General features: G+C 44.0%; 2 protein-coding genes across 3 annotated transcripts in view; both read right to left on the bottom strand.

The window, feature by feature from the left end:
* The window catches only part of LOC115126383 (zinc finger protein 704-like), a 94183-nt gene extending 79049 nt beyond the window's left edge, over positions 1-15134 (bottom strand). The window contains exons 1-2 of one of the 2 annotated variants that reach the window (XM_029655989.2): positions 14680-15134; positions 10715-10947 (exon numbers count right to left, since the gene is read on the bottom strand). In XM_029655989.2, coding sequence (XP_029511849.1) covers positions 10715-10947; positions 14680-14973 — 527 coding nt within the window. In that variant the 5' untranslated portion in view covers positions 14974-15134. The remainder of the gene's footprint in view (positions 1-10714; positions 10948-14679) is intronic. The other variant, XM_029655990.2, reaches the window with a different exon arrangement.
* Positions 15135-36023: 20889 nt separating this feature from the next.
* On the bottom strand, positions 36024-142282 carry LOC115126382 (uncharacterized). Its single transcript, XM_065005657.1, has 9 exons — positions 141861-142282; positions 80501-80676; positions 76359-76416; positions 75711-75798; positions 75212-75588; positions 74888-75025; positions 74636-74791; positions 49779-49910; positions 36024-37281 (listed from the first exon to the last, which is right to left on the bottom strand). The coding sequence occupies exons 2-9, from the start codon at positions 80614-80616 to the stop codon at positions 36694-36696; spliced, it is 1653 nt and encodes a 550-aa protein (XP_064861729.1). The 5' UTR covers positions 80617-80676; positions 141861-142282; the 3' UTR covers positions 36024-36693.
* Between the last annotated feature and the right edge of the window lie 1897 nt (positions 142283-144179).

Raw genomic sequence — 144179 nt, 5'->3', positions numbered from 1 at the left:
TATATGGATTATTTTGACTATAACAAATACTCAGATGAAACATTCTGCTATTTATCACAGACTACTTCACTGTCAGTTTTCTGGCCTCTCACCAGTGTCATGATCAATGATATGATCAAGAGCCTCACATACAGTATATCGTTTGGTCATTGTGCTGCCACAGAATGAATTGTGAGCAAGGCCTCAAAAAAGCTTTATATACCAGAGCTGCGAGAAAAGTTCTATATATTATTGAAACAATGTTGCGATTGTTTGTGAGAATGCCAACAGGTGTGGTTCCCGTGGGGGAAAGATTCTTTGGGGAAAGGTTCCTGTGGGGGTTGCCATGGAAGCCAAGAAGGTGAAGAAGGGGAGTGAGTGTGTGTGTGTGCTCAAACACATATGCATGTTGGGGTCTGGGAGAGGAAGTGTGTCCATCTGATGAATGGACATATGCTGGAACTCATTTTTATACAGTAATTGTAGTCTCACCCATTAATTTCTAATGACCTGTCATTTTTGACCGGGAACACCTCAGGTGTCAAAAGTTAAATAAAATACCCGAAATGTTATGAAACTCATCAAAATGTATTTTGTGTGTTCAGATGCCCGGTGTGGACAAAGTCATGGAACCTTATGACAATCCGATTAAATTAAATTAACTACATTTTTCAGACAGAAAACTTGTAAATCGGTCCAATTCAACCGGAGCACAGCAGGACGGTTAACCCAATTTGTATATGACTGATTCATCATGGAGACTAGGGTTTGTGAAGATTTATAGGATATTACGAAGGTCAGAATGAGACTGATAAGGTAAATAAGAATTAACGAAATGACTAATAAAAGTGAAATTAATATCTTAGAGTTTAGTCTGGAGATAGTAACTTGTTAAATAATTTTTTCCCGTGGTGCCCCCGATTACTACTTAATTAATTGTTATATGATTAATTTAATTGCGTAATAGTGGTATGTAATTATTTTATAAAATAACAGTCAAACACAATGATAGTCAAGACACGACAGCCCTTTATGAAAGGGCCTGTATATAGGACTAGGGAGAAGAGGTTGGGGGAGAGAGGGTTGGAGGTTCACCTTCCAGTCTCAATGAGATCCAGACTGAGACAGAGACCAGGCAGGTTGTTGCTTTGACCTTCACTCACACAGAGCAAACTTCACTTCGGAAGACAGATGCCTACTCTGGAAGGGTGTGTGTGTGTTTGCATTCAGACCCCTTCACTTTTTCCACCATTTGTTATATTTACAGCCTTTTTCAAAAATCTATTCAATATTTGTTTTCCTCATCAAACTACGTATCTACAGTTGAAGTCGGAAGTTTACATAAACTTAGGTTGGAGTCATTAAAACTATTTTTTCAACCACTACACACATTTCTTGTTAACAATCTATAGTTTTGGCAAGTCGATTAGGACATCTACTTTGTGCATGACACAAGTCATTTTTCCAACAATTGTTTACAGACAGATTATTTCAATTATAATTCACTGTATCACAATTCCAGTGGGTCAGAAGTTGACATACACTAAGTTGACTGTGCCTTTAAACAGCTTGGAAAATTCCAGAAAATTATGTCATGGCTTTAGAAGCTTCTGATAGGCTAATTGACATCATTTGAGTCAATTGGAGGTGTACCTGTGGATGTATTTCAAGGCCTACCTTCAAACTCAGTGCCTCTTTGCTTGACACCATGGGAAAATCAAAAGAAATCAGCCAAAATAAATCACATTTTATTGGTCACATACACATGGTTAACAGATGTTAATGCGAGTGTAGCGAAATGCTTGTGCTTCTGGTTCCGACCATCCAGTAATAACCAACGAGTAATCTAACAATTTTACAACAACTACCTTTTACACACAAGTGTAAAGGAATTAATAAGAAAATGTACATAAAAATATATATGGATGAGCGATGGCCGAACGGCATAGGCAAGATGCAGTGGATGGTACAGAGTACAGTATATACATATGAGAAATGTAGGGTATGTAAACATTATATAAAGTGGCATTGTTTAAAGTGACTCAATATTATTGATGGCTGTTTAACAGTCTGATGGCCTTGAGATAGAAGCTGTTTTTCAGTCTCTCTGTCCCTGCTTTGATGCACATGTACTGACCTCACCTTCTGGATGAGAGTGGGGTGAACAGGCAGTGGCTCGGTTGGTGGTTGTCCTTGATGATCTTTTTGGCCTTCCTGTGACATCGGGTGGTGTAGGTGTCCTGGAGGGCATGTAGACCTCACTACCTTCTGGAGAGCCTTACGGTTGTGGGGGGAGCAGTTGCCGTACCAGGCGGTGATACAGCAAGACAGGATGCTCTCGATCTGTAAAAGTTTGTGAGTGTTTTTGGTGACAAGCCAAATTTCTTCAGCCTCCTGAGGTTGAAGAGGTGCTGTTGCGCCTTCTTCACCACGCTGTGTGTGTGGGTGGACCATTTCAGTTTGTCCGTGATGTGTACGTCGAGGAACTTAAGACACTTTCCACCTTCTCCACTACCGTCCCATCAATGTGGATAAGGGGATGCTCCCTCTGCTGTTTCCTGAAGTCCACGATCATCTCCTTTGTTTTGTTGACATTGAGGGTGAGGTTATTTTCCTGACACCACACTCCGAGGGCCCTCACCTCCTCCCTGTAGGCAGTCTCGTCGTTGTTGGTAATCAAGCCTACCACTGTAGTTTCGTCTGCAAATTTGATGATTGAGTTGGAGGCGTGCATGGCCACGCAGTCATGGGTGAACAGGGAGTACAGGAGAGGGCTGAGCACGCACCCTAGTCTGGCCCCAGTGTAGAGGATCAGCGGGGTGGAGATGATCACCTCCTCCCTGTAGGCCGTCTTGTCGACCTCAGAAAAAAAATATTGTAGACCTCCACAAGTCTGGTTCATCCTTGGGAGCAACTTCCAAATGCCTGACGGTACCACGTTCATCTGTACAAACAATGGTATGCAAGAATAAATATCATGGGACCACGCAGCCGTCATATCGCTCAGGAAGGAGACGCGTTCTGTCTCCTAGAGATTAACGTATTTTGGTGCAAAAAATGCAAATCAATCCCAGAACAACAGCAAAGGACCTTGTGAAGATGCTGGAGGAAACAGGTACTATATCCACAGTAAAAACGAGTCCTATATCGACATAACCTGAAAAGCCACTCAGCAAGGACTCTGTCAATCACCACATTCTTATTGTCAGACTCAACAGCCTTGGTTTCTCAAATGAATGCCTCGCCTGGTTTACCAACTACTTCTCTGATAGACCTCAGTGTGTCAAATCGGAGGGCCTGTTGTCCGGACCTCTGGCATTCTCTATGGGGGTGCCACAGGGTTCAATTCTCGGGGCAACCATCTTCTCTGTATACATCAATGATGTCGCTCTTGCTGCTGGCGATTCTCTAATCCACCTCTACGCAGACGACACCATTCTGTATACTTCTGGCCCTTCTTTGGACACTATGTTAAATAACCTCCAGACGAGCTTCAATGCAGAAGAACAGCCCCAAAGCATGATGTTTCCACCCCCATGCTTCACAGTAGGTATGGTGTTCTTTGGATGCAACTCAGCATTCTTTGTCCTCCAAACACGACGAGTTGAGTTTTTACCAAAAAGTTATATTTTGGTTTCATCTGACCATATGACATTCTTCCAATCTTCTTATGGATCATCCAAATGCTCTCTAGCAAACTTCAGACGGGCCTGGACATGTACTGGCTTAAGCAGGGGGACACGTCTGGCACTGCAGGATTTGAGTCCCTGGCAGCATACATAGTGTGTTACTGATGGTAGGCTTTGTTACTATGGTCCCAGCTCTCTGCAGGTCATTCACTAGGTCCCCCCGTGTGGTTCTGGGATTTTTGCTCACCGTTCTTGTGATCATTTTGACCCCACGGGGTGAGATCTTGTGTGGAGCCCCAGATCGAGAGAGATTATCAGTGGTCTTGTATGTCTTCCATTTCCTAATAATTGCTCCCACAGTTGATTTCTTCAAACCAAGCTGCTTACCTATTGCAGATTCAGTCTTCCCAGCCTTGGGCAGGTCTACAATTTTGTTTCTGGTGTCCTTTGACAGCTCTTTGGTCTTGACCATAGTGGAGTTTGGAGTGTGACTGTTTGAGGTTGTGGACAGGTGTCTTTTATACTGATAACAAGTTCAAACAGGTGCCATTAATACAGGTAACGAGTGGAGGACAGAGGAGCCTCTTAAAGAAGAAGTTACAGGTCTGTGAGAGCCAGAAATCTTGCTTGTTTGTAGGTGACCAAATACTTATTTTCCACCATAATTTGCAAATAAATTCATTAAAAATCCTACAATGTGATTTTCTGGATTTTTTTTTCTAATTTTGTCTGTCATAGTTGAAGTGTACCTATGATGAAAATTACAGGCCTCTCTCATATTTTTAAGTGGGAGAACTTGGTGGCTGACTAAATACTTTTTTGCCCCACTGTATGTTAGCTGGCTGAGCTAAAGATAGACTGACTGACCTATCAGTGGCAATCTCTCACAGCGTTGACATAGAGAAATTAGGTCGCATTGGCCTTGTACAAGCAGGCTGGGGCAGTATTTCCATTCACTTAAACAACTGCCTCAGAGCCTAAACCTGCAGGAGAAGAGTAAAGAAAACAAAGCATTTCACAACAAACCAGCCAAAAACCTAGACTGAGTACCTTGTCATTGCCAAAGAGACTGGCATTTCGGTAATCTCAAAGTTCAATAAATGCTGGATTTACGGCAGAGTTGCTCATTAGTTGTTGGAAAAAACATGAATATTTTCCAGGAAAACATGTGGCGCATCAAAAATAGAATCAGAATTTATAACAAGTCAAAAACAAACATTTAGCTGTTAGCTAGGCAAGTTGTTGTATCTGAGGCTTTAAATTAAAACAAACTGTTCTGTGGTTCAAATTGCAGTATGTATTTAGTTTGAGAATTTAGACATGAGCTAGCAACTTTTGACAGACTGATAATATCTGGACAAACAAAAAATGGTTGCTTAGCAAGCAGATACCAACGTGTTCTGTGGAGAAAAGAAGTTCCAATATTTGCATAATCATTGTGATTTGAGGATGGCTGTTAGGGTGATCGAATCAGGATCTGATCCTCTGTTTTTCTCAAGGTCATTAATGATACAATGTTCATGTAGGTAATTATCAATAAAATGTCACAATAAGGTGCAGAGCGTTCGATTTTTCTGCTGGGGGGCAAGGAGACCCGCAGGTCCACTAAAACCATTGACAAGTGGGTGTCTATTCGGTTGTAATATCATGACCTCTTGAAGAGCATATTCCGAACTACAAATGTCCAAATATTCCATGCAAAACAATTGTGCACATTTAGCTCTTATCATCATCAAAGTTATAGGCTACAACAAGTAAGCGCATGTTTTTCATGACCAGTAAACATCAGTTGATCATGTCATTTCAGATACGCGAGGGTAGAAAGTAGAAACCCGCACACTGGTTTCTTCATTTCTCTTTCATGTTATTCAATTGTTACCATGCACCTGCAACAAAGATAGCTCAGATGTGCCAGTGCCTTTTGAATTTTGAGATACGTGAGGGTAGCCATGATATCTCTCAATATTGGCAACCATTAATTAGATATTTGACTGATATAAAATAAATGAATACAATATGAGCGATTTCGGTTCATTTCCCCATCCTTTGTGGGGTCTGCCTGTCAAGCAGCAGAAGGGTGCATTTGGCGTACTGATAGCTGAAAATGTTTACTTTGCTAGCTACCGGTAGACTTGACTAAACATAGTGGTAGGTAGACCTAATGCACTTTTTTCTCCAAACATATGCCAACCTAGCAAAGTTAGCTAATGTTATCCCCATTTCAACATTGCTTTTAAGAGTGTTTAATCACAATTGCTGCTGACAGGCTACATGGATTGATGTTGTCAGCTAACGTCAATATGGCTAGTTAACAAACTAACTAGATAAACTAGATGGATATATCCAAATATGGCTAGTTAACAAACTAACTGGAGAAACTAGATGGATATATCCAAATATGGCTAGTTAACGAACTAACTAGATAAACTAGATGGATATATCCAAATATGGCTAGTTAACAAACTAACTAGATAAACTAGATGGATATATCCAAATATTGGTTGATTTGCTTGCAATCTATAGAGATGACAGTGGTCCGACTGACAACTTTACCACCAAGAGGACTTGCAAATGTCAAGCTCTTTCCAAAAGAAGCAAGCTAAATGAGCTGTTGTTTGCTCACATGCCAAATGGATAGCCTACCCTCACATATTTGAAAATGCATGCTTAATTGAGGTTTACTGATCATGAAAAACATGCAGTTACTCGCTGCATGACTCTGATGATAGAGATAAATGTGGAATAATTGGACATGTGCAGTTCTGATTATGCTCGTCAAGAGGTGATATAAAATGTATCTAACAATCCCTTGAAAACAGCACAGTTGTCAATGGTTTTAGAAGAGAAGCTGCCAAATCGAACGCTGCATCGTATTGTGACTGTTTTGAAGATAGCAGAAAGGCCAGTCTCTTAGTCACATGACATGAAGTACAGGGAGTGGATTAGCTAAAGAGACTGGTACTCGGGCTACCAAAAAGCTGCCCCCACCCAAGTCCCTCCTCTTTTAGTTGCAGAGAAGCTTGTCTGGGCTTGTCTGCAGGACAAACAGTAACACAGTGATAAAGGCCTGAACTGAACACATTGCCCAACTCTACAAAACACTGCCTCTTAAAGAGTGCCTGGCTAGGGTGTGAGAGGTGAAACAAACACACACGTACACACACAAGTGTGACAGCTGAGAGGTGAAACAAGGCAAATGCTCGATTACACTGTGAAGAAGTAGCTTACAACAAGAAACTGTCTATAGTCAGACCATAAAACTATACAACAGACTGTAGCATTAAACTATGGGACAGATGGACACTAGTGGACTGAACCACTATGTATTTTCTATGCCTATTTTTACATTTTCATCAAGGAATGAATACAGCCATACAAACAACCAATATCCAATGCCTTCTTATTGCAGATAAATGACAGAATCTATCTGACTGCAACTGATCCTTATGCTCCTGCTAAGAGAAGCAGGCTTACAGACGCCCACATAGAGCAGACACCCATTTGAAGGGGAGCAGGGTGAGACGAGGAGCTAATCCAAACGTGTAATGTAGCCACAAGGGCCTAGACAAATATGACCATGTAACGTTATACAAAGTCTGTTAGCAGCCCTGGCCAGTGTGTTTAATATGCTGGAGGATAGAGCAGGACAGTAAGGGAGTCATCAACCCAGACTGGGGGAGAAAAGGCATTTCAAGTCATAGGTGAAAGGTGAGCATAGCAGCTGTTGTGTTGGCTGGCTCTCGCAAACACATGCGCGCTGCGCACACACACACACACACACACACACACACGCACTGAAATGAATTTCTCACCCACATACTTACTCACCCAGTGACACACACACAGAAAGTGTCCGTACTTTGGAAAGCAAGCTCAATCTTGCTGCATGCTCCCCGGGACGACACGTTCATCACACATGATTTCCTGCATATGAACTTCACATGATCCTGATATAAGAGAACAGTGATTTTAAACCAACAACACACTCATCAGGTCATCGTTCTCCATTGATCCATCATATTGGATTTTATCAAGACCTCATTGCAACTCTACTACCGCAGGGAACTTTGTTCATGTATAACCACATTGCAACTCCTACCGCTCGCACACACAGACACAGAGTTCCCCCCTCACACAGAGACACAGAGTTCCCCCTTCACACAGAGTTCCCCCCTCACACACAGACACAGAGTTCCCCCCTCACACAGAGTTCCCCCCCTCACACACAGACACAGAGTTCCCCCCTCACACAGAGTTCCCCCCTCACACACAGACACAGAGTTCCCCCTCACACACAGACACAGAGTTCCCCCTCACACACAGAGTTCCCCCTCACACACAGAGTTCCCCCTCACACACAGAGTTCCCCCTCACACACAGACACAGCGTTCCCCCTCACACAGACACAGAGTTCCCCCTCACACACAGAGTTCCCCCTCACACACAGAGTTCCCCCTCACACACAGAGTTCCCCCTCACACACAGACACAGCGTTCCCCCTCACACAGACACAGAGTTCCCCCTCACACACAGAGTTCCCACTCACACAGACACACAGAGTTCCCACTCACACAGACACACAGTTCCCCTCACACAGACACACACATACACAGAGACACAGAGTTCCCCCTTACACAGAGACACACAGACACATAGTTCCCCCTCACACACAGACACATACACACAGACACATAGTTCCCCCTCACACACAGACACAGAGTTCCCCCTCACACAGACACAGAGTTCCACCCTCACACAGACACAGAGTTCCACCCTCACACACAGACACAGAGTTCCCCCTCACACACAGACACAGAGTTCCCCCTCACACACAGACAGAGAGTTCCCCCCTCACACACAGACACACAGAGTTCCCACTCACACATACACACAGAGTTCCCCCTCACACAGACACACACATACACAGAGACACACAGACACAGAGTTCCCCCCTTACACAGAGACACACAGACACATAGTTCCCCCTCACACAGAGACACAGACACATAGTTCCCCCTCACACACATACACACAGACACAGAGTTCACCCCTCACACAGAGACACAGACACATATACACAGAGACACAGACACATAATTCCCCCTCACAAAGAGACAGAGACACACAGACACAGAGTTCCCCCTCACACAGAGACAGAGACACACAGACACAGAGTTCCCCCTCACACAGAGACACAGACAGAGTTCCCCCTCACACAGAGACAGATACACAGAGACAGAGTCCCCCCCTCACACAGAGACAGAGACACACAGACACAGAGTTCCCCCTCACACAGAGACACAGACACAGAGTTCCCCCTCACACAGAGACAGATACACAGAGACAGAGTCCCCCCCTCACACAGAGACAGAGACACACAGACACAGAGTTCCCCCTCACACCTACACAGAGACACACAGACACAGAGTTCCCCCTCACACAGAGACACACAGACAGTTCCCCCTCACACAGAGACACATGCACAGAGACACACAGACAGAGTTCCCCCTCACACAGAGACAGAGACACACAGACAGAGTTCCCCCTCACACAGAGACAGTTGTTCCAACCTATCAATGGTTGTAAAAAAAATGGTGAATAAAAAGGCTTAAGTAGCGTCTGACGTTCCCAGACCTCCTGTCTGTTATGTAACAGAGTTATCTATTAGAGCCTGGCTGGCCATGTCCCTGGACAGACACAGCTCTCTCTCCCTCTGACTGCTGCCTGTGTCTGTGCTTCTTCAGTCGATCCCTATCAGAGAGAGTTCCCTGCACAACACACCAGTGAACGTGTGTGTGTGTGTGTGTGTGTGTGTGTGTGTGTGTGTGTGTGTGTGTGTGTGTGTGTGTGTGTGTGTGTGTGTGTGTGTGTGTGTGTGATTCACAGGGAAAACAGCCTTGAGCTTCTCTCGCTCTGCTAGCCACTGAGTCACACAACAGTACAAACTACTGACAGAATAACATATAAACAAACACAGACACACGCTTAATGATACCGAGTCTGGATAGACACAGAGAGATTATAGAAAGAAAAGGGAAAGCGTTAACACTTTCATCTGAATATGAGACATGGATTAAGTCTTAATGATACCGAGTCTGGATAGACAGAGAGATTATAGAAAGAAAAGGGAAAGCGTTAACACTTTCATCTGAATATGAGGCATGGATTAAGTCTTAATGATACCGAGTCTGGATAGACACAGAGAGATTATAGAAAGAAAAGGGAAAGCGTTAACACTTTCATCTGAATATGAGACATGGATTAAGTCGCAGGAGTCAATCTCGCCTGGACATAATAATGATTTTTCAGATTAGAAGGGGGTGGGGATTTTAGGGAGTGGATAATTCCACAGCATTGCATGTCCAATCCATGACAGCTTCAACACAATGTCATCTACTATGAAATCTCAATGTTAAGGTAAAAAAGAAAACATTTGTGTGGTTGGCCATGGTGTGCAAGGCAGTGACACAAGCCATTGACATCTTGTGCATTGATTTGTGCATTGACTAATCTAGCAATTGGTTCATTGGCACTATCACAGTAAGAGCAGTATTGGTTTAGGCTTATCAGTCAACAGCAACATGACCATCATTTTTCCCATTTTCCCTCACATGATTGGGCAATCTTGACCTTATGTATCTTATGAACTTTGACACTCTGAGTTATTTTCTAAAGTCTTGAGAATATTCCAGAACTATTCTGATTCTGGAACACTGAAAAGCATTCTAAGAATCCAACAGCGGTCATCTGACCAAGCCTCCCCCACAGCATTTATACCCAAACCATAGGATAGCTTGACTACAAGCCACTACAAGGCTAGAGTCAATTCCATTTAAACTCTAGTTTATTCAGGACTGTTTTGGGATTTGTTTTGGGATTTGAGGTGAAAACACCCAATTCTGTTTTCACTTTTTGAAATGCTATGCCAATTCTTAGAGCTATTTTAACTTTCTAAAATTCTATGCCCCGTTCAATGACTGCATCATCTGGACCTGGAATGGTATAGACCCAACTATGGGTAAGGCAGCAACCATGCTACAGGTAATAACCATAACGTTACCCATGCCTTACTAGGTAATAACAGTTATTAGCCATGTGGTCCCTACCTGCGTCGGGGGACAGGTATTTGGGAGGAGGGATGAGGGTATCTCTCCTCAGGTGGAACTTGCTGTCCATTTGTTGCCTGGCAACCGCTGGGCACCAGCGGGTCCCTCGCCTCCGAGTGCATGTGTTTGTCCGCCTTCTGCCCTTTCCGGATCAGGCAGTGTGTGGGACTGCCGTTAGTAAGGATCCCAGTCAGACCACTGTTTCTTTCATCTGCCTCCCCACCACAACCTGCCTGAAGGATGAAGAACAACACACACACAGAGAAATGATCGAAATGTTGGAGTCTCAGAACTGATGTTAGTGCTTTTTGCTTCCAAAGCTTGTGGTAAAAATAGATAATGTAAAGTTAATTACATAGTCCGCATGATAGTTTTAGGCACCATTTAACATATGTTTTTGGCTACATTGTTGGGAAGGGGACATGTGCTGGAGATTTTGTTTGTAAGGAAATATAGAAGCTGTGTCACTGAATCTGAATGACTAAAAAGAAAAGTCAAAAAGGTGTGTTTTAAGATCTCTTAAAAAAAAATGGCCACAGTTTTGGCCCCCCTCAGGTTCTCTGGCAGGCTGTTCCAGAGGCTGGGGGCATAGTAACTGCCTCTCCGTGGTTTTTGGTCCTAGGCTTTGGGATAGTTAAAAGGCCAGTGCCCGAGGACCTGAGAAACCTACTGGATACATAACTTAAAAGCATGACTGACATGTATTGGGGTGCACAATCAAGGATTTATTTAAAACCCAATAGAATAATCTTATATTGAATTCTAAAACTCACAGGCATCCAGTGCAGAGACCTTAATAAAACCGCTGTAATGTGTGCTCTAGTACAGTACCGTATCTTTGGATTGCCAAAAACCTTTAGACCACTAGTGGGTGCATGGTATTGTTGTTTCTCGCACATTAACATATTTTGAGGCGTGCCCTGAAAGAGGCTATATTTTGTTGCACCCATGAGTGAGAATGCTGTACCAATTTAACTCCAATGTAGTTATAGTGCCCCAAGAACTAAACATGTATAGATGGATAGATATGGATAGATTGGAGTGGCACCAAGTCTTAAACAAGTATTTCTCCATGTCCTTTTGGTCTGTTTTGTCCTGAACAGTCATTCTGACTCCCATGTAAAGCAGCCTCTAGTGTGACTAAACCATCAACCAGAAAATGTATCCTGATAAAAATGGAGAAAATGTATCTCTCATGTGAAACTACCAGGAAGTCTGAAAAGACAGACTAAACTGAACAAAACATGTTGGGCCCATGTTTCATGAGCTGCAATAAAAGATCTCAGAAATGTTCCATACGCACAAAAAGCTTATTTCTCTCAAACGTTGTGCACACATTTATTTACATCCCGGTTAGTGAGCATTTCTCCTTTTCCAAGATAATCCATCCACCTGACAGGTGTAGCACCAAGAAGCCGATTAAACAAAATTATCATTACACAGGTGCACCTTGAGCTGGGGACAATAAAAGGCCACTCTAAAATGTGCAGTTTTGTCACACAACACAATGCCACAAGTTTTGAGGAAGCGTGCAATTGTCATGCTAACTGCAGGGATGTCCACCAGAGTTGTTGCCAGATAGAGACATTAACATTAAATTACCATAAACCACCTCCAACGTCATTTTAGAGAGTTTGGCAGTACGTCCAACAGGCCTCACAACCGCAGACCACGTGTATGGAGTCGCGTGGGCGACCAGTTTGCTGATGTTAATGTTGTGAACAGAGTGCCCCATGGTGGCGGTGGGGTTATGGTATGGGCAGGCATAAGCTACGGATAATGAACACAATTTAATTTTGTCGGTGGCAATTTGAATGCCCAGAGATACCGTGACGAGATCCTGAGGTCCATTGTCGTGCCATTTATCTGCCGTAATCACCTCATGTTTCAGCATGATAATGCAAAGCCCCATGTCGCAAAGATCTGTACGCAATTCCTGGAAGCTGAAAATGTCCCAGTTCTTCCATGGCCTGCATACTCACCAGACATGTCACCCATTGAGCATATTTGGGATTCTCTGGATGGCTGTATATGACAGCGTGTTCCAGTTCCAGCCAATATCCAGCAACTTCGCACAGCCATTGAAGAGGAGTGGGACAACATTCCACAGGCCACAATCAACAGGCTGATCAGCTCTATGCAAAGGAGATGTGTCAGGCTGCATGAGGCAAATGGTGGTCACACCAGATACTGACTGGTTCTGATCCACGACCCTACCTTGTTTTTAAGGTGTCTTTGACCAACAGATGCACATCTGTATTCCCAGTCATGTGAAATCCATCGATTAGGGCCGAATGAATTTATTTAAATTGACAGATTTCTTTATATGAACTGTAACTCAGTAAAATCTTTGAAATTGTTGCATGTTGCGTTGATATTTTTGTTCAGTATAGACTGAGTGGTCAGGGAGCTAGCAGACTGAGTGGGCGGGGAGATAGTAGGCTGAGTGGGCGGGGAGCTAGTAGGCCTAGTGGGCGGGGAGCTAGTAGGCTGAGTGGGCGGGGAGCTAGTAGGCTGAGTGGGCGCGGAGCTAGTAGGCTGAGTGGGTGGGGAGCTAGTAGGCTGAGTGGGCGGGGAGCTAGTAGGCTGAGTGGGCGGGGAGCTAGTAGGCTGAGTGGGCGGGGAGCTAGTAGGCTGAGTGGGCGGGGAGCTAGTAGGCTGAGTGGGCGGGGAGCTAGTAGGCTGAGTGGGCGGGGAGCTAGTAGACTGAATGGGCGGGGAGCTAGTAGACTGAGTGTAGACAGTGTGGACAGAGAGATGGTAGACTGAGTGGGCGGGGAGCTAGTAGACAGGGAGCTGAGTGGGCAGGGAGCTAGTAGACCGAGTGGGCGGGGAGCTAGTAGACTGGGAGCTGAGTGGGCAGGGACCTAGTAGACCGAGTGGGCGGGGAGCTAGTAGACTGGGAGCTGAGTGGGCAGGGAGCTAGTAGGCTGGGTGGACAGGGAGCTAGTAGGCTGGGTGGACAGGGAGCTAGTTGACAGGGAGCTGAGTGGGCAGGGAGCTAGTAGACCGAGTGGGCGGGGGAGCTAGTAGACCGAGTGGGCGGGGACCTAGTAGGCTGAGTGGACAGGGACCTAGTAGGCTGAGTGGACAGGGACCTAGTAGGCTGAGTGGACAGGGAGCTAGTAGGCTGAGTGGACAGGGACCTAGTAGGCTGAGTGGACAGGGAGCTAGTAGGCTGACTGGACAGGGACCTAGTAGGCTGACTGGACAGGGACCTAGTAGGCTGACTGGACAGGGACCTAGTAGGCTGAGTGGACACCTAGCTACCTAGTCATGTAAACCACGCCCCTCTGCAAACACCTTCTGGTTTGTTGGTTAAAAGGCTGAATTTATTTTGAATTAGGTAAGAGAATAAAACATTACCAAATGTGGCATTTTGTAAATTAGGCTTTTTAATAATCCTGCCTCCATCCCACCTCCTGAATAAGTGTTTGACATGGAACCAGTACATTTATGATCAAACTTTATCAATGTAGAAGCAACAGATATGTTCATACTTTGGTCGTCCTACATTGATATGGTTTCATCCATATGACCCAATTTCATGAAAACATGATTTTGACTGAAAATTTAAACTTTGCACATGCAATGGGCCGCCATCTTAACAGATGAAATCCGTCATATATAGGCTACTAGTTGTAATTAATAGGCTAACTAACTCGGGTTAGTCGCATGCCTGACCTATATTTTCACTTGAGAACATAACCGGGTCACGTCGTCAGCAGAGTTAGCCTCTTCGCACCGGGAGCCCTGTAACCGTATTGGGCGCACAATGTGTGGGCTACAGGTCTTCCGGAGCGAAGAGGCTACAGAGAAGTCAGAGCGGACTGGTTCTGTATTGCGGGTGAATGCAAAAGTAGGCTTTTCGGCAACAATGGGACTTCATGTGAATAATTTAATAGGGTGGAAATGAATAACTAACTAACTCACTGTTAGACCAACAAATATGTAATAGAACCTACTTTATTCAGGTGGTATTTTTCTCTCCCTGATGACAGGTCATTCACATTGAGGACGGTGTCCTGTCTTGTACATTCTCTTAAAGATCCATCATCCAACACGAATGTGTGGAAAACTGCTCCCGTTGCGGGACCATTCTTGCACGCCAGAATGACACCGCTGTCCGCAGTGGCGGCGACAGTAATTTTGCGTCCCTTGGACCCCTCTGCAGGCTGATCAATACCGGCTTGTTTCGAAGAGCCCCCGAGACGTATTCCAACAGCGGACATGTCAAGCAGACGTTTAGAATTCATCATTGGACTAGAGAAAGATGACCCGCTTTCTATAGATTTTAGTGCAGATATCTGTAATAAAAGACATTTATCGGGATTGTCTGGAATCGATCTCCGTCTGTTACCGCTGTTCTACAGTATAGTTAAAGATTATTTAGTAAAAAAGAAAATACCACGCCTCCACTCCCCTGCGTGTCCAGACCACTGGTGCAGCCTGGTGAGCTTCACAGGGCACCGCCTTCAGTTCACTCTCATTGGTCCTCAGAATACATAAACACTCCAGTTCGGCACGCAGCCGTAGGAAGCCAGCAGCCCATTGGCTAGTTTGGACTTTGTCACTTCTTATCAGCGAAGATTGTGGGGGTGTGTCGCTCCAGCTTGCCCTTTGCCGGCCGGCCGTTGGAAAGGGGAGAAATGAAAACAACAAGTAGGCCAAGACTTGGTTGAAGTCGAAACAGTAGCCTTATGTCTGTGGAGATCAAGTGTATCAGCCTATTCACAACTTCAAAGAGTATCCCAAAGCGGGGAATTAATCACTGGCTTTAACACCGGATAATAACAAAAATGAGCCTATGCCATTTTATCAGTGTTTCCGTAGCCTAAGTGCCTGTGTTTACATTAAAGGGATAATCCACCCCAGAAAAAAAACAATGTAACTCAAGTATATTTTTCGCTCAGTGGGTAAAAGAAACATTTTCAACATCATTTAACTTCTAAGTTGTTCCGTCTTAGCCCTGGCAGCCGATAGTTGGTGCTAAATCTGCACTATCTAGGCTTGATGTGCATTCCCGGTAATACATGGACAGCTCGTGCATAAGGCATCCTCCATGCAGGCTGCAAAAGCATCATTTTCCTCCTCAACCAGCTATAATGGTGAAAAAAAAGGAAAAATATGTGTACTGTCTTAATAAAACACAATTTACTATGTTGCACACTGCTTTCACCCAAGTTGGTGAATTGTCTGAAAATGGTGGTGCTCTCTTTAACCTGCTCAGGAAAGTCATTTCCAGTTGTAGCTGTGCTTGCTCTAGTCACAGAAAGTGGTGTAAAGTACTGAAGGAAAAATACTTTAAAGTACTACTTAAGTAGTTGTTTGGGGTATCTGTATTTTACTATTTATATTTTTGACAACTTTTAGTGTTACTCCACAACATTCCTGAAGAAAATAATGTACATTTTACTCCATACATTTACCCTGACACTCCAAAGCACTCGTTACATTTGGAATGCTTAGCAGGACAGGAAAATGGTCCAATCACGCACCTATCAAGCGAACATCCCTGGTCATCCCTACTGCCTCTGATCTGGAGGACTCACTAAACACACATGCTTCATTTGCAAATTATTTCTGAGTTTTGGAGTGTGCCCCTGGCTGTCCGTAAATAAACAAAAACTGAAAAGATTTGTGCAGTTTGGTTAATATAAGCAATTTGAAATAATTTATAGTTTTACTTTTAAAACTTAAAGTATATTTTTGCAATTGCATTTACTTTTGACACTTAAGTATATTTAAAAGCAAATACTTATGTACTTTTACTAATGTAGTATTTTACTGGGTTTAATGGTCTGGGGCTGTTTTCATGGTTCGGGCTAGGCCCCTTAGTTCCAGTGAAAGGACATCTTAACGCTACAGCATACAATAACATTCTAGACGATGCTGTGCTTCCAACTCCATGGCAACAGTTTGGGGAAGGCCCTTTCCTGTTTCAGCATGACAATGCCACTGTGCACAAAGTGAGGTCCATACAGAAATGGTTTGTCGAGATCGGCGTGCAAGAACTTGACTGGCCTGCACAGAGCCCTGACCTCAACCCCATTGAACCGCAGCCTTCCCAGAAGAGTGGAGGCTGGTATAGAAGCAAAGGGGGGACAAACGCCATATTAATGCCGATGATGTTGGAATGAGATGTTCGACAAGCAGTTGTGTAGCATGACAGGCCAAGGCTAGTTCCTTAGCTCAGTGTTTCGCTCCCCTTTTTCATTACTATACTGGCTGTCACATGATTTTACCCTGGGGGATTAAAGTACTACTATACTCCCTATACTTACCATTAGACATACACTGCCGTTCAAAAGTTTGGGGTCACTCAGAAATGTCTTTTTTTTTAAAGAAAAGCTCATTTTTTGTCCATTAAAATAACATCAAATTGATCAGAAAATAGTAAGATGGGCAAAAGAACACAGACACTGAACAGAGGAACTCTGCCTGTAAGGCCAGCATCCCGGAGTCATCTCTTCACTGTTAATGTCGAGACTGGGGTTTTGGGGTACTATTTATTAATGAAGCTGCCAGTTGAGGATTTCTGAGATGTCTGTTTCTCAAACTAGACACTCCAATGTACTAGTCCTCTTGCTCAGTTGTGCACCGGGGCCTCCCACTCCTCTTAGTTAGAGCCTGTTCTGTGAAGGGAGTAGTACACAGCGTTGTACGAGATCTTCAGTTTCTTGCCAATTTCTCACATAGAATAGCCTTCATTTCTCAGAACAAGACTGATGAATTTCAGAAGAAATTTCTTTGTTTCTGGCCATTTTGAGCCTGTAATCGAACCCACAAATGCTGATGCTCCAGATACTCAACTAGTCTAAGGCCAGTTGTATTGCTTCTTTAATCAGAACAACAGTTTTCAGCTGTGCTAACATATTTGTAAAAGGGTTTTCTAATGATCAATTAGCCTTTTAAAATGATACACTTGGATTAGCTAACACAACGTGCCATTGGAACACAGGAGTGATGGTTGCTGATAATGGGCCTCTGCACACCTATGTAGATATTCCATTAAAAAATCAGCCATTTCCAGCTACAATAGTAATTTACAACATTAACAATGTCCACGCTGTATTTCTGATCAATTTGATGTTATTTTAATAGACAAAAAAACTTTTGAACAGTAGTAAAAGGGCACAAGGCGAGACCCAAATGCAGACACAGGAGGCATATGGTTGAGCTCTGATATTTATTATACTAAAAGGGGAAGGAAACAGGCAGATCGGGGTGAGAGTTCATAAACCAGGTCAGAGTCTAAACAGTACCAGGCAATAGGCAGGCTCGAGGTCAGGATAGGCAGGGGTTCAGTGAACAGGTCCAAGTCCAAACAGTACAAGGAGATAGGCAGGGGTTCAGTGAACAGGTCCAAGTCCAAACAGTACAAGGAGATAGGCAGGGCTTCAGTGAACAGGTCCGAGTCCAAACAGTACAAGGAGATAGGCAGGTCCGAGTCCAAACAGTACAAGGAGATAGGCAGGTTCGAGTCCAAACAGTACAAGGAGATAGGCAGGACTTCAGTGAACAGGTCCGAGTCCAAACAGTACAAGGAGATAGGCAGGTCCGAGTCCAAACAGTACAAGGAGATAGGCAGGTTCGAGGTCAGAACAGGCAGAGTGGTCAGGCAGGCGGATTCGGCATCAGGACAGGCAAGGGTCAAAAACCAGGAAGGCTAGGAAGGCTGCTGCTTCCTCTTCTCACATCGGATTAAAGTGCTTATGCGAGGCCTCAAGTGTCTCCAGGTATGAGGCCCTCTCATTCAGGTATTCACTGGTTATGCTCGCAGTGTGTTTTCCCTTCCCTGGGAAAATATATGGGCAGAAATCATTACATATACTTATTTTCAATTTTTTTATTTCACCTTTATTTAACCAGGTAGGCAAGTTGAGAACAAGTTCTCATTTACAATTGCGACCTGGCCAAGATAAAGCAAAGCAGTTCGACAGATACAACGACACAGAGTTACACATGGAGTAAAACAAACATACAGTCAATAATACAGTATAAACAAGTCTATATACAATGTGAGCAAATGAGGTGAGAAGGGAGGTAAAGGCAAAAAAGGCCATGGTGGCAAAGTAAATACAATATAGCAAGTAAAACACTGGAATGGTAGTTTTGCAATGGAAGAATGTGCAAAGTAGAAATAAAAATAATGGGGTGCAAAGGAGCAAAATAAATAAATAAATTGGGAAAGAGGTAGTTGTTTGGGCTAAATTATAGGTGGGCTATGTACAGGTGCAGTAATCTGTGAGCTGCTCTGACAGTTGGTGCTTAAAGCTAGTGAGGGAGCTAAGTGTTTCCAGTTTCAGAGATTTTTGTAGTTCGTTCCAGTCATTGGCAGCAGAGAACTGGAAGGAGAGGCGGCCAAAGAAAGAATTGGTTTTGGGGGTAACTAGAGAGATATACCTGCTGGAGCGTGTGCAACAGGTGGGAGATGCTATGGTGACCAGCGAGCTGAGATAAGGGGGACTTTACCTAGCAGGGTCTTGTAGATGACATGGAGCCAGTGGGTTTGTCGACGAGTATGAAGCGAGGGCCAGCCAACGAGAGCGTACAGGTAGCAATGGTGGGTAGTATATGGGGCTTTGGTGACAAAACGGATTGCACTGTGATAGACTGCATCCAATTTGTTGAGTAGGGTATTGGAGGCTATTTTGTAAATGACATCGCCAAAGTCGAGGATTGGTAGGATGGTCAGTTTTACAAGGGTATGTTTGGCAGCATGAGTGAATGATGCTTTGTTGCGAAATAGGAAGCCAATTCTAGATTTAACTTTGGATTGGAGATGTTTGATATGGGTCTGGAAGGAGAGTTTACAGTCTAACCAGACACCTAAGTATTTGTAGTTGTCCACGTATTCTAAGTCAGAGCCGTCCAGAGTAGTGATGTTGGACAGGCGGGTAGGTGCAGGTAGCGATCGGTTGAAGAGCATGCATTTAGTTTTACTTGTATTTAAGAGCAATTGGAGGCCACGGAAGGAGAGTTGTATGGCATTGAAGCTTGCCTGGAGGGTTGTTAACACAGTGTCCAAAGAAGGGCCGGAAGTATACAGAATGGTGTCGTCTGCGTAGAGGTGGATCAGAGACTCACCAGCAGCAAGAGCGACCTCATTGATGTATACAGAGAAGAGAGTCGGTCCAAGAATTGAACCCTGTGGCACCCCCATAGAGACTGCCAGAGGTCCGGACAGCAGACCCTCCGATTTGACACACTGAACTCTATCAGAGAAGTAGTTGGTGAACCAGGCGAGGCAATCATTTGAGAAACCAAGGCTGTCGAGTCTGCCGATGAGGATGTGGTGATTGACAGAGTCGAAAGCCTTGGCCAGATCAATGAATACGGCTGCACAGTAATGTTTCTTATCGATGGCGGTTAAGATATCGTTTAGGACCTTGAGCTTGGCTGAGGTGCACCCATGACCAGCTCTGAAACCAGATTGCATAGCAGAGAAGGTATGGTGAGATTCGAAATGGTCGGTAATCTGTTTGTTGACTTGGCTTTCGAAGACCTTAGAAAGGCATGGTAGGATAGATATAGGTCTGTAGCAGTTTGGGTCAAGAGTGTCCCCCCCTTTGAAGAGGGGGATGACCGCAGCTGCTTTCCAATTTTTGGGAATCTCAGACGACACCAAAGAGAGGTTGAACAGGCTAGTAATAGGGGTGGCAACAATTTTGGCAGATAATTTTAGAAAGAAAGGGTCCAGATTGTCTAGCCCGGCTGATTTGTAGGGGTCCAGATTTTGCAGCTCTTTCAGAACATCAGCTGAATGGATTTGGGAGAAGGAGAAATGGGGAAGGCTTGGGCGAGTTGCTGTTGGGGGTGCAGTGCTGTTGACCGGGGTAGGAGTAGCCAGGTGGAAAGCATGGCCAGCCGTAGAAAAATGCTTATTGAAATTCTCAATTATGGTGGATTTATCAGTGGTGACAGTGTTTCCTATCTTCAGTGCAGTGGGCAGCTGGGAGGAGGTGTTCTTATTCTCCATGGACTTTACAGTGTCCCAGAACTCTTTTGTACATGTACTGTTAAGAAACTAACTGTGAGAACTGGTAAATCCCCCTGGATTAATGATGAATTGAAAAATTGTATGGTTAAACTAAATTATGCAAAATAGTTGGCAAACTTCAGCCTGTAAATTGAGAAATGTTGTGACTAAACTTAACAAAAATAAATGATATTACCAAACAAAGATAAATGACATAAAACACAATGGGAAAAGACTTTGGAGTACCTTGATATCATGGACATACAGTAAAACCCAATTCATCTCCATTGTTCATAAAAGTTGATGGGTCATTTATAACAAAACCTTTCAGTATTGGCAATCATTTCAATGAATATTTCACTTAATAAAGTGGGAAAACTCAGAAGTGAAATTACAACATTGAACAGTGAACCATCAGGTTTTTCTATAAAATATCTAATAATGAAAGACGAGGATTGCTGTTTTGAATTTGTTCAAGTTAGTGTGGGAGAGGTTGCATTTTTTTTGTTATACATCAATAATGACAAGCTACCAGGTATAGACAAACTTGATGGGAAACTATTGACAATGGTAGTAGACTGTACTGCCACCCCTAGTATCTTTAATCAAAGCCTAAGTGTGTGTCCACAGGCGTGGAAGAAAGCTCATGTAAAGCTAATGTTATTCCATTGCCTAAGAATAGTAAAGCACCCTTTGCTGGCTCTAACAGATGCCCAATTAGTTTGCTGCATGTTCTTTGTAAACTGATGGAGAGGATTGTGTTTGACCAAATACGATGCTATTTTTCAGAGAACAAATTACCTACTGACTTTCAGCATGCAGTTAGAGAAGGCCACTCAACTTGTACTGCACTGACTCAGATGACGGATGTTGGTTAAAATAAATGGATAAAAATATGATAGTTGGTGCTGTATTGTTGCACCAACTATCATATTGCAAGTTCAAATCCCCGAGCTGACAAGGTACAAATCTGTCGTTCTGCCCCTGAACAGGCAGTTAACCCACTGTTCCTAGGCCGTCATTGAAAATAAGAATTTGTTCTTAACTGACTTGCCTAGCTAAATAAAGGTAAAATAAAATTGTTAGATTTCAGTGCAGCCTTTGATGTTATTGATCAAATTATTGTCATTGAAAAAACACACTTGCTATGGCTTTACATCACCTGCTATCAATCACATGGTTGGAGAGTTTATCCAATAGAACCCAGACAGTGCTCTTCAATTGAAGCTTCTCTAACATCAGATATGCACAGTGCGGTGTCCCTCAGGGCAGTTGCCTTGGGCTGTTATTCGTCTCTATGTTTACAAATTATTTGCCAGTGGTACGTTACACAAAGATAGAATGACTATGCATGCAGACGATTCCACACTCTACATGCCATTATGCACCCAAAGCCAGTGAGCTCACTGAAATTCTAAAGAAGGATCCACAGTCAGCTTTGAATGGGTGATTAATAATAAACTGGTCTTAAACACATCTAAAACTAAAAGCATTGTAAAACATTCTCTAAGACCTAAACCTCAACTGGAGATGTACATAAAGGGTGTGACCATTAAGCATGTTGAGGACGCTAAACTCCTAAGTATAATGGATGGTAAATTATCATGGTCAAGTCATATTGAAAACGTTGTTGTGTACATACCCCACAGGACATTCCACCAGGGGTCTCTTCACAGTTCTCACTCTCACACCCTACAGCTAGTTACACTGAAGATCTTTGGTAGCTAGCTAGATAATAATTTGACTAAAAACAATGTATTACCGTGCTGGTCCTTGCTGCTCGTCGTCATCATGGCTTCAAATATCTCTGATCCACTTTTGTTATTGTGGCCTGTTATCTTTTTATATTCTTGTTTAAGCTTCTTAACTTTTTAACTGCAGTGTTTTACTGACCAATGGCTTCCATTTTTCAGATAATATCCAATATGTTTTGTAAGACCTTTTCATTCCTGGTGGAAGAACCCAATTGTCTTTGGATGCTGGAGTCTGCCCAGATGCTCAGTTTTTCTCCAACTGACCAATTTATAGCTTCCGTTATTTGTTTTCAGCTTTAGCGTTATTCCTTACTGTAGCTGTACCCTTCACAGTCAGATTTACCTTCTCTTATAAAAATGGCAACAGTGACTCGCGCATGAGTATTCATAACATACGCGACACTGTGACATCACTGTGAGAGACTAGACCAATCATTGAGTACGGCCATTTGTAATCCCACCCACCTACTTGGTGCGAGGTCAGTACCAGATATCAAACGAGGCTGAATATACCAGATATTCACGGCACGGTCCTGCAGTGGAAAACGCACCGTAACTCTGTTATGGCTCGTTGGCCAGATAAACACCAAAAATAAGGTCTGTGGTAAACACAGGTTTAATGTTTTGTTCTATGAGATAACCTACATCAACTAATACACTGTCACGACTTCCGCCGAAGTTGGTCCCTCTCCTTGTTCAGGCGGTGTTCGGCGGTCGACGCCATCAACCTTCTAGCCATCACTAATCCATTTTTCATTTTCCATTGGTTTTGTCTTGTCTTCCTTCACACCTGGTTCCCATCAATTACATGTTGTGTATTTACCCTCTGTTTCCCCTCATGTCCTTGTCGGAGATTGTTTGTTGTATGTGTTGGTGCTAGTTATGTTCTGCTGTGAGACGGGTTTTGCACCCTCTTATTTTATTTTGTACATTTTGGTTTTCTGAGTTTTTGTATATCCATTAAACTGCTCCGTTTATACCAAGTTCACTCTCCTGCGCCTGACTTCCCTGCCACCAGCACTCACCCATTACATATAGGTTTTTGGGAATTTTGAAGCATTTATTTAATCAAAACCAGCACATAAACACTTCATAATTTATAAAGGTCCTGTTGACTGACTGATATTACGTCACAAAACAAAATGTATAAGATTTCCGAAAACTGTGTTAAAAACCTGACTGAACGAACCAGAGGTAACTCATTCCTGAGGAGCTCCTGTCCCAGCTTGTGCAAAATAGAAAAGTTAGCACATGTGATGTGATGTTATGGCCATGGAGTCCCTGTGTCACTTCCAAGACAACCCACATCCCTTGGTTCTTCTCAGGGGCTCCTCCATCTGGCTTCCCTGTATTGCAAGTTCCACGCATATGATGAATCCGCATCACAGGTCGCCCAGATCTTGATTCCATATTTTGCGGATTTAGACGGTATGTACTGCCTGAAGGGGCAGCGGCCCCTAAATGGCATAAGCTGCTCATCAACAGTAACGTTGGGCCCAAGGTTGAAAAACAGGGGAAGGAGGTCCACCCACTTGTCCCACACTGTCCTGATTGCCGCTAGCTTGTCTCTCTGCCGCCGAGCTGGTTTCGTGTCTCTGTTATCAAAGCGGATCATCCTGGAAATAATGTGGATGTTTTCCAGAGACATTGTTGCACTGAAAAGTTCTCTGCCAGTTTCTGCATCCCACAGAGATTCTGTGGATTCCCCATTGGATCTGAAAACACCAGCAAGGATAAGAACCCCAAAGTATGCATGTTAATGAGTTTGGTCCATCTCCTTCCAAAAACATGTGGCTGGCTGCTGATGGGCTGGTCCTGGGGCTGGCTGAGGGTCAATCTCATCCTCTTCTTCCAACTCACTGTCAGACTCCAAATTGACAGACATGATCCTCATATTCTGAAAATTCTTCATCTTCCAAAGTGGAAGACGTTCCTTCCACACTAGCTTCTCTCTCTGCAAAAAAAACAATTCTAAGGCTCTCTGAGCACAGATTATTTTTGCCATAGAAATTGATTGAGGTAAGGAGCCACAAATGCAAAGCTATTTATTTGTGTCCCTCCTCCAATTTGCACCTGGCTGGGCTAGAGTGCGGGAAAAATCAGAATTTTTTACAATGTGTCCAAATATTGTATCGAAATAATATATTGTAATTACATTGTGCAGGTTCCTGCAAGATATGGTATAGTTTCATACACTACAGACAGACAGGCAGGGAGACAGAGAGGTTCTTGGTGTTGAAACAGCAGGCCCAGGGAGGAGGAAGACAGAGTGAAGACTCACAGCAAACCTTTCTGTTTCATTTGAACTTGTTTTTACGGTTGGAGCAAGACACACAAGCATTTCACTACACCTGCAATAACATCTGCTAAACACGTGTATGTGACAAATAAAATGTTATTTGATTTGACAGACACTTTTTCAAACTTTTATTACCCTCGGGTCCAGTGGACCCGAACACCACATGAAAATGTGTTCTTTTACATGTTCTTCGCAGAAAATTAGCCAATGTCAATGAGTCTCAAGTTGAAAAAATAATCAATTGTATAATTTTTCTTTTAGTAAACATTGAAAATGGGTCCCGGACACCCGAACACCACACAAGGGTTAAAGGGTTAAAGGTCATGATAACTCTCTGATATTATCTCACAAAACAAAACATATAAAGCCAATGTCACATGTAGAAATCTGGACTCAATTTACATTGCTTGTAAAAAAGTTGCTCCGTGTGTCTACATTCTTAATTTAACCAGCTAAGTTGACTGAAAACCCATTCTCTTTTACAATAACAACCTAGGGAATATTGACAGGGGAATGAGCCAATAGGACGCTGGAGATGATTAGGTGGCCAGATTAGGAATTTAGTCAGGACAGGGTGTTAATCACACCTAATCACACCATGGGATCTTTAGCACAGAGAGTCAAGACACCCATTTAACGTCCCATCCAAAAGACGGCACCCTACACAAGGCAATGTCCCCAATCACAGCCCTGGGGCATTGGGATATTTTTTTTAGACTGGAGGGAAGAGTGCCTTCTACTGGCCTTCCAAAATCACTTCCAGCAGCATCTGGTCTTCCATCCAGGGAACAACTAGGACCTAACCCCACTTAGCTTCCGAGGCACGCCAGTAGTAGGATGCAGGGTGGTATGCTACTGCAGCATTGTCCAACATGAACTGCACTAGCTAGCTTAGCTTGTTGCTTGCTTGGTTAGCTAGTTGGCTTGGTAAAACATGGATGGCAAATATGCAACATTTTGGCTCGCTAGGTAAATTGTACATCGAGGATTTTGTCTGAATCGATACTTTTACAATTACCAATTGGTTTGATAAACAAATAGTTTATGGAACCATGTTGTGATATATGACAGGATGTTGCCATTTCAATTGCGTTTGAACTGCTTTGTGTATGAACAAAGTTGCTTGAGAAGATATCATTTGCAACTTGCATCTGCAACAGAAATTGCATCCAAATTGCTTTGTGTGACACAGGCTTAAGATCTCCTTATGTGACGTTAAAGTGATAACATGTGACGTGACACGTAAAAGCAACACGCTCCTTCCATACTATCTTCTCTCTCTGCAAAACAATCATATGGAGCTACACGTGACAACATTTTGAGCACATGTGAACTGAATGCAACAACGTGGGATGCAACATTTCAACATCTGATAGGCCTACCATGAAACAACACAAATTCAACATATGAGAGTTAGTGCAATTCCCCTCACATTACAATGTGAACTCTAATTGAATATATATGCTTTCACATGTGAACAACTGAACTCGTGTCTCTTCTGTTTTCAGGTGAACATTTTTAAATAAAATTGTAAGGGAAGTAATTAAATGGTATGGGGGGTTTAAGGTAAGTGGTATGCTGTGAATGTGTTTAATCATAGACCATATGAATACACTTGGCATGATTACTTCAGTAGTAACTTTTCAATATGACCCCACCTGGGATTTGGGGCATGCTGATCTGCTGCATTATCAGAAGTCCCCTACACATTCATTACATTATAGTACAGCTCTGCACTTAGCAAAATAGTGTCATTTTAGTTATCCCTTAATCTTTTCTCATCATTGATCAAATGTTCCCTCCTTCAGCATTTTGAGGGTTTTCTTGTATATTTGTCTAATGATGACGGGGCATATTGTTCTGTTTTAATGTTACTCCTGAATCACCATGATATATATAATAGTTTTTATTGAGTGTATTATACAAAGCTGAGATATACTTTGAAGTCCAAAGTGTAGGAATACAGGTGAAATCAGTCATTGGTGAAAATCCATAACCGTCAACCAGCCCAGAAAAAGATGTGGTAAAAAGGAAGAAACATGAAACACCATGAAAGAAAACATTGCCATGCGCACATAGACATGTTATAAAGGTGCTACTTTATTATAAAAGTAAAAACTTGAGACTGATATTTTATTAATTATTATAAAACATTTACAATCTTTTGGACATTTTTTCCACGTTAAAACCCTGTGTCACATTAAAACATCCTCGACCACAGAAGCTAGCAATGACAAGCCATTGTGCCTTCACATTTCGGAGATAAGTAAGCTACCCTATCTTTGCTCCAATGTAAAACCACATCTGTGATAACCATTCATATTTCCACCAACACCAAGTCTTTCAGCATACCACCAACAACAAGTCAAATAGTGATGTATAACATCACAACGATAATATTACACATTACACCATTTGCCTCAACACGTCTTCGTCAGTTATGTTTGTGCTAAACTGAAAGGTAACAGGAAATATAAATTGATGCACAGTACATTATTTGCCAGAAATATGCAGTTTGCGAAAGATGTCTGAGTAAGTACTGTTTAGCCTTTATTTGGTCTTGGTCCTGCCATGTCTGTGTAGATTCAGTCTGTGCTAAATGGGTTGAATGAAAGGTCAGTGAATTCCCTCAGGCGACTAGCAGTGGCAGTGCTAGATGATGCTAGAACTGTGCCCAAAAGCTGCTCAAATCATCTCAGCTGTTAGTCATTGGTCATATCACACATATGCTGCACTATTGATGTTGAAAGCATTCAGGGTCGGCATTACCCACAGCCCCTGTTCTGCTCCAACCCCATATCTCTCCATGAGTCCCTCAGAAGAAGCAACATCAAAGGTTATATATCCCCCCCCCCCATTACAAGTCAGGAAAACAAAGAACAAACATCAGGAAATAAATTAGGTAGCACAATATTTTGTTACTTTTTTCATTTTCATCTGGTCAAAAACATGCATTTTGTTTCAAGCAGAAAGAAAATGCACCAACAGTATTAAAGAAACTACTGCCGTCTTCATGGCAGTGGCATCCGCTATTTAAACACGTATCATGGTCAATAGGTAAAAACCGAACATAAACAATGCATTAAGAAAATACAGAGTGCATTTCATAAGATGTATTTTATAGTAAACCTATACACGCTAACTTAACGTTTTCCCATTGTAGAACTCCATTTTCCACACACTCTCCTAACTTTAGAGGGCTTGTAATAACACATACTATTCATCCCTCATATATCTATGTCTCTCGGTCCCTGAGCAGTTTGTGTCCCTCTTTACCTCTGTACTTGATTTACACCCCCCTGTTAAACCCCTAGTGTCACAGTTCTTCTTTCTAAGATATCACATTTCCCAAAGAGCTACATGGGAAAGAGATGGTTTACTATCGAACACAACTTTCAGCACAGGCTAGAGAGGGGGGCTTTCCAAAAGACGCTCACTGGTCATTTTATGCTGTTCCAACTGACAGACTGCAGCTCAGAAAGCAGCAGTAGAGTCCTGGCATTGACTTCTGCCTGGGGAGCGAATCACAAACGCCCTTCACTACACTTACTGCACAATACAGCCAATAGCCCTGCAGCCCTCCAATACTCCATTATCCTGGCCATAAAATGTCATGTTAACAACGGCCAATAGAAATGACACATTAACTGCCAATGCTGATGCATCTCATACCTTTCTTTCTTTCTATCTCTCAGGGATAAGCTAACAAACGGTCCAGCGTAGAGATTGTGACATCTGTTGTTCTGTGAAATATCTACCCATCCCACGCCGTTTCCCCGACCTGATGGCTTTGCCGAGAGTGTGTGTGTATGTTGCCATGCAAAGAAAACTGTGTCTAGCTCCAGGAGTTTTGCAAACAATGAACTTGGATAAAAATCTACAAGAAATAAAACCTGTCTAACGTATAGCCAAAAGGGCACTCTTTGGGACAGCTTACCCCAAAATATACTTAGACGGTGCCAATAATCTCCATTAATTTGAGACTAAAGGGTCAGAAACACAGAGAAATCGGACTGCTGATAGGTACTTAGCAGAGTGTCTGCAGTTAACCTTAACCTTCTAGATAGCTAGCTTGGTAAAGCATTTAGTGCTGTGTGCATTGTGCTGGGTTACCACATGTCCCGGATTGTGTGGGACAGTCCTGCATTTTTGCCCTTTGGCTTTGTTCCGCATTACGCAACCAAACAATCATGTCCCGAAATTGAACAACAAATTCAAACACCCCTAATTTAGAAAAAAAAGTTTGATTTCTTCCGTATTTGAGTCAGACATTCCAACCTGTCTCTTGCAGTCACATTGAGCTTATTAAAGTATATACAGTATACAGTATCATAAGGGTGTGGTGTCCAAGATAAAGCAAAAAAAAAACCAACAACACATGGTTACACAGAAACAAACGTACAGTCAATAACACAAAAGAAAAGAAAAATAGAAAATCCGATGTACAGTGTGTGCAAATGTAGAAGATGTAAGGCAATAAATAGGCCCTAGAGGTGAAAATAATTACAATTTAGCATTAATACTGGAGTGATAGATGTGCAGATGATGATGTGCAAGTAGAGATACTGGGGTGCAAAAGAGCAAGCAGATAAATGACAATATGGGGATGAGGTAGTTGGGTGGGCTATTTACAGATGGGCTGTTTACAGGTACAGTGATCGATAAGCTGCTCTGACAGCTGATACTTAAAGTTAGAGAGGGAGATATAAGACTCCAGCCTCAGAGATTTTTGCAATTTGTTCCAGTTATTGGCAGCAGAGAACTGGAAGGAAAGGCGGCCAAAGTAAGTGTTGGCGTTGGGGGTGACCAGTGCAAAATACCTGCTGGAGCGCGTGCTATGGGTGGATGTTGCTATGGTGACCAGTGAGCTGAGATAAGGGGGGGCTTTACCTAGCAAAGACTTGTAGATGACCTGGAGCCAGTGGGTTTGGCGACGAGTATGAAGTGAGGGCCATCCAACGAGAACATACAGGTCCCAGTGGTAGGTAGTAAATGGGTATTTGGTGATAAAATGGATGGCACTGTGATAGACTACATCCAGTTTATTGAGTAGGGTGTTGGGGGCTATTTTGTAAATGACATCACCGAAGTCAAGGATCGGTAGGATAGGCAGTTTTACGAGGGTATGTTTGGCGGCATGAGTGAAGGATGCTTTGTTGTGAAATAGGAAGCCGATTCTAGATGTAATTTTTGATTGGAGATGCTTAATGTGAGTCTGGAAGGAGAGTTTACAGTCTAACCAGATACCTAGGTATTTGTAGTTGTCCACATATTCTAGGTCAGAACCGTCCAGAGTAGTGATGCTAGTCGGGCGGGAGGGTGCGGGCAGCAATCGGTTGAGGATCATGCACTTATTTTTACTAGCATTTAAAAGCAGTAGTACTTTCAAGTATTTTTACTTAAGTACTTTACACCACTGATTTTGGACGAACGTGTGAAGGTAACCAACTTTTTGAAGTGATTTGTTTGACAATCAGATGAAGACAAGTTGTGTTTAACATTAAAAGGTAAAAAAAAATGCAGTTAAATTACGTCTTTACTTATAAAACCCATTAAAAAAAGCACATAGTTCCTGTGAAAAAACATGCCCCCCCATATGGAAATCAAATGCCCGTCCAACTGATTCGTTCTGGCGCTGGCTCTGTAGTAAAGTTAGATCAAAGATCACATAATGATCATTTGTATTTTACATAACAGACCCAGATATAATATCATAATGTTATTGTTACACCAAAAACACCATCTAATTTCTTATGAAATTTTAGGTCAGCTGAATGGTAAAAAACTAAAGATAATGTGTCCAAAACTCAAAATACAGGCAGGCTAAGAGTTTGTTAACACCATCAGCTCTAATTTAGTCACAAAACGGTAATTCAAGGAGATCTTAATGGATATTCCCATGAAACTGATTGAGATCAAATGATTGGCATGCAGTTTGGACATTTCACTGGTAAATCAGGAAGAATTATCATTCACGATTGACAGTGATGGTCTATTTTTAAATGTGGTATGCCTAACTTGGTGTTTGAGGGTATTTTTTTGAGGGGGGGGGGGGGATGTGCTGCCCTGTCCCAAAAAATCAGTGTAGGCTATACAAATGTCCTGTAAAAATCATCCTGTTGTCCCTCATTTGCGTATTTTAAATGTTGTCACCATATGTACTTACCAACTCGATTAGTTTCATATGAAGTGTGTGTGACTGCCTGGCTCAGTTAGCAAGCTAATGTTAGCTAGCTAGCTAACTATTGAGCAGGTGCACATTATCAAACTGAACCTAACTAAAAATCTTTCTTCAAGCACAAAACTCCTAGACATAAAAGATGTCAAGATTGCTCAAGAAAAATATATGCATTTTGCAGCTCTATTCTTTTAGCTAGGACAATTCTGATGAAAAGGTGGAGGATTACACTGGGAAATGTTCCTATTTTTTTACTATTTCTTGTCACTTCGGTCAGCTCCCCTATGTGGAGGTTTGTGCTCTCTGATTGGATCAAAGTTAAGTTTAAGGCCACTGACGAGCATTGAGATTCTACAAGTAGAAACCGCAAGTTTGTCGGCACCTGGTCGGCACACAGCAGGGACATCTTTTGTTCTAGAAAGAGAAGGAATGGCCTCCTAGTCGCGTGTCCAGGGGATGGCCCAGAGAGGTGCTGTTTCCCTCGCTCCGGTGAAATAGATTCAGCCTCTTGAGAATTTAAGGAAAATTATTAAACACGAATATGCACCAATGAGAAATCATTGTATTAATTATAATATTTCAGAGGGAAGCCTGGCTTCTTTTGGCATCCATGAATACACACTACTTGTAGGCCGAATGTCCTTACACTTCTGGTGTTTGTAAATGTCCCTTTCCATTCAAATGACGGGTGCACCGTGTCTTTACTATGAAGCCCACCGAAAATGTTTGAACACGAGCAAGCACATCGATTAAGGTTGTAAATGTTATTCCCGTCTAAACTGGGTCTGTGCCCCACCTTGTCCACCCATTCAACATGTTCTAGACACACCACTGCAGCCTTCTACTGTGCTAAGTACCTATCGGCAGTCCGATTTCTCTGTGTGTCTGTAACATAAGTCCTGCGAATTTCTCTACAAGGCTCTACACCACAGACCTTGTGGTATATGAATTCAACTCAACATTAGACCACTTTTGAGATGTGAAAAGGGAGGACTTAGGTGTGGGGTTGAACTATCCCTATAAGTTTGTCAGTTGTTGCTCTGTGGTCAGTCACTGTGGTCAAAGCTCAATAGTTCCGGATGGAATTAACAGTGTGAGGCAACTTGAGGTGGACCACTGCTTCGCTTGAACTGTGTCACCACTGACAACAAGAACAACGGTGGCCATTTTACCCTGACCTATCAACCCGGATGAGCTCGATACATCTCTACAAGACTAATATCTACAAGATTAAAATAAAGTTGCTCAAAATCCCTGCATGTAAGTCTGATAGATGTATTTCAGATGTATAGTGAATGATTGCTCTATGTAGACGTACGTATACAGTATACTCCCTTACCACCATACCGTTTTCATCCAAAGCCACGTACAGCTACAAGACATCTTCAGCGTACTGTATGTATGGGCTGTAGATCTGTGGTTAGGGGCAATTTCTACCTTGAACACCAAAAAGGAAAAGTTGTACAGGAGAGTGTTGGGTTTGAGACGAGAGCGCCTCGTCCAGGTTAGAGTATGTTACCGTCAGGGGTTGGAACCGGTTCAGAGAACAGAACCAAAAACCTGTAAAATAACTAATAATTTAGATGTACAGAATCACAACCGCAAATTAAACTAATATATACTATTCTGGAACAGAACTGTTATTTTAAAAGCATGGGAACTGGTTAATAATGTTATCTTACGTTCCGGGCATTTTTTTTTACATTCCCACCAAAAAACGCAACAAAGCACCTATGCAAAGCCCTCACTATGTCACTCAGAAACGTCTTCCTGCCAGCTGAAATCTTTGACAGTGTGTGTGCATGTGTAGGCAACCTGTCTTCCCCCTCCGAAGTATAGTCTAGTAGTCTACTGATGTTACAAGCGTGATTCAGAAATTAGAGAGAGAGAAGAATAGATTAACCTTTTCAATGCTAGTTAAGGATTATAATAACTATAATTATCACTTTTCACATTTATTAACCACAAAAAGGTAAGACGTTCGTCTTTTCATTCTGGTGCCGCTCTGCACACAGAAGCTTGTTAGTTAGCTAGCTAGCTGGCTGGTCCAACATTAAGCCAACTCTCTGAAGCTCAAAGACATTCTAAGTTCCTTCAAGCCACTCCTCCGTAGGTATAATTTTGTGGCCCTAATTCCCGATAATGCATATCATAACAACAAGATGCCCAGCGCATCAAGCCAAGCCTTCTTCACCCTCTCTCGCTCACTCCCCACTGGCCAAATTTCAGTCGCATATTGTGCTCAACACTCGTCTGTCCAATGCATGTAAATAGCTTGCCCGCTCCATAGCAATCTGCTCGATCCGCACTGATTGGTGAAGTCATTAAATGTTGAGCTAAATGTTGTGACGACCCTCCCACTCTGTCTGCCGTATTCTCTCTGTTATTTCCTTATTATGATGCTGGTGGGCGGAGTTGGGAGGGTCGTCAGCTACATGGGAAACACCTGGGCCCGGTGTCTCCCAGGATAAATACACCACTTCCCCATTCATGGAGGAGACTCTCTCCATGCAGACACCCTTTGTAGATTGTGTTGTGGTTCTTGGTGGCCGTTTGTTTGTTTGTTTGTTTGTTTGTTTGTTTGTTTGTTTGTTTGTTTGTTTGTTTGTTTGTTTGTTTGTTTGTTTGCTTGCTTGCTTTGGCACCTTTCATCACCCTGCATTATCACATTCATGCATGCAAAACACTCACTTACACTACTGATTACACACACCATTGTCTATTATACTTAGTTGCTTTAGGTAATAAATACATATTTTGCTACTCTTTATCTCCACGTTGTCTCCCTTTGTTACGAGCTTTGAGCCGGTTCGTGACAAGTGGGGGCTCATCCGGGATACTTTGAACTATTGGTTTGGGAGACCGTGGAGGTACGTGTTTGGTTTGCATATTGTGTTTGATAGGCCCAGTATTGGTTGCCTTTTGTTGTTTGGTTTGTGTGCTGTGTTGGAGAGACTATAATGGTTAGTTTCCAGGCCCTGCCTAGCCTGAACTCTTGTTCTACTTTCTGTTGGGACATCAGTCTGAGGTGAGTAATCTGCTGTGTACCTCGGTGGGAGATTTGGGTAGGGTAGTGGAACTTGCTACCCGGAGCTATAGCCTTTTTCCCCTGATAGGTTTAGCGACGTGTTTCATTTTTTGGAATATGTTGGGCATGGTTAATGTTATTTTTGTGTGGTGTCTGTGGACTGAGCAGTTGTCTCGGGGGCACATCCGTGGCTTGGTGGAATTTGCCAGCATGCTGGGGAGTTCTATTTCCTTGCCAGCGGGCTACAGTGCGTAAATTCCCACCGCAAATCTGCACGAAGACTAGGGTTGAGTTATTGTAGGTTTTGGGGAAGCTCCGTATCTCATCTCTCTTCTGTGGTACTCAGGGTGATTGTCAATTCTCGGGTTGTGGTCTGGTGTGCTCAGCAGAAGGGAAGAGCGAGAATTTTTTTTTTGTGTGATTATGGCGTCTTATGTAGATAAGTCGGTTAGTCCTAGTAGCCTTCTTTTTGAACAGCAGAAAGAACTGCTTTTGTTACAGCTGGAGCATGATCGTGAGAAGAGAGAGCATGATCGGCAGCATGATCGTGAGAAGCTAGAGCATGATCGTGTAAAATATGAAAAGGAATTGGCATTTAAACAAGATATGGAGCGTGCTAAAATCAAATTGCAACAAGAACGTATAGAGTTGGTTAGGGAAGGAAAGATCTCAGGGGAGAGTTTGTTTTGGGAAGGTGACCCAGATTTACCTAGGGGTAGTTCCGCTTTTGGTCGTGCCCCAGAGACATTTGATATTGTTGGGAACTTACGGTTATTGCCTCGGTTTAATGAAAGGGACCCCGAGACATTCTTTTCGTTGTTTGAGCGGGTTGCTGACGCTAGGAGTTGGCCTGATTCTGACCGCACTTTAATGTTGCAGTGTGTGCTGACTGGTAAAGCGCAGGAAGCATATTCAGCTCTTAGTGTACACGATAGTGCCAGTTATGATAAAGTTAAAACAGCTGTGTTACAGATTTATGAATTGGTCCCTGAGGCTTACCGCCAACGATTTAGAACTTTAAAAAGAGATGATAAAAAGACTCATGTTGAGTTTGCGCGACAGTTGTCTTTACAGTTTAATCGCTGGTGTTCCGCCTCTGCAGTTGTGACTTTCCAAGGGCTGTGTGATCTGATTATGTTAGAGCAATTTAAGGACACAATTCCTGATCGTATTGCCACGTATATTAATGAACAGAAAGTAAAGAATGTTGCTGAAGCTGCAGTTTTGGCAGACGAGTATGTGTTGACTCACAAAAGTGTCTTTGCAGAACCCCGTATTCGGAAAGAGTGGGGGCGTTCGGATAGATTTGGGCTTCGCTCACCGAGATACTTTGGTTCTCGGGCAGAGTTCTATTCAACTAGGGTTGAACCTGACTCCCATGGTAAAGCTGACTTTGGGCAGGAGTGTCACTACTGTCAAGGTTCAGGGCATTGGAAAATCAAAAACTGAAAAATTGGGTGTGCAAAATTTTGGGTGTGCACTCAATTTTTCAGTTTTTGATTTGTTAAAAAAGTTTGAAATATCCAATAAATGTCGTTCCACTTCATGATTGTGTCCCACTTGTTGTTGATTCTTCACAAAAAAATACAGTTTTATATCTTTATGTTTGAAGCCTGATATGTGGCAAAAGGTCGCAAAGTTCAAGGGGGCCGAATACTTTCGCAAGGCACTGTATATATATATTTCAGAGGTTTAAACAGGAACAGAAAGGAACAATATAAACATAGCCGCGTGAAGTAGGGGTGCTACCTGATCAATCGAAATGTATTTAATAATTATTAACTAAAAATATATAAAATGTTTGAAGTAGGCCTGTATTACCCCTGTATTGCCGTAGAAAAAGACCCCTAATGTAGTTAGTCAGTAGTCTTCTAAGTGAAGCTACCAGTGACACCATCGATTATGTCATCAGGGGGTGGGGACTTCTAAGTGAAGCCACCCGGGTGTCTCCACACTTATTTCCTCTGTCATCTTTGTGAGAATGTGTGTTTTCATGCACAACAACGTTTTCCTACAGTGTGTGTGTGTTTGCACATGTATCTGTGATTGCGTGTTATCATGTCGTGCGTTCTGTACAGGGCATGCTTTATTAAGGGTACCATCTTGATACAAAAATAAATATATATGTAAAATGTCACACAAATGGGTGTGTAAGGTAAGGTAAAGTGAATAGTGACACTGTTATCCAGTGCAAAACGTGATGCTCAGTCTGGTCTTGTTGGACCAGTTGTTTGAGTCTGGCTCGAATGATTCAGGCTCGGGTTAGCCAGACTGGGTTAGCCAGACTGGCTCTGTGATACATCTCAAAGACGTAGAGTAGTTCTGGTTCTGTTGGTCCAGTGGTGTAAATGAGGAGGAACCCCTGGAACTGGGTTCCTTTCAAAGCTACGACTGGCACTGGAACCCCTATCTGGAATCCCCCAGTCAGTGAACCAAAAAGTCAATTTCCACCACTGGTTGGGTCTGGTGTCTGCCCCTGGGTCAGAGACCTTGTCTAAACCTGGTGAATGCATCCACATCCACCTCCAAACATTGTCTTCTTCTTTTGTCACTGGATGTGGCCAAAATCATATCACTGGAGTATTATGGAAGTGACTTCCGATGCTTGGTTTCACCAGTGGGTCTCATTGCTATATACATTGTTGCCAGTCCCTTTCATAGCTCATACCAGGTGTAGACAGGGTCAGAAGAACCCAAACAGGTCTGATCCCCACAGTGTGTGAGCCAGTGTCTCTCAGCTACAGGCCAGTGACGTACATCTCCATCCCGTCGTTGAAGGTGAAGATGGTGGTGGTGCTGGCTGTGTTAGCACCCTGTTTCACATCACTGATGGTCTCATAGAAGTTCTCCCCCCCAGGCAGGGCCTTGGTTAGAGGGGCCGGTGGACCTGCTGGAGGTCCCTGGGGGCCCGGGGCCCCTGGAGACGGCGCTTCCTGCTGAGGAGGCTTCTTCTTGGGCTTCAGTGTGGCGTTTGACCCCAGTACACCAATATTGGTACCTGCCGGCTCACGTTTCCGGTGGGTGTCTATAGTGGCGTACGCCGGAGCAGACTTGGCTACCACACAGGTGGGCCAGGTCCTGTCACCAACTGGCGCGTAGCAGGGCTCCTCGTGGGATCGGGCCTGACCACCCTGGATCCCCCGGCCACGACCCCTCACCCCTCCCCCGGAACCGACCCACGCCCCATTCCCTCCTGCTCCTCCTCCCCCACCTCCTCCATTCTCCTCCACAGAGCACTGGTTTTGGGGGAGGGTATTGGCTCCATTGTTGTCCGGGGGAGGTTTCTTCTTCTGGGTTTTACACACAGTGGAGTAGGTGTCAGAAATCTGAAGTCAAGACAGAGAGAAGGAGAAGACACACTGAAACACTGTGCTTTCAGAGCCACATACAGTACAACTGTGGTTACACACATCTTATACATGCAGTCTTTTTTTCAATGGTGAGAAGGTGAGAATATCACTTACTGTACATGGAAATAAAGGATTACAAAATATTACAATATTTGACCACAATGATTTTGGTCTACTAAAAATGTGTTGTACTAAATTGTATTTTTATTATTCATAATGCTCAATTCAACACCTGTATTTTACAGGGTACACTGTAACAAAAAACTGTAAATTATACGGTAATTCCTTTTTATCAACAGTGAAATACTTGGAAACCTTTAACTGCAGCATACTGTACATTATGGTCTGGCATTGTGGGATATTGTTGTGGGCGGGGAAAGAATTTCTGCATTTTGAATGGTTCTGTTATTACACCCCACAGTATACAGTACAGTACCATATCACAAGGTACGTACAGAGAGCTGCCCCCACGGTGGCACTCGCATTGAACACACCTACCAACTGTTTGTGAGTGCTCCGTGGCAAGGTGGGTCTGGGCCGGGTTTTCTCCCTCTCTCGTCCAGCCTCCAGTGTCCAACCTTGCTGCCGCATCGCTCCTCCTCCAACACCAGCCCAGGCCGATGGACATCAACCTTCACCACACCTAATCCCCTGCACCCTTTCCATCCCTAACCCCTTCCTCTCTCTATACTTATCCCTCTCACAGAACCAGACCAGAACCAGGAAGCATCCATCAACACACCAGCAGAGGCGCAAGGAAGGACCAAAGCGCTAGACCTATGCCCGGAGCGAGCAGGCCACAAGGGAGTATCATCCCTGACCTCCAGATTTTGTGCTCCCAGGTGTGTCTGCTTGCTCCTCAGGTTGTCCTTCTTCCCCTCTGCAGATCCAGCACCAGACGCAGGCACAGCACCAGAACACCAGAAGAAGGGTGGAGGAGGGACCAGACACCAAACCTTCACCTGGTGCGAGCGGACCACATGGAAGTACCACCATTGACCTCTGGTCTATGGCTCCCATTGTGTCTGCTCGTCAGGTTGTCCTTCCTCCCTGCTACAAACCCAGATCCCGACCCAGCACCTGCAGCAGCCACAGCTCCTGGTTCCTGTTTTTTCCCCAGTCTCCAGCACCAGACCCAGCACCAGTCCCAGTCCTGGCCCCAACACCAGTATAAACCGAGGCTTTCCCAGTCTTGGACCCAACACCAGTATAAACCGAGGCTTTCCCAGTCCTGGCCCCAACACCAGTATAAACCGAGGCTTTCCCAGTCCTGGCCCCAACACCAGTATAAACCGAGGCTTTCCCAGTCCAAGCCACAACACCAGTATAAACTGCGGCTTTCCCAGTCCTGGCCCCAACACCAGTATAAACCGAGGCTTTCCCAGTCTTGGCCCCAACACCAGTATAAACCGAGGCTTTCCCAGTCTTGGCCCCAACACCAGTATAAACCGAGGCTTTTCCAGTCCTGGCCCCAACACCAGTATAAACCGAGGCTTTTCCAGTCCTGGCCCCAACACCAGTATAAACAGAGGCTTTCCCAGTCCTGGCCCCAACACCAGTGTAGACCGAGGCTTTCCCAGTCCTGGCCCCAACACCAGTATAAACCGAGGCTTTTCCAGTCCTGGCCCCAACACCAGTATAAACCGAAGCTTTCCTAGTCCTGGACCCAACACCAGTATAAACCGAGGCTTTCCCAGTTCTGGCCCCAACACCAGTATAAACCGAGGCTTTCCCAGTCCTGGACCCAACACCAGTATAAACCGAGGCTTTCCCAGTCTTGGACCCAACACCAGTATAAACCGAGGCTTTCCCAGTCCTGGCCCCAACACCAGTATAAACCGAGGCTTTCCCAGTCCAAGCCACAACACCAGTATAAACCGCGGCTTTCCCAGTCCTGGCCCCAACACCAGTATAAACCGAGGCTTTCCCAGTCTTGGCCCCAACACCAGTATAAACCGAGGCTTTCCCAGTCTTGGCCCCAACACCAGTATAAACCGAGGCTTTCCCAGTCCAAGCCACAACACCAGCACTAAACCTGGACACAGCACCGACCAACCCCAACTGCCAATTCCCTTCAGCAACTGCCAACTCAGACGCCACCCTTCCCCTCCCCCAACACAAAGACACAGACACATTGTGGACAGATTGAATGACTAAATGGACTGACAGATTTTTTCTGATTATTTTGATTGATTGCTTTGTTTTTGTTTTTTGGATGACCATTTGTTTTGCCAAATTTGAATTGTTTATCACTTGGAATTTTAAATTAATGATGGACTGAATTTGAACTTACTGAACATTTTAAACTGTAATGAATTTTTAAAAACCAAATAGATTGACCATAAACCTTAAATTGTATCATCTGCTTCCAACTCACACTCTCATACTCGTAGATCCCCTGAATGCAGCTCACTTTCCAGCTCACACTCTCAAACACATAGATCCCATGAACCAGCTCACTCTCCAGATCTGAGTCACCCGAATTCTGATCACCTGTTCACACACCTGTATGTCATTATCACATACTATGTAGTCCAGTTCTTTGCACCCCATCACTGTGAGGTATTGTTTGTTTTTGACACACTTCTATTCAGAGCTCTTGTTCTTCCGTAATGTACTCCTCCTGTGTATGATCGTTTTTGCCTACCTCACTAACGATGCCTTTTGCCTATTCTCTGCCTGTACCTTACCTTGTCGGATTTCCTGTTATCAACCTATTGCCTGATCTCCCAGATGACGTTACTAGCCCTTTCTCTGGCTGTACTGTTGCCTTTTTGGACCCCCTGTGTATGACCTGCTGCCTGCCCCTGGACCCAGCTACCTGCCTCCTGTGGTCCTCTACATTAAACACCTGCTGCGCCTTGCGCTTGAAACCAGCTCTCTGTGTCCCTCGTGTTCATTACAGAATACCTCACCCAAAAACAACAGATGGATTCAGCGGAGCTGCAGCTACATCTAGCCCGACAGGAGGAACGAATCAATGAACTCTACGACCTCCTTTTCACACACCCGCATGTCATTATCACACACTATTTAGTTCAGTTCTTTGCAGGTATTGTTTGGTTTTACACTTCTAATTGGAGCTCTGATTTTCCTGTAATTTACTCCTCCAGTGTATGCCTGCCTCACTAATGACGCCTTTTGCCTATTCCCTGTCTGTACCTTAACCTATCGGATTTCCTGTTATCAACCCATTGCCTGGTCTCCCGGACGACATTACTAGCCTTATCCCTGCCTGTACAGTTGAAGGCTGTACCCAGCTATCTGCCTCCTCCTGTGGTCTGTTACATTAAACACCTGCTGTGCCTTGCGCTTGAAACCAGCTCTCTGTCTCCCTCGTGTTCATTACATAAATGTTTGAGATTTTTGGCATATCCTTATGGTGTCACTCCCTGACCTTAGAGATCCTTTAAATTCTCTATTTGGTAGGTCAGGGTGTGACTAGGCTAGGAAATCTATGTTTATATTTCTTTGTTGGCCTAGTATGGTTCCCAATCAGAGGCAGCTGTCTATTGTTGTCTCTGATTGGGGATCATACTTAGGCAGCCCTTTTTCCCACCTTCTGTTGTGGGATCTTTTCTTTGTGTGTTGCATGTGTTTGAACTCCTAGCTTTACATTCGTTGAGTTGTTTATTGTTTTTGGTGGAACATTTAAAATGAAAATGTACGGCTACCACGCTGCACCTTGGTCTTCATTTAACGATGGACGTTACAGAAGATTCCACCACCAACTGACCAAGCAGCGTGGTTAGGAGAACTGGACCTGGGGGAAATCCTGGAGGGAGCAGGACCCTGGACAAGGGCTGGGGAGTATCGCCATCCGAAGGAGGAGATAGAGGCAGCGAAAACGGAACCACAGCCCGGTGCGCTCTGTGCAAGCTCCCCGCAGTTGCCGTGCTAGAGTGGGCATTCAGCCAGGACGGATTGTGCCGGCTCAGCGCTCCTGGCCTCCGGTGCGTCTCTTCGGCCCAGGATATCCTGCGCCACCTCTACACACGGTATCCCCAGTTCGCCAGCACAACCCAGTTCGGCCTGTGCCCGCTCCCCGCACTTGCCGTGCTACGGGGGGATTCAGCCAGGATGCGTTGTGCCAGCTCTACGCTCCAGACCTCCAGTGCGCCTCCACTGCCCAGCAGATCCTGCACCTGATCCATGATGATCCATGGCACGAAGCCTCCAGTGATGATCCATGGCTCGAAGCCTCCAGTGATGATCCATGGCTCGAAGCCTCCAGTGATGATCCATGGCTCGAAGCCTCCAGTGATGATCCATGGTACGAAGCCTCCAGTGATGATCCATGGCCCGGAGCCTGTATTGATGATCCATGGCAAGGAGCCTGCAGCGACGTTTCCCAGTCCGGAGTCTCCAGCGACGGTCCCCAGTCCGGAGTCTCCAGCGACGGTCCCCAGTCCGGAGTCTCCAGCGACGGTCCCCAGTCCGGAGTCTCCAGCGACGGTCCCCAGTCCGGAGTCTCCAGCGACGATCCCCAGTCCGGAGTCTCCAGCGACGATCCCCAGTCCGGAGTCTCCAGCGACGGTCCCCAGTCCGGAGTCTTCAGCGACGGTCCCCAGTCCAGAGTCTTCAGCGACGGTCCCCAGTCCAGAGTCTTCAGCGACGGTCCCCAGTCCAGAGTCTTCAGCGACGGTCCCCAGTCCGGAGTCTCCAACGGCGGTCCGCAGTCCAGAGCTTCCAGCAATGATCCGCAGTCCAGAGCCTCCAGCGGGGGTACCCAGTCCGGGGCCTCCAGCGACGATCTGCAGTCCAGGGCCTCCAGCGGTGGTTCCCAGTTCAGAGCCTCTGGCGATGATCCACGGTCCGGAGTCTCCGGCGACGATCCACGGTTCCGGTTCCACAGAAGCAGAGGGATCAGCGTAGGGAGCGGAGGCTACGTCCCGAACCGGAGCCGCCACCGAGGGTAGATGCTCACCCGGACCCTCCCCTATTGGTTCAGGTTTGTGGCCTGGAGTCCGCACCTTTGGGTGGGGGGTACTGTCATGCCCTGACCTTAGAGATTCTTTAAATTCTCTATTTGGTAGGTCAGGGTGTGACTAGGGTGGGAAATCTATTTTATATTTCTTTGTTGGCCGAGTATTGTTCCCAATCAGAGGCAGCTGTCTATCGTTGTCTCTGATTGGGGATCATACTTAGGCAGCCCTTTTTCCCACCTTCTGTTGTGGGATCTTGTCTTTGTGTGTTGCATGTGTTGCACTCCTAGCTTTACGTTCGTTGAGTTGTTTATTGTTTTTGGTGGAACATTTAAAATGAAAAGAAAATGTATGCCTACCACGCTGCACCATGGTCTTAATTTAACGACGGACGTTACATATGGTATGTTCTGCCGTTGAGACGCTGCCAGTTTCGAAGCCTTTGCTAAGGCCTCTAGAAGTGAAAGTTATACACTACGTGGCCAAAAGTATGTGGACACCTGATAGTCAAACATCTCATTCTAAAATCATGGGCATTAATATGGAGTTGGTCTCCCCTTTGCTGCTATAACAGCCTCCACTCTTCTGGGAAGACTTTCCACTAGATGTTGGAACATTGCTGTGTGGACTTGCTTCCATTCATCTACAAGAGCATTAGGGAGGTCAGGGCACTGATGTTGGGCGATTAGGCCTGGCTCGCAGTCACCGTTCCAATTCATCACAAAGTTGTTTGATTGGGTTGAGGTCAGCACTTTGTGCATGCCAGTCAAGTTCTTCCACACAGATTCTGACAAACCATTTCTGTATGGACCTCACAGTTGGCACTATTCATTTGGGCAGATAGCGTTCTCTTGGCTTCTGCCAAACCAATATTTGTCTGTCGGACTGCCAGATGGTGAAGCGTGATTCATCACTCCAGAGAACATGTTTCCACAGCTCCAGAGTCCAATGGCAGCGAGCTTTACACCACTCCAGCTGGCGCTTGGCATTGCGCATGGTGATCTTAGGCTTGTGTGCGGCTGCTCGGCCATCAAAAACCCATTTCATGAAGCTCCCGACTTACAGTTATTGCGCTAATGTTGCTTCCAGAGGCAGTTTGGAACTTGGTAGTGAGTGTTGCAACTTGGTAGTGAGCACTTGGTGGTCCCGTTCTGTGAGCTTGTGTGGCCTACCACTTCGTGGCTGCGCCGTTGTTGATCCTAGACATTTCCACTTCACAATAACAGCACTTACAATTGACCGGGGCAGCTCTAGCAGTTGTCCGGGGCAGCTCCAGCAGTTGACCGGGGCAGTTCTAACAGTTGACCGAGGCAGCTCTAGCAGTTGACGGGGAAGCTCTAACAGTTGACCGGGGCAGCTCTAGCAGTTGACCGAGGCAGCTCTAACAGTTGACCGGGGAAGCTCTAACAGTTGACCGTGGCAGCTCTAGCAGTGCAGAAATTTGACGAACTGACTTGTTGTAAAGGTGACATTCAATGACGGTTCACATTAAAAGTCACTGAGCTCTTCAGTAAGGCCAATGCTTATCTATGGAGATTACAAGGCTGTGGGCTCTATTGTATACACCTGTCAGCAACGGGTTTGGCTGAAATAGCCGAATCCACGAATTTGAAGGGGTGTCAAACATTCTTTTAAGTATATATAGTGTATAAAACACAAAATATTCATTAATATGCTTTAATGTTTGTAAACACTTTACATAGCAGGCAATCCCTTGAAATTTAAGTAGAAATACTGTGAAAGCAAATTGTATTCATTCATCCATTCATTTATAAATTAATTCCATTTACAGTAGCATTTGCTTTTTTACAGTTTAAGTCAATGTTATGGTATTGTAATGTGTCATGACACAGTACTTTATTTATATTACAGTATATGTACTGTAGCATATGTCAAGAACAGTAGACCTGTGAGGCCTTTGATGATATAGTGAGTGGTTTTTATTGCCCTCATGACTGTATAAATGTGTACAGACTGTCTCTGTGTCAGCCTGCACATACAGTATGCAAGAGTGTCTGTGTACAGTATGTGTATGTGCAAACATTGAACTGTGTGTGTGTGTGTGTGTGTGTGTTGAAACAGTGCAGTAACCTGACCCATTTTGCTCAGGCAGAGTAAACTGTGTTATCAGCCTGCTGTGTGCTCTGGCTGGGCTGTGTGGCAGAGTTACCTAACCACTGGATAAACCAGTTACATTTCACCACAGTCAGCACAAACAAGTAGTGGAGAAAATAGAATGGTGTGTGTCAGGGATAACAGCCAAACCACGAAACCATGTTGTTTTTTAAGTTAGTTTTTTTGTTTGAATTTGACCCCTTTTTCTCCCCAATTTCGTGGTATCCAAATTGTTTAGTAGCTACTATCCTGTCTCATCGCTACAACTCCCGTACGGGCTCGGGAGAGACAAAGGTTGAAAGTCATGCGTCCTCCGATACACAACCCAACCAAGCCGCACTGCTTCTTAACACAGCGCCATCCAACCCGGAAGCCAGCCGCACCAATGTGTCGGAGGAAACACCGTGCACCTGGCAACCTTGGTCAGCGCGCACTGGTCCGGCCCGCCACAGGAGTCGCTGGTGCGCGATGGGACAAGGATTTCCCTACCGGCCAAACCCGGACGACACTAGGCCAATTGTGCGTCACCCCCCGGTTACGACAGAGCCTGGGCACGAATCCAGAGTCTCTGGTGGCACTGCGCCACCCGGGAGGCCAAACCATGTTTTTCAATGAATTTATGACACATCCGATTTTCAAGAAGGAACATGTGTGTAAAAAATGCTTTTCACATGGCAAGTATTAATGGATCATATCTAGTTCCATGTTTTATTAGTACTACAGGATACACATGGCAAGTATTAATGGACCATATCTAGTTCCATGTTTTATTAGTACTACAGGATACACATGGCAAGTATTAATGGACCATATCTAGTTCCATGTTTTACTACAGGAAAAACATGGCAAGTATTAATAGACCATATCTAGTTCCATGTTTTACTACAGGATACATATGGCAAGTATTAATGGACCATATCTAGTTCCATGTTTTACTACAGGATAAACATGGCAAGTATTAATGGACCATATCTAGTTCCATGTTTTATTAGTACTACAGGATACACATGGCAAGTATTAATGGACCATATCTAGTTCCATGTTTTATTAGTACTACAGGATACACATGGCAAGTATTAATGGACCATATCTAGTTCCATGTTTTATTAGTACTACAGGATACACATGGCAAGAATTAATGGACCATATCTAGTTCCATGTTTTACTACAGGATAAACATGGCAAGTATTAATGGACCATATCTAGTTCCATGTTTTACTACAGGATACATATGGCAAGTATTAATGGACCATATCTTGTTCCATGTTTTACTACAGGATACATATGGCAAGTATTAATGGACCATATCTAGTTCCATGTTTTACTACAGGATACACATGGCAAGTATTAATGGACCATATCAAGTTCCATGTTTTACTACAGGATACACATGGCAAGTATTAATGGACCATATCTAGTTCCATGTTTTACTACAGGATACATATGGCAAGTATTAATGGACCATATCTAGTTCCATGTTTTACTACAGGATACACATGGCAAGTATTAATGGACCATATCTAGTTCCATGTTTTACTACAGGATACACATGTCAAGTATTAATGGACCATATCTAGTTCCATGTTTTATTAGTACTACAGGATACACATGGCAAGTATTAATGGACCATATCTAGTTCCATGTTTTACTACAGGATACACATGGCAAGTATTAATGGACCATATCTAGTTCCATGTTTTATTAGTACTACAGGATACACATGGCAAGTATTAATGGACCATATCTAGTTCCATGTTTTACTACAGGATACACATGGCAAGTATTAATGGACCATATCTAGTTCCACATTTTACTACAGGATACACATGGCAAGTATTAATGGATCATATATAGTTCCATGTCTTACTACAGGATAAACATGGCAAGTATTAATGGACCATATCTAGTTCCACATTTTACTACAGGATACATATGGCAAGTATTAATGGACCATATCTAGTTCCATGTTTTATTAGTACTACAGGATACACATGGCAAGTATTAATGGACCATATCTAGTTCCATATTTTACTACAGGATACATATGGCAAGTATTAATGGACCATATCTAGTTCCATGTTTTACTACAGGATACACATGGCAAGTATTAATGGACCATATCTAGTTCCATGTTTTACTACAGGATACACATGGCAAGTATTAATGGACCATATCTAGTTCCATGTTTTACTACAGGATACACATGGCAAGTATTAATGGACCATATCTAGTTCCATGTTTTATTAGTACTACAGGATACATATGGCAAGTATTAATGGACCATATCTAGTTCCATGTTTTATTAGTACTACAGGATACACATGGCAAGTATTAATGGACCATATCTAGTTCCATGTTTTACTACAGGATACATATGGCAAGTATTAATGGACCATATCTAGTTCCACATTTTACTACAGGATACATATGGCAAGTATTAATGGACCATATCTAGTTCCATGTTTTACTACAGGATACATATGTCAAGTATTAATGGACCATATCTAGTTCCACATTTTACTACAGGATACATATGGCAAGTATTAATGGACCATATCTAGTTCCATGTTTTACTACAGGATACATATGGCAAGTATTAATGGACCATATCTAGTTCCATGTTTTACTACAGGATACACATGGCAGTATTAATGGACCATATCTAGTTCCATGTTGTATTAGTACTACAGGATACACATGGCAAGTATTAATGGACCATATCTAGTTCCATGTTTTACTACAGGATACACATGGCAAGTACTAATATATCATATATAGTTCCATGTTTTACTACAGGATACACATTGCAAGTATTAATGGACCATATCTAGTTCCATGTTTTAGTACAGGATACACATGACAAGTATTAATGGACCATATCTAGTTCCATGTTTTACTACAGGATACACATGGCAAGTACTAATGGGCCATATCTAGTTCCATGTTTTACTACAGGATACACATGGCAAGTATTAATGGACCATATCTAGTTCCATGTTTTATTAGTACTACAGGATACACATGGCAAGTATTAATGGACCATATCTAGTTCCATGTTTTACTACAGGATACACATGGCAAGTATTAATGGACCATATTTAGTTCCATGTTTTATTAGTACTACAGGATACACATGGCAAGTACTAATAGATCATATCTAGTTCCATGTTTTACTACAGGATACACATGGCAAGTATTAATGGACCATATCTAGTTCCATGTTTTACTACAGGATACACATGGCAAGTATTAATGGACCATATTTAGTTCCATGTTTTACTACAGGATACACATGGTATACACATCCAACCAAATACTTACTTACAGGGTCCTTCTGGACAAGGCAACAACAATAAGAAATACTAACGTGTGTGTGCAAACTCTCTACTTACAAACAAATGGCTTGTGGAAAATCTTGCAGAGGCATTCCATCTAAGTGACATTGTGACCTCTGTGGCATTTCTGTTTCATAGGTCATAGAGAGGTGCACAAAAGGATTGTGGGATACGGTCATGTTTGTCTTCCGTGTTCACACCCGGACTGCACCTCTGCTCCTGCTCCTGAGAAATGCTTCATGAGCAAATAGCTCTCTTTATCTATCATTCTCCATGTCGCTCTCGGTCTCTCTCTTTCTGTCACTCCATCTGTCACTATCTCTCTCAGACCCCAAGGGATTTTCAAAAAATGCACAATGGTCTTTAGGGGGTAACTGTTGGGGTGGAACTGACACTGAGTATCTATCTACAAAGTATATATTTTATACTCTAGAGATACTATCACATACTCATACAGGTGAACATAAACAGTTCCTCTTTTCATTAGATTCAACAATTTCCCTCCCCCTCTCTCTCTCTCTCTCTGTGTCTCTCTCTTCCTAACAGATCTCTAGCAACACTTAAACCCTGCCCCCACAAATCTGTGATGATCTTTTTTAATAAACAAAGACCATGCCCTGCGCTGTGTGTGATCTGTGCAGCCATTACGTGTATTTGTGTGTGTGTGAGTGTGTGTGTATTTGTGTGTGTGTGTGATCTGTGCAGCCATTACGTGTCTGTGTGTGTGTATTTGTGTGATCTGTGTGTGTGTATTTGTGTGTGTGTGATCTGTGCAGCCATTACGTGTCTGTGTGTGTGTATTTGTGTGTGTGTGATCTGTGCAGCCATTATGTGTCTGTGTATTGTGTGTGTGTGATCTGTGTGTGTGTATTTGTGTGTGTGTGTCTGTGTATTTGTGTGTGTGTGTCTGTGTATTTGTGTATTTGTGTGTGTGTGTGTGTGTTTGTGTCTGTGTGTGTTTGTGTGTATTTGTGTGTGTGTGTTTGCAGCAGAGGAAGGAAGTCACAAGACGATGGGGGTTTCAAAACTGCAGCTGTTGAAGAAGCCTGTACTGTATATTTGATTTTTTTCATTCTCCTCTTCTCCTTCTCCTCGTCTACTCTAAGATACAGTACCGTTCATATTTCTGCTCTCTGTGTGTGACAGGATTATAAACTTGGCAACAAAATCTTATTTCTGTTATTTTGTAGATATCAGAAAATAAGTAGTGAATTTAGAATGGTTTGTGTGCATTATGTACGTTAGTGGGTAAGACCCGGTTTGGGAGATCTGATTGGCTGAGAGCAGGCCAGCGCCTACAAAAGGCAAGTAAGGAGTGGACGAGAAGAGAGAGACGGAGGAGGAGAATAGTGGAACACCTTTTGACGGGTGCAACTGACACACTCCAGAGTATACTAGGAGCTCAGAAAGAAAGATAAAATCATAAAGAGGAAGAGGGATTAAGGGGGAAGAGAAGAGAAAGAGGAGATTGTTCTTGCCTCTCTGAGACAAATAGTAAGACAAAGAGAGTGAAAGAATGAGTGATTGAGAGAGCGGGAGAGAAAGACAGAAAAAGAGGGAGGGAGAGAGAGAAATCTGTGTAGTAGTCTGATCTCTACATTCTAAATGAGGAGCCAAACAGCAGAGACTTAACCCCTTAAACTCTGCTCACAGCCACAAGGCAAAAGGAGCCAGGGGCTCAAACCTGTTTTTCTGCAACCGAGCCAACAGTGAAACTCTCCAGAAGTAGTGCACTACATGATAAATGGGATGTCACTTTGTCCCATAGTGTGACTGACGTGTCAGAGTTAAGGGCTCAGCTCCGCCCACATGTTGCGGTTCCACATGGCTGTAATCCCACCCAGCAGTGTAACCAGAAACCAGGCCCCGGACCAAGTTTGACTCAGGAAGGCCTGTGTTATGGCGGCAAAGCCAATCAAAGAGGAGCTCTCTGGGTAAACAGGACCTCTCTTTCACAATTTGACCATTAAGTTAACACAAATTTACTGTACATACAAACCATATGTTACGTAAGCAATACACAAATCTCCCCATGACACACTTACCTCATCCCGCCCACTCCACCACCCACATACATACACACAGACATATCCCTCACCTCCATGGCTGTGGGTGTGTATCCCTGTCCATTCTCCCCCGGGGGTATAGGCGCTGGGTGCAAGGTGATGATGTCATTGTCCTCTGGGGGCTTCCAGATGTACTGCTCCCCGTTTCCCATGAACACTGCCTCCTGGTGGACACACAGAGAACAGGGCTCTGCTGTCAGCCTGGTAGCCAGGGCCTATAATCACTACTCGAAGCACCGCCGCAACACGTAATACATTAAGGCCAACACTGCAGCAGAAGCCTTCCTCCGCTACTCTTTCATCCACGTGAGGTTACAATACGTTAAGTTTCCGGGGGAAGCTGTGAAGTATCGGGGAAGGTAGACCTACCAATGTGTCTCTCCTCATTCAGAAGGCTCACTGATGTCAACACCAAAGCTGACTGAATGTGAATGGTAATGGTGCTAGTAATGGTGAGAGCCAAGTAAAACAACTACGTTTTCATTTCAGTATGTTTTAACTGAAACGTCCAAACGTCAGTCTTTTACCAGAAAAATATATTTTTGCCTACAGATAATATTCTGCCCATATGAACACATGTATTTTAGGCCCCAAAAAGAACAGCTCTGCATGATTGAAAGAAAATCTGCAAAAAGACAACATCGTTTCACATTCTTTAATAAAAGACTCACAAACAGAAACAGCTCCACAGTTTCCCCGCCTCCAACGAAACTCAGCGACATTGACTGCAGGGGGGGTAGTACCTTCCACAAAAAGTTTTGCTCAACAAAAAAAACACAAAAGCAACAATAATAAAGCCTCACAAATACTGTACATACAAACCATATGTTATGTAGACAATACCCAAATCTCCCCAATATACTGTACATACAAACCATATGTTATGTAGACAATACCCAAATCTCCCCAATATACTGTACATACAAACCATATGTTATGTAGACAATACCCAAATCTCCCCAATATACTGTACATACAAACCATATGTTATGTAGACAATAGCCAAATCTCCCCAATATACTGTACATACAAACCATATGTTATGTAGACAATAGCCAAATCTCCCCAATATACTGTACATACAAACCATATGTTATGTAGGCAATACCCAAATCTCCCCAATATACTGTACATACAAACCATATGTTATGTAGACAATAGCCAAATCTCCCCAATATACTGTACATACAAACCATATGTTATGTAGACAATAGCCAAATCTCCCCAATATACTGTGTGTCTGTGTGTGTCTGTGTGTTGTGTGTGTGTGTGGGGGGGGGGTCTGTGTGTCTGTGTGTGTGTGTGTGTGTGTCTGTGTGTGTTTGTCTGTGAGTGTAGGTGTGTGTGTGTGTGTGTGTGTGGGGGTTTGTCTGTGAGTCTGTGTGTGTCTGTGTGTGTCTGTGTGTGTGTGTGTGTGGGGGGGGGGGTGTTTGCATTGAGGAATGGCATGGTTGTTGAAATGGCATATGGATTCTATAATACTCTGGCATCAGATCATCTCTGTTCACACATTTGTAAGTGTACATTCTGTAGTGCTATTAAATATCTCTAAAGCAAATCATCTGTATGCAGCTTCACTATGCTGTCAGGTTCACTGACCATCTCCCCTCCACTGTCTCCCCTCCACCGTCTCCCCTCCACCGTCTGCCCTCACCGTCTCCCTCCACCGTCTCCCCTCCACCGTCTCCCCTCCACCGTCTCCCTCCACCGTCTGCCCTCCACCGTCTCCCCTCCACCGTCTCCCCTGCACCGTCTCCCCTCCACCGTCTCCCCTCCACCGTCTGCCCTGCACCGTCTCCCCTCCACCGTCTCCCCTCCACCGTCTCCCCTGCACCGTCTCCCCTCCACCGTCTCCCCTCCACCGTCTCCCCTCCACCGTCTGCCCTCCACCGTCTGCCCTCCACCGTCTGCCCTCCACCGTCTGCCCTGCACCGTCTCCCCTCCACCGTCTGCCCTCCACCGTCTCCCCTCCACCGTCTGCCCTGCACCGTCTCCCCTCCACCGTCTCCCCTGCACCGTCTCCCCTGCACCGTCTCCCTCCACCGTCTCCCCTCCACCGTCTGCCCTCCACCGTCTGCCCTGCACAGTCTGCCCTGCACCGTCTGCCCTCCACCGTCACCGTCTGCCCTCCACCGTCTCCCCTCCACCGTCTCCCCTCCACCGTCTGCCCTCCACCGTCTGCCCTCCACCGTCTCCCCTCCACCGTCTCCCCTCCACCGTCTGCCCTCCACCGTCTGCCCTCCACCGTCTCCCTCCACCGTCCACCGTCTGCCCTCCACCGTCTGCCCTCCACCGTCTCCCTCCACCGCTCCCTCCACCGTCTGCCCTCCACCGTCTCCCCTCCACCATACTGCTGTCTCTTGTCCTTTTGTTTTTTTTTCATATGAAATATAACTGAACAAATCAGTACTGTCAGATAGAGGGTAAAATGTTTTTGAGGAAATTTCAATGGTTAAAGAATCGTGTGTGTTGTGTTGCATATACACGGCCCCCAGATCAAAGATGCGCCCCACGTGTGTGTGTGTGTGTTCGTGTGTGTGTGTGTTGTGTGTGCGTTCGTGTGTGTGTTTGTGTTCGTGAGTATGTCAAAAGACAGCCCACTCAGTGCACAGCTGCCCAGAAATCAGACAGCAATCATGAACAGAATCAGATGCTGCCATCAAATGAGATGTTCTTCTTCATCGGTGGATCTTTTCAACTCTTGGTCGATCAAGAGGTTTCTCAGTCTCAAGTGCTACCAACATCCAGATGTTTATTACTCTCTATCACACACAGAGACCCTCCATTGTCCCCACCATCAAATCTACACGACAGAACCACTGCAGGAGAAGACTCCCAGGGGATTTCTTTACCTGAATCTCTTACATATCCATCATCTATTGTGTGAGTGATTATGAATGTTTTATGAGCGACATTAGTAAATGCAATTAAAGTTAATTAAAGTTCAGGAGTAGTTTGTTGATTGTGCTGTATATACAATCTCATAGTTACAGCTTTAATTCACTTTCTAACAAAGATCAAACTCAATAATAACAAAGCCCAATAGTTCATGTTTTGTAAATTAAGATGCAGAGCCAGTGATGTTCTATTTATTCCTCTGGCTGGACGGCTACCTGTTTTGCTGTTTCGTCCCTCAACAAACACGCAAACACACACACACTCACACACACACACACACACTCACACTCACTCACACACGGCTTGGCAGCCATACAGGCTCTTGCATAATCGTCCCCTCCCCTCCGCTGGCCAAGCACACAACATGTGCTCAACAGAGCAGGAGAAGGGCGGGGACGCAGGCTCACAAACACACACACACTATGAAGCACATACACACATATAGGCTACAGTACACACTCATAAACATAATATCTTTTTAGATGGTAAGAGCCCTTTTTGGGGGGTACTTTGAGCGGTTTCATACTAGTTTCATCTCGCTGTGATATTTTCAGACGGATTTAGAGCTCTCAACATGAGAAACTACAAAATAATTTCATAGAATTGAACCAAGACCACTTTTTCTTGGTCACAGACGGACAAAATCACTTTGTGCTTAAAGCTGAAGTTGTAAAGAGTCTGCACACTGTCACGCACTGACCTTAGAGAGCCGTTTTATTTCTCTATTTGGTTAGGTCAGGGTGTGATGTGGGGTGGGCATTCTATGTTGTCTATTTCTTTGTTGGACGAGTATTGTTCCCAATCAGAGGCAGCTGTCTATCGTTGTCTCTGATTGGGGATCATACTTGGGCAGCCCTTTTCCCACTTTCTGTTGTGGGATCTTGTTTTTGTCAGTTGCTGGTTTAGCCTTACATTACTTTACGTGTCGTTTATCTTTCTTGTTTTTTTGGTGTTCATTTAATAAATTCAAAATGCCTACCACGCTGCACCTTGGTCTCATTTCGACGACAGCCGTAACACACATGGTGTCTCTGCACGCTCAGTGGACGTTAAGGAGAAATTATCTGTCAACGTTAGAGTGCCAATATTGTACTGTCGCTAAGTATGATCATACTTATTTAAAAGTTATATGAAATGTGAAATCTTATAGTACGTCATTTATAATTTGATTGTTACTATATCATTTCAAGCCCTAATAACCCACTTTTGTTGAATATGAAAGAAATCTTATATGATTTCTCATATTTTCATAACATTAGTACTAGGTACTTGAGCTCGTGTCCTCTGAATGAGTACACCTCAGCAATCAGAATGAGGACACCTCAGCAATCAGAATGAGGACACCTCAGCAATCAGAACGAGGACACCTCAGCAATCAGAACGAGGACACCTCAGCAATCAGAACGAGGACACCTCAGCAATCAGAACGAGGACACCTCAGCAATCAGAATGAGGACACCTCAGCAATCAGAATGAGGACACCTCAGCAATCAGAATGAGGACACCTCAGCAATCAGAATGAGGACACCTCAGCAATCAGAATGAGGACACCTCAGCAATCAGAATGAGGACACCTCAGCAATCAAAATGAGGACACCTCAGCAATCAGAATGAGGACACCTCAGCAATCAGAATGAGGACAACTCAGCAATCAGAATGAGGACACCTCAGCAATCAGAATGAGTAGACCTCAGCAATCAGAATGAGTACACCTCAGCAATCAGAATAAGGACACCTCAGCAATCAGAATGAGTACACCTCAGCAATCAGAATAAGGACACCTCAGCAATCAGAATGAGGACACCTCAGCAATCAGAATGAGTAGACCTCAGCAATCAGAATAAGGACACCTCAGCAATCAGAATGAGGACACCTCAGCAATCAGAATGAGGACACCTCAGCAATCAGAATGAGGACACCTCATCAATCAGAATGAGGACACCTCAGCAATCAGAATGAGGACACCTCAGCAATCAGAATGAGGACACCTCAGCAATCATTTGTACTATGAACTTGAGCTCGTGTCCTCAGAATGAGCACACCTCAGCAATCAGAATGAGGACACCTCAGCAATCAGAATGAGCACACCTCAGCAATCAGAATGAGGACACCTCGGCAATCAGAATGAGGACACCTCAGCAATCAGAATGAGGACACCTCAGCAATCAGAATGAGGACACCTCAGCAATCAGAATGAGGACACCTCAGCAATCAAAATGAGTACACCTCAGCAATCAGAATGAGCACACATCAGCAATTGTTTTACCAGATAGGTGACTTACAGATCTTTCTAAAACTATGCAACATTACCATTTATTGTTTATGGCCATCTCATGAAAAATAATTACGGTTGGGTATATCTATTTAGGCGGAAATCAACATTTTGCCCTGTCATTCAGCTACAAACAAGAGACAACGCTGTCTCTAAAACACACATACTAAACAGACAAAAACAAGCTCTCTCTCAAGGACACACTAGAGAAGCTGAGAGCATGACACCAGGGGCGGCCCTAGTTTTTTGGGGACCCTAAGAGAGATTTGACCTGGGGTATGGGCACGTTAATTTGAATATTCAAATATCCAAATGGACGTTAGTATTGGATTACTTGGGAGAGTATCCATTTTTTTTTACAAAATGTAATAAAATGATCTATATGACATTGCTGCAAAGCCTACATGGATACATTCAACATTTTAATGACAGTTTTTATGAGTGCACCCCATACAAAAGACACACTGGTAGCCAATACACTTTCCACACGTGTAGCTTTTTGTTATTGTCAGGCAATCAAAGCAGCGCAACAGTTAGAGGCTCCATGTGTAGCATCTGAAGTGGGAGATTTCTAACTGATGCTAAATGTAATCAACATTCTGGAGTTCAGTTGGCTAAATGAGGAGTAGGCTACAATGATCAACCAACAGGTAGGCTGTTGTTTCATTACAGTTGTTGTAGACAAGGATGGGAAGTGCACCAAAATAGCCTCAATTAGCCTTGCTACTTTAGCTAGCTAGCTGGCTTACTTAGCTGGCTACTGTAGCTAGCTAGCTAGCTTCTTTACAACGATTTAATGCAGGCAATATCAGATGGTATGATAGATAACCTATGGTAGCAACAAGTTTGTCTAACTAGTGTGAGTCGGTATGGCTATTTTCCCTCTCTCTCTTTCCCTCCATGCCACACATAGACTGTCACACACACCGGCCACTGCTCCTCTCTCAACATTCCCCCACCCTTCTGCTGAAACAAGCAGAGTGCAGCGCACCGACTCTCTGTCTCACTCGAGAAAGTGCCCATTTAAATTTCCCAATTCTTTATTATTGATATTATTTAAATAGTGAAATCATTTCAAATGCCCATTCCTAGTTTGGTGGCCCCCCACCAGATGTAGTGGTCCCCCTCTTGACAGCAGAGAGTTATTTCCTGCAATTCTACTCATTGTGCCTTGGGGCGGACAGAACATTTTGCCTTGGGGCAGATAGAACATTTAGCCTTGGGGCGGACAGAACATTTTGCCTTGGGGCAGACAGAACATTTAGCCTTGGGGCAGACAGAACATTTTGCCTTGGGGCGGACAGAACATGTTGCCGTTTCAAAGCAAATTTCCTGCAATTCTACACATTTTGCCTTGGGGAGGACAGAACATTTTGCAGTTTTTAAAACTCATTTCATGCAATTCTATTCATTTTTCCATGGGGCCGAGAGAACATTTTGCAATTTGAAAGCTAATTCTAAAATGTCCCATGACTTATGCCATGCTCATGTGATATCTGAGTGAGAGTGACCAACAAAATAATGGGGGCCCCCTGGAGGTCAGTGCCGGGAATGACTACTAAAAGGTGTAGATAGCTGGCTGGACTAACTTACCAATTAAAACATCTTTAGGTGACATGGTCTAATTGAGTGACTGTCAGTGACTGACATTACAAGAGAAAAACTACTGACGCTTTACCAAATTTAGAAGTTGCACCTTGTTGATTCTAGTATTCTAACTCTTAGCAGTAAGTTGAGACCTCGAGTTCCTAAAAAAATAATGAAAATAAAATGAAATGTTTACATTTTTGGGGGGTTGGGGGCCTGTAGCCCTGAGGGGTATCCTACGAAGCAAGCTAGATCTACTCAACGTTTTCTAAAGCTAGCCAGCTTCAGTAAGCTTCACATTCCAGGTCAGGCTTCATCTGTACTACGATGGTGGATATTGCCTGTCCTCCTTCCGCTAACTCTAGCAGGCTTGTCACACATGTCGAATGCAGAACTCTTTATTGAGATGACGCTGAAACATCAATCCATGGGCGGGTCAGTGCCACATTTTCTTTTGTGCCGAAATCAAAATGAATGAAAATATATCTTTCAAATTCAGCAGACTATGGTGTGAAATATTATTTTAGAAGTTCCGTCTTTATTTCATTGCTCATCGTTAATGCCGTCTTTGGTGTGCTTATCAATGCACAAATGTTCCTCACTCCCATCTATATATTGTTTAATTAAGTCATACAAAAGTGTTACATTGTGTGAAGTTTAAAATGCATTCTGTCATTACTAAATGTGTAATATGATATACAGTATTTTAACATTGCAATTTAGATTTAAAAAACATGTCATCAATAAAATATTTAATCAGTTGTCTTCCTCAGATGAAGGGGATGATGCAATCGTTGCAAGAGGGAGTGAATCTGATTTCATTGGTCTTCAACTCGTGGCTCAGACATTTCATTCAGTTGAGTTAGCCTGCCCTGGAGCAGAATAGTAGCAGAATAGTTCTGAAGGAAATTTACCTGGCTAAACGGTCAGCCACTTTTGTATGATAGGTTAAATTTAGAGTTGACCAAAGTTACTTCGCTAACTCCTTAAACCTTTTTCTTAGGATACCCCTCAGGATGACATGACACATACACACACACACAGTTGTATTTAATTCACATAAATAGTGCATATGCTCACATCCACATACATTCACAAACACTCACTATTATACACATTCTGTTAAAATACAGTGTACTCAAACACATACATACAGTAGAAAATAAGTATATACAACACAGACACACACCCACTGCAAAGAAAACATTGTTTACTTAGTCAAAGGTGCTAAAGGAGCTCCTTAAACTTGACCCCAAAAAACATCTGGGTCAGATTGTTTAGACCCTTTCTTCTTTAAAGTTACTGCCCCTATCATCACCAAGCCTCTCTCTGACCTTTTTTAACCTGTCTCTCCTCTCTGGGGAGGTTCCCATTGCTTGGAAGGCAGCCACTGTCCGTCCTTTATTTAAAGGAGGAGATTAGCTGATCCTAACTGTTATAGGCCTCTCTCTATTTTGCCCTGTTTATCAAAAGTGGTGGAAAATCATGTCAAAAATCAACTGACTGGCTTTCTTGATGTCTATAGTATTCTCTCTTGTATGCAATCTGGTTTCTGCTCAGGTTATGATGTGTCACTGCAACCTTAAAAGTCTTAAATTATGTCACAATTGCCCTTGATTCTAAGCAATGTTGTGATGCTATTGTTGTTGACTTGGCCAAAGCTTTTGATACAGTAGACCATTCCATTCTCGTGGGCCCGGCTAAGGAGTATTGGTGTCTCTGAAGGGCCTTTGGCCTGGTTTGCTAACTACCTCTCTCAAAGAGTGCAGTGTGTAAAGCCAGAACATCTGCTGTCACCAAGGGTTTACCCCAAGGCTCGAACCTAGGCCCCACGCTCTTCTCAATTTACATCAACAACATAGCTCAGGCAGCAGGAAGCTCTCTCTATCCATTTATATGCAGATGATACAGTCACATACTCAGCTGGCCCCCTCCTGGATTTTGTGTTAAATGCTCTACAACAAAGCTTTCTTAGTGTCCAACAAGCTTTCTCTACCTTTAACCTTGTTCTGAACACGTCCAAAACAAAGGTCATGTGGTTAGGTAAGAAGAACACCCCTCTCCCCACCGGTGTGATTACTCCCTCTGAGGGTTTAGAGCTTGAGGTAGTCATCTCATACAAGTACTTGGGACTAGGGCTAGAAGGTACACTGGTATTCTCAAATCAATCAAATCACATTTTATTAGTCACATACACATGGTTAGCAGATGTTAATGCAAGTGTAGCGAAATGCTTGTGCTTCTAGTTCTGACAGTGCAGTAATATCTAACAAGTAATCCAAAAAATTGACAACAACTTCCTGATACACACAAATCCTGTTGCCTGAAGTCCACGATCATCTCCTTTGTTTTGTTGACGTTGAGTGAGAGGTTATTTTCCTGACACCATATTCTGAGGGCCCTCACCTCCTCCTTGCAGGCTGTCTCATCGTTGTTGGTAATCAAGTCTGGCACTGTAGTGTCGTCAGCAAACTTGATGATTGAGTTGGAGGCGTGCATGGCCATGCAGTCGTGGGTGAACAGGGAGTACAGGAGAGGGCTCAGAACGCACCCTTGTGGGGCCCGAGTGTTGAGGATCAGCGGGGTGGAGATGTTGTTTCCTACCTTCACCACCTGGGGGAGACCCATCAGAAAGTCCAGGACCCAGTTGCACAGGGCTGGGTGGAGACCCAGGGCCTCAAGCTTAATGATGAGTTTAGAAGGTACCATGGTGTTGAATGCTTAGCTGTAGTCAATGAACAGCATTCTTACATAGGTATTTTTCTTGTCCAGATGGGATAGGGCAGTGTGATGGCGATTGCATTGTCTGTGGACCTATTGGGGTGGTAAGTAAATTGTAGTGGGTCTAGGGTATCAGGTAGGGTGGAGGTGATATGATCCTTGACTAGTCTCTCAAAGCCCTTCATGATGACAGAAGTGAGTGCTAGTGAGTGCTATAGTCATTTAGTTCAGTTACCTTAGCTTTCTTGGGAACAGGAACCATGCTGGCCATCTTGAAGCATGTCTAGGCCGGCAGCCCTGCGAGGGTTAACAAGTTCAAATGTTTTACTCACGTTGGACACGGAGAATGAGAGCCCACAGTCTTTGTATAGTCCTCAAAGCGCACAAATAAGTTGTTTAATTTGTCTGGGAGCAAGACATCCTGGTCCGTGACGGGGCTGGTTTTCTTTTTGTAATCCGTGATTGACTGTAGACCCTGCCCCATACCGCTTGTGTCTGAGCCGTTGAATTGCGACTCTACTTTGTCTCTATTGTCACGACTTCTCCCGAAGACGTTGCCTCTCCTTGTTCGGGCGGTGCTCGGCGTTCGACGTCACCGGTCTTCTAGCCATCATTGATCCATTTTTCATTTTCCATTGGTTTTGTCTTGTCTTCCCACACACCTGTTTTCAATCCCATTCATTACCTGTTGTGTATTTAACCCTCTGTTTCCCCCCATGTCTTTGTCAGAGATTGTTTATTGTCAGTGTAGTGTTTTCTGTTGTATAGGTGCGCGACGGATCTTCCTACCCACATTTGTTTATGTTCTTTTCCTGTTTAGTGTTATGGAGCATGTTACTAGGACATTAGTAAAAGACTCCATTTTACACTCCGTTTGACTCTCCTGCGCCTGACTTCCCTGCCACCTATACACATATATCTGACATCTATACTGACACTTAGCTTGTTTGATTGCCTTGCGGAGGGAATAGCTACACTGTTTGTATTCGGTCATGTTTCCGGTCACCTTGCCCTGGTTAAAAGCAGTGGTTCGAGTTTTCAGTTTCGCACGAATGCTGCCATCAATCCACGGGTTTCTGGTTTGGGAATTTTTTAATCGTTGCTGTGGATATAGCATCGCCGATGCACTTTCTAATGAACTCGCTCACCGAATCAGCGTATTCGTCAATGTTGTTGTTGTTGGACGCAATGCGGAACATATCCCAGTCTTGAATCAGATTGGTCGTAACAGCGTTGAACAGACCTGAGCGCGGGATGTATGTATGTATGTATGCATGTAATAACACTTAAGATTACCTGGGTTAACAATGTTAGAAATAATAGATAAAGAAACAAAATACTGCATAGTTTCCTAAGAACGCGAAGCGAGGCGACCATCTCTGTCTGCCTTCTTCCTTCTGTTTCTCTCAGCACTTATCAAAGCTGCAGGTTAAATCTAGACTTGGTTTCTCTATCGTAATCGCTCCTCTTTCACCGCAGCTGCCAAACTAACCCTGATTCAGATGACCATCCTACCCATGCTAGATTACGGAGATGTAATTTATAGATCGGTAGGAAAGGGCGCTCTCGAGCGGCTTGATGTTCTTTACCATCCGGCCATCAGATTGGCCACCAATGCTTCTTATAGGACACATCACTGCACTCTATACTCCTCTGTAAATTGGTTATCTCTGTATACCTGTCGCAAGACCCACTGGATGATGCTTATTTATAAAACCCTCTTAGGCCTCACTACTAAATGTAAATGTAAATGTACCCCCCATCTGAGATACCTACTGCAGCCCTCATCCTCCACATGCAGCACCCATTTTGCCAGTCATATTCTGTTAAAGGTCCCCAAAGCACACAGATCCCTGGGTCGCTCGTCTTTTCAGTTCGCTGCAGCTAGCGAATGGAATGATCCACAAAAAACACTCAAACTGGATAGTTTTATCTCCATCTCTTCATTCAAAGACTCAACCATGGACACTCTTACTGACAGTTGTGGCTGCTTCGCGTGATGTATTGTTGTCTCTACCTTCTTGCCCTTGTCTTGTTATCTGTGCCCAATAATGTTTGTACCATGTGTTGTGCTGCTCCCATGTTGTGTTGCTACCATGTTGTTGTCATGTTGTGTTGCTACCATGCTGTGTTGTCATGTGTTGCTGCCATGCTATGTTGTTGTCTTAGGTCTCTCTTTATGTAGTGTTGTGGTGTCTCTTGTCGTGATATGTGTTTTGTCCTATATTTTTTTTATTTTTTTTATCCCAGCCCTCGTCCCCGCAGGAGGCCTTTTGGCTTTGGTAGGCTGTCATTGTAAATAACAATTTGTTCTTAATTAAATATTCTTAGGGGTCAAATTAACGGGATCGATTTGACAACATCCGGTGAAATGGCAGAGCACAAAATTCAAATTAAATGACTATAAATATTAAAGTTTCATGAAATCACACATGCAATACACCAAATTAATGCTACACTTGTATTCCAGCCAACGTGTCAGATTTCAAAAAGGCTTTACGGCGAAAGCAAACCATGCGATTATCTGAGGATAGCACCCCACCAAAGAAATACATGACATTCATATTTCAACCCGCCGGGCGCGACACAAAACTCAGAAATAACGATATAATTCACGCCTTACCTTTGAAGATCTTCTTTTGTTGGCACTCCAATATGTCCCATAAACATCACAAACAGTCCTTTTGTTCGATAAATTTGTCGTTATATTTCCAAAATGTCCATTTATTTGGCGCGTTTGATCCAGACAAATACCGGTTCCAACTCGCGCAAAGTTACCTGTAAACTTGTTCCAAACATTTCAAACAACTTTCCTAATACAACTTTAGGTATTTTTTTACGTAAATAATCTATCAAATTTAAGACGGGATAAACTGTGTTCAATTACCGGACGAAAACAAAGTGGAGCGTGCTTTCAGGTCGCGCGCCTCTAACAAACAGTACACTTCACCCGACCCTCGTTCTGAACTGCCCTACTTCTTCATTACACAGGAAAAACATCAACCAATTTCTAAAGACTGTTGACATCTAGATAGGAACTGCAAGCAACTGCCTGAATTCTAGATTCTCAGTGAAATCTCATTGAAAAGAAAGTGACCTCAAAAAGAAATATTCCTGGATGGTTTGTCCAAGGGGTTTCGCTTGCCAAATAAGTTATGTTATACTCATAGACATCATTCAAACAGTTTTAGAAACTTTAGAGTGTTTTCCATCCAAATCTACTAATATATGCATACCCTAGCTTCTGGGCCTGAGTAGGAGGCAGTTTACTTTGGGCACGCTTTTCATCCGGATGTGAAAATACTGCTCCCTAGCCTTAAGAAGTTTGAACTGACTAGTTAAATAAAGGTTAAATAAAAATAAATAAATAAAATACTTTACACAGCTCTGTCAATCTACCAAACCTGTGACCAAGCAGATTACAATCACCCTGTTTGTGCTGTGCAAATGCGCGTGAGCACGCAGACACACACACACACACACACACACACACGCACACACAGACAGGCACAAAATGCACACACACACGCACACACAGACAGGCACAAAATGCGCACACACACAGTAAGAGAAAACAGGTAGGACTGCCAAACACACAGGAAAGTTTGATCTTTATCATTGTCCCTCCATTACCCTCTATCAGTGCTGCCCACACTATACACACTATTTCCATCTGGTTACAAAATTATATCAGACACAGGGCACATAATAAGCCTTCTATTCATGTGGACAGGTAAGGTCAGTAGAGCACATGGGGCTGGAAATAGTGATAAAGATCAGGCTCAAATTGCTCCCTACACACTGATCTAAGATCAGTTTCAATGGTTAAGATTAGTATTGAGGTGAGTGTGATCTGATCGTAGACCTGTGTTTAAGGAGGGACTTCAACCCGGAGCGTTACAGATCTACTCTTCCTCTGACATCAAACACTGAGCAGAAGGAATAGTTCCCTCTGGTGGGTAAATGAAGGAACTGACAGGTTAATATTTCTGCCACACAGCATGTACACCGTAAACCCCAAGGCAAATTTAACTCAAAAACTTCTAGTAAAATAAACACACAAGTCAATGAAAAGTCATTATTACTTCTTTACTTCTTTTTTACTTGTCATGCTACAGAGATCCGTCAATTAACAAAATTACATTGATTGGACCAAGGGTGGTGCTGCATCATTCATGTTTACTGTTGCCTTTTTTAACTCTCATTATTATCTATCTATGCCTAATCACCCTTCATGTACATATCAGCAGTTGAAGTCGGAAGTTTACATACACTTAGGTTGTAGTCATTAAAACTCCTTTTTCAACCACTCCACACATTTCTTGTTAACAAACTATAGTTTTGGAAAATCGGTTAGGACATCTACTTTGTGCATGACACAAGTAATTTTTCCAACAATTGTTTACAGACAGATTATTTCACTTATAATTATCTGTATCACAATTCCAGTGAGTCAGAAGTTTACATACACTAAGTTGACTGTGCCTTTGAACAGCTTGGAATATTCCAGAAAATGATGTCATGGCTTTAGAAGCTTCTAATTGACAACATTTGAGTCAATTGGAGGTGTACTGTGGATACATTTCAAGGCCTACTTTCAAACTCAGTGCCATTTTGCTTGACATCATGTGAAAATCAAAAGAAATCAGCCAAGAAATCAGCCAACCTCAGAAATAAAATTGTAGATATCCACAAGTCTGGTTCATCCTTGGGAGCAATTCCCAAATGCCTGAAGGTACCAAATTCACCTGTACAAACAATAGTATGCAAGTATAAACACCATGGGACAATGCAGCCGTCATACCGCTCAGGAAGGAGACGTGTTCTGTGTCCTATATATGAACGTACTTTGGTGCGAAAAGTGCAAATCAATCCCAGAACAACAGCAAAGGACCTTGTGAAGATGCTGGAGGAAACAGCTACAAAAATATCTATATCCAGAATAAAAATCCAGAATGAAACGAGTCCTATATCGACATAACCTGAAAGACCACTCAGCAAGGAAGAAGCTACTGCTCCAAAACCGCCATAAAAAAGCCAGACTACGGTTTGCAACTGTACATGGGGACAAAGATTGTACTTTTTTGAGAATTGCCCTCTGGTCTGATGAACCAAAAATAGAACTGCTTGATCATAATGACCGTTGTTATGTTTGGATGAAAAGGGGGAGGCTTGCAAGCTGAAGAACACCATCCCAACCATGAAGCACGGGTGTAGCAGCATCATGTTGTGGGGGTGCTTTGCTGCAGGAGGGACTGGTGCACTTCACAAAATAGATGGCTTCATGAGGGAGGAAAATGATGTAGATATATTGAAGCAACATCTCAAGACATCAGTCAGGAAGTTAAAGCTTGGTCAAAAAATGAGTCTTCCAAATGGACAATGACTTAAGGCTGACAAAATGGTTAAGGACAACAAGGTCAAGGTATTGGAGTGGCCATCACAAAGCCCTGACCTCAATACTATAGAAGATTTGTGGACAGAACTGAAAAAGCGTGTACGAGCAAGGAGGCCTACAAACCTGACTCAGTTACACCAGCTCTGTCAGGAGGAATGGACCAAAATTCACCCAACTTATTGTGGGAAGATTGTGGAAGGCTACCCGAAACGTTTGACTCAAGTTAAACAATTTAAAGGCAATGGTACCGAATACTAATTGAGTGTTTGTAAACTTCTGACCCACTGTGAATGTGATGAAAGTAATAACAGCTGAAATAAATGACTCTCTCTACTATTATTCTGACATTTCACATTCTTAAAATAAAGTGGTGATCCTAACTGACCTAAGACAAGGAATTAAATGTCAGGAATTGTGAAAAACTGAGTTTAAATGTATTTGGCCAAGGTGTATGTGAACTTCCAACTTCAGCTGTACCTCAAATACCTCATACTCCTTCACGTTGATTTGATACAGGTACTTGTTAGAGGAAAATATAGTTTAGATGATCAATTATGTATACACTAATGATTAGAACCATTTATGCTAATACCATTATGTTATGATTTGAAAAGTATGGGTTTTTAGTTGTACTGTTACTGAAAATGTAAGCAGAAATGAATTGTGTCTGTGTCTCCTGGGAAAGTTTAAGAAGGAGGGATAAGATAGTTTTTCAAACAGATAAGAATGTTTTGGTTGGATTCCATTAGTGGAGAGAAGTATATCCTTTAGACAGGTTGGAATGTAGTTTATGTGGGGAGTGAAACTATCTCCAGGACCGAATACTACGCCATTGTAAGGCTGGGAGAGGGTGTGAAACTGATGACGTCATTTTATGTCTTCTTTCTTTAAAATGTAATGTTCTTTGTATTATGGGTCAGTACTCTCTGGAATTAAACGCTCTTTACCTGGCTTTTAAGACTGGTCTCGATCTACTTCATGCATAATTAATGAACTTACACCTCATTAATGAATAGAAACGAGTGTGAAATTAGTTTTGGCAATTAAAGCATAGAGGAATCTAAAATTCCTCTATCAATTTGGTCCTTCGAAGAGCCGGATCTAAAAAATCCCTCTCTGTGCCTGTAGGTAGTACGCTGGAAAATCGTGCACGGACTCGTTTTGACTCGTTTTACTAAAGACCTGACCTCTGAATTGAGGTTAAAATTGAAACAGGCCTGCGTATTATCACAGAGGACAGAGAGGGTGACTAGATTCAAACGAACAATGCTTATCCCAGTCGGCAGCAGGTAAAGTAGCCTTTATTCTCGAATTTGGGAGGGATTATTTAGGATATTTATTGATTAAAATGTTATGAAGGAGTTGAATTTGATCAATAATAGGTGCTTGAATATTCCGAACAAATAAAATGGGTTTCTACCGGGGGTATTAACCAGGATATCGATAAAATGAAAGCAGGTCCGAAATTGACCTGAGGTAAAGTGCGCTACCAACAAATACACTAGAGCTTAATACGGCCTGGTTTTGCAAGCCAAGGATTATTAAGGAGTGATATAGTACGCATTGGAGAATTAGGACGCTTGTTCCGTACAAATAGGATGGCCAATAATTCAATAAACATACCTAAATAAAGTTTTTACCTAATAGTCTATCTGTATATGGGAAGTAGTCTGACTGTGGAAAGTAGCAGATAGATATGTTTAAAACAGGTGAGGATAAATTAGGCTTGGTGAGAAGGCAGGGTAATTCTAGGCGAACAGAATCAATGAACCTGTACAATGCTGAAAGAAATTAATATCAAAAGATAAGTGATTAGTCTAGAGTAGTGAGATTTGAGACATTTTACGTTGAAAGTGAAATTGGATGTCCGATCAAAAGTCTTCTATAGACGTGGTTCACAGGAGAGGTCAACTTAGTCTAGAGAAGTGAGATTTGAGACATTTAACGTTGAAAGTCCCAGAAGGAATATCCTATGGGGAAAATGTGATGTCCGATCAAAAGTCTTCTATGGACGCGGTTCACAGGATGGAAAATACATACTGATTATTTTTAAATGAACGATGATTACTGTATACGGGTGAGTTATATGTCAGATTGAACAATGTATCCAGCAGAAAGACGGAACAAGTGACCCCATAGATATAAAGATCTTGTAGATTATGGGGAACAACTGAGTTGCTTTTCCGTTGGTCATTTTCAATCAACTCTACAGATTAAGCTATATTTGGGGCGATATTATAGTTCAAAGTCCTATAGGAATAGGGATTACTATATATTACTGCAGTGATCGCTATATACGGGTGAAAACTAATATCAGATTGAACGACGAGTGGACGGAGACTTTTGAGACTCGGTCTATTTGTCTTCGGTCAACTCTACAAATAGGCTGATTTGGAGCGACAATCTTAGTAAAAGTCCTAAAAGAACAGTAATGTATTGTATACGGTGAGACTTAATGTCAGACTTTAGTAGATGAGGATTCCAATAAAAGAGATATGGGCGTTTGAATTTGGGCTATTTTCTGTTGTCTAGATGTCGGAGTAACAAATACAGATAACTGTGAAAATGGGTATATTTGCGGAGAGTCTGTCAATTCCATTGTACTGGTAGGGGAGTGGTGAGCGCGGCAGTCGGTTCCCGTTTAACTAAAATTGATTTTAGATCGTAATCGACCTACTTGCATGTTTTGCCTGAAAAATACGGTCGCCAGTGTTTGCAAAAGATATAACGGAACGGATATTATGGGTTCTAGATAGAATTGATAAAAGAAGTCATTAAAAATAATGGCGAGGCAATTTCAATGTAAAACGCTATTTCGCCCAAAATTATCTGGTGGAATAATGTATTGAGATGAGAGTCGTAATTAAATAGATGTATCATAGAAGAGAGTTACCTAAAGTTAAATGGAGGGGATACCGGAGAGATACAATACAATTCCAGCCTGCCTGGACGTTACGGCTAATTATGAATCAATTGACATGAGAAGTTTAACACAAAAACATGGTACGTTTAATGTTAGGGTATAGTAAATTGAGAAATTCGGTTGAGTTTACTCTGATGATTAGAATTTAAAACTGAACTCAATCTGAATAGGGAATATATATTTTGCAAAGGCGGACAGATTTGTGTCTACAGCCAAGCAAAGGAATTGCTAGACACTCAATGGGGCTATATAGTGCAAACCTTTGGACTATAAATTAGGTAAGAATAGTTTAATCGTAAGAAGTTGTGATTGTTTTTCTGATTATTGATTTTTGGTTAAGGTAACACCAGTGAATTTGAACAAAAAGTAACGTATTCTAAAAATGATCTGATTTCCGTTCTCGTTGCGGGGAACAAATGAAAAGTCTTATCTTAAAGGGACAGTGCACGGTAATCACAGTGGTTTGAGTGTATGACAGTGGGAAAAAATATTGTGGGACGACAATTCGAAGAGAGAAAAATAAGTTACAGGATACATCAAGAGATTTAAAACGAACGACGCGAAGGGATCATAAGAATTATTGGGTGTCGTTGTAGGAGTAAATGTTTGGGTTAAGGGGATTTCCCTGTTCCCAGAGACAAGGCATTTTTAAGGCGAGCACTCGCTAATGCTGGTCTGAGTTGTAATTAGACAAGTGAATAACGTATTGGGAATAGAGTTGTAATTAAAATACTAAGTCAAAGACGAGACAGGTATTTAGAGCAAAATGGATTCTAAATGATAACAAAGAGACAATTATGATTTATGCCCATCGAAAAGCTTTTATAAAATTGGCGAATTTAGAGATGTTGGTTGGGGTGGTAAATTATAATTCAGGATTTGAACAGATGTGAAAAATTAGGTTTGGTTAATCGAACAAGAATTATTTACAATTCATTTGAAGTCGCTACGAATTGGCAGATTGAGCGCTTGATGATGACGTCACTAGCGAGACACTTTTTGTCACCAGGGGCTGGTGATAAGGGAGCAAAAGGTATGGCTGTTAGTGTGTGCATCGGGGTTTCGAGTAACCTTTCAGAAGTTGAGATAAAAGTGTTTTGTTTATTTGTTTATTGGTTATAGTCAATTTTAGGGTTTGATTTAACTTAGTTGAACAGTGTGTTCTGGCGGGTTTAGGTAGAACTCTTTGTTCCGGAACGGATGAGAGTTAACCAAAATAAGCAAATTAAAGGAGCCATGAGAGAAATGCTAATGCATATTTATTAAATATCGGGGATTAAATTACAGATTCCTTACACTGTGAAATATACGACATTTGCGGCAGAGAGAAAAAGTAATGCATTGGATAATAATGTTATCGGGTTAATTGTATCTAAAGGTAGCATGGTCATTTAAGTAAACATATCCGTAGACGATGTTTAAAACTTATGATTAATGATTTGAGTCAAAGGGGAATTATCATTAGGTTTTAGTTATAGTTCACTTATTGAGTTTCTGATTCGAGGTAGCATTAGTGAATGATAGTTAGGGATGTGGTGTCACTTTTAGAGGCCTCCTGGGATTATAATTTTGGGGGAGAGAGCAGCTTTAAACGACCAAATTGAAAAAGGTCTGCAAATTATATATATATAAAACAACTGTTAGAACGATTTGTTTTAGTGCAAGGAGATTTTAAAGAGGCATGCTCACATATGGAACCTTATGAGATGTTTTTTTTATGGGTTTGAATTATACAGGTGACTATTTCTATTGTAAGGATAAAAGGGATCTTTATGTCTAATATGGTATGACCTTTTGACCTTATCATGACTGGCTTCTGAGGTCTGATCAGCCCCAGGGGAGAGTCATTTGTATAATGAATGGGGTCATATTGAGTTACTAGTGTTAAGGTAAATTCATTAGAAATGAAGCAGTTTTGGTTGAGGGTTTAGAATTACTGTTTGAACCGCAAATGAGAAAGTGGTTCAGGATTCTGTCTTATAACATTAGCTGTGAGGTTTTTTTGAATGGGCTATTAGGAAGTTTGTATTGTAACAGAGAGAAAGTCATGTTCATCATTGAGAATAAATAGGGGAAGATAACATATTTTGAGCCAACAGGGCAGGGAAGAAATTGAGGTATTTTTATTTGATTTTAACACCCGTGTACAGGAGTGTCAAAAGACGGGGGACATTACCTGTGTAATGGGGGAGGGTGTCCGTATGGGGATTACATGATAACCAACTTGGGACAGTTCTGGGACTGGAGAAGAGGATATCCTTATGGCATAGGGAATCCCACAAAGGTGGATAGGTTTTCCATGATATGGGGGGAAACCTGGGAGTACTGTTGAACTTTGCAAAGGTGATGAAATCCTACTAACCATCAAAACTATTAAGCTCTCTGATGCAGGCACTTACACCCCCGGACTACAAAGGACCGGGACAGACACGGTGGGTGTGTTTTCTATTAAGGTACTGCCAAAACCGGAGGTCTCAGACGGACCAGGGCCGGACACACTCCTCTATCACCCCTGGACCGAACCTGCGAACACTATGCTAAAAATCCCATTCAGAATAGACTTGCTTATGGGGTAGAGGAGTCTGACTGTCCAACCTGGTTGGGAGACTGGTTTGGTAAGTATACTGGTATGGTGGTTACTGGATTTCTGACCCTAATTCTTGTATTATTTGTTATTGATGTGATGTGCTGCTTGCATCATACCGTGTTTTAAGAAGTCTGTTACAGATGTGGTGAAGGCTTCAGGCATGATGCCTTTGCTTGATGCTCCAGTTGGAGAGGCTGAGGTGAAGCATGCTTTGAGGGGAGGATAAGACTGACTGAGGATGACCCATGTATGTTTGTTCTCCCTGTCGTGAAGGGTGGCATGGTGCCCACCTGGTGCTGGATAAGAATAGCTGAGAGGACCAGATGGGTTATAAGAATGCTTTGTTCTGCTTTACTCTGTTTTACAGGACCAAAGTTTCATTCCACACTTTGCAACACATTAAATCCATGTTATTGTCAGATAGAATACTGAGGGTCCCCAAGGAGAGGGCTTGTTAGTGTAGGAAGGATTTTTAATATGGTTAGCATTTATTAGATTATAAGTTTTTAAATAGTATCATATTTAACAGGAATATAGGACATCTATGAGGAGTTAGGATTATTGTTAGGATTAAGATAGATTGATTAAGGAATTTGGAGAAAAGCCGCTCATAGATATGTTTTTTTTTTCTAAAAGAGGGTCCATGGGTTTGGATGGAGCCAAATAGTAAGGGACATGTAGTTCAAATTTGGAAAACATGAGAAACATACAGAGGAGCCCTCCCCCGCACTGCAGAGACCTTGAAGGTTGGAGAACAGAGAAGCTATAGAAGGGGGGCCAGGACGAGCAAAGATAACATAGTGGGTAGATAAATTACTGAGTGGAGACAAAAGTGAGAATTGGACATGTGGAAAATGAAAGGGACACTCCTAAATGGAATTTCAGACCTAAGGATAATTCACTAAATCTTATCTAAGTCATTGTATAAGAATAAGACAAGGTTGTTACCTGGGCAGAGCCAGGTAACAAAAGGGGGATGGGTAAATAGTGTTCTAGAATAGGATGTGACCTACGGGATAATTAACTAATAAAAACAAATTTTTGTTAATTGGTTTGACGAATAAGAAACTGTTTTATTAACCAAACCTGTATGGTCAAAAGTTTTATGCCCAGCAGGAGAACTACAGAGGGAGGTGGCACACGAGATTCAACCAGGAGACTGGATCTGGATCCAATCACAAAAGAAAAAAAAAACTGGAAGCAGCCTTGGTGGGAGGGACCATTCCAAGTACTACTGGTGACTGCCTTCGCTGTGAGATTAGCCGAAAGAGCTACCTGGGTACATATCACACATTGTAGGAGGGTAAGTCACACTAGCACTGTCGGACGTTCACAGGAGTAGGAGAGGAACCGTGACCCATATGGAACGGGGGTCAAACTCCTTCTGAAGATTCCCTATACCCGACCTTTCCCCAGCTGTGAGCGTTCATAGAAGTGAAGTGATGACTTGGCCTCTGGCTGTTGATATGTTCTCGGGGAGAGGGTGGGGCTTCACGTGCGCACTGACCGTCCTGAGCTGTTTTATTGTGGGGGCCATATTCCTGATTCACCATGATCCCCCGGAAAGTGCCAAAGAGGATAATTTGACTCATGTGCTAGATGAGGGAAATGGGATGTTACCTAAGATTCTCAGAAGGTCACTGAAACAAAATAGTAAGGAAGTGAGGGTGGAATTGGGCAAGGATCTCTCAGTAGAATTTTGTGTAGATCAATTGGGGTCATTCACCCCTTGGCAGTCTAGAACCATGGGACTCTATGGGAAGTATTTGTGTAAATCACCATATTGATCGTGGACAGATCATAGCTCACACTGAAAGGGATGGCTACGTAAACCCATACACTCAATTTGGGACCAGGTGGAGTATAGTAAGGGTTGGCGTTTTGGACTGTGTTCCTGAACAGAGGAAGTATTGTATAAAGGTACGAATAGTTCAGACCAAAGACCTCAAAGAAGTTATAGAAGTGGAGACTGGGTTTGGGGAGTCCAACTTATGGTTGGAATGGATTCAATACGGCCAGATCAGTGGCTAAAGAAGAATGTTATGTCTGTGCGAACGCTAAACCCCCAGTTAACAACTATCCCTTTTCCACTGAACGGAATTAATTCCCCTAAGGGAATGGCATGTATGGTAAAGCTGTTCATGAAAGCAGGAATGCCAAATATTTATATCCCCAGGAACCAAGTTGGTACAGAGAATATGACCACTGACGAGACCATGTCTGAATTGACAGGCTGGTTGAACTCTGGGGACTTCAATAAAATAAAATGGGCCAGTGTCGACATCTGGTGGTTGTGCGGGGGAATGAGTTTGTGCGGTATTGCCGACTGATTGGACTGGACTATGTGCTTTAGTACATTTAGGAATGCCTTTTACACTCATACAACATCAAGACATGAAGTTAGCCAAAACGAGAGAGAAGAGATGCTCCATCTAGGTCTTTTGGCGGAAGAGTATATATTGATAACATTGGGGTTCCACGAGGTGTGCCGGATGAGTTCAAGGCAAGAAATCAGATACTAGCACGATTAGAGTCAAGTATTTTTTGGTGGTCTACTCTCAATAAGAATGTAGACTGGATTCATTATATTTATTATAATCAACAGCGCTTTATCAATTATTCCAGAGATGCGATTAAAGGGTTGGCAGAACAGACTGAAGCAACCAGCCTGATGGCTTGGCGGAATAGAATTGCATTGGATATGTTATTGGCTGAAAAGGGAGGAGTATGTGTGATCTTCGGGAACATGTGTTGTACTTTCATCCCGAATGACACAGCTCCGGACGGATCTGTGACCAAAGCCTTAGCTGGTTTGACCACCCTGGCTCACGAGTTGGCAGAAAACTCTGGGGTGGATCCTTCCCTGACTAATTGGTTTGATAGTACATTTGGAAAATGGAAAAGTGTTGTAATCACGGTGTTTTGGGCTGTATCTACCTGTATGACTGTTTTAATTTTATGCGGCTGTTGTCTAATTCCCTGTGTGCGAGGCCTTGTTTCCAGGACTCTGAAAAGATCAATGACACTACAGATGGTGCGTTATGGGCCGATTCCAGGTTCTGACCCATGTAGGACTGAAGGCATGTCTACAGAGGAAGTGGACAAATCTGGATCTGTCTGGATCTGTCATTGTGGGGAATTTATGTTTGATGAGAATAGTGTTGAGATGAAGGGGAATTAGATTGTAATTTGTTTCAATGATTAAACTATTTTTTAATGAAGATTGTAAAAAGAGAAAAAGAAAAAATCCTAAAAGAGGAGTTATGATTCTGATGTAGGTTTAAAAACAGTTGGAGTTAAGGTTGGATTTGATTGATGAAATGTGAAGAGTTGGATAAACATTTATAATTGATTTGTTGATTATGTGTCTATTCATATGATAATCTGATAAACCTCTATAAAAAGGTTAGTTAAGTTCGTTTTTACTTTCATTTTTTATGATTAAATAAAACTAGATGTAGAATTGAATGTATAATATTTGATCAAAGGGAGGATTGTTAGAGGAAAATATAGTTTAGATGATCAATTATGTATACACTAATGATTAGAACCATTTATGCTAATACCATTATGTTATGATTTGAAAAGTATGGGTTTTTAGTTGTACTGTTACTGAAAATGTAAGCAGAAATGAATTGTGTCTGTGTCTCCTGGGAAAGTTTAAGAAGGAGGGATAAGATAGTTTTTCAAACAGATAAGAATGTTTTGGTTGGATTCCATTAGTGGAGAGAAGTATATCCTTTAGACAGGTTGGAATGTAGTTTATGTGGGGAGTGAAACTATCTCCAGGACCGAATACTACGCCATTGTAAGGCTGGGAGAGGGTGTGAAACTGATGACGTCATTTTATGTCTTCTTTCTTTAAAATGTAATGTTCTTTGTATTATGGGTCAGTACTCTCTGGAATTAAACGCTCTTTACCTGGCTTTTAAGACTGGTCTCGATCTACTTCATGCATAATTAATGAACTTACACCTCATTAATGAATAGAAACGAGTGTGAAATTAGTTTTGGCAATTAAAGCATAGAGGAATCTAAAATTCCTCTATCAGTACTCCCTGTACCTGTAGTATTGTGCCCCACAATAAAATACACAAGGAAGGGACTGTGGATCTGTCTTCGTTTGTATGCTCTTCACATGCAATATCTCAGACAGCACTAGCCCAATTTTGACGAAAACTTGGGGTGAATGCCATAGAGATCCGGCATTTACAAAATGATATTGATTGGTCCAAGGCTTGTAGTATTTAACTGAAATGTGTTAGTCACGTAATAATATCATGATATCTCAATTGGCGCTGCATCATTCACGGGGGGGCGACATGTTTACGGTTGCCCTGTTTAGTTGAGTCGGTACCACATAAACCTTAATAATAATAATAATGAAATTTCATTGACTTTGAGTTCAACTAACTAGAAGTATTTGAGTACAGTGTGGGGTTAGCAGTGAAGAATTACATCAATCCGTAGTCTCTGTCCATGAGTGGCCTACAGGGGGCGTACCTTAGGGAAGACGTGCAGCTGGAATGGACCCAGCTGTTTCTGTAGAAACTCCTGGCTGCGGGGCAGTGGAGGGGGCGGGGCAGAGGGTGACTCTCCCACACTTGATTGGCCATCTGACTCTGCATTCCCGTTCTCCTTCTTGGTTGCCTCGTCCACCTTATTAATCAATTGTATTTCATTAGAGTACGAATTCAAACAGTATAATGCTGTTCCATGACTCCATTGGAAGGCAGTTGTAAAAACACTGTTTACCTTCTTGACCTTCCGTATGGAGGCGTACTCTGCCGTTACGGGGTCCTGGGGGGCCAGGGAGGGCAGGGCCGATCCGTTAGCACCGTTGGGCCCCTTCCCTCCTCTGCTGCTCCCATTAACAGCTCCTCTGGCATTTCCCTGAGGGATACAGACACACAAACACGCAGTTGGAAGGTACTTGTCCTTCCATTGGGCCAACAAAAGAAAAGCAGAATAACAAAATGAACAACTAACATTTTTACGGGGCGGCGGACACATTATAAAGTCAATGATGACGCGATGTCAACACTTCTATTGCATTGCTTTCATAGCATAAATACGCACATTCCCATTCCTGTTTCTGTTCCCATTGAGGACATCGTCAGTGCGGGTCCCGTTGGGGCTCTGTGAGGTCCTCGGTGTTGCTGGGGTGTTGGCTGATGTGGGTGGGGGAGCTGGGGGCACCGTGTCATCCTCTCTAACCCCTACACTCTCGTACAGCCCATTGTCAAAGCAGCGGACGGGTGAGTTCCGGATCCCCACCTCAGTGTAGGTGTGGTCTCTGACCCCCTCTTCTCCTCCCCTCTGGATGTCTCCCTCCCCCTCGGGGCTGGTGGGGATCTGGGGGAGCTGTCGCACAAGCGGGGGGCGAAGGTCAGAGGTGGAGCGATGGCTGTGGAGGAGGAGAAGGTCCATACTGGCAGGACGGTTCTTAGCCCCACCTTGAGAGAGAGAGGAGGGAGACTTTTATTATCAGGTCATTGTTACATGGTTTCCATTTCACCAATGTACCGTTTGTTTTCTAGTTGTTGGCAGTCTATTGGTTGTTGGTATTGTTACTCACTGTTGCCGTTGCGGGGCAAGCGGTTGATCTCATGCAGCCTAGTGTCAGATTTACTGATGGAGCTGTTCTTGGGCTGATGGAGAGCACCCTATACAGAGAGCATATATACTGCTCAGTCTGATGTACAGTCACTGGGTGGTGCTGAACTCTTAGGAAAAAGGCTTCCAAAAGGGTTCTTCGGCTGACCCCATAGGAGATCCCTGTTTGTTTCCCGGGTAGAACCCTTTTTGGTTCCAGGTAGAACCCTTCAAATCAAATTGTATTGGTCACATACACATGTTTAGCAGATGTTATTGCGGGTGTAGCGAAATGCTTGTAAGGGCCTCTATAGAAAGGGTTCTACATGGAACCAAAAAGGGTTCTTCAAGGGTTCTCCTACGGGGACAGCCAAAGAACCCTTTTAGGGTTTAGATAGCACCTTTTTCTGTAAGAGTGTCGATATGTTTGACATTTCTGCTGCTATAAATGAGGGGATAATATAGTAGATTCATGCCCAGGCGGTGGAAGACTTGTGTAAGGTAGTACTAGGCAATTTATTGGGTGGGCCGAAAACAAATGACGGTAAAGGGATGGTGGATGGGGTGCCATGGATGATATACAACATAAAGAATAAAAGATGTAAAGAAGGGGCTAATATAAATAACTCACCAGGTCTACTGAGGAGCCCTTCTCTCCATTGGCCGGAGGATGCTTGGTCTTGTTTTTCCTGAGGACACATGAAGGAGCAGTTATTATTAACTCTGTCGCTGTTGAGTTTCACTCAAGAGAGAAGTAAATATTCCTCCATGGTTGCTAACATTTCCACACGTCACTAGGGGCCCCTTGGGAACGTTGTATCCATGGGGGACTGTTGATAGGGCGAGCCGTGTGATGCAGGTGTGCTGAAGAGAGCAGTAGGTGACTATAGGTGAAACAGATCTCAATACTCATATGTGGCTTCCTCTCCTCATCTACTGCTCTAGACCTGCACCGACCTGATCTCAATACTCATATGTGGCTTTCTCTCCTCATCTACTGCTCTAGACCTGCACCGATCTGATCTCAATACTCATGTGTGGCTTCCTCTCCTCATCTACTGCTCTAGACCTGCACCGATCTGATCTCAATACTCATGTGTGGCGTTCTCTCCTCATCTACTGCTCTAGACCTGCACCGATCTGATCTCAATACTCATATGTGGCTTCCTCTCCTCATCTACTGCTCTTCACCTGCACTGATCTGATAACAATACTCATATGTGTCTTCCTCTCCTCATCTACTGCTCTTCATCTGCACCGATCTGATCTCAATACTCATGTGTGGCTTCCTCTCCTCATCTACTGCTCTAGACCTGCACCGATCTGATCTCAATACTCATGTGTGGCGTTCTCTCCTCATCTACTGCTCTAGACCTGCACCGATCTGATCTCAATACTCATATGTGGCTTCCTCTCCTCATCTACTGCTCTTCACCTGCACTGATCTGATCTCAATACTCATATGTGTCTTCCTCTCCTCATCTACTGCTCTTCATCTGCACCGATCTGATCTCAATACTCATGTGTGGCTTCCTCTCCTCATCTCCTGCTCTAGACCTGCACCGATCGGATCTACATAGACAATGAAAGTAGATTCCCGGAGGCCATCCATACATGTTGCTTTCACCTAGCCTGTGTTTTTCAGTTCAGTGAAGATAAAGGAGAAGAGATGCATCTGTGCACCTACACACGCACAGAGGCCACTTAGTACCATTGAGATGCTCCAGGGACTATGTCTCTCTCTCCAGCCCAAGACACAGCTCTCTATGCACCTCTCGGCTCTGTCTGCCCCTGGGGAGCCATGAGCAGGTGTCTAAGCATCCACATCCCACAGGACTGTCACATCATAGCAACACACTGGAGGCAGGAATTCAGCACCAGAAAAATTCATGGCTTACCAAACTAAAGAGAAGCCTTTTATTCATACATTTTGTGGCAACATCAATGTATTTGTTCTTTATTGGTTCCATTTACAGATGCCTTTACATGAAGCTTTACTTTAAGTTACAGTACATCTCTGGTTAAGGAGGATTACATGAAGCTTTACTTTAAGTTACAGTACATCTCTATGTCTGGTTAAAGAGGATTACATGAAGCTTTACTTTAAGTTACAGTACATCTCTGGTTAAAGAATATTACATGAAGCTTTACTTTAAGTTACATTACATCTCTATGTCTGGTTAAAGAGAATTACATGAAGCTTTACTTTAAGTTACAGTACATCTCTATGTCTGGTTAAAGAGGATTACATGAAGCTTTACTTTAAGTTACAGTACATCTCTGGTTAAAGAGGATTATATGAAGCTTTACTTTAAGTTACAGTACATCTCTATGTCTGGTTAAAGAGGATTACATGAAGCTTTACTTTAAGTTACAGTACATCTCTGGTTAAAGAGGATTACATGAAGCTTTACTTTAAGTTACAGTACATCTCTATGTCTGGTTAAAGAGGATTTACATGAAGCTTTACTTTAAGTTACAGTACATCTCTGGTTAAAGAGGATTACATGAAGCTTTACTTTAAGTTACAGTACATCTCTATGTCTGGTTAAAGAGGATTACATGAAGCTTTACTTTAAGTTACAGTACATCTCTGGTTAAAGAGGATTATATGAAGCTTTACTTTAAGTTTACAGTACATCTCTATGTCTGGTTAAAGAGGATTACATGAAGCTTTACTTTAAGTTACAGTACATCTCTGGTTAAAGAGGATTACATGAAGCTTTACTTTAAGCTACAGTACATCTCTGGTTAAAGAGGATTACATGAAGCTTTACTTTAAGTTACAGTACATCTCTGGTTAAAGAGGATTACATGAAGCTTTACTTTAAGTTACAGTACATCTCTGGTTAAAGAGGATTACATGAAGCTTTACTTTAAGTTACAGTACATCTCTGGTTAAAGAGGATTACATGAAGCTTTACTTTAAGTTACAGTACATCTCTGGTTAAAGAGGATTACATGAAGCTTTACTTTAAGATACAGTACATCTCTATGTCTGGTTAAAGAGGATTACATGAAGCTTTACTTTAAGATACAGTACATCTCTGGTTAAAGAGGATTACATGAAGCTTTACTTTAAGATACAGTACATCTCTATCTCTGGTTAAAGAGGATTACATGAAGCTTTACTTTAAGATACAGTACATCTCTATGTCTGGTTAAATAGGATTACATGAAGCTTTACTTTAAGTTACATTACATCTCTGTCTGGTTAAAGAGGATTACATGAAGCTTTACTTTAAGTTACAGTACATCTCTATGTCTGGTTAAAGAGGATTACATGAAGCTTTACTTTAAGATACAGTACATCTCTATGTCTGGTTAAAGAGGATTACATGAAGCTTTACTTTAAGCTACAGTACATCTCTGGTTAAAGAGGATTACATGAAGCTTTACTTTAAGATACAGTACATCTCTGGTTAAAGAGGATTACATGAAGCTTTACTTTAAGATACAGTACATCTCTGGTTAAAGAGGATTACATGAAGCTTTACTTTAAGTTACAGTACATCTCTATGTCTGGTTAAAGAGGATTACATGAAGCTTTACTGTTAGTTACAGTACATCTCTATGTCTATTTGAAGAGGATACCAAATGCAACGAAGCCACTGAGGGTTGAGTCTGATTGGTCCCTGACGGTTCCGTAAGAACCAGAGCATACTGTGTTCTATTGCTTTTGTCTACTGAGAATCCTGATCTATAAGCTAGTTACTCTAAAAAATGCAGGGTAAATAAATGACTGAAAACACATTGGTTTGTTTTAGGCCAGCAGCATACCACCCTGCATCCCACTGCTGGCTTTCCTCTGAAGCTAAGCAGAGTTGGTTCTGGATGGGAGACCAGATGCTGCTGGAAGTGGTGTTGGAAGTTTCCTATGGTCTAAAAAAATATCCCAATAACCCAGGGCAGTGATTGGGGACATTGCCCTGTGTAGGCTGTCATCTTTTGGATGAGACATTAAACAGATGTTTACCCTGGCATCCTGGCTAAATCCCACTCTGCTGTAAATGATAATGTGTTGTCAGTAAACTTACCTAGTTAAATAATTGTTTATTTTTTGTACCCAGCCAGTTGGGTCACTTAGTTGGATTGTTTTCTTTGAATACTGAAGGCGTGGCTTGGTCGGGTGTGGGTTTCAGATATACCATAGTTTGAACAGTAGAGAGAGAGAGAGGGACAGTGAGAGATAGAGAGATAGGGACATAGAGAGAGAGAGAGAGAGATAGAGAAAGAAAGAGAAAGAGAGAGACAGAGAGAGAAAGAGAAAGAGAGAGACAGAGAGAGAAAGAGAGAGAGAGAAGAGAGAGAAAGAGAGAGAGACAGAGAGAGACAGAGAGAGAGACAGAGACAGAGAGAGAAAAGAGCTTGGCTAAACTCACAAAGAATTGGGTGAAATACCACAGTGTGACATCAGAGCAGCAAGACTTGTTGCTGTGATGTGTGTGACATCAAATCTCAGCAACAAGAAAAGGGCAATCAGTGAAGAAAAAACACCATTGAAAATATAACCCATATTTATGTTTATTTATTTTCCCTTTTGTACTTGAACTATTTGCACATAATATGACATTTGAAATGTCTTTATTCTTTTGGAACTTTTGTGAGTGTAATGTTTACGCTTAATTTTTTAAATTATTTATTTCACTTTTGTTTATTATCTATTCATATTATTATCTATTAATGAAATTTAATTGAGAGAGAGAGAGAGAGAGAGAGAGAGAGAGAGAAAAAAGGTAGAGAAAGTGTCAAATGTGTTGGCTGTGACCTCACCTTTGGCAGCCCACACAAACCACCACGATGACGATGGTGACCACAAAGGCTGACGCTGCAGCGATGGCCCCTAGCAACAGCACCTTACGGTAGGAATCGTCCATCACAGACGCCATAACACACTCAGACACACACTCAGACACACACTCACACAGAAGGAGGGTGATCAGGAAAACCTGCAGAGGAGTTTAAAAAAATGAACAAAATAAGATGGTTAGGGTCAACTTTGTTTTCAGCATTTTATTTTTGACAGGGTTTAAGGTTTTTTAAAGTGTGATAAGATGTGATAAGATAGTGTACACCACTAAGAGAGTTGGAGAGTAATACTGGATCTACAGTGGTGCACGGAAACAGAGGGGAGGGGGTAATGCAAAGAGCGACATTAGGTGAGCAGAGGTGTGTGTGTGCTTGAGCATCTATCTAAGGTTCTATTTTGAGCTTGTTACCACAGGTAGCACAAAAAGAAAACGGAGAAGCTGTGTTGTACGCTACATGAAGATAACATATTTTCTGAAATGACATATTCTCATCACACTACACTCCCTCTCTCGATAATCCAAAGTGCATACATTAAGCCAGCTATCATCCCACAGATATGTGTTGAGTCTGTCTGTCACGACTTCCAACGAATGCGGTTCTCCTCCCTGTTCGGTCGGCGATCGGCGGAGGCTTTCCTCCACAAGCAGTGTATTTTCGCGTGTAGTGATTTTAGTAAGGTGCGTTGTGGTTCTACGCCTTATGGGAGAACTGTTTGTTCCCATTGGGTGTGGGGTATTTGTACTGGACTGTGTTTGTTTTGGACCTGATTAAAAGTTACACGCTACACTGACATTTCTGCTCTCCTGCGTTTGACTCCTCACTTACCTTCAGTGTGCTCGCAACAATCTCGGTCCAGCATCAAAACAAATCTTTCTGGCTTCATTTCAGTTCCTGCCACAATATGTTTGTTTTCCTTCTCAATAAGAAGGAAAGTGATTGCTTTGCAATGTTCTGATTAAGTGGCCTATATCTTGACAAGCCCATTTAATCAAATACTTATATATGATGCACACACTATAAACACACCTAACAACAAACACACACATACAAGTACACACACGCACGCTGCACTAGACTGCACTACACGTTCATAAAGAAACACACACTCATGCACTCACTTCTGTCATCACGAAGTGCTTTGAGAGGTTAATTAAGGATCATATCTCTCCACCTTACCTGACACCTGAGACCCACTTCAATTTGCAATCCGCATCAATAGATCCACGGATAATGCAATCGCCATCACACTGCTCTATCCCATTTGGACAAGAGGAAAACCTAGGTATGAATGCTGTTCATTGACTACAGTTCAGCCTTCATTCCAATAGTGCCCTCCAAGCTCATCAATTAAGCTCGGGGCCCTGGGTCTGAACCCCACCCTGTGCAACTGGGTCCTGGACTTCCTGACCGGCCGCTCTCAGGTGGTGAAGGTAGGAAACAACACCTCCACTACGCTGATCCTCAACACAGGGCACTCAGCCCCCTCCTGTACACTCTGTTCACCCATGACTGTGTGGCCATGCACACCTCCAACTCAATCATCAAGATTGCAGACGACACAACAGTGGTAACAACAACGATGAGACAGCCTACAGGAAGGAGGTCAGGGCTCTGGGAGTGTGGTGCCAGGAAAATAACCTCTCACTCAACGTCAACAAAACAAAGGAGATGATCGTGGACTTCAGGAAACAGCAGATGGAGCACAACGACGGGACCGCAGTGGAGAAGGTGAAAAGCTTCAAGTTCCTTGACGTACACATCACTGACTATCTGAAATGGTCCACCCACACAGACAGTGTGGTGAAGAAGGCAGAACAGCATCTCTTCAACCTCAGGAAGTTGAAGAAATTTGTCTTGTCACCTAAGACCCTCACAGACTTTTACAGATGTGCAAATGAGAGCTTCCTATCAGGCTGTATCACCGCCTGGAACGGCAATTGTCCTCCCAGTGATGCGTTGTGCAGATTGCACCACCCTCCGGAGAGCCCTGAGATTGCGGACGGTGAAATCTGCACAACGCATCCCTGGGAGGACACTACCTGCCCTCCAGGACATCTACAGCAGAGGGTGGTGCAATCTGCACAACGCATCCCTGGGAGGACACTACCCGCCCTCCAGGACATCTACAGCAGAGGGTGGTGCAATCTGCACAACGTATCACTGGGAGGATACCACCTGCCCTCCAGGACATCTACAGCAGAGGGTGGTGCAATCTGCACAACGCATCCCTGGGAGGACACCATCTGCCCTCCAGGACATCTACAGCATCCCTCCCTGGGAGGACACTACCTGCCCTCCAGGACATCTAGAGCAGAGGGTGGTGCAATCTGCACAACGCATCCCTGGGAGGACACTACCTGCCCTCCAGGACATCTACAGCAGAGGGTGGTGCGGTCTGCCCAACGCATCCCTGGGAGGACACTACCTGCCCTCCAGGACATCTACAGCAGAGGGTGATGCGGTCTGCCCAACGCATCCCTGGGAGGACACTACCTGCCCTCCAGGACATCTACAGCAGAGGGTGGTGCAATCTGCACAACGCATCCCTGGGAGGACACTACCTGCCCTCCACGACATCTACAGCAGAGGGTGGTGCAATCTCCCAACGCATCTCTGGGAGGACACTACCTGCCCTCCACGACATCTACAGCAGAGGGTGGTGCAATCTGCACAACGCATCCCTGGGAGGACACTATCTGCCCTCCAGGACATCTACAGCAGAGGGTGGTGCGGTCTGCCCAACGCATCCCTGGGAGGACACTACCTGCCCTCCAGGACATCTACAGCAGAGGGTGGTGCGGTCTGCCCAACGCATCCCTGGGAGGACACTACCTGCCCTCCAGGACATCTACAGCAGAGGGTGGTGCGGTCTGCCCAACGCATCCCTGGGAGGACACTACCTGCCCTCCAGGACATCTACAGCAGAGGGTGGTGCAATCTGCACAACGCATCCCTGGGAGGCACTACCTGCCCTCCAGGACATCTACAGCAGAGGGTGGTGCGGTCTGCCCAACGCATCCCTGGGAGGACACTACCTGCCCTCCAGGACATCTACAGCAGAGGGTGGTGCAATCTGCACAACGTATCACTGGGAGGACACTACCTGCCCTCCAGGACATCTAGAGCAGAGGGTGGTGCGGTCTGCATAACGCATCCCTGGGAGGACACTACCTGCCCTCCAGGACATCTAGAGCAGAGGGTGGTGCGGTCTGCCCAACGCATCCCTGGGAGGACACTACCTGCCATCCAGGACATCTACAGCACCCAGTGTCACAGGAAGGCCAAGAAGAGTATCAAGGACCTCAGCTACTCGTGCCACTGCCTGGTCACCCCGCTGTCATCCAGGTCAGTACAGGTGCCTCAAAGCTGGGACAGAGAGACTAAAAAACAGCTTCTATCTCAAGACCCTCAGACTGTTAAACAGCCATCACTAGGCGACCTCCACACAGTACCCTGCCCTCAGTCACTAGCCGGCTAACACCTGGTTACTCATCTCTGCACCTTAGAGGCTGCTGCCCTATGTACATAGACATGGAACACTGGTCACTTTAGTAATGGACCTTGAATCATGTTTACATAATGTTTAACACATTTCATATGTACAGTGGGGCAAAAAAGTATTCAGTCAGCCACCAATTGTGCAAGTTCTCCCACTTAAAAATATGAGAGAGGCCTGTAATTTTCATCATAGGTACACTTCAACTATGACAGACAAAATGAGGGAAAAAAATCCAGAAAATTACATTGTAGGATTTTTTATTTATTTATTTGCAAATTATGGTGGAAAATAAGTATTTGGACAATAACAAAAGTTTATCTCAATACTTTGTTATATACCCTTTGTTGGCAATGACAGAGGTCAAACGTTTTCTGTAAGTCTTCACAAGGTTTTCACACACTGTTGCTGGTATTTTGGCCCATTCCATGCAGATCTCCTCTAGAGCAGTGATATTTATATTTATACTCCAGACTCCGACATTGATCGTCCTAATATTTATATATTTCTTAATTCCATTCTACTACTTTCTGTGTATATTGTTGTGTTAGATATTACTGCACTGTTGGAGCTAGGAACACAAGCATTTCACTACACCCGCAGTAACATCTGCTAAACATGTATGCGACCAATAACATTTGATTTGATACACACACACACACACACACACACAGAGAGAGAGAGACATCTTCTGTAATCAGTAGTTTTCCCATTGTAAAATAAACGTGATGACGTTTGATCAACTTTTAACCTACAGCAATGAGTAGTATGATTTTTTGTTGTTGATTTCACGTAGAATTGACGTTAATTGACAAACCAAATGTAAATGAAAATGAGATGTAATCCTGATACACCTTGGACAGGGAGGGTGTTGTGGCAGTATTGCCCTATTCCCAGATGAAATTAAACCCCATGCAAAGCTTGCCTTTTTCATGTCCATAACTTATGCTGTTTTCAGCACATGCACACACACGTACGCATACACACGTACACACACACACGTACGCACACACACACACAAGCTCACACACAGTCAGTGAAAGTGATGTGACCAATCCACTGGATTATTAGGAAAACTGAACACAAGGGACATGAAAAAGAGCAGTCAGCAAAAGAGGTCAGGGAGAAAGAAAGAGAAAGAGAGAGATACAGAGACAGAAAGAGAGAGATGTACATTTCCAAAGTATGCTTTGGCAATATGCACAGTAGAGGTCGACCGATTATGATTTTTCAACGCCGATACCGATTATTGTAGGACCAAAAACCAATACCGATTAATCCGTAGATTTTTGAAAATTATAAAATAAAAAAAAGTATTTGTAATAATGACAATTACAACAATACTGAATTAACACTTTCAACTTAATATAATACATCAATAAAATAATTTAGCCTCAAGTAGATAATGAAACATGTTCAATTTGGTTTAAATAATGCAAAAACAAAGTGTTGGAGAATAAAGTAAAAGTGCAATATGTGCCATGTTTGAAAGCTAACGTTTCAGGTCCTTGCTCAGAACATGAGAACATATGAAAGCTGGTGGTTCCTTTTAACATGAGTCTTCAATATTCCCAGGTAAGAAGTTTTGTGACAATACAGAGGCGGATGCAAGATGCAAGCAACGATGGTTTAATGAATACAGTTCACAGCAGCAACAGGACAGACAGACTGTACTGACGGAATCCGACCCAGGGACTAGGGCGCATCTTCCTATGATAGCGTGCTGAGAAATCCAGGGGAGTGTGTCCGGATGGGTAGGAAGGAGCACAGCAGATAATCCACACAAGGGCGGCGAGAGATGAGCACGGACACACGACACAACCTCAGGGAAGTAACAACGATCTGACAACAAGAAACACTGGTTACAGAACATATAAAGGGAAGATAAGTGATTCCAGCTGGCGCAGACAATCAGGCCGAGATTGGGAACCACGCCCACACAAACACGGGAGAGAGAGAGAGAGAGAGAGAGAGAGAGAGAGAGAGAAAGAGAAAGAGAAAGAGGCAGTGGATTCATGAACCGTGACAAGTTTTAGGTTGTAGTTGTTATAGGAATGATAGGACTATTTCCCTCTGTACCATTTGTATTTCATATACCCTTGACTATTGAATGTTCTTATAGGCACTTTAGTATTGCCAGTGTAACAGTATAGCTTCCATCCCTCTCCTCGCTCCTCCCTGGGCTCGAACCAGCAACACAACAACAGCCACCACATCGAAGCGTTACCCATGCAGAACAAGGGAAACAACCACCCCAAGGCTCAGAGCGAGTGATGTTTGAAACGCTATTAGTGCGAGCTAACTAGCCAGCCATTTCACATCGGTTACACCAGCCACATCTCGGGAGTTGATAGGTTTGAAGTCATAAACAGTGCAATGCTTGACGCACAACGAAGAGCTGCTGGCAAAATGCACGAAAGTGCTGTTTGAATGAATGTTTACGCGCCTGCTTCTGGCTACCACCGCTCAGTCAGATACTTAGATACTTGTATGCTTGTATGATCAGTCAGATTATACGCAGCGCAGGACACGCTAGATAATATCTAGTAATATCATCAACCATGGGTAGTTAACTAGTGATTATGATTGATTGTTTTTATAAGATAAGTTTAATGCTAGCTAGCAACTTACCTTGGCTTACTGCATTTGCGTAACAGGCAGGCTCCTCGTGGAGTGCAATGTAATCAGGTGGTTAGAGCGTTGGACTAGTTAACTGTAAGTTTACAAGATTGGATCCCCCGAGCTGACACGGTGAAAATCTGTCTTTCTGCCCCTGAACGAGGCAGTTAACACACCGTTCCTAGGCCGTCATTGAAAATAAGAATGTATTCTTAACTGACTTGCCTAGTTAAATAAAAATTAAATAAAGGAGTAAAAAAAAAAATCATCTTGAAATCGGCCCTAATTAATCGAACATTACGATTAATCGGTCGACCTCTAATGCACAGTATTATGTCATGCCAATAAAGCAATAAAGCAATTGAACTTGAATTGAGAGAGAGAAATTCTCTCCTCATCCCTCACTCTCTTCATCTCTCTCTCTCCCTCTCTTTCTGCCATGCAGAGATGTGGGGTGATCCACAGCAAATTAATTAGCACCCATATTTGCTGTGTATGGAACAGACAGACAGCCCCCTATGGAACAGACAGACACAGACAGACAGATAGACAGACAGGCCCAATGCTGGATAAGCTGCTGACAACAGCTATCGAGAGAGATAGGGAGATATGGGGGGGATATGGGGGAGATAAAGAGGGAGATGTAGAAGAAGAAGAAAGCAGGGAGTGAGATTCGAGGGAAATTGCCAGACAGGGTGGCAGAGAGGGAGGAGAGATGAGGGGAGAGAGAGGTCATTGGCAGACTGTTTCCCCCTGTCTCCTCTTCCTCCTCCTCCAAAAATTCAATGGAGAAACACAGATATCATTTCAGCTTCCCCACGAGAGCGTTCATCCGAACTACACAAAGCACCTCAGTATGTTTCCACATGCTAAGCACACACTATATTTAAACATTTCATTAATATTTAGCTTTAACAATGATTATGATTAGGTGGAAGAGGAGGGGAGGAATAGGATAATTGTGAAGATGATAAAAACTATGCTTCTGTCACTGCAGATGATGGTGGTGATGATAATGATGATGATTATGACTCAGACCTAGTGCTGATAACACCTTGAGAGGAAGCGTTTCTCTGGAAACTCAGCAGAAATGCAAAAGCAGAGAGCAGAGATGTGATACAGAGAGATAAGAACTGAGATGTGTGAGAGAGAGAACACAATTAGACCCACAATTACACCCAACCAAATCACAAGGAAAAAAATATATAATTACTTGACACATCGGAAAGAATTAACAAAAAAACAGAGCAAACTAGAATGCTTTTTTACCCTGAACAGCGAGTACACAGTGGCAGAATACCTGACCACTGTGACTGACCCAAACTTAAGGAAAGCTTTGACTATGTATAGACTCAGTGAGCATAGCCTTGCTATTGAGAAAGGCTGCCGTAGGCAGACATGGCTTTCAAGAGAAGACAGGCTATGTGCTCACTGCCCACAAGATGAGGTGGAAACTGAGCTGCACTTCCTAACCTCCTGACAAATGTATGACTATATTAGAGTCACATATTTCCCTCAGATTACACAGATTCACAAAGAATTCGAAAACAAACCTGATTTCGATCAACTCCCATATCTACTGGGTGAAATACCACAGTGTGACATCACAGCAGCAGGATTTGTGGCCTGTTGCCACAAGAAAAGGGCAACCAGTGAAGAACAAACACCATTGTAAATACAACCCACATTTATGCTTATTTATTTAGCCTTTTGTACTTTAACCATTTGCACACAACGTTACAACATTGTATAATATGACATTTGAAATGTCTACTCTTTTGGAACTTCTGAGTGTAATGTTTACTGTTCATTTTTATTATTAATTTCACTTTTGTTTATTATCTATTTCACTTGCTTTGACAATGTCCACATATGTTTCCCATGTCAATAAAGCCCCTTGATTTGAAGAGAGAGAGAGAGAGAGAGAGAGAGAGAGAGAGATGGGAGAGGAGGATTAAAGAGTGAGAGAGAGAGAGAGTGGGAGGATATAGAGAGGGAGAGAGACAGAGACATAGAGAGAGAGAGAGAGAGAGAGAGAGAGAGGGAGGAGAGAGAGAGAGAGAGAGAGAGTGGGAGGATATAGAGAGGAGAGAGAGAGAGAGAGAGAGAGTGTGGGAGGATATAGAGAGGAGGGAGAGAGACAGAGAGAGAGAGAAAGAGGGGAAGCAGGAAACATCACAGCATAGTGGGCTTGGTTCAACAGAGGCCTTGCCCCCAGAGCATCACATTACACATTACAGTGGAGGAGAAATCACATTAAGTCCTCAGCAATCTCTGCCCCCGTGAGACACCACCATAACAACACAGAGCGAGAAGAGAAGGGGGGGGGCTGCCATGTCCGTCTCTAATCCACACCTAATGTTACCTAATTAACACTGCAATATTCTGTACAAGGTTGCACTGTGACTCTGTCTAACTCATTATTTACAACCATTAAGCAACTGTATATCTGCACTTGTATATGTACATAGTATACATACTGTAGCTACTATCACTGATGTGCGCCGGCTATGATGTCACCTAGCTGTTGTTATCTTTTGTTCAGTTTAAGGTGGGAGGGAGTGGAGATACGGTAAATGGGTTCTGTGTATTTACTAAAGAAGGAAATAACTATAAATACACTGTACCATCATGATGAGCGTAGCTTACTACCAACTTGTGAATGAATGTGTTTATCCCCGTTATCTACTATGTAAATCCCATGAAGTACCAGGGGATGTTTAGACAATAAGTAACTGCTACTACTTTGGATAAAAGCATCTGCTGAATGACCTTCTTTGTTTCTTTCTTGTTGTGCCTGGTCCCAGATCTGTTTGTGTTTTATCCACCTCCTCTGGTCGACGGAAGTGACTAGATGTTTCTAAAATCCCAAACAGATCTATGACCAGGCACAGAGAAGCGGTGTAAGATTAAAATCCTTATCGTGGCCTGGTCCCAAATATACCACTGCTAAGATATCGCCTTTCACAATATGACAGTTGATTCACTTGACAGTGTATCTCCATTTTCCACTGCTTAAGTAGTGTGGATGGTCCAATGCCAATGGGAGGCTGAGTGAAGCTGAAATACTAAACCATGCTGATCCCAGAGACTCGGGCAAGGCAAGGCAAGGCAAGCCCCTCTCTTAGCTTAGGCTAATTAGCCAGTCTGCGTCAGATGCAAACATTTCGATTTTAAGATTTAGATAGTCTCACGGGATTGTGAATCTTTCGCTCTCTTGCCTGCTCTTTCTCTCATATCTGCTCTCTCTCCCTCTCTCTCCTTCAGCTAATTTCAGTCCAATAGTTCCTCATTATTGTAATGATGCTGGTAAAGGAAGTTTTCTGCTCACCCATGCAGTTCACTTTCAACAACAGGCAGAGCAGTTTGGGAACTGAACGGAAAACCCAAAGTGTAGCTAGTGGATCATCAACAAGCTGACAGTAGTAGCAAATTCATGTGGTCTCAAAACAACAAGCAACTCTACATTTCCAACCCATGTCGGGGAGAGAGTCTTCGTAACAGTTGTCTACCTTTTCAGTCTCATTATGTTCAATAATTGGTCCCTTGACAAACCGTTTACGAGAAAATGTTTTCCACTTTTTAAGTAAGTTTAGTCTTTTCATACACTCTTAGAAAAGAAGGTTCCTAAATGGTTATTCAGCTGTCACCATAGTAGAACCTTTTTTGGTTCCAGGTAAAACCCTTTTTGGTGGAAAGGGTTCTTCAGCTTTCACCATAGTAGAACCTTTTTTGGTTCCAGGTAGAACCCTTTTTGGTGGAAAGGGTTCTTCAGCTGTCACCATAGTATAACCTTTTTTGGTTCCAGGTAGAACCCTTTTTGGTGGAAAGGGTTCTTCAGCTATCACCATAGTAGAACCTTTTTGTTCCAGTCTGCAGAACCAGGTGGAAAGGGTTCCTCAGCTGTCTCCATAGGAGAACCTTTTTTGGTTCCAGGTAGAACCCTTTTTGATGGAAAGGGTTCTTCAGCTGTCTCCATAGGAGAACCCTTTTGGTTCCAGGTAGAACCCTTCTTGGTGGAAAGGGTTCTTCAGCTGTCTCCATAGGAGAACCCTTTTGGTTCCAGGTAGAACCTTTTTTTGGTGGAAAGGGTTCTACATTGAACTCAAAAGGGTTTTACCTGGAAAAAAAGGGTTTTACCTAGAACCAAAAGCACAGGTTTTACCTGGAACCAAACACGGTTCTTCAAAGGGTTCCCATTGGGTCCGCCGAAGAACCCTTTTTGGTTCTAGATAGCATCTTTTTGTGTATCGCAGCTTAGTACAAATACTACAGAAAAAGTCATTTGCATAATGTGCAACACTGCTGGTCAACTCAAATAGGTAGGTGTAATCTTGTGTCCACATGCGAGTGTATCTCTTTCAGAACACTATGTATAACAGCTGGACCTTCTGAAACCTCTTTATCCCCAGCCTAGCAGACAGACTTCAAAGTCGCTTGTCTGCTACTACGCTGAACAGGAAACATCTCTCTGTTCGCTCATCTCAAGTACCAGCCCCCCACCTGCCTTTGACAGAGCCTAACAGACACAGATATTCCTCCCCACAGCCCTCCCTCTCTGTCTGTCTTTCTCTCTATGCATATGGTTTAAAGAGCAACTGAAGGCAATAAACAACTTCTCTGGTAGAAAATGTCCTCTGTGGCATCAATATTAGTCAGATTGATATCTTCTTGTGTCAAAACTTACTGAAAAGTGTAAAAAGGATCATTTTGGTTATAAAGTCAGTGTCGTACAAAACAGAGAGAAGATAAAAAAGACCAGATTTAAGGTCACAGTTTTCTGAGGGTTGGGATATGATAACTTACACGCCCACTTCTGTCAATGATGCCCAACTGTCCAGAGACAACATGGCTCTCTGTCCCCAGCTGTCACATGGACATGTTGTCCAGTCTGGGGTCGGCAGGGTAGCCTAGTGGTTAGAGCGTTGGACTAGTAACCGGAAGGTTGCAAGTTCAAACCCCCGAGCTGACAAGGTACAAAATCTGTCGTTCTGCCCCTGAACAGGCAGTTAACCCACTGTTCCTAGGCCGTCATTGAAAATAAGAATTTGTTCTTAACTGACTTGCCTAGTTAAATAAAGGTAAAATAAAAAATAAAAAATGAATCCAGAGACAACATGGCTCTCTGTCCCCAGTGTCATGTGGACATGTTGTCCAGTCTGCATTTGCAATCCAGAGACAAATTTCTGTCCCCAGCTGAAATGGACATGTTGTCCAGAATAAACAGAATCCAGAGACAACATGGCACTCTGTCCCCAGACAGACAATAAACATGAATGTACAGACTGACAATAAATCAGAATGTACAACATGACTAAACTCTGTCCAGACAGACAATAAACATGTGTCCAGTCTGCATAAACAGAATATAGAGACAACAATAGCAGTCTCTGTCCCCAGCTGTCATGTGGACATGTTGTACAGTCTGCATATGAATTGAATCCAGAGACAACATGGATGTGAATGTCCCCAAGATGAAAGGCAAGTGGAATATTTGTCATTGTTATAATTAATAGAACAACTGCTTTACTGTATTATGGATGATTTATGTGGAAATGTTGTCAAAACAGTCTGCAAATGAATCTGCAGAGACAACATGGCTCTCTGTCCCCAGGACACATGGACATGTTGTCCCTGGAGGACAATGATACTTCTTCCCGGCTAAATACATCAAGCTAACTCCCGGAGGATCTACATTGCACTTCTCTCCTCAGAAGGGACATAGGTGATTACTAATCAGTACATCACAAGGAGGAATATTCACATTACATTTGCATGTAGAGGAATTTTACTCTGGAGAAATGGTTCTTCTCCACAATAAACAGAATTCTACAGACAGGACAATAAACAGAATGTCTCCTGGAGACAATAAACAGAATGTACAGACAGACAATAAACAGAATGTACAGACAGACAATAAACAGAATGTACAGACAGACAATAAACAGAATGTACAGACAGACAATAAACAGAATGTACAGACAGACAATAAACAGAATATCCAGAGGACAATAAACAGAATTACTTCTCACAATAAACAGAATATACAGACAAGGTAATAGCAGTCTTTCAATCTCCTGGAACAACTCTGCATTTTCCTACAGATAGAGGACAGGAGAGCAATGTCTGAATCCTGGAGGAGACATTGCATTCTTCTCTCCTGGACAAGACACATATATTACTTTGTATCGTCTTATCTTATTATCAAATGGTGCTATCAATGGGTGGGTGGACACATTGCATTCTTTTTATATGGGAGGACCATTGCAGGAAGGAGGACGACATTGCATTCATGTTTGGAGGACACATTGCATTCTTGCACAGGACAAAATGATGTACTTCTGCATCCTGGAGGAATGGCATTCTTCTCTGAAAGGCAAGTGTAATATTTGTACATTGTTATATTAGTAGAACACTGCTTTACTGTATTATGGATGATTTATACTTGAAAGTTATCAAAACACTTTGATTAGATTATCTGCAGAAGTTCAGCAATTGCATTCTTCTCTCCCGGAGGACACATTGTATTCTTCTCTCCTGGAGGACATATTGCATTCTTCTTTCCCGGAGGACACATTGTATTCTTCTCTCCTGGAGGACACATTGTATTCTTCTCTCCTGGAGGACATATTGCATTCTTCTCTCCTGGAGGACATATTGCATTCTTCTCTCCCGGAGGACACATTGTATTCTTCTCTCCTGGAGGACATATTGCATTCTTCTTTCCCGGAGGACACATTGTATTCTTCTCTCCTGGAGGACACATTGTATTCTTCTCTCCTGGAGGACATATTGCATTCTTCTCTCCCGGAGGACATATTGCATTCTTCTCTCCTGGAGGACACATTGCATTCTTCTCTCCTGGAGGACCATTGCATTCTTCTCTCCTGGAGGACACATTGCATTCTTCTCTCCTGGAGGACACATTGCATTCTTCTCTCCTGGAGGACACATTGCATTCTTCTCTCCTGGAGGACACATTGCATTCTTCTCTCCTGGAGGACCATTGCATTCTTCTCTCCTGGAGGACACATTGTATTCTTCTCTCCTGGAGGACACATTGTATTCTTCTCTCCTGGAGGACACATTGCATTCTTCTCTCCTGGAGGACACATTGCATTCTTCTCTCCTGGAGGACACATTGTATTCTTCTCTCCTGGAGGACACATTGTATTCTTCTCTCCTGGAGGACACATTGCATTCTTCTTTCCCGGAGGACACATTGTATTCTTTCTCCTGGAGGACACATTGTATTCTTCTCTCCTGGAGGACACATTGCATTCTTCTCTCCTGGAGGACACATTGCATGGAGGACACATTGCATTCTTCTCTCCTGGAGGACACATTGCATGGAGGACACATTGCATTCTTCTCTCCTGGAGGACACATTGATCTGGTTGGTATTGCCATCCTCCTGCATCTGACATCTGCCTGTAGTTATTGAACTCTGCCTGCTGGACCCATGGGTTGAGGCAAACTCATATAAATGATAGAGAGTCATGCACTCCACCTCTCCTTCCCCCTGACTGCACATGTCCATAACCTGTAATACGTTACATGGATGGAAGGGACTTCATCACCCACTGGAGACTTGGAGACCCCCAGACAGACACCCATCACCCACTGGAGACTTGGAGACCCCCAGACAGACACCCATCACCCAGAGAGCTGTGGATGTCAGTGTGTGTTTGGACAAATCCTTAGATTTGGCCAAGTAGACCACAGAAATATAATCCCATTCTAGTTCTGCTTAGCGAGCTGAAGTTGTCCTCACAACCTATTTGTACACACAACCTATGTTGATGTTCTAGGTAAAGTGTAGGCATGCTGTCTTTATAAGCACGTGATACTGACAGCAGAAAAATATTTTTAGCTGATACATGTATCTCAACTGAGCGATGTTTGTGTCCACATGCATCCTACACCTGTATGGTGTTAGTAGTTCTGGGGTTTCTCACCTGTTCCGTGGACATAAGGAGAGAAGAGACCATACAACAGAATCCAGTTAGCAGTGGTGTGTGTTGATGGATGCCAAGGGAAGTCAGGCTTCCCCAAAAATAAAAACAATTAGAAAATAATGTATCTTTCATCTCTCTGTTGTCTTCCATTCACAAGTGGCTGAATGTATATGACCAGAGAAAGCACTCTGAGTGGCTGAATGTATATGACCAGAGAAAGCACTCTGAGTGGCTGAATGTATATGACCAGAGAAAGGGTCTGAGTGGCTGAATGTATATGACCAGAGAAAGGGTCTGAGTGGCTGAATGTATATGACCAGAGAAAGGGTCTGAGTGGCTGAATGTATATGACCAGAGAAAGGGTCTGAGTGAAACAGCGCCCTCCTGTCTCAGTTTCTGTATGTGTATTTATTATGGATCCCCATTAGCTGTTCCTGGGGTCCGGCAGAATTAAGGCAGTTTATACAATTTTAGAAACATTACAATACATTCACATTCTCAGGCCCCTACTCCACCACTACCACATGTCTACAGTACTAAATCCATGTGTACGTGAGTGTATAGGATCCCCATGCTGTTCCTGTGTATGTGTGAATGTAAGGCAGTTTATCATGTTTATGTATGTTATAGTTCATATTTATCATGTGTATGTATGTGTATAGTGCATATGTTATCATGTGTATGTATGTGTATAGTGCGTATGTTATCATGTGTATGTATGTGTATAGTGCGTATGTTATCGTGTGTATGTATGTGTATAGTGCGTATGTTATCGTGTGTATGTATGTGTATAGTACGTATGTTATCGTGTGTATGTATGTGTATAGTGCGTATGTTATCGTGTGTGTGTATGTGTATAGTGCGTATGTTATCATGTGTATGTATGTGTATAGTGCGTATGTTATCGTGTGTGTGTATGTGTATAGTGCGTATGTTATCATGTGTGTGTGCATGTGTCTGTGCCAATGTTCGTGTTGCTTCACAGTCCCTGCTGTTCCATAAGGTGTTTTTTTATCTGTTTTTTAAATCAAATTGTACTGCTGCATCAGTTACTTGATGTGGAATAGAGTTCCATGTAGTCATGGCTCTATATAGTACTGTGCGCCTCCCATAGTCTGTTCTGGACCTGGGGACTGTGAAGGGACCTCTGGTGGCATGTCTTGTGGGGTAGTCAGGGTGTCTGAGCTGTGTGCCAGTAGTTCAAACAGACAGCTCAGTGCATTCAATATGTCAATATCTCACATAAATACAAGTAGTGATGAAGTCAATCTCTCCTCCACTTTGAGCCAGGAGAGATTGACATGCATATCATTAAAACCTCTTAAGGATCGGACCCTAAAATGACATACCCAAATCTAACTGCCTGTAGCTCAGGACCTAATGCATGGATATGCATATTCTTGATACCATTTGAAAGGAAACACTTTGGCGTTTGCGGAAATGTGCAATTAATGTAGGAGAATAAAGTCAGCAAAAAAAGAAAAGTCCCTTTTTCAAAACTCTGTCTTTCAAAGATAATGAATAAAAATCCAAATAACTTCACAGATCTTCATTGTAAAGGGTTTAAACACTGTTTCCCATGCTTGTTCAATGAACCATAAACAAGTAATGAACATGCACCTGTGGAACGGTCGTTAGCTATAAAAACGGATTTTATCAAACAAAAGATCATTCATTGTGTAACAATGAGCATTGGAATTGCAAACAGACGAAGATCGTCAAAGGTAAACTATTTATTTTAATGCCGTTTGTGATTATGTTACGCCTGTGCTGGTTAAAATGGTTTTTTTTATGGGGCTCTATGCTCAGATTACCGCATTTTATTCTTTCGCAGTAAATCCTTTTTTAAATCTGACAACGCAGTTGGATTAGCAAGATTCTAGGCTTTTGATACATGTGAGACACTTGTATTTTCATGAATGTTTAATATGACTATTTATGTAGCGATCACCGTATGATGTGGAATTTCAGCCCTCTAGCGGGTTCCGTGCGCAGGGAGGTTAAGACACTAACAGCTTACAGACGGTAGGCAATTAAGGTCACAGTTATGAAAACTTAGGACACTAAAGAGGCCTTTCTACTGACTCTGAAAAACACTAAAAGAAAGATGCCCAGGGTCCCTGCTCATCTGTGTGAACGTGCCTTAGGCATGCTGCAAGGAGGCCTAAGGACTGCAGATGTGGCCAGGGCAACAAATTGCTATGTCCGTACTGTGAGATGCCTAAGACAGCGCCTTTCTACTGACTCTGAAAAACACTAAAAGAAAGATGCCCAGGGTCCCTGCTCATCTGTGGGAACGTGCCTTAGGCATGCTGCAAGGAGGCCTAAGGACTGCAGATGTGGCCAGGGCAACAAATTGCTATGTCCGTACTGTGAGATGCCTAAGACAGCGCTACAGGGAGACAGGACGGACAGCTGACCATCCTCGCAGTGGTAGACCACGTGTAACAACACCTGCACAGGATCGGTACATCTGAACATCACACCTGCTGGATTTCTCAGTTGTTGAATCTTGTTATACAAATATTTACACGTTAAGTTCGTTGAAAATAAACACAGTTGACAGTGAGAGGACGTATCTTTTTCTGCTGAGTTTATAACACATTAGATCTGGTAAAAGATAATACAAAGAAAAAACATGCGCTCTCATGTACATCGAAGGGCCAGCCGTGCTGCCCTGTTCTGAATCAATTACAATTATCCTAAGTAATTTTTTGGGTGACCCGACCAAATTCCCAAAGAAATATTAGTTATAGATCTGTCATTCTCATTGAAAGCAAGTCTAAGAAGTGGTAGTTCTGTTCTACGTGTGTTTTAAAGTTTCATTTTTTTGTCTTTTACTTTGGCTTTTGTACACCGGCAGGGTAGCCTAGTGGTTAGAGTGTTGGACTAGTAACCGAAAGGTTGCAAGTTCAAATCCCCGAGCTGACAAGGTACAAATCTGTTCTTCCCCTGAACAGGCAGTTAACCCACTGTTCCTAGGCCGTCAATGAAAATAAGAATTTGTTCTTAAACTGACTTGCCTAGTTAAATAAAGGTCAAATAATAAATAAACACTGGCTTCATACATCTGAAAAAGCAATATTTTTGGTAATTATATTTCACAGCGATTTAGATGGTACAATGTTTCTCTAAACTATACTTCATTGTTTTGTCACATAAAGTGAATTTAGGTGAACTTTTCAAATTTTATCAACCAGGAAATGGCAGAGAAGGTTCTGCAAAGTGCATCTTTAATTGCCAGTGCTGGCCAACGATTATAATGACGATTCTGATCCAACCATGAATTGATACATGTTGCCCCTGACCTGAGAAGATAGAAGTTCAATATGCAGCTAGATGTCGTAGGCTAATGGGAAACTTCACTGCTAGACACTATTTCGGGTGTTTTTCCAGTCTCTCTACATACAGTTGAAGTCGGAAGTTTACATACACTTAGGTTGGAGTCATTAAAACTTGTTTTTCAACCACTTTACAAATGTCTTGTTAACAAACTATAGTTTTGGCAAGTCGGTTAGGACATTGACTTTGTGCATGACACAAGTAATTTTTCCAAAAATTGTTTACAGACAGATTATTTCACCTATAATTTACTACATCACAATTCCAGTGGGTCAGAAGTTTACATACACTAAGTTGACTGTGCCTTTAAACAGCTTGGAAAATTCCAGAAAATGATGTCATGGCTTTAGAAGCTTCTGATAGGCTAATTGACATCATTTGAGTCAATTGGAGGTGTACCTGTGAATGTATTTCAAGGCCTACCTTCAAACTCAGTACGTCTTTGCTTGACATCATGGAAAATCAAGATAAATCAGCCAAGACCTCAGGAAAAAAAAAGCTCTGGACACACCACTGGCAGTCTGAAAATGTAGTCGCTCTGGATAAGAGCGTCTGCTAAATGACTTAAATGTAATGTAATGTAATGTATTCTGACACTGCATGACTGTTGTCTTCCTGTTGTCTCAGCCTATCACGGTGGGTATGAATGAATGAGTTATAGAGCAAACAACGCAATTATCAAAACACATAGGTTGTAATATGTCTTTTTTTCTAGCTTGGCTTGCCCAGTGATTTTTACCCCCACACTGCTACTGTTAGCTATAGAATATTGTGTTGTCGGACAGCTGACTGAAGACCAGGCATTCAACTCGCAGGTTAACACCCTTTCCACGGTAACATGTCTTTACATGACATTATGAAACTTTGAAACTAACATGCTGATCAGATCGCTCATGCGTCCGCGTGCGCCTTCGCGCACATGTTGATTTTATCCACCCACACCAGACGCGATCAGGACACGCAGGTTGAAATATCAAAACGAACTCTGAACCAACTATATCCATTTGGGGACAGGTCGAAAGCATTAAATATTTATGGCAATTTAGCTAGCTAGCTTGCTGCTGCTAGCTAATTCCTCCTGGGATATAAACATTGGGTTAATAGATAAAAGGATAAGAGGGTAAACGTTTGTTTCTCTCCTCCTTCAGGCGTCTTCTTCTTTGGACTTTATATGGCGGTTGGCCACCAACTTTAAGGTGCATTACCACCACCAACTGGACTGGAGTGTGGACCTCAGCCATCTTTCAATCACCCACGTGCGTATATGCTCCTAACAACCAATGAGGACATGGGAGAGGCGGGACACGTCAAGGGTCACAAACAGAGCCAAATTCTATTTTAGCGACTGGCTACGCAGATGCTCTTGACGCGTGTGAGCAGTGATGCAATGATTGAATAACATGTATGTTTACATTTATTGTGCAATGCTCGCGCATGAGACATGAGCGGGGTGGTCAGCATGTAAGGTGCACGCTACTTTTGGAGCAAGGTGTTGAAGAACGCGTGTTTCATGAAACACATTCCAGACACTGGTTATTGCTGTCTTTGCCTAACTGTGAGTTCACAGAGAAATACCAGCTAGATAGGCAAGCCATTAGCCAGATGCAGCTATCACCAAGTTACGCTAGCTAGCTGCTCAGCTCGGCCACAAGGGCAGTGCTTCAGCCTACACATAGATCTGAATTAGCTGACCATCTTGAGGCGAGTCAGTCGTGAAAGGAGAAGTCCTGAACTTCAAAACATTGTTCTCTCAATAACAAAGCTAGTTTAGTTTACTTTAACTTTAACTTTACCTCGCTGTATTCTCACTACTAACCTTGTTTGTTGTGATTGAAAGACACACCCAAGAACTACCAACACCCCACCCCCAAGACAGCTCTCGTTTTGGCTTCAGTCAGGGCCGCGAGCGTTTCTTAATAAACCAGCTAAAAAACAAAGCCAAATCAGGAAGTTCAGCCCTGCTTTAAATGCATAATTCATTCCTGTGCAGATTTGAAAAGCCCTCCCAATTGGGGAGACAGAGAAAGGCTCAGCCCAGCTATATGCAATGCTCCGGCTGCAATGTACTGAAACATCCAAACAGGATTACAGAGCGATCCAGGGAGATTTCTCTCTTCCCCCCCACAGCTAGCTAACGCTGGGTGGGCTGTGAGCAGATGAATGATGGTTTGACTGCTTATTGTCTGATAAAGAGCCTTAACTCATGGAGAGGACACAGGAAAGGGACAATGAGGAGCGGGCAGAGCTGACCCAGACCCCATTCAACCCCTCGGCTTCCTCTGTTACATACATTATAGAATCACACCTCACAGTGTCTCATCTGATGACTCTGTCTACTTCAAATAGCCAACTAACAACTTTCTACTAGGTCTCACACACAGCTAAACACACACTGCACTGCCAAAATCCATGATTTCATCATCACACACAATATACCAATCCAACACACACTATTTAACATGTTGCTATAACCTGAACCAGATTTAAACTCTTAGTTAAAGCTTGTCATTCACACGCACACACGTACACACACTAGCCTCCTCATTCCTTCTCATCTCTTCTGACAGCTTGGCTCGACCAAGGCATTTTAACCACAGGCTGTGATAGACTAGTGGTCAGAGCCTCTTGTCCTAGTGTGTGTGAGGGGGCAGGGCGTAGGCTGCGATCAGTGGGATTTCTGGTTAATCTGTGTGTGTCCGGTACAGCTGAGAGCCTCTGCCCTGCGCTGCCCTGCTCCAGACTCATTCAACGGCTGGATGAGCTAATGCCAATCACACACACACAGCGCTCGACTGTACATTATAATTCTGACCTAGAAACACACTGTACTGTACTAACATTGACCCAATCCCAATAAACACAGAGGACTGTACTCTATTTTACTGACACTGCCCAATCCCAATCACACACACTGTACAATACCACCAATGACTCAAACGGTATGATAATGATGAATGGCACACGCTGCACCAGAGTGAATGACATTTTTTTTTTTTTTAAGTTGCGCTGTAAAATGTAAACAATGTCCCCTGAATGAGCATGTTGTGAAAAGAACAGCCATTAAGTTCTCTCTATATCCAACTGTGAAGCTGCTCCAAGCAATCAGCTGTCAGGTTTGACCTTGTTAGTCAGTTCTCTGTATTTCTGTTCTATTCAACTTTCTCATGCAAAGTCATTGGGGTGGTTTTCCTTGTTGGGGGATGTATCACTAATATGAACTGGGTGGTAGATCCTGCAGGTCCACATGATCCTGTCAGCTTTCACTATGGGCAAGTTGACCGAGTCAGGTGTTGTCACGACTTCCGCCGAAGTTGGCTCCCCTGCCTGTTCGGGCGGTGCTCGGCGGTCGTCGTCACCGTCCTACTAGCCACTACCAATCCCTTTTTCGTTTGTCTATTGGTTTTGTCTTATTAGTTTCACCTTTGTGTATTTTAGTTTAATTAGTGTCCTTATATATAGTAGGTTGTCCCGCCCTTGTTTTGGGCGGGATTGTTTTTTGTTACTCTGTCGTATGGTGGTTTTCGTATGTGTATTCTCCAGACTATTTGGTCCTGTGTTTGGGCTGGTCAATTGTATGCGCCCTGTATGTTGGCGTGACCGTTTTGTGCGCCGGAGAATAAATTGACGATCTACTGAACCCTGCTCTCTGCGCCTGATTCCACCCACCACTCCTAGTATCCCGTGACAGAATCCCGCACCTACAATGGAATCAGCAGGAGCAGCCGCGTCTCCTCTCCCATCGATGGAGGAGAGGGTCCTCCATCACACCAGCGTGCTTCACAGGATTGGTTCTGCCATGGACCAAATGATGGAGAGGATGGATCGATGGGAGAGGAGTGGCCTTCCCACCTCATCTCCAGCACCCCCTCCTTCAGCACCTCCTGTTCCTGCAACCACATCTGGCTCCGGGGCTCTTCGGCTGACGCTCCCACGGGAGTATGATGGAACGGCGGCTGGGTGCCAGGGTTTCCTTCTCCAACTGGAACTGTACCTGGCTACCGTGCGTCCTGCTCCCTCCGGAGAGGAGAGAGTGAGCGCCCTCGTCTCCTGTTTGACTGGGCGAGCCCTCGAGTGGGCCAACGCAGTGTGGAATGGTCCGGACTCGGCGAGGGATAATTACCCAGAGTTCACCCGCCGATTCCGAGCTGTGTTTGACCATCCACCAGAGGGTCGGGCGGCGGGTGAACGGCTGTTCCACCTGCGTCAGGAGACGAGGAGCGTACAGGACTTTTCCCTGGAGTTCAGGACCTTGGCCGCAGGAGCAGGATGGAACGACAGGGCCTTGATAGATAATTTCCCATGCAGTCTCAGGGAGGACGTCCGCAGGGAGCTGGCATGTCGGGACACCACCTTCACACTGGATGAACTCATTTACTTTTTTTATTTTTTATTTATTTCACCTTTATTTAACCAGGTAGGCTAGTTGAGAACAAGTTCTCATTTGCAACTGCGACCTGGCCAAGATAAAGCATAGCAGTGTGAACAGACAACACAGAGTTACACATGGAGTAAACAATTAACAAGTCAATAACACAGTAGAAAAAAAGGGGGGGAGTCTAAATACAATGTGTGCAAAAGGCATGAGGTAGGCGAATAATTACAATTTTGCAGATTAACACTGGAGTGATAAATGATCAGATGGTCATGTACAGGTAGAGATATTGGTGTGCAAAAGAGCAGAAAAGTAAATAAATAAAAACAGTATGGGGATGAGGTAGGTGAAAATGGGTGGGCTATTTACCAATAGACTATGTACAGCTGCAGCGATCGGTTAGCTGCTCGGATAGCTGATGTTTGAAGTTGGTGAGGGAGATAAAAGTCTCCAACCTCAGCGATTTTTGCAATTCGTTCCAGTCACAGGCAGCAGAGTACTGGAACGAAATGCGGCCAAATGAGGTGTTGGCTTTAGGGATGATCAGTGAGATACACCTGCTGGAGCGCGTGCTACGGGTGGGTGTTGCCATCGTGACCAGTGAACTGAGATAAGGCGGAGCTTTACCTAGCATGGACTTGTAGATGACCTGGAGCCAGTGATTCTGGCAACGAATATGTAGCGAGGGCCAGCCGACTAGAGCATACAAGTCGCAGTGGTGGGTGGTATAAGGTGCTTTAGTGACAAAACGGATGGCACTGTGATAGACTGCATCCAGTTTGCTGAGTAGAGTGTTGGAAGCCATTTTGTAGATGACATCGCCGAAGTCGAGGATCGGTAGGATAGTCAGTTTTACTAGGTTAAGCTTGGCGGCGTGAGTGAAGGAGGCTTTGTTGCGGAATAGAAAGCCGACTCTTGATTTGATTTTCGATTGGAGATGTTTGATATGAGTCTGGAAGGAGAGTTTGCAGTCTAGCCAGACACCTAGGTACTTATAGATGTCCACATATTCAAGGTCGGAACCATCCAGGGTGGTGATGCTAGTTGGGCATGCGGGTGCAGGCAGCGATCGGTTGAAAAGCATGCATTTGGTTTTACTAGCGTTTAAGAGCGCTAGTAACTTGGCTATCCGTCTCGACAACCTGCTGGCTGCCCGCGGGCGTTCGGATCAGGTCCTGTCGTTTCCACTTCCCAGCCCTCCTGCCCCTATCCCTATGGAGTTAGGAGGCGCGGCTTCGAGGGGGACCGGAGGAGGAGTGTCCTCCTGCACCAGTCATGGTCGGCGAGGGCACACGGCCGACCGGTGCTGGAGGAACTCGTCTGGGAGTCGGGAGGGCAGGCGGAGCACTACTCGATCACCCCAGGTGAGTCGGCACCAGACTCACCCAGAGCTTCCTGTCGGTCATATGTATGTGTTGACTTCTTTCCCTGGGTTTTCTCCCTCTCTACAGCATAAGGCGCTAGTCAATTCAGGCGCAGCTGGGAATTTCATGGATCGTGGGCTTGCGTTAAGGCTAGGGATTCCCCTGGTGTTGTTAGACCTACCTTTCCCTGTGCACTCCTTAGATAGCCGACCATTAGGGTCAGGAATGGTTAGGGAGGCTACGGTACCGCTGGACATGGTAACGCAGGGGGATCATAAGGAGCAGATTAGTCTGTTCCTTATAGATTCACCTGCGTTTCCAGTGGTGTTGGGAATTCCCTGGCTAGCTCAACACAACCCGGTGATTTCCTGGCGACAGGGAGCTCTTAAGGGCTGGTCAGAGGAGTGTTCAGGCAGGTGTATAGGAGTTGCCGTTGGTGCGACTACGGTGGAGAGTCCAGACCAGGTTTCCACCGTGCGCATTCCCTCTGAATATGCCGATTTGGCTATCGCCTTCAGTAAAAAGAGGGCGACCCAATTACCACCCCATCGTCAAGAGGACATGCGCGATAAACCTTCTGGAGAACGCTGCACTTCCTAGGAGTCACGTGTATCCATTGTCCCAGGAGGAGACAGTAGCGATGGAAACATATGTTGCTGAATCACTGGGACAGGGGTACATTCGGCCCTCCGCATCACCCGTCTCCTCGAGCTTCTTTTTTGTGAAGAAGGATGGAGGTCTGCGTCCGTGCATTGATTATAGAGGTCTAAATTCCATCACAGTGGGGTTTAGTTACCCTCTACCTCTCATCGCTACGGTGGTGGAATCATTTCACGGGGCGCGCTTCTTCACAAAACTGGACCTGAGGAGTGCGTATAATCTGGTAGGTATCCGGGGAGGAGATGAGTGGGAACCCGCATTTAGTACTACATCTGGTCATTATGAGTACCGCGTCATGCCATATGGGATGAAGAATGCTCCAGCCGCCTTCCAATCCTTCGTAGATGAGATTCTCAGAGACCTGCTCGGGCAGGGAGTGGTAGTGTACATCCATGACATCTTGATCTATTCTGCCACACGCGCGGCGCATGTGTCTCTGGTGCGTAAGGTACTTGGGTTACTGCTGGAGCATGACCTGTATTGCAAGGAGGAGAAATGTGAGTTTTTCAAACAGTCCGTTTCCTTCCTGGGGTATCGTATTTCCACCTCCGGGGTGGTGATGGAGGATGACCGCGTTACAGCCGTGCGTAATTGGCCGACTCCGACCACGGTGAAAGAAGTGCAGCGGTTTTTAGGGTTTACCAATTACTACCGGAGATTTATCCGGGGTTTTGGTCAGGTGGCTGCTCCCAACACCTCACTGCTGAAGGGAGGATCGGTGCGCTTGCGTTGGTCAGCAGAGGCGGGCAGAGCTTTCAGTCGGTTGAAAGAGCTGTTCACCAATGCGCCCGTGTTGGCGCATCCGGACCCCTCTTTAGCGTTCATAGTGGAGGTGGATGCGTCCGAGGCGGGGGTCGGGGCCGTGCTGTCCCAGCACTCGGGCGTGCCACCCAAGCTCCGCCCGTGTGCTTTCTTTTCGAGCAAGCTCGGTCCAGTGGAGCAAAACTATGACGTGGGGGACCGGGAGTTGTTACCTGTAGTCAAGGCTCTGAAGGTGTGGAGACATTGGCTTGAGGGGGCGAAACACCCTTTTCTCATCTGGACTGACCATCGTAATCTCGAGTATATCCGGGCAGCGAGGAGACTAAATCCACGTCAGGCTAGATGGGCCATGTTTTTCACCAGGTTTCGGTTTACCATCTCATACCGGCCAGGCTCCCAAAACACCAAAGCTGACGCGCTGTCCCGCCTCTATGATACCGAGGAGAGGTCCGTTGAGCCAACTCCCATCATTCCACCGTCATGTCTCGTGGCACCGGTGGTATGGGAGGTGGACGCGGAGATAGAGAGGGCCTCACGGTTAGAGCCGCCCCCCCCCCCCCCCCCCCTAACTGTCCAGTGGGGACTCAGTACGTGCCGAGGGGGGTCCGGGATAAGCTGATCCGGTGGGCTTATACTCTCCCCTCCTCGGGTCATCCTGGCATCGAGAGGACAGTGCGGAGTCTTAGAGGGAGATACTGGTGGCCCACGCTGGCCAAAGACGTGAGATTTTATGTCTACTCCTGCTCAGTGTGTGCTCAGAGCAAGGCTCCTCGGCACCTGCCTAGAGGGAAGTTGTCCTCCCCGTTCCACAACGGCCGTGGACACACTTATCGGTGGACTTTCTTACCGACCTTCCCCCCGTCCCAGGGAAGTACTACGATCCTGGTCGTTGTGGATCGGTTTTCTAAGTCCTGTCGTCTCATCCCATTGCCCGGTCTCCCTACGGCCCTGCAGACTGCGGAGGCCTTGTTTACCCAGGTCTTCCGGCACTATGGGGTGCCTGAGGACATTGTTTCTGATCGGGGTCCCCAATTCACGTCCAGAGTGTGGAGGGCGTTTATGGAGAGACTGGGGGTTTCGGTCAGCTTAACCTCAGGTTTTCACCCCGAGAGTAATGGGCAGGTGGAGCGCGTAAACCAGGATGTGGGCAGGTTTCTGCGGTCCTATTGCCGGGACCGGCCTGGTGAGTGGGCACGGTATGTTCCTTGGGCTGAACTCGCTCAGAACTCCCTACGCCACTCCTCAACTAACTTGTCCCCTTTTGAGTGTGTGTTAGGTTACCAGCCGATCCTGGCCCCATGGCATCAGAGCCAGACCGAGGCTCCTGCGGTGGAGGAATGGGTACAGCGCTCCAAGGACACCTGGAAAGCCGTTCAGGATTCGCTAAGGTTAGCGGGAGAAAGGCAGAAGAGGAGCGCTGAAGCGCCGTGTTTGCACCGGGGGACAGGGTCTGGCTCTCGACCCGAAACCTGTCCCTCCGCCTGCCCTGTCGGAAGCTGGGCCCGCAGTGTGTGGGGCCGTCCAAAGTCCTAAGGAGAATAAACGAGGTGTGTTACAGGTTACAACTTCCTTGGTATTACCGTATTAACCCCTCGTTTCATGTGTCTCTCCTCAGGCCGGTGGTGGCTGGTCCCCTGCAAGAAGGTGAGGTGCCTGAGTTCCCTCCGCCCCCTCTGGACATCGAGGGGTCCCCGGCGTACACGGTTCGGGGCATTCTGGATTCGAGACGCCGGGTGGGGGGCCTACAGTACCTTGTGGACTGGGAGGGGTACGGTCCGGAGGAGAGATGCTGGGTTCCGGTGGGGGACATTTTGGACCCTTCTCTCCTGAGAGATTTCCACCACCTCCACCCGGATCGCCCTGCGCCTCGTCCTCCGGGTCGTCCTCGAGGCCGGTGGCAGGGGTACTATCAGGGGGGAGGGTACAATCACGACTTCCGCCGAAGTTGGCTCCCCTGCCTGTTCGGGCGGTGCTCGGCGGTCGTCGTCACCATCCTACTAGCCACTACCGATCCCTTTTTCGTTTGTCTGTTGGTTTTGTCTTATTAGTTTCACCTGTGTGTATTTTAGTTTAATTAGTGTCCTTATATATAGTAGGTTGTCCCGCCCTTGTTTTGTGCGGGATTGTTTTTTGTTACTCTGTCGTATGGTGGTTTCCGTATGAGTATTCTCCGGACTATTTGGTCCTTCCGGAGACACCTGAAACCTCACCTCTTTAAGGAATACCTAGGATAGGATAAAGTAATCCCTCTCACCCCCCCCTTAAAAGATTTAGATGCACTACTGTTCCACTGGATGTCATAAGGTGAATGCACCAATTTGTAAGTCGCTGGATAAGAGCGTCTGCTAAATGACTTAAATGTTAAAAATGGTCCTGTGTTTGGGCTGGTCAATTGTATGCGCCCTGTGTGTTGGTGTGACCGTTTTGTGCGCCGGAGAATAAATTGACGATCTACTGAACCCTGCTCTCTGCGCCTGATTCCACCCACCACTCCTAGTATCCCGTGACAGGTGTTCTGAAAGGATCTGGGATAAACTATAGAACACAATGACAAACACAGTCATGTGGTATACACACACACACACACACATGCATGGCGGTGCCATATCCCAGGTCTCAGGTGGTGAGTGATGTTTTCACACTTATGCAGGGAGATGTCTATTTCTGCTTAAAGCCAGATGACTCAATAATTCATAATGGCTGCCTGTGCCTGCTGAACTCACAGGATCGCTAAGAGCTGTGTGTGTGTATGTGTGTGTGTGTGTGTGTGTGTGTGTGTGTGTGTGTGTGTGTGTGTGTGTGAGACAGTGTGTATGGGCATGGACCTCTAAGAACAGGAGAGAGCTGCTGGCACATGACGATACGTGGAGGGGAGGAGAGGAGGAGAGAAGGAGAGGAGGCATAAAGGAGAACAGGAGAGAGCTGCTGGCACGTGACTATACGTGGAGGGGAGGAGAGGAGGAGAGGAGGCATAAAGGAGATCAGGAGAGAGCTTCTGGCACGTGACTATACGTGGAGAGGAGGAGAGGAGGAGAAAAGGAGAGGAGGCATAAAGGAGAACAGGAGAGAGCTGCTGGCACGTGACTATACGTGGAGAGGAGGAGAGGAGGAGAGAAGGAGAGGAGGCATAAAGGAGAACAGGAGAGAGCTGCTGGCACGTGACTATACGTGGAGAGGAGGAGAGGAGGAGAGAAGGAGAGGAGGCATAAAGGAGAACAGGAGAGAGCTGCTGGCACGTGACTATACGTGGAGAGGAGGAGAGGAGGAGAGAAGGAGAGGAGGCATAAAGGAGAACAGGAGAGAGTTGCTGGCACGTGACTATACGTGGAGAGGAGGAGAGAAGGAGAGGAGGCATAAAGGAGATCAGGAGAGAGCTTCTGGCACGTGACTATACGTGGAGAGGAGGAGAGGAGGAGAGGAGGCATAAAGGAGAACAGGTGAGAGCTGCTGGCACGTGACTATACGTGGAGGGAAGGAGAGGAGGCATAAAGGAGATCAGGAGAGAGCTGCTTGCACGTGACTATACGTGGAGAGGAGGAAAGGAGGAGAGGAGGCATAAAGGAGATCAGGAGAGAGCTGCTGGCACGTGACTATACATGAGGGAAGGAGGGAAGGAGAGGAGGCATAAAGGAGAACAGGAGAGAGCTGCTGGCACGTGACTATATGTGGAGGGGAGGAGAGGAGGAGAGAAGGAGATCAGGAGAGAGCTGCTGGCACGTGACTATACATGGAGGGAAGGAGGGAAGGAGAGGAGGCATAAAGGAGAACAGGAGAGAGCTGCTGGCACGTGACTATACGTGGAGAGGAGGAGAGGAGGAGAGAAGGAGAGGAGGCATAAAGGAGAACAGGAGAGAGCTGCTGGCACGTGACTATATGTGGAGGGGAGGAGAGGAGGAGAGAAGGAGATCAGGAGAGAGCTGCTGGCACGTGACTATACATGGAGGGATGGAGGGAAGGAGAGGAGGCATAAAGGAGAACAGGAGAGAGCTGCTGGCACGTGACTATACATGGAGGGAAGGAGAGGAGGCATAAAGGAGAACAGGAGAGAGCTGCTGGCACGTGACTATACGTGGAGAGGAGGAGAGGAGGAGAGAAGGAGAGGAGGCATAAAGGAGAACAGGAGAGAGCTGCTGGCACGTGACTATACGTGGAGAGGAGGAGAGGAGGAGAGAAGGAGGAGGCATAAAGGAGATCAGGAGAGAGCTGCTGGCATGTGACTATACGTGGAGGGAGGAGAGGAGGAGAGAAGGAGAGGAGGCATAAAGGAGAACAGGAGAGAGCTGCTGGCACGTGACTATACGTGGAGGGGAGGAGAGGAGGAGAGGAGGCATAAAGGAGATCAGGAGAGAGCTTCTGGCACGTGACTATACGTGGAGAGGAGGAGAGGAGGAGAAAAGGAGAGGAGGCATAAAGGAGAACAGGAGAGAGCTGCTGGCACGTGACTATACGTGGAGAGGAGGAGAGGAGGAGAGAAGGAGAGGAGGCATAAAGGAGAACAGGAGAGAGTTGCTGGCACGTGACTATACGTGGAGAGGAGGAGAGGAGGAGAGAAGGAGAGGAGGCATAAAGGAGAACAGGAGAGAGCTGCTTGCACGTGACTATACGTGGAGAGGAGGAGAGAAGGAGAGGAGGCATAAAGGAGAACAGGAGAGAGTTGCTGGCACGTGACTATACGTGGAGAGGAGGAGAGGAGGAGAGAAGGAGAGGAGGCATAAAGGAGATCAGGAGAGAGCTTCTGGCACATGACTATACGTGGAGAGGAGGAGAGGAGGAGAGAAGGAGAGGAGGCATAAAGGAGAACAGGAGAGAGCTGCTTGCACGTGACTATACGTGGAGAGGAGGAGAGAAGGAGAGGAGGCATAAAGGAGAACAGGAGAGAGTTGCTGGCACGTGACTATACGTGGAGGGAAGGAGAGGAGGAGAGGAGGTATAAAAGAGAACAGGAGAGAGCTGCTGGCACGTGACTTTACGTGGAGGGAAGGAGAGGAGGAGACGAGGCATAAAGGAGAACCGGAAAGAGCTGCTGGCATGTAACTATATGTGGAGGGAGGTAGAGGATGAGAGGAGGCATAAATGAGAACAGGAGAGAGCTGCTGGCACGTGACTATACGTGGAGGAAAGGTGAGGAGGCATAAAGGAGATCAGGAGAGAGCTGCTGGCACGTGACTATACGTGGAGGAAAGGTGAGGAGGCATAAAGGAGATCAGGAGAGAGCTGCTGGCACGTGACTATACGTGGAGAGGAGGAGAGGAGGAGAGAAGGAGGAGGCATAAAGGAGATCAGGAGAGAGCTGCTGGCATGTGACTATACGTGGAGGGAGGAGAGGAGGAGAGAAGGAGAGGAGGCATAAAGGAGAACAGGAGAGAGCTGCTGGCACGTGACTATACGTGGAGGGAGGAGAGGAGGAGAGGAGAGCATAAAGGAGATCAGGAGAGAGGAGGGAGAGGAAAGGGAGGAGGCATAAAGGAGAACAGGAGAGAGCTGCTGGCATGAGAGGAGGAGAGGAGGAGAGAAGGAGAGGAGGCATAAAGGAGAACAGGAGAGAGCTGCTGGCACGTGACTATCGTGGAGAGGAGGAGAGGAGAGGAGGAGAGGAGGCATAAAGGAGAACAGGAGAGAGTTGCTGGCACGTGACTATACGTGGAGAGGAGGCATAAAGGAGAACAGGAGAGAGAACAGGAGAGTTGCTGGCGTGACTATACGTGGAGAGAGGAGAGGAGGAGAGAAGGAGAGGAGGCATAAAGGAGATCAGGAGAGAGCTTCTGGCACATGACTATACGGGAGAGAAGGAATGACGTGACTATACGTGGAGAGGAGGAGAGAAGGAGAGGAGGCATAAAGGAGAACAGGAGAGAGTTGCTGGCACGTGACTATACGTGGAGGGAAGGAGAGGAGGAGAGGAGGTATAAAAGAGAACAGGAGAGAGCTGCTGGCACGTGACTATACGTGGAGGGAAGGAGAGGAGGAGACGAGGCATAAAGGAGAACCGGAAAGAGCTGCTGGCATGTAACTATATGTGGAGGGAGGGAGAGGATGAGAGGAGGCATAAATGAGAACAGGAGAGAGCTGCTGGCACGTGACTATACGTGGAGGAAAGGTGAGGAGGCATAAAAGAGATCAGGAGAGAGCTGCTGGCACGTGACTATACGTGGAGGAAAGGTGAGGAGGCATAAAGGAGATCAGGAGAGAGCTGCTGGCACGTGACTATACGTGGAGGGAAGGAGAGGAGGCATAAAGGAGATCAGGAGAGAGCTGCTGGCACGTGACTATACGTGGAGGGAAGGAGAGGAGGCATAAAGGAGATCAGGAGAGAGCTGCTGGCACGTGACTATACGTGGAGGAAAGGTGAGGAGGCATAAAGGAGATCAGGAGAGAGCTGCTGGCACATGACTATACGTGGAGGGAAGGAGAGGAGGAGAGGAGGCATAAAGGAGATCAGGAGAGAGCTGCTGGCACGTGACTATACGTGGAGAGGAGGAGAGGAGGAGAGAAGGAGAGGAGGCATAAAGGAGAACAGGAGAGAGTTGCTGGCACGTGACTATACGTGGAGAGGAGGAGAGGAGGAGAGAAGGAGAGGAGGCATAAAGGAGAACAGGAGAGAGCTGCTTGCACGTGACTATACGTGGAGAGGAGGAGAGAAGGAGAGGAGGCATAAAGGAGAACAGGAAGAGTTGCTGGCACGTGACTATACGTGGAGAGGAGGAGAGAGGAGAGGAGGCATAAAGGAGATCAGGAGAGAGCTTCTGGCACATGACTATACGTGGAGAGGAGGAGAGGAGGAGAGAAGGAATAAAGGAGAACAGGAGAGAGCTGCTTGCACGTGACTATACGTGGAGAGGAGGAGAGAAGGAGAGGAGGCATAAAGGAGAACAGGAGAGAGTTGCTGGCACGTGACTATACGTGGAGGGAAGGAGAGGAGGAGAGGAGGTATAAAAGAGAACAGGAGAGAGCTGCTGGCACGTGACTATACGTGGAGGGAAGGAGAGGAGGAGACGAGGCATAAAGGAGAACCGGAAAGAGCTGCTGGCATGTAACTATATGTGGAGGGAGGGAGAGGATGAGAGGAGGCATAAATGAGAACAGGAGAGAGCTGCTGGCACGTGACTATACGTGGAGGAAAGGTGAGGAGGCATAAAGGAGATCAGGAGAGAGCTGCTGGCACGTGACTATACGTGGAGGAAAGGTGAGGAGGCATAAAGGAGATCAGGAGAGAGCTGCTGGCACGTGACTATACGTGGAGGGAAGGAGAGGAGGCATAAAGGAGATCAGGAGAGAGCTGCTGGCACGTGACTATACGTGGAGGGAAGGAGAGGAGGCATAAAGGAGATCAGGAGAGAGCTGCTGGCACGTGACTATACGTGGAGGAAAGGTGAGGAGGCATAAAGGAGATCAGGAGAGAGCTGCTGGCACATGACTATACGTGGAGGGAAGGAGAGGAGGAGAGGAGGCATAAAGGAGATCAGGAGAGAGCTGCTGGCACGTGACTATATGTGGAGGGAGGAGAGGAGGAGAGGAGGCATAAAGGAGATCAGAAGAGAGCTGCTAGCACGTGACTATACGTGGAGGAAAGGTGAGGAGACATAAAGGAGAACAGGAGGCATAAAGGAGAACAGTAGAGAGCTGCTGGCACGTGACTGACTATATGTGGAGGGAGGGAGAGGAGGAGAGGAGGCATAAAGCAGAACAGGAGAGAGCTGCTGGCACGTGACTATACGTGGAGGGGAGGAGAGGAGGCATAAAGGAGATCAGGAGAGAGCTGCTGGCACGTGACTATACGTGGAGGGAAGGAGAGGAGGCATAAAGGAGATCAGGAGAGAGCTGCTGGCACGTGACTATACGTGGAGGGGAGGAGAGGAGGCATAAAGGAGATCAGGAGAGAGCTGCTGGCACGTGACTATACGTGGAGGGGAGGAGAGGAGGCATAAAGGAGATCAGGAGAGAGCTGCTGGCACGTGACTATACGTGGAGGGAAGGAGAGGAGGAGAGGAGGCATAAAGGAGATCAGGAGAGAGCTGCTGGCACGTGACTATATGTGGAGGGAGGAGAGGAGGAGAGGAGGCATAAAGGAGATCAGGAGAGAGCTGCTGGCACGTGACTATACGTGGAGGGAGGAGAGGAGGAGAGGAGGCATAAAGGAGAACAGGAGAGAGCTGCTGGCACGTGACTATACGTGGAGGGAAGGAGAGGAGGCATAAAGGAGATCAGGAGAGAGCTGCTGGCACGTGACTATACGTGGAGGAAAGGTGAGGAGACATAAAGGAGAACAGGAGGCATAAAGGAGAACAGTAGAGAGCTGCTGGCACGTGACTGACTATATGTGGAGGGAGGGAGAGGAGGAGAGGAGGCATAAAGCAGAACAGGAGAGAGCTGCTGGCACGTGACTATACGTGGAGGGGAGGAGAGGAGGCATAAAGGAGATCAGGAGAGAGCTGCTGGCACGTGACTATACGTGGAGGGAAGGAGAGGAGGCATAAAGGAGATCAGGAGAGAGCTGCTGGCACGTGACTATACGTGGAGGGGAGGAGAGGAGGCATAAAGGAGATCAGGAGAGAGCTGCTGGCACGTGACTATACGTGGAGGGGAGGAGAGGAGGCATAAAGGAGATCAGGAGAGAGCTGCTGGCACGTGACTATACGTGGAGGGAAGGAGAGGAGGAGAGGAGGCATAAAGGAGATCAGGAGAGAGCTGCTGGCACGTGACTATATGTGGAGGGAGGAGAGGAGGAGAGGAGGCATAAAGGAGATCAGAAGAGAGCTGCTAGCACATGACTATACGTGGAGGGAAGGAGAGGAGGCATAAAGGAGATCAGGAGAGAGCTGCTGGCACATAACTATACGTGGAGGGAAGGAGAGGAGGAGAGGAGGCATAAAGGAGATCAGAAGAGAGCTGCTGGCACGTGACTATACGTGGAGGGAGGAGAGGATGCACCGGAGAGGAGAGGATGGAGAGGATGCACGTATAGCTTCTGATCGCCTTCTGTCATTGGGAGCAAAGATCCACTTTGGTTCTGCTGATCCTTTGATGGTATATTTATTTGAATATCTGACACAGTTGGTCTTATGGGCCATATACAAATGTACTTGTAGTAAGTAATCACTGTATGTGAGAGAGCAACAAGACATTTACATCATAATGCCATTATGCACTGCCTTCAAGTCTGCCCTCACCTCCAAGCAGCAACAAGACATTTACATCATAATGCCATTATGTACTGCCTTCAAGTCTGCCCTCACCTCCAGGCAGCAACAAGACATTTACATCATAATGCCATTATGTACTGCCTTCAAGTCTGCCCTCACCTCCAGGCAGCAACAAGACATTTACATCATAATGCCATTATGTACTGCCTTCAAGTCTGCCCTCACCTCCAAGCAGCAACAAGACATTTACATCATAATGCCATTATGTACTGCCTTCAAGTCTGCCCTCACCTCCAGGCAGCAACAAGACATTTATATCATAATGCCATTATGTACTACCTTCAAGTCTGCCCTCACCTCCAAGCAGCAACAAGACATTTACATCATAATGCCATTATGTACTGCCTTCAAGTCTGCCCTCACCTCCAAGCAGCAACAAGACATTTACATCATAATGCCATTATGTACTGCCTTCAAGTCTGCCCTCTCCTCCAAGCAGCAACAAGAAATTTGCATCATAATGCCATTATGTACTGCCTTCAAGTCTGCCCTCACCTCCAAGCAGAGTAGCTTTCCACAAGCTTCCCAAAATAAGTTGGTTGAAATTTGGACCATTGCTCCTGACAGAGCTAGAGTAACTGAGTCAGGTTTGTAGGCCTCCTTGCTCACACACGCTTTCTCAGCTCTACCCACAAATGTTCTATAGGATTGAGACCAGGGCTTTGTGATGGCCACTCCAATACCTTGACTTTGTTGTCCTTAAGCCATTTTGCCACAACGGTTGGGATGGTGTTCTTCGGCTTGAGGCATCCCCCCTTTTTCCTCCAAACATAACGATGGTCATTATGGCCAAACAGTTCTATTTCTGTTTCATCAGATCAGAGGACATTTCTCCAAAAAGTACGATCTTTGTCCCCACGTGCAGTTGCAAACCGTAGTCTTGCTTTTTTAATGGCGGTTTTGGAGCAGTGGCTTCTTCCTTGCTGAGCGGCCTTTAAGGTTATGTCGATATAGGACTCATTTTACTGTGGATACAGATACTTTTGTAGCTGTTTCCTCCAGCATCTTCACAGGGTCCTTTTCTGTTGTTCTGGGATTGATTTGCACTTTTCGCTCCAAAGTATGTTCATCTCTAGGAAACAGAATGCATCTCCTTCCTGAGCAGTATGATGGCTGAGTGGTCTCATGGTGTTTATACTTGCATACTATTGTTTGTACAGATGAATGTGGTACCTTCAGGTGTTTGGAAATTGCTCCCAAGGATGAACCAGACTTGTGGAGGTCTACAATTATTTTCCTGGGGTCTTGGCTGATTTCTTTGATTTTCCCATGATGTCAAGCAAAGAGGCACTGAGTTTGAAGGTAGGCCTTGAAATGCATCCGCAGTTCACCTCCAATTGACTCAAATGATGTCAATTATCCTATCAGAAGCTTCTAAATCCATTACATCATTTTCTGGAATTTTCCAAGCTGTTTAAATGCACAGTCAACTTAGTGTATGTAAACTTCTGACCCACTGGAATTGTGAAACAGTGATTTTTAAGTGAAATAATCTGTCTGTAAACAATTGTTGGAAAAATGACTTGTGTCATGCACAAAGTAGATGTCCTAACCGACTTGCCAAAACTATAGTTTGTTAACAAGACATGTGTGGAGTGGTTGAAAATTAGTTTAAATGACTCCAACCTAAGTGTATGTAATCTTCCGACTTCAACTGTAAATGTGTAGGTTGCAGGGGTGTTGTAAGATAATCACTGTTCTGAGAACATGTTTCAAGAACACTGCTAACTTAAGTGCACCGTTTCAAACACTAAGCACAGACAGGACACAGTGAAATTCATTTGGTTTGGCATTCATCATGCAAACACATTTCTTATTTTACTCAAAGTTTTTAATACAAAGTTGTTCATTTTAGTCTAGTCAAACAGACCCCACTGCAAAGCAAACAAGCACTCATTAAGATCAGGTGTGGCCAACACACCTGAACACACTTAACAAGACAGAGGATAGAGAGAGTTTTATTGATGTTGAGAAAAGAACGTATTTGGTTTTAAATAACATTCTTACAACATTCTTTGAATGTTACTCAAGTTTTGTTGTGGTTTTTATGGAAAGTGTTTGTAATGTTCTGAGAACATGTGTTAGCTGGGTATCCTGCACCAGAACATTGATGGAAGGTTGTATGCATAATAACCATAGAACAACCTCTCATATGGTTCTCAGAACACTATGTGCTACTTGGGTTGCTTCCATGTTAATCTGCAGGACAGTCGGTGTGTGTTGGTGTGATTTAGACCATTCCTCTGGGGTTCCACTGGATTGGGCTGCTACTCAATCGGACCAGTCTATGGGTCAGTACAGTATACTATGTAGGACAGTCGGTGTGTGTTGGTGTGATTTAGACCATTCCTCTGGGGTTCCACTGGATTGGGCTGCTACTCAATCGGACCAGTCTATGGGTCAGTACAGTATACTATGTAGGACAGTCGGTGTGTGTTGGTGTGATTTAGACCATTCCTCTGGGGTTCCACTGGATTGGGCTGCTACTCAATCGGACCAGTCTATGGGTCAGTACAGTATACTATGTAGGACAGTCGGTGTGTGTTGGTGTGATTTAGACCATTCCTCTGGGGCTCCACTGGATTGGGCTGCTACTCAATCGGACCAGTCTATGGGTCAGTAAATTACAGGATACAAGATGTTCATGTGTTTATGTAAGCCCTGCTCTCTCCAACTGGTTCTGTGTGATGGGAATGGAGTGGTTCTGTAACAGACCTCCAACCCTGTGTTTAGGGTGAGTCACTCCCACTGCAGCTGCAGGGTGATAAGCAACCCAACATCTCAGACGTGTGTGAGTCTCTGGGGCAGGCGTCACTGCGGTTTCAGGCCTACGTCTTGGACGTACACCAGAGAGGGCAGGAAGGGCAAAGACCAACTCATCAACAGTCTTAACGTTCAGGGGAGGATGTCATTACTATCCAACCGTACTCTCTTTTGCTGCTCTCTCCTCCACAGTAAGTAAAAACAGTAATACAGATGGAACCTTGTGGGTGTTTCTCATAGGGTACACACACACACACACACACACACACACACACACACACACACACACACACACACACACACACACACACACACACACACACACAAGGCTTTACACCTACACACTTATTAGACAGGGGTAAAAAGCTGTTAGGCCTTGTTATGCCTGGTCATAGACTATTGACATAGCCCCTGACGTTGAGGAGCTTATGCCTGGTCATAGACTATTGACATAGCCCCTGACGTTGAGGAGCTTGACGAGATCATGCCACGAGGATGGCAAATCACATACTGTACATGATGTAAACCGCAAATGCATGCAAATGAACTGTTGTCTATGTTGGTGAAGGTCAGGGCAAACTAAAGTGTTTGTTTTCACTGTAGGCCAGATGAATCATTGTAGGGTCGTGTGATCTGGCCTGACATTGTGTTATCAGAGATTCCGTGACCGTGTGGATTCCTACACTCTGGCTCTATCGACCAGACGGATGTATGGAGGGCACACAGCAGGTACTTTCACTAAACACACACACACACACATACACAGCCTCGGATTACACAGGAACTAGCACATCAAAGAGGGGAAGAGAGGGGGAAGGGACAGTGGGCGAGGGAGTGGAGCAATAGGGAATAATTAAGAGTGATGGGGAAAGAGAAAACGACAGGAGATAAGTGAAAGGAGGAGAGAGAGAAAGTAGACGAGGAAGGCATCGAAGATGGCAGTAAAAGAGAGAGAGAGGGAGAGAGAGTGGGGGGAGCGACAGCAGAGTAATAAGGAATAATTAAGAGTGATGGAAAAGAGAAAACGACAGGAGATAAGTGAAAGGAGGAGAGAGAGAAAGTAGACGAGGAAGGCATCGAAGATGTCAGTAAAAGAGAGAGAGAGGGAGAGAGAGTGGGGGGAGCGACAGTAGAGTAATAAGGAATAATTAAGAGTGATGGAAAGAGAAAACGACAGGAGATAAGTGAAAGGAGGAGAGAAAGTAGACGAGGAAGGCATTGGAGATGGCAGTAAAAGAGAGAGAGGCGAGAGGAAGGGAGGGAGAAAGAGGAGTTGTGTTTTCCATCTCTCTTTGCTATGAGAACACCGCCTGGGACCCAGTTTTTCTTTCATGTGGAGGCATAAATAAATAACTGCATCAATTGCTCCAAAAGAGACCAAAATAGTCCCAGCCCATCCCTATATAGTATCGATGGTGTAAAGTATTGAAGTAAAAATCCTTTAATTAAAGTACTACTTAAGTCGTTTTTTATAGGTATCTGTACTTTACTATTTATAGTTTTGACAACTTTCACTTTTACTTCACTACATTCCTGAAGAAAATAATAATTTTAACTCCATAAATTTTCCCTGACACCCAAAAGTACTCGTTATATTTTGAATGGTTAGCAGGACAAGAAAATGGTCTAATTCAAACACTTATCAAGAGAACATCCCTGGTCATCCCGACTGCCTCTGATTTGGAGGACTCACTAAACAGAGAACATCCCTGGTCATCCCTACTGCCTCTGATCTGGACTCACTAAACAGAGAACATCCCTGGTCATCCTTACTGCCTCTGATCTGGTGGACTCACTAAACAGAGAACATCCCTGGTCATCCCTACTGCCTCTGATCTGGTGGACTCACTAAACAGAGAACATCCCTGGTCATCCCTACTGCCTCTGATCTGGAGGACTCACTAGTAAACACACATGCTTCGTTTGTAAATGATGCCTGAGTGTTGGAAGGTGCCCCTGGCTATCCATAAAGAAAAATAAAGAAAATGGTGTCGTTTGGTTTGTTGAATATAAGGAATTTGAAATGATTTCTACTTTTACTTTTAATACCTAAGTATATTTAGCAATTCCATTTACTTTTGATACTTAAGTACATTCAAAACCAAAAACGTTTAGACTTTTACTCAAGTAATATTATACTGGGTAATGTTAACTTTTGCTTGAGTCATTTTCTCTGAATGTATCTTTACTTTTACCCAGGTATGACAATTGGGTACTTTTTCCATCCCCCCATACTATACGCACTTCCACCCAGGTTTCTGATACCCAACACAACATCAGCACACCAGGGTACTTTTTCCATCCCTCCATACTATACGCACTGATACCCAGGTTTCTGATACCCAACACAACATCAGCACACCAGGGTACTTTTTCCATCACTCCATACTATACGCACTTACACCCAGGTTTCTGATACCCAACACAACATCAACACACCAGGGTACTTTTTCCATCCCACCATACTATACGCACTTCCACCCAGGTTTCTGATACCCAACACAACATCACCACACCAGGGTACTTTTTTCATTCCCCCATACTATACGCACTGATACCCAACACAAAATCACCACACCAGGGTACTTTTTCCATCCCTCCATACTATACGCACTTACACCCAGGATTCTGATACCCAACATCATCACACCAGGGTACTTTTTCCATCCATCCCTCCATACTATACGCACTTACACCCAGGTTTCTGATACCCAAAATAACATCACCACACCAGGGTACTTTTTCCATCCCCCCATACTATACGCACTTCCACCCAGGTTTCTGATACCCAACACAACATCACCACAACGGGGTACTTTTTCCATCCCCCCCATACTATACGCACTTCCACCCAGGTTTCGGATACCCAACACAACATCACCACGCCAGGGTACTTGTTCCATCCCCCCATACTATACGCACTTACACCCAGGTTTCTGATACCCAACACAACATCAGCACACCAGGGTACTTTTTCCATCCCTCCATACTATACGCATTTCCACCCAGGTTTCGGATACCCAACACAACATCAGCACACCAGGGTACTTTTTCCATCCCTCCATACTATACGCACTGATACCCAGGTTTCTGATACCCAACACAACATCACCACACCAGGGTACTTTTTCCATCCCACCATACTATACGCACTGATACCCAGGTTTCTGATACCCAACACAACATCACCACACCAGGGTACTTTTTCCATCCCCCCATACTATACGCACTTCCACCCAGGTTTCTGCTACCCAACACAACATCAGCACACCAGGGTACTTTTTCCATCCCCCCATACTATACGCACTTCCACCTAGGTTTCTGATACCCAACACAACATCAGCACACCAGGGTACTTTTCCATCCCCCCATACTATACGCACTGATACTCAGGTTTCTGATACCCAACACAACATCAGCACACCAGGGGGAAAGGACAATAAACTATTTTTCCATCCCTCCATACTATACGCACTTCCACCCAGGTTTCTGATACCCAACACAACATCAGCAGACCAGGGGGAAAGGACAATAAACTCTATTTATACTAGCCATGTCAACAAATGTGTTGAAGAAACAACAGCTAATACTATCAATATAACCTTTTTCTCCAAGGATCCAATCTCTTAATGGATTCAATGACTTATTATGCGATCGGAGACACCAGAGACAGACAGTGGACGCACATGAGCTGTGTTTTAGCTCAACATGTAAGTAGCCAGTACAAAAAATCTGATGCAGCCCAATTTGTTTACAGAGCCACTGAACACACCGATTGTCACGTTTGTTTTCTGTTGCTCATTAGAAGAACTAGATTTCAGCCTTGGAGGTGTGTTTCCTGACAGATTCCACGTTTGGTTAATGATGTTTGTCCCCTATGAGACACTGTAGCCAATTTCACTTCCTCAAAATCCCTCAAGATAACTCAAGAAATATGTAATTACAGTAAATGTAACATTCTTTTGGTCAAATAATATTTTAGCGGCACAATTTTACATCCAGTTAAGGTGTTTGGTTCAGGGTTTCTCAAGTAAAAAAAATGTACAACTTGTTGTCTTATATAAACAAAGTTGGGCTGCTGCGTAGCTCTGTCTCACTGTCTATGGCTATGCCATTGAATAGAGAGAAATCACCGCAGCTGTTCATGCCCTGTTAGTGGGCAAATGCACATCGTCAAATGAAAACCCAACCTTTATTCACCCGTTGTGACGCACGGGTTAGTAGTCAGCTGATTGGCTGGCAGCTGGCGCTTATGGAACCCACTGCAAGCATGATTCACTTTCATTCTGAGAGTGAGAAATGCTCAGTACATCTGACTACATCCAGGATCACTACACAGTCCTTACTTCATCTGGAATTGTTTTGAGATAGTGGTACCAAGGATGATTTAGCTATTTGATTTTGAATTTTAGGACTCCTTCAGGATTCTAAACAATATTCAGAACAAAGTATTTGATGAAACATTGAATTTGGCCTTACTGCTATTAGCCCATAGAAAAGCATTGAATAACAGATTCATACATTGAAAAACAGAGTCAAAAAATAAAATGTATTTCCATGACATACTGTAGACTGGCCAGGTGAATCCAGGTGAAAGCTATGATCCCTTATTGATGTCACCTGTTAAATCCACTTCAATCAGTGGAGACGGACATGTCAAAGAAGGATTTTTAAGTCTTAAAACAACTGAGACATGGATTGTGTACATATCCCATTCAGAGGGCGAATGGGCAAGACAAAATAGTTAAGTGCCTTTGACTGAGGTATTGTAGTAGGTGCCAGGACATCCATCCAACTTGACACAACTGTGGGAAGCATTGAGTCAACATGGGTCAGCATCCCTGTGGGACGCTTTCGACACCTTGTAGAGTCCATGCCCCGACGAATTGAGGCTGTTCTAAGAGCAAAATGGAGTGATGAAAATCAATATTAGGAAGGTCTCTTGTGTCCATACAGAAAAATACACGTGTTCATGAGAGTCTCACTTTTCCACAGAGGGTCATATTAGTGTGTAGACTAAACTGTCTGGACGCTACAGACAGAAGTTACCGACTTCAAACGAGTCCTGTGACACTTGTGGGGGTCCTAAATCAAAATGGAGAACACTACCGTGTTTGTGAGAGTCTCTTCTTTCCACAGAGTGGTCATATTAGTTTGCAAACCCGTTTTGAATGCTGCAGACAATTTCGTGAGAAGCCCGACTTTGGTCTGACAAACACCGCTGAAGCTCGGCACCTTTAACCACAGATGTGGAATGCCGCCATTGGTGGATGCGGTGGATTGAGACGCAAAAAACATATCTCCATCTGGAACAGACAAGGGGATTTTAAGATTATGTTAATTAGATTTCCGTGGGGCACAGACATCAACTCTAGAGCTTTTTTACAACCCTGACTACTGGTAATAACACACACTTCTAGAGGATAAACTTGACAAGAGTCCAACTGAATATGATGTCCTGTCGTGTTTCCATGCTGCTAAATCACAACTGTGGTTATGCCACCTCTTTACTCTGCATTTCACACCCTGGCTCCAGAAATAGCTGTTTCTCAGAGTTGCTGCTCTTGAATTGATCAAGACCCAGATAGACAGGTACTCGCTACAAGGAGCACACACGTCAGTAAAAAAACAAAAAAAACTCGGCATCACACAAACACACACACACACACACACATGCACGCAAGCACAAACACAAAGTGGAATGAGATGAAGCGAAATGGAAATTGAAAAGAAGCTATGAAGCAAAATAAACAACCTTGTCTCCCACATCTCCTGGATTCAGAATGTGTTGGCGTTACTTCTCCCAGATTCAGAATGTGTTGGCGTTACTTCTCCCAGATTCAGAATGTGTTGGCGTTACTTCTCCCAGATTCAGAATGTGTTGGCGTTACTTCTCCCAGATTCAGAATGTGTTGGCATTACTTCTCCCACATCTCCCGGATTCAGAATGTGTTGGCGTTACTTCTCCCAGATTCAGAATGTGTTGGCGTTACTTCTCCCAGATTCAGAATGTGTTGGCATTACTTCTCCCACATCTCCCGGATTCAGAATGTGTTGGCGTTACTTCTCCCAGATTCAGAATGTGTTGGCGTTACTTCTCCCAGATTCAGAATGTGTTGGCATTACTTCTCCCACATCTCCCGGATTCAGAATGTGTTGGCGTTACTTCTCCCAGATTCAGAATGTGTCGGCGTTACTTCTCCCACATCTCCGGGATTCAGAATGTGTTGGCGTTATTTCTCCCACATTTCACGGATTTAGAATGTGTTGGCATTACTTCTCCCACATCTCCGGGATTCAGAATGTGTTGGCGTTACTTCTCCCACATCTCCTGGATTCAGAATGTGTTGGTGTTACTTCTCCCACATCTCCTGGATTCAAAATGTGTTGGCGTTATTTTTCACACATTTCCTGGATTCAGAATGTGTTGCCGTTACTTCTCCCACATCTCCTGGATTCAGAATGTGTTGGTGTTACTTCTCCCACATCTCCTGGATTCAGAATGTGTTGCCATTACTTCTACCACATCTCCTGGATTCAGAATGTGTTGGTGTTAATTATCCCACATCTCCTGGATTCAGAATGTGTTGGTGTTACTTCTCCCACATCTCCTGGATTCAGAATGTGTTGGCGTTACTTTTCCCACATTTCCGGGATTCAGAATGTGTTGGCGTTACTTCGACTTTAAATGTTAGAAACTGAAAGGTTATCATCCAGCACAAAAATCCTAAGTATACTTAAATATACAAAAAATACATAATATACAGTACTTCAAACACAAGATGTACTTTTCTAGTATATATTAAGTATACTATAAATATACTCTCCTCAATCTTCCCGGATAAAAAGAAACGGGATGGAGCTAAGCACAGGCAAAATCCTAGAGGAAAATCTGATTCAGTCTGCTTTACACCAGACATTGAGAGGAATTCACCTTTCAGCAGGACAATAACCTAAAACACAAGGCCAAATCTACACTGGAGTTGCTTACCGAGAAGACCGTGAATGTTCCTGAGTGGACAAGTTAAAGTTTTGACTTAAATCTGCTTGAAAAACTATGGCGAGACATGAAAATTGCTGTCAAGCCATGATCCCCAACATCTTGACAGAGAATAATTCTGAAAATAATAACGATCCAGGTGTGTAAAGCTCATAGAGACTTACCCAAGAAGACTCACAGCTTTAATCACTGTCAAAGGAGTTTCTAACATGTATTGACTCGGGGAGCAGAATACTTACGCAACAACAATGGATTCACTTATACAACCAACCAACACTACATCTGACTCCCACTAATCCTCAGAGTATACCACTCTCTCACTGTCTGTCTTTCTCTCTCTTTCCCCCTCTCCTTGTCTTTACATTCAGTCTGAGTTCTGCCTCTCTGTGTTTCAATTATTTAACTGGGGGCAATTATTTTTTATTTATTTTAATTTTATTTTAATTTTGACCTTAAATTTAACCAGGTAGGCTAGTTGAGAACAAGTTCTCATTTACAACTGCGACCTGGCCAGGAAAAAGCAAAGCAGTTCATCTTCAATGTGTGTTACTTTGGTTACTGTAATTTCTGTTAATGCATTCAATATTATTATTGCTGTCTTCCCATTATCATTGTCGGAGTGGACACATTGTTTGCAAAGTGCACAACCTATGCTACACTTGTGAGAAACAAGATTTGGTTTATTTCATTCCATTTACGAGTTTTGTCAATTTTGTCATCGTCTTTTGTTTGGAGCGCTCCTGTCAATGTTAAGTAAGGATTCGCACGCATAGAAGTAAGCCAATAGGCTAGCTGGCCTGCCCATACACTACTAGAAGTAAGCCAATAGGCTAGCTGGCCTGCCCATACACTACTAGAAGTAAGCCAATGGGCTAGCTGGCCTGCCCATACACTACTAGAAGTAAGCCAATAGGCTAGCTGGCCTGCCCATACACTACTAGAAGTAAGCCAATAGGCTAGCTGGCCTGCCCATACACTACTAGAAGTAAGCCAATAGGCTAGCTGGCCTGCCCATACACTACTAGAAGTAAGCCAATAGGCTAGCTGGCCTGCCCATACACTACTAGAAGTAAGCCAATAGGCTAGCTGGCCTGCCCATACACTACTAGAAGTAAGCCAATAGGCTAGCTGGCCTGCCCATACACTACTAGAAGTAAGCCAATGGGCTAGCTGGCCTGCCCATACACTACTAGAAGTAAGCCAATGGGCTAGCTGGCCTGCCCATACACTACCGGTCAAAAGTTTTAGAACACCCACTCATTCAAGGGTTTTTCTTTATTTTACTATTTTCTACATTGTAGAATAATAGTGACGACATCAAAACTATGAAATGACACATATGGAATCATGTAGTAACCAAAAAAGTGTTAAACAATATATTTTATATTTGAGAGTCTTCAAGTAGCCACCTTTTGCCTTGATGACAGCTTGCACAGTCGTGGCATTCTCTCAACTAGCTTCATGAAGAATTCACCTGGAACGCATTTAAATTAACCGGTGTGCCTTCTTAAAAGTTCATTTGTGGAATTTCTTTCCTTCTTAATGCGTCTGATCCAATCAGTTGTGTTGTAACAAGGAAGGGGGTTACACAGAAGAGAGCCCTATTTGGTAAAAGACCAAGTCCATATTATAGCAAGAAAAGCTCAAATAAGAAAAGAGAAACAACAGTCCATCATTACTTTAATCAATGAAGGTCAGTCAATACGGAAAAGTTTATTCAAGTGCAGACGTAGAAACTATCAAGCACTATGATGAAACTGGCTCCCAAGAGGACCGCCACAGGAATGGAAGACCAAGAGTTACCTCTGCTGAAGAGGATAAGTTCATTAGTTACCAGCCTCAGAAATTCCTGCCCAAATAGATGCTTCAGAAAATTCAAGTAATAGACACATTTCAACATCAACTGTTCAGGGGAGACTGTGTGAATAAGGTCTTCATGGTCGAAATGCTGCAAAGAAACCACTACTAAAGGACATCAATAAGAAGAAGAGAGTTGCTTGGGCCAAGAAACACAAGCAATGGACATTAGACCGGTGGAAATGTTTGGTTCCAACTGCCATATCTTTGTGAGACACGGTGTTGCTGAACGGATGATCTCTGCATGTGTATTTCCCACCGTGAAGCATGGAGGAGGAGGTGTGATGGTGCTTTGCTGGTGACACTGTCAGTCATTTATTTAGAATTCAAGGCACACCTTAACCAGCATGGCTACTACAGCATTCTGCAGCGATCTGCCATCCCACCTGGTTTATGCTTAGTGGGACTATCATTTGTTTTCAGCAGGACAATGACACAACACACCTCCAGGCTGTGTAAGATCTATTTTTACCAAGAAGGAGAGTGATGGAGTGCTGCATCGGATGACCTGGCCTCCACAATCCCCCGACCTCAACCAAATTGAGATGGTTTGGGATGAGTCGGACCGCAGAGTGAAAGAAAAGCAGCCAACAAGTGCTCAGCATATGTGGGAACTCCTGCAATACTGTTGGAAAAGCAGTCTAGGTGAAGCTGGTTGAGAGAATGCCAAGAGTGTGCAAAGCTGTCATCAAAGCAAAGGGTGGCTATATAAAATATATTTTGATTTGTTTAACACTTTTTTGGTTACTACATGGTTCAAAATGTGATATTTCCTAGTTTTGATGTCTTCACTATTACTCTACAATGTAGAAAATAGTAAAATAAAGAAAAACCCTTGAATGAGTAGGTGTTCTAAAACTTTTGACCCATAGTGTAAAGTAGTGAAAGGGAAAAATGTTATGCGCTGATCCCGTGGAAACATCATAAAATAGGTGTAACGAGTGTGCTGTGAGTCGGGAGCCAATTTCATTTAAAAAAATAACAAAATAAGAAACACGAACAGCACACAGACAGGAAACTGAAACAGAAACAATAATGCCTGGGGAAGGAACCAAAGGACATATATAGGGAAGGTAATCAGCGAAGTGATGGAGTCCAGGTGAGTCTGATGATGCACAGGTGCACGTAACGATGTTGATAGGTGTGCTCCATAATGAGCAGCCTGATGATCTAGAGGCCGGAGAGGGAGCACACGTGACAATAGGCCTACCTGATTACATTTTATCAGTGCTTGACTTGGACTGAAATAGGTTCCGGTACTGTTAGGTGCAGGAGCTCCTCTATATTCTATAAGAGGAACAGGAGCTCAAGCAGTAGAAACATGGATTCCTCACAATCAAATGTAGACCGCATTATCTTCCAAGAGAATTCTCTTCGATTATAATCACAGCCGTATATATCCCCCCCCAAGCAGACACATCGATGGCTCTGAACGAACTTTATTTAACTCTTTGCAAACTGGAAACCATTTATCCGGAGGCTGCATTCATTGTAGCTGGGGATTTTAACAAAGCTAATCTGAAAACAAGACTCCCTAAATTTTATCAGCATATCGATTGCGCAACCAGGGGTGGTAAAACCTTGGATCATTGTTACTTTAACTTCCGCGACGCATATAAGGCCCTGCCCCGCCCCCCTTTCGGAAAAGCTGACCACGACTCCATTTTGCTGATCCCTGCCTACAGGCAGAAACTAAAACAAGAGGCTCCCACGCTGAGGTCTGTCCAACGCTGGTCAGACCAAGCTGACTCCACACTCCAAGACTGCTTCCATCACGTGGACTGGGACATGTTTCGTATTGCGTCACATGGAAATATTGACGAATACGCTGATTCGATGTGCGAGTTCATTAGAACGTGCGTCGAAGATGTCGTTCCCATAGCAACGATAAAAACATTCCCAAACCAGAAACCGTGGATTGATGGCAGCATTCGCGCGAAACTGAAAGCGCGAACCACTGCTTTTAATCAGGGCAAGGTGTCTGGTAACATGTCCGAATATAAACAATGCAGCTATTCCCTCCGAAAGGCTATTAAACAAGCTAAGCGTCAGTACAGAGACAAAGTGGAATCTCAATTCAATGGCTCAGACACAAGAGGCATGTGGCAGGGTCTACAGTCAATCACGGACTACAAGAAGAAACCCAGCCCAGTCACGGACCAGGATGTCTTGCTCCCAGGCAGACTAAATAACTTTTTTGCCCGCTTTGAGGACAATACAGTGCCACTGACACGGCCTGCAACGAAAACATGCGGTCTCTCCTTCACTGCAGCCGAGGTGAGTAAGACATTTAAACGTGTTAACCCTCGCAAGGCTGCAGGCCCAGACGGCATCCCCAGCCGCGCCCTCAGAGCATGCGCAGACCAGCTGGTCGGTGTGTTTACGGACATATTCAATCAATCCCTATACCAGTCTGCTGTTCCCACATGATTCAAGAGGGCCACCATTGTTCCTGTTCCCAAGAAAGCTAAGGTAACTGAGCTAAACGACTACCGCCCGTAGCACTCACTTCCGTCATCATGAAGTGCTTTGAGAGACTAGTCAAGGACCATATCACCTCCACCCTACCTGACACCCTAGACCCACTCCAATTTGCTTACCGCCCAAATAGGTCCACAGACGATGCAATCTCAACCACACTGCACACTGCCCTAACCCACCTGGACAAGAGGAATACCTATGTGAGAATGCTGTTCATCGACTACAGCTCGGCATTCAACACCATAGTACCCTCCAAGCTCGTCATCAAGCTCGAGACCCTGGGTCTCGACCCCGCCCTGTGCAACTGGGTACTGGACTTCCTGACGGGACGCCCCCAGGTGGTGAGGGTAGGCAACAACATCTCCTCCCCGCTGATCCTCAACACGGGGGCCCCACCTGGGTGCGTTCTGAGCCCTCTCCTGTACTCCCTGTTCACCCACGACTGCGTGGCCACGCACGCCTCCAACTCAATCATCAAGTTTGCGGACGACACAACAGTGGTAGGCTTGATTACCAACAATGACGAGACGGCCTACAGGGAGGAGGTGAGGGCCCTCGGAGTGTGGTGTCAGGAAAATAACCTCACACTCAACGTCAACAAAACTAAGGAGATGATTGTGGACTTCAGGAAACAGCAGAGGGAACACCCCCCTATCCACATCGATGGAACAGTAGTGGAGAGGGTAGCAAGTTTTAAGTTCCTCGGCATACACATCACAGACAAACTGAATTGGTCCACTCACACTGACAGCGTCGTGAAGAAGGCGCAGCAGCGCCTCTTCAACCTCAGGAGGCTGAAGAAATTCGGCTTGTCACCAAAAGCACTCACAAACTTCTACAGAAAGCATCCTGGCGGGCTGTATCACCGCCTGGTACGGCAACTGCTCCGCCCTCAACCGTAAGGCTCTCCAGAGGGTAGTGAGGTCTGCACAACGCATCACCGGGGGCAAACTACCTGCCCTCCAGGACACCTACACCACCCGGTGTTACAGGAAGGCCATAAAGATCATCAAGGACATCAACCACCCGAACCACTGCCTGTTCACCCCGCTATCATCCAGAAGGCGAGGTCAGTACAGGTGCATCAAAGCTGGGACCGAGAGACTGAAAAACAGCTTCTATCTCAAGGCCATCAGACTGTTAAACAGCCACCACTAACATTGAGTGGCTGCTGCCAACACACTGTCATTGACACTGACCCAACTCCAGCCACTTTAATAATGGGAATTGATGGGAAATGATGTAAATATATCACTAGCCACTTTAAACAATGCTACCTTATATAATGTTACTTACCCTACATTATTCATCTCATATGCATACGTATATACTGTACTCTACATCATCGACTGCATCCTTATGTAAAACATGTATCACTAGCCACTTTAACTATGCCACTTTGTTTACTTTGTCTACATACTCATCTCATATGTATATACTGTACTCGATACCATCTACTGTATGCTGCTCTGTACCATCACTCATTCATATATCCTTATGTACATATTCCTTATCCCCTTACACTGTGTATAAGACAGTAGTTTTGGAATTGTTAGTTAGATTACTTGTTGGTTATCACTGCATTGTCGGAACTAGAAGCACAAGCATTTCGCTACACTCGCATTAACATCTGCTAACCATGTGTATGTGACAAATCAAATTTGATTTGATTTGATTTGGAGGTGCCGGTACTCAGCTCCGGTGAGTTCCAGCCCAAGTCAAGCACTGCTTCTTATCCCTTGCGCAAATAGCCTACAGCTGTGTGTGTCCCAAGCTCACTGGAAAGGGAAACTCTTGGGTTACCAGTATATTTTATACAATGTTGCAAAGTTCGCTAGAGCAAGCTTCAGGCAGACCCAAGTTTTATACAAAGTTCGCTAGAGCAAGCTTCAGGCAGACCCAAGTTTTATACAAAGTTTGCTAGAGCAAGCTTCAGGCAGACCCAAGTTTTATACAAAGTTCGCTAGAGCAAGCGTCAGGCGGACCTAAATTTATACAAAGTTCGCTAGAGCAAGCTTCAGGCGGACCCAAGTTTCATACAAAGTTCGCTAGAGCAAGCTTCAGGCGGACCCAAGTTTTATACAAAGTCCTCGAGAGCAAGCTTCAGGCAGACCCAAGTTTTATGCAAAGTCCTCGAGAGCAAGCTTCAGGCAGACCCAAGTTTTATACAAAGTTCGCCAGAGCAAGCTTCAGGCGGACCATGTTTTATACAAAGTTCGCTAGAGCAAGCTTCAGGCGGACCCATGTTTTATACAAAGTCCGCTAGAGCAAGCTTCAGGCGGACCCAAGTTAATTGTTGATACAATGTTTCAAGTTCGTGGCAGACAGGCCATGCCTATGTGATTTATAGGATATTTCTTTTTATCAGGATATTTTCTTCCTACAGGCTGCAATGTTTATTTGTTGGCTTTATGTAGGTTATTTTTACATGGTTGGCAATAGAAGTTGCTTTTTAGGTTTGAATCATTTTAATATTGATTTGGATAGACTTTTCATTATCCAGCTGAAGATGATTTTGAGATATGAAGACTTCATTATAAATTAAATTAAACTGTTTGCAAAAATGTGCATATGAAAACCTCAACTGGCACGCAGGTCAGTAGAAATGGTCAGATAAATTGGCATTCAAATGAGAATGGTTGTAGACTCCTAATGTAGCCTATCACCGGCAACTTCAGGAGAGTAACGGCAGAATCTGCCAAAGCCAGCAAGAGCGGGAGGAGAATACTTGGGTCAGGTTATGGTTTTTTTCTGGAGGCATTTGTCTTATTTCATAAAACCGTAAGCTCAATGTACATAGTTGACTTTATTAAAACACATGGGGTGTGTCTACATATGGAAAAAACACGTTGAAACATTTTGATTGGTCAGAACAGACGACTTTTGGTCGACCAAGATTTTTTTTAGTCGTGGACAGCCCTAGTGTGCAGTCAGTAAGTAGTTTATCACTTACACCAGCAGGCCCCGATGGCAATAAATTAGTAAAACCCAAAGTTGACCTTGACTTGGAAGAGTTCCAGTGTTGTGTTGGATAGTCATAGCCAGCTAGCTAACATAACATTCATCTGTTTGAACAGGTTGTTTTAGTAGGCTAAACTAGTTATCTGCATTTGCTAGCTAATAAGTAAGTGAAACTGAATATGAAATCTCTCTCTTGCTTCTCCTTCTTTTGGAATAAAAAATGTCTACAGTGCAGTGATAGCTAGCTGTAGCTTATGCTTTCAGTACTAGATTAATTCTCTGATCCTTTGATTGGGTGAACAATATGTCAGTTCATGCTGCAAGAGCTCTGATAGGTTGGAGGACATTCTCCGGAAGTTGTCATAATTACTGTGTAAGTCTATGGAAGAAGGTGGGGACCGTTTACAACTGCGACCTGGCCAAAATGAAGCAATGCAGTGCGACACAAACAACACGGAGTTACTCATGGAATAAACAAACGTACAGTCAATAGAAAAAGTATATGTACAGTGTGTGCAAATGAAGTAAGATGAAGGAGGTAAGGCAATAAATAGGCCACAGTGGCGAAGTAGTTACAATTTAGCAATTAAACACTGGAGTGAATAGATGTGCAGAAGATGAATGTGCAAGTAGAGATACTGGGGTGCAAAGGAGCAACAACAAAAAAACATTATGGGGATGAGGTAGTTGGGTGGGCTATTTACAGATGGGCTATGTACAGGTGCAATGATCTGTGAGCTGCTCTGACAGCTGATGCTTAAAGTTACTGAGGGAAATATGAGTCTCCAGCTTCAGTAATTTTTTTATATTCATTCCAGTCATTGGCAGAGAACTGGAAGGAGAGGTGTCCAAATGGAGGAGTTGGCCATTGGGGGTGACCAGTGAAATATACCTTCTGGAGCACGTGCTATGGGTGGGTGCTGCTATGATGACCAGTGAGCTGAGATAAGGGGGGACTTTACCTAGCAGATACTTATAGATGACCTGGAGCCAGTGGGTCTGGCGATGAATATGAAGCGAGGGCCAACAAGAGCATACAGGTCGCAGTGATGGGTAGTGTATGGGGCTTTGGTGACAAAATGGATGGCACTGTGATAGACTGCATCCAATTTGCTGAGTAGAGTGTTGGAGGCTATTTTGTAAATGACATCACTGAAGTTAAGGATCGGTAGGATAGTCAGTTTTACGAGGGTATGTTTGGCAGCATGAGTGAAGGGGGCTTTGTTTGCGAAATAGGAAGCCGATTCTAGATTTTGGATTGGAGATGCTTAATGTGAGTCTGGAAGGAGAGTTTACAGTCTAACCAGACACCTAGGTATTTGTAGTTGTCCACATATTCTAAGTCAGAACTGTCCAGAGTAGTGATGCTAGACGGGCGGGCAGGTGTCAATGCAAAACAGTGTGTTTTAATCAATAATTTGTTGACATGATTATATTTAGTATAGTTTTATAATAAAAGTATCACTTTTTTAAAATGTTTTACCATTTTTATTTTTATTTTACTGAGGAGAATGGTCCATTCTAAAGGGAAAGGGAACTAACATCCCATACCCCTTACTAATGTCTTTCAATACTCAATGATTTTTTTGTCCCAAACCTTATGATATCCAGCAACTAGAAAAGACGGGAGAACAGTAACATTTTCATAAATAAATAAACGTCCACACACTCTGAATAACTCACTATCATCTCGCTCTGTCTGTGTGTGTGTGTGTGGGGGGGAGGTTTATGTTATAGTGATAGCCCACTGGGCACCGACATCAATTCAACATACTTTCATTGCGATGACGTGGAAACAACGTTGATCCCACAATTGTGTGACCTCGTATTTACACATTATGATACAATTTAAAACATACATAACCATATTTATTTATCCAGGCAAGTCAGTTAAGAACACATTCGTATTTACAACGATAGCCCAGGAACAGTGGGTTGTTCAGGGGAAGAACGACAGATTTGTACCTTGTCAGCTCGGGGATTCGATCCAGCAACCTTTCGATTACTGGCCCAACACTCTAACCACTAGGCTACCTGCCACCCGATATACATGCACAAACAAAGTCAGATTGTTTCCATACAGCATTGAATCACATAATTAAAGCTTTTCTAATCCGATGACTGCCACGGGACTGACACCAGACCTGTAAATATGTCACTCTCTGGATCTCTGAACCTATTACCAAATTAACCCAATCTCAACAGATTAAAACATTGATTAAATCCAGATTATGGGTGTCACAAAATAGGCCATTAAAGGGATATTCCCTTCCACACAATTTACTAACACCTAATAATTCAACCTTTTGCCCTTCAGGATAATTAGCACTGTAATAAACAACTAAATACTCTTTACATTTTTACTTGCTTGCTGAAATGTGTGTCACTCTCTCAGAATGATAATGTTCAATGAGGCACGGCGTGCACAAGCATGGATGCTAGTCTGTGTCGCCTTTTTGGAAAATATTCACAGCGTCGCTTATAGAAATGTTATGAAAGAATGGACACAACTAGGTCGATCGTGTCGAATAGAAAACCATCACATTTCCATTTCTATCTAAAAGACGTGCTTAATGAGTTGTGGGTTCCTCTCCTCTTTGACTCAACTACACTATCATAAAGAGGCCGACATTACCATGCCAGTGTCAGGATCTGAGTCTCCCATGTTGGACATGAATCATTACAGTGTTATGGATTAGTTCTCCTAGTATAGGATATCATATCATATGATAAGCAGCAGAGGAACACCCCTAAGTGCACCATGCTCTAATCTTCTCCAGAGCATGTGATGATGATGATAAATGCTTGAAAAGACAGAGTGTGCATGTGACCTACCGCTAAGTTATAGGTGAGAACCAATGTCAATCGCACTCTGTGTCACCCACTGTGCTGTTACATAGATAGGGATAGGCATAGGGATACAGTAGAAGGGAGATGCTACATTGTCAAACGATGTTTCAGTTGCAAGGCTTCTTTAGAGATGTGTCTCCAGGAGTTAAAAGTTTATTTTCAATCCCTTAATCTTAATTTTCCTACAGTGTATAGCCCCAGGGGATAAATCAAACTGTCATCTCCCCTACTCTCCATCCAGCCCCAGGGGATAAGTCAAACTGTCATCTCCCCTACTCTCCATCCAGCCCCAGGGGATAAGTCAATCTGTCATCTCCCCTACTCTCCATTCAGCCCCAGGGGAAAAGTCAAACTGTCATCTCCCCTACTCTCCATCCAGCCCCAGGGGATAAGTCAAACTGTCATCTCCCCTACTCTCCATCCTTCTTCTCCTCCCCTATTATCTCATCATATCATCTCCCCTACTCTCCATCCAGCCCCAGGGGATAAGTCAATCTGTCATCTCCCCTACTCTCCATCCTTCTTCTCCTCCCCTATTATCTCATCATATCATCTCCCCTACTCTCCATCCAGCCCCAGGGGATAAGTCAAACTGTCATCTCCCCTTCTCTCCATCCTTCTTCTCTCTTCCTTTCCTCCCCTACTCCTCTCGGCCTGTGAACCTTGTCTTGCCCTATGCAAAGAATTAATCATTTAAAATGATTTATACAGTCAGTGGGTTTTGGTGCCCTGAACCTCCCAGTCATGGATCTGTGGTACTAATGACGGATGGCAGGCTGAGGTCCTGGTCTCTCTGCCCAGGCCAGGACTAATTTGTCTGGATAACTGGCCAATCTACGCCCACCGACCCTCCATTCATCCACGCACGCAAACACACACACACACACACACACACACACACACACACACACACACACACACACACACACACACACACACACACACAAGCATGCATGCATGCATGTGCAAATAGACAGACACACACACACATACACACACACACACACACATGTGCAAATAGACAGACACACACACACATACACATGCACCACAGTCCAGGTGCACCACAGTCCAGGGCTCCAGACTCCAATCATTTGTGACCGCCTGGCTCCATTCGGTCTTATGTAGCAAAATGTGAAATTGTGTTTTTTACATTGGATAAAAATAGAGACTCAGAGCTAGAAAATGGTATATCATACACTAGAGTTGAGGAACAATGGGAAAGTAATTATGCTTTGAAAGTTGATAAACTTGTAACCCCATTTTTGAGAAAATGGCCCTAGAATGTTTTGGTACACCTACTGAAGAGCTCTTCTTTGTCTACACCCATTCAGCATCATTCACACCCTCTTAAGCCTTAGCCCCACCCATCTCTTTAAGGAATCATGTGAGGCCATGTGCTAAACAGAGTGAATACGGTAGTGTACTAAACAACCAAAAATGTCAAAACTAAAGGCTGGTTTATACTATTTCTGTAGACATTCTATTGTTGTCCGGCATCAAACTTGTTGTTGTCATTATGGAAAAATATAAACACAAAAACGACAGGCTGCATGACATCAGCAGATCCAAAATAACATAACTGGTGTAATTTTAACACCAATAAACACTGTTTTTTTTGTGCCAAAGTTGCCCCAACTTTCAGGATTCCAAAACTAGTTTGGAATATTGCCTGCCCTGTGAGTTCTGTTATACTCACAGACATAATTCAAACGGTTTTAGAAGCTTCAGATTGTTTTCTATCCAATAATAATAATAATATGCATATATTAGCAATTTAGGACAGTTTGATGCAGTTCACTATGGGCACGCAATTCATCCAAAGGGGAAATACTGTCCCCTATCCTTAAGAAGTTAAGTTAGCAGGCTAGCCAGTACAAATGATGGCCATATCATATAGCTGACAATGTCTTAACTTTAGCTAATTTGTATTCATTATTACAGGAAAATAAGTCAAATGAATGGCAAGCAGAAAATAGTGTACGGTTGTGGGTGTGACAAAATAAAACAGGGCATTCTATTGGAGAATTTTAGAACTTAGACACTGTCACGTTATATCCTAATTTGACTTTGGTGCAGGTCATGTTGTTCTTCACACACTACATTAAATACAATCAACGTTTATTTGTCATATGCACAGGATACAGAAGGTCTAAATGGTGCTGCAGGTAGCCTAGTGCTTAGAGTGTTGGGCCAGTAACCGAAAGGTTGCTAGATCAAATCCCCGAGCTGACAAGGTAGAAATCTGTCCTTCTACCCCTGAACAAGGCAGTTAACTCACTGTTCCTATGCCGTTATTGTAAATAAGAATTTCTTCTGAACTAGTTAAATAAAAATGCAACAGTTCCTAGGCCAGTTAACTCACTGTTCCTAGACCAGTTAACTCACTGTTCCTAGACCAGTTAACCCACTGTTCCTAGACCAGTTAACCCACTGTTCCTATGCCGTTATTGTAAATAAGAATTTCTTCTGAACTGACTTGCCTAGTTAAATAAAAATGCTACAGTGAAATGGTTACTTGCATAGTGGAGTCTTTTGTTTAGACATGTAGCTAGCTAGCAATCACTAAACATAATCCCAACTCCTAAATTACTACCCTGCATGAATCTGCTGGTAGCTGAAACTAACCAACTAGGTTCAATGTTAGCTAGCTAACATTAAGCTATAACTAGCAATGCAAATGGCTCTGAGATACAATTAATATTATTAAACAGATCATACACTTAACGTTAGTTAGCTAGTGAGACAGCCAGTTAACGTTAGCTAGCTAGCTAAAAGTACGCAGTCATTTGCAATGAAAACGACTTTCTGACAAAAGCATAAACATATACTTCCTGAAAATATAGCTAGCTAGATTCTCTTACGCAAATATTTGGATGGACCATTCCCCTCTCTGTTACAGATGCCATGGTTGCCCTTAGTTTGAAGATATAATCCGGAGACAGATATTTTGTAAAGCAGCCTTGTGTGTTCTCTTTTTGACTCTCTCTGTCACGCCCTGACCGTAGATTGCTTTGTATGTTTCTATTTTTTGGCATTAGAATGTTTGTATGTCTAGGTTTGTATGTCTAGGTTTTATATTTCTATGTTTTGGACGGGTATGGTTCTCAATCAGGGGCAGCTGTCTTTCGTTGTCTCTGATTGAGAACCATACTTAGGTAGCCTGTTTTCCCACTGTTAGTTGTGGGTGGTTATTTTCTGTTTAGTGTTGGTTGCACCTTGCAGAACTGTTTCGGCTATTATTTTTGTTATTTTGTATTCAGTGTTCAGTCAGTGAAGCTAATAAAGATGAACACATACCCCGCTGCATTTTGGTCCAACGACTCCTCTTCTTCTTCCGACGAAAGCCGTGACACCCTCCACATATTTGCAATCAAGCGGCAGAATTTTCTCCATCTCCTTAGCTATCATACTCTGCTTCCACTGGACATTCCATTGATTTCAAAACTCGGTCCTCCAGAAAGTGGATCATCTTTCAAAAAAGCCACTATAGAAAGGATTACCTACACATACTGACCAGCTCATATTATAGACAGAAGCGTGCTACATGGCAGACCAATCCAAACTCATCTTTTGGCATGTCCAGCCCACCTATTATGTCAGCCAATCATGGCTAGCGGGAAGGTTCCTGACTTTTTCCATGGCTAAACCAACTAGACTCTTAATTTAACAATTGTATGTGTATTTACAAGTTTGTTATTAAGGCACATGAAAGTTCACATGTTCCAGAAGGCATTTCTGCCCAAAAACGAATTTTGATAAAAAAATAAATGTTTACAAATGCCTCTCCTGTGAAGTAGTGACGCGTAACATATGCCTAGTTTCCTGAAACTAGTCACTTTTAGTCACATTTTGCGATCCTTTGCCTTGGATCTGTGAGTTACACTTTTAATTGGTCACATCGGTGTGAGCAACACATTCAACATGCTCACCTCACTCCGAACAAGAGTTGTTTTTTTTTGCCTACTAAAACCATGATTTTGTGAAACAGTAATGTTCATTATCCTCATGATTCAGGTTATTCAAGTTTCTGCCCTGTCCCTGTGCCTGTTACTGCTGTGATGAGTGAGCCACTCACTCCTCCCCTCCGGGATCATTATTTTTACATCTGATTGTAGGCTGTTTATTTCAAAATCTAATTGCGGAAAAAAGGGAGCTTTGGAAACAACAACTGTTGGCTTTGAGATACGAAGCTAAATTTGCATCAGCCATTGTGAGTGCAGGCTTCAATGGGTAGTAGCCTAGGCTACAACTGCAACGTTTTTTTAGGACATTGAACTTACTATTAGATGAATATTGTACATGGCTACCAGCAGTGGGTATTATGTTTTGAGTTAGCGATGTAGCTGTCTTTAGAGTTTCCACTTACTCAGGTAGTGAATCTTTCCCAAATAAATGGACAAATTCATCTCTATTGAACAAAAGCAAATTCTGCAAATTCTGGAGCCCTATTTGAACAGTAAAATATGAAAACAATAGCCTAATGTCTGGCCAAAGTTTATGGCGATCACTGGATTGGGTTGCCCATCAAAATATCTTGAATCTTCCATTCCTGCATGGACATGTTAGATGAAACAACTTATTTATTGAATACCATCTCAGTTACACCTCCTAATAAAGCACTGAATGACTTTATAAAATGATTGTGCGAACAAATCAAGGGCTGGTGCCACCAACTGAAAAAGTTTGTGTCACTAGGGCCACCAGGGGAAAATGTTAGTCTGGAGTCCTGTCACACACACACACTTTAATTTGCCAGGGTGCCAATCCAATCTAAAAAAAGAGAGACAGAGAGATGTTCTGCGGTCTCTGAAATTGTCCCCAGGCCCAGTGGGGTCTGGCTGACTGTTCTGTCACCCCGTAAAGAGGACCCTTGTTCCGCCTGCAGGAGAGAAAGGCTTAATCTTTAAGATATCATGCCTGGAGAAGGGCTCTGGAGAGACATGCTATGGAACCAAGAGAGGTTTGTCAGTTCTTAGAAATGCTACAGTGTAAGTATGCAGTAGATCAGTACATTTTAGTGTGTGTATGTGTGTGTGTGTGTGTGTGTGTGTGTGTGTGTGTGTGTGTGTGTGTGTGTGTGTGTGTGTGTGTGTGTGTGTGTGTGTGTGTGTGTGTGTGTCGGTGTCGGTGCATGACATTACGTGGGTGGAGATAATAGCCTGGGGATAGAACCTGTGTTGTATGTAGGATTTAAGACCAAATTAGGACTTTGAAATAAAGTCTAAGTGTCTCTGTGACTCCTCATGCATCAAGGTAACTAATTATTTGACCCCCCGCCCCAAACAACCTCCTGTCTGGAAAGAAGACTGCATTTGCTTCAGTTGGTAATGTTGCTGAGTATAGCTCTGCTCTCAACCAACTTCCTCCTGGTGTGATTGTCAGTGTAAAAGTGATTCTGGGCATCACTTCATAATGAGAGAAACAGGAGCACAGCTCTCTGGGGTGACTCTCCTGCTTAAATCAACACAATGAGTGTAATGGGGTGAAGCACACACACACACACACAACACACACACACACGACAAGCTGGGAACCCCTGCTGCATAGTAAGAGGAATCCATTCATCGATATGCACCGTGAAACCCGCTGTGCATCCCTCCCTCCCACACACACACACACACACACATACACACACACACACACACACACACACACACACACACACACACACACACACACACACACACACACACACACACACACACACACACACAACATTACTCTGAGAATAGCTGGGAATCAATTCTCTCCCGTTGATGACTATAAATATGCATAATTTGTCCATTATGTTTTAAAAGGGAGACCCAGTCCCTTCACACCCTCTTCAAGCCAGTCTACTAAACACAGGTCTTCAACATCTACATCTAGAACAGACAGGCTGCATCAAGCCTGGACAGGATGATGAGGTCATGACTTAAATAAAAACATCTTGATCTGCACCTCTCTCCCCTGCTGTCTTTCAGACCATTAATTAATAACATCTTGATCTGCACCTCTCTCCCCTGCTGTCTTTCAGACCATTAATTAATAACATCTTGATCTGCACCGCTCTCCCCTGCTGTCTTTCAGACCATTAATTAATAACATCTTGATCTGCACCTCTCTCCCCTGCTGTCTTTCAGACCTTTAATTAATAACATCTTGATCTGCACCTCTCTCCCCTGCTATCTTTCAGACCATTAATTAATAACATCTTGATCTGCACCTCTCTCCCCTGCTGTCTGTCAGACCATTAATGAATAACATCTTGATCTGCACCTCTCTCCCCTGCTGTCTTTCAGACCATTAATTAATAACATCTTGATCTGCACCTCTCTCCCCTGCTGTCTTTCAGACCATTAATTAATAACATCTTGATCTGCACCTCTCTCCCCTGCTGTCTGTCAGACCATTAATGAATAACATCTTGATCTGCACCTCTCTCCCCTGCTGTCTGTCAGACCATTAATGAATAACATCTTGATCTGCACCTCTCTCCCCTGCTGTCTTTCAGACCATTAATTAATAACATCTTGATCTGCACCTCTCTCCCCTGCTGTCTTTCAGACCTTTAATTAATAACATCTTGATCTGCACCTCTCTCCCCTGCTATCTTTCAGACCATTAATTAATAACATCTTGATCTGCACCTCTCTCCCCTGCTGTCTTTCAGACCATTAATTAATAACATCTTGATCTGCACCTCTCTCCCCTGCTGTCTTTCAGACCTTTAATTAATAACATCTTGATCTGCACCTCTCTCCCCTGCTATCTTTCAGACCATTAATTAATAACATCTTGATCTGCACCTCTCTCCCCTGCTGTCTTTCAGACCATTAATTAATAACATCTTGACCTGCACCTCTCTCCCCTGCTGTCTTTCAGACCATTAATGAATAACATATTGATCTGCACCTCTCTCCCCTGCTGTCTTTCAGACCATTAATGAATAACATCTTGATCTGCACCTCTCTCCCCTGCTGTCTGTCAGACCATTAATGAATAACATCTTGATCTGCACCTCTCTCCCCTGCTGTCTGTCAGACCATTAATGAATAACATATTGATCTGCACCTCTCTCCCCTGCTGTCTTTCAGACCATTAATTAATAACATCTTGATCTGCACCTCTCTCCCCTGCTGTCGTTCAGACCATTAATGAATAACATATTGATCTGCACCTCTCTCCCCTGCTGTCTGTCAGACCATTAATTGTGTGCTTCAGAACTGATGATGACGCTCCACTAACCGGGGGCATCTATTCATTCATCTTTCTGATTTGAATTGTTAAGTAGCCTACGACACATGTTCAAAAGTTCAAACTGGACTGGCCTGACCTCTAAATCAGAATTATTGTGCACTGTGTATGATTAAATGAAGTGTGAACACATTACATTTCGACCATTATCGGGGACGCGCGCAATTCCCAAAGGAAAGAAACAAGTTCCTCACATCACTGACTGATTGTCTAGAGCACTTTGCTGAGTATGAATCATTGATCAGACAGGTGGAATCGCCTAGAATACTCTGACCGCTCTCATAGTGGCCGTCACATCACTTACGGAACACAGACAATGTTGATCAAAAGTAGACCACAAATGGAAGAGGTGTCAAACGGTATAAAAGTATATCTCCCCCCCAACAATTATACTCACTTAACCTCGCGGATGAATAGGAGGAGCGATGTTGGGCGGCATCCCGGTCGCTCTGTGTCTCTGCAAGCTCTTCAAATCAATTCACTTGGGACAACAAGCGTCTTGGATTTCATTCTCTGCAAAGATCCACCCCCTCACTCACTCACAACCTTCCCTGACTCTTCCGTGATTTTATTAAACGCGAAAGCAGCATGACACTGTGCAAAACTGTCGGTTTTGTTGTTGCTTTTTTTCTTGCGTACGTTTTTCCGTTTCTGCTGCAGAAGGGGCAGCTTATATTTCTATTTCAGAGGATGCTTCTCGCCGCTGCCAGAGGGGCTCGTCTCTCGGTTTCCCGTCCTGCTCCATCTGTGCTCGAGTTACGCTGGACCATGTGATGGAGGCAGGCGTCCTACCCATTCGCTCCAACGGCCTCCTCCACTTAGCGCCCACCAACGGACAGCCTAAGAAATAACAAGAAGAGATCTAAATAAATCATATTGAGGGTATGGGGACACGTATTTCTTGATGAATATACTCACCATAATAGCCTCTATTTAGTCTAGACTATTATAATTGTAAAACATTGGAGTAATAGCCATAAGAGAGGCACTGCTGCCTGGGCTACATAATACATAAAAGTGCATGATGTGAAACATTTATGAGCGTAGGTCTATATAAGGAAACCATTCACATTGCTTGTAGCCCTCAGCAAGTTACTGGTAGTTTCCCTTTCCCTTTATACTGGGCCTTTATGGGGGATGTGCAGTGAGAGAACGAGAGAGAAAGATAGATAGAGAGAGCGGTAGAGATATAGATGAAGGGACAGAGAGGAAGAGAGAGAGCTTGTGCCTATCTCTGTTAAACCAGATATCTAACATAAGAGAGGAGGGACAGAGTATTGCATGCTGTCCTATATGGAAAACAAATAATTCATCTCAAGGCTCAGTTCAGTCATTGTGTAACTCTGTGTTGTTGTTTGTGTCACACTGCTTTGCTTTATCTTGGCCAGGTCGCAGTTGTAAATGAGAACTTGTTCTCAACTGGCCTTCCTGGTTAAATAAAGGTGTTCTCAACTGGCCTTCCTGGTTAAATAAAGGTGAATAAAATAAAATAAATACATTGAAGCATGCATCAACAAGGACAAACATGCACACAATATAGCTCAATATAACTGTTGATTGGCAAAACAGTGATGTAGAGGACAGTTGGAAAAACCCTGGTGCATGAAGACTGTTTACACATGGGTGAAATATATGCTGCCCTTGAAGCTTGTATGGCCTCACAGTCACATGATGAATTGGTTGTCAGTGATCCGTGCATGCATGTATGAGTATGTGTGTGTGTTTAGGTAAATGTGCCTGTGTGTGTGTGTGTGTGTGTGTGTGTGTGTGTGTGTGTGTGTGTGTGTGTGTGTGTGTGTGTGTGTGTGTGTGTGTGTGTGTGTGTGTGTGTATTTGTGTGCATGCGTGCGTGCGAGAGAGAGAGAGCGAGAGCGCGCGGAAGAAAGAAAGAAAGAAAGAGAAAGATAGACTCTTAAGGAGAGAAAAGCCTCATCCCATTCTGCTCTTTGTGTTGTTTTTGGCTGTGAACCAGACTCTTGAGTTTCTGCTACAATGCAGGTCTCCTCAGAGCACCATGGTCCTGACTGGCCTGTCACTTTTTGTTAGTGTCTGTGGAGATGTGGGAGCGACAGTCCCCCAGGGCCTATAGGGCCAGACTGGACACACAACAGCCAGTCACACAAGTATACTGTGGCTACTAGAAGGTGTCAACCGATAGAGCTGTGACCCCGGTTCTCTGATATTGTGAGTGAGACATCTCACAGCGGAATTCACCAGAATCTCAAAGTAGCTTGAAGGAGACAGACAGGTCGAGTGGTGAATGAGGGAGGCCCTCCCATCATACTAAATAAGATTGACTCACCTGCCCTCTGATCATTCTCATGCCAAACTTCCTCACACTCTGTGGTGTTAGAGAACTGGGGTTACACAAGTTACATTCAGTTGTCTTTCACTTATTTGTTTAGACATCTCACATATGTCCAACTCCCATAACGCACATGCTCTCTGAAGCCAAGCAGTCTCAAATCAACCCTCAGAAGCCCTGACACTGAGGACAGTACCGTAAACCCCAAGCCATTTCAAATACTTCTAGTAAGTTGAAGTAAGTCAATGAAAAGTCATTATAACTTCAAATGTTTGTGGTACTGACTCAAAACTAAATGAGATGTCACCAACTCTATTGTTTTAAGTTATGCTAACAAATGAATTGTTTTTCATATCTGTATTTTTGCATGTACATTGAGTGATTGATTGATTGATTAATTTGATGCTACAC

The sequence above is a fragment of the Oncorhynchus nerka genome, linkage group LG20 (genome assembly GCF_034236695.1).
Source record: "Oncorhynchus nerka isolate Pitt River linkage group LG20, Oner_Uvic_2.0, whole genome shotgun sequence".
Lineage (NCBI taxonomy): Eukaryota > Metazoa > Chordata > Actinopteri > Salmoniformes > Salmonidae > Oncorhynchus > Oncorhynchus nerka.
The sequence above is the reverse complement of the archived record's forward strand: the minus strand, read 5'-3'. Positions and strand labels throughout refer to the sequence as shown.

Coding starts and splice junctions, on each gene's coding strand:
- LOC115126382 (XM_065005657.1), bottom strand. CDS start 80,616: ATGGCGTCTGTGATGGACGATTCCTACCGTAAGGTGCTGTTGCTAGGG. Junction 76,417..80,500: donor GTTTGTGTGGGCTGCCAAAG/GTGAGGTCACAG, acceptor ATGTGTCCTCAG/GAAAAACAAGACCAAGCATC. Junction 49,911..74,635: donor AGCTGCACGTCTTCCCTAAG/GTACGCCCCCTG, acceptor TGTGTCCACCAG/GAGGCAGTGTTCATGGGAAA.